General features: G+C 43.0%; 4 protein-coding genes and 1 non-coding gene across 5 annotated transcripts; 3 read left to right on the top strand and 2 right to left on the bottom strand.

The window, feature by feature from the left end:
- The first annotated feature begins 22,051 nt into the window (after positions 1–22,051).
- On the top strand, positions 22,052–47,005 carry SUPT16H (SPT16 homolog, facilitates chromatin remodeling subunit). The gene is made up of 26 exons (XM_066603925.1): positions 22,052–22,485; positions 24,237–24,329; positions 24,472–24,642; positions 26,891–27,046; positions 29,194–29,340; positions 29,432–29,583; positions 29,673–29,845; positions 31,257–31,347; positions 31,438–31,511; positions 31,588–31,700; positions 32,107–32,172; positions 32,290–32,388; positions 32,605–32,720; positions 33,614–33,767; positions 34,813–34,940; positions 35,020–35,155; positions 35,244–35,370; positions 37,168–37,286; positions 37,376–37,501; positions 41,526–41,638; positions 42,370–42,445; positions 43,315–43,484; positions 43,752–43,881; positions 44,268–44,397; positions 44,574–44,651; positions 45,797–47,005. Exons 1-26 carry the CDS (start codon positions 22,420–22,422, stop codon positions 45,898–45,900), a joined length of 3,108 nt encoding a protein of 1,035 aa, XP_066460022.1. The 5' UTR covers positions 22,052–22,419; the 3' UTR covers positions 45,901–47,005.
- Positions 24,047–24,152, top strand: LOC136630984 (small nucleolar RNA U6-53/MBII-28). Its single transcript, XR_010792986.1, has one exon. It is a non-coding gene; the product is annotated as a small nucleolar RNA U6-53/MBII-28 (small nucleolar RNA).
- A 5,339-nt stretch (positions 47,006–52,344) lies between the features above and the next one.
- On the bottom strand, positions 52,345–77,378 carry RPGRIP1 (RPGR interacting protein 1). Its single transcript, XM_066604983.1, has 24 exons — positions 77,297–77,378; positions 74,085–74,217; positions 73,601–73,896; positions 73,392–73,491; positions 73,050–73,184; positions 72,792–72,897; positions 69,924–69,947; positions 67,392–67,538; positions 66,907–66,980; positions 66,687–66,826; positions 64,887–65,050; positions 63,611–63,907; positions 62,883–63,000; positions 62,353–62,802; positions 61,763–61,902; positions 60,581–60,929; positions 60,328–60,464; positions 58,910–59,143; positions 56,461–56,590; positions 56,289–56,383; positions 55,849–56,041; positions 55,309–55,399; positions 53,567–53,697; positions 52,345–52,794 (listed from the first exon to the last, which is right to left on the bottom strand). The coding sequence occupies exons 1-24, from the start codon at positions 77,376–77,378 to the stop codon at positions 52,640–52,642; spliced, it is 3,921 nt and encodes a 1,306-aa protein (XP_066461080.1). The 3' UTR covers positions 52,345–52,639.
- Positions 77,379–79,405: 2,027 nt separating this feature from the next.
- On the top strand, positions 79,406–97,063 carry LOC136628889 (G-protein coupled receptor 4-like). The gene is made up of 3 exons (XM_066604981.1): positions 79,406–79,437; positions 93,999–94,071; positions 96,107–97,063. Exons 1-3 carry the CDS (start codon positions 79,406–79,408, stop codon positions 97,061–97,063), a joined length of 1,062 nt encoding a protein of 353 aa, XP_066461078.1.
- Positions 97,064–110,287: 13,224 nt separating this feature from the next.
- LOC136628888 (Fc receptor-like protein 5) lies at positions 110,288–135,998 on the bottom strand. The gene is made up of 11 exons (XM_066604980.1): positions 135,733–135,998; positions 133,327–133,608; positions 130,779–131,069; positions 130,214–130,480; positions 127,764–128,054; positions 126,563–126,667; positions 124,302–124,329; positions 122,597–122,644; positions 112,822–112,898; positions 112,097–112,137; positions 110,288–110,386 (listed from the first exon to the last, which is right to left on the bottom strand). The coding sequence occupies exons 2-11, from the start codon at positions 133,571–133,573 to the stop codon at positions 110,288–110,290; spliced, it is 1,494 nt and encodes a 497-aa protein (XP_066461077.1). The 5' UTR covers positions 133,574–133,608; positions 135,733–135,998.
- Between the last annotated feature and the right edge of the window lie 4,282 nt (positions 135,999–140,280).

Genomic DNA, 140,280 nt, shown 5'->3' with positions numbered 1-140,280 from the left:
TGGCTTCTGCAGCTTCTATATATTACAGTATACAGCAAGCTGCAGAATGCTGATCACTGGCAAATGAGTCGGTGACCTTGTGTAAAAGCTCAGTCCGCGGCCCTTTTCTCTCCTTTCCTGATTTGAACTTCTAAAGTGATTTATCTACAAATCAAAGAAACTTTTTGGGCATAAATTGGCTGAAGGCCCTTTCACACCCAACAAGATCGCTCAAAATTCGTTCAGACATTCAAACGTGAGCGATAATCGTTTCATGTAAACGCGGGCAGTCGTGCACTATTCGTTCACTTGTTGCTTATTGCTGTTTTTTAGCCGGCATAAGAATAGTCGGGCAGTTCAAAATTTGTTACCTTTGAATGGAAATTGTTCAGTCTTTTGAGCGACTTGATGATTTGAGCGGAGATGCTTTTGTTTGCCTTCATACATAATAAGTACATTGTTTACTCTGCCAGGAGGAGACAATGGAATCCTGTCTGCCAGATAATCCCTCGCATAAACACATGCCCAGCTGAGCAAACAACTAGTTCTACTTCTACTAAAGTTTGCTTTAGCTAATGATGGAAATAGAGATGATTTCAAGCCATTATCTGTACGTGTAAGTTTATGCAAAAAAGAACTTGTCAATTCGTTCAGTCGTTCGGCCATTTAAGCAATAATCGTTGCGTGTAAATGGGCCTTTAGCAGCTCATTCAGGAGAGCATTGGGGGCTGGAGACTGAGCTAAATGAATTTGCTAATCAGCATTCTACAGCTTACTGCATACTATGTTACATAAAAGCTCCCAAACTGCTATTTGTGTGTTAAAACCCCACTGCAAGAATGCTTTTCCACCAAAAAATGTACGCATTTAAGTAAAGGGGGAAAAAATTCCCTCAAAGGTGTGCATAGCCTTTAAAGTGACCCTCCATTCCAGAAACAAAGATGGCCACAGGAGCTTCTCTGACTACCTGATCCACACTGTGTGCTTTAGTATGCATCATTAGTTTAGGACACTACACCTGCTGTGATTGACAAGTGCTGCTCATGTGAGCAGCCTTGGCCAGTCACATCGGCATGTAATGTCTTAGACTACCGATTACATACTAATACACCGTGTGCATCAGGTAGTCAGAGAAGTGGTTCGGCCATCTTTGTTTCTGTGAGGGATGGGCTTAATAGGCAGAAAACCATGGCAGACTTTGGAAGCCATCAGTAGGTGTCAAGCTGCCGTGGGAACCCATTGTTACCATTTGCCCATTGTTAGGGGCAAATCGAATGCCAGCGGCATCTATGGTTGTAATCCGAATGGGGACTGTGAGTAATTTTCACTGGACTTGGGACAGCAGCCCAACATGGCACCATCTGATTTTTATCTATATATTTACAAAACTAAAGAAATGCTTTAGGTGGGTCCGGACATGGTGGATAATTTCCCATATGGATTTTGTTGCAGATTTTACTCTTTGGTATTGCAGAAATTGAAATCTGGCTGGGAAAATTCTGGGTTTCTGCAACCAAATAAGTGTGCCGCAGTAAACTCTGGTTCCCATGCAGAAATGTTATGGTACATTTAGATGTCGCCACTTCTGGACCCAGCCTATGGTGGTTTAGTGATGGTTAAAAGAATTAAAAATACATTTTGTAATGGCCATATAAGTAGGATGAAGCTTTTTACAAGCAGGGATTCCAATAAACTACTGCAATAAGTGTGCCAAGAGATAAGGCAAATACCGTATGTACTCGAGTATTAGCCGACTCGAGTATAAGCCGAGTCAATAAGTTTTACCACAAAAAACTGGTAAAACTTATTGACTTGAGTATAAGCCTAGCTATACTCGAGTATATACTGGGTAAAGAAAAACACAATACTCACCTCCCAGCCGGCGTCTGTGTCCCCGGTGGCACGGCAAGCTGCTTGAGAATTCTCCCCTCTGTCATCTCCCTGCTCGGCTTTGAATTCCCCTGCGGTCAGCGCTCTGTAAGTAAGCGCTGTGATTGGATCGCGTGCCAGCCAATCACAGCCAGTGCTTGATAAACTAATCACAGCCATTCAGTGATGTCATTCACTGAATGGCTGTAAATGATCAAGTGTCGGCTGTGATTGGCTGGCGCTCGATCCAGTCACATCACTCAGACGCCATCTGGGAGGTGAGTATTGTGGGGTTTTATTTGTTTTTTGGTTTTTTTACCTCACTCAAGTATAAGCCAGGGGGGGCTTTTTTAGCTTAAAAATGTGCTGAGAAACTCCGCTTATACTTGAGGAGTATATACGGTATATTGATAATTACATTTGCCATGTGTTGTGTAATTCCACAGAACTTGATTCATATTTACTTTCTGCCTGCATATGGCATACTCCTAGGTTATAGCATAGGGTATATCACTCAGGGTGAACCTACGCACACTTGTCATAAGATAGGGCGTGCACATAATGACTCCAGTAGCACACATCACAGGTTGTTTTTTTTTTGTAATCCACTTTTTGACTCCCTAAAGCAGTTGAGCCCCTTTTAGGATAAGACTGTAGACCTGACAGAAGTTGCATCGTGGCCCTTAGTGTTCAAGTGTACTTCTAGGTGGACCATATGACAAGTTTAATATGCAACATAAGAGCTTTCTAATGGATAGATCAAACTTTATTTTAATGTAGAAAAGGAGAAAGCCTGGTTTGTTCACTTTCTCCCAATCTGATCGTATTTCTAAAGTCATAATATATATCGTACTCTCTACTAGGTGATTGAAAAGCCTTCAAACATGAAAACGGAGGTAAGTTATTCCCTACTTACTTTTTTTTTGGGAAGGGGGGGGGGGTAACTTTTTTCAAAAGCCGCAGTCATTTTGCAGAAATTGTGATGGTGCCAGCAAATCTTTGCTATATTTTCACAAATTCGTTCATGTTGCATCTGCAAAAAAAACAACTCTTTTTTTTCATCAGTGTGCGGTTTTGTATGCCCATTGACAGAATTACAAGAGTCTGTCAGCATCCTCCCGACACAACTTCTGTTACCGCTGAGGTTTTGAAATCCAAGATGGCCAACAGGTACCACGAAAGTGCCTAAAAGTTCCCCCCACCCGTTCTAGCATTCTGCAAAGTTACTACTTATATCTTTGTTCAGAAGATCTTTTAGGTGGCCCTGACTTTTGAATCACTGTGTGTGTGTGTGTGTGTGTGTGTGTGTGTGTGTGTGTGTGTGTGTGTGTGTGTGTGTGTAGTAACTTTGCAGAACTCTAGAACGGGTGGGGGGAAACTTTTAGGCACTTTGGTGGTACCTGTTGGCCATCTTAGATGCAGATGCAGCCCAAGAAATTTCAATGGGAAGGGGATACATGATTTAAGGGTAGAATTTCATCACAAATTGAAAGATTTATATATAGGTATACTAGCTTACCCGTCGCGCGTTGCTGCGAAGACAGACAGACCTACATTCATTCGTTTTTATATATCTAGATAACAACCAATCACAGCGCAGCTTTCATGTTACCTCAGTGGTATAATATATAACAACCAATCACAGCACAGCTTTCATGTTACCTTAGCAGTATAAAATATAACAACCAATCACAGCGCAGCTTTCATGTTACCTCAGCAGTATAAAATATAACAACCAATCACAGCGCAGCTTTCATGTTACCTCAGCAGTAAGAGAAATAACAACCAATCACAGCGCAACTTTTATTCTGCCTCAGCAATATAAAAAATAGCAACCAATCACAGCGCAGCTTTAATGTTACCTCTGCGGTATTATATATAGCAAACAATCACAGCGCAGCTTTTATGTTACCTCAGTGGTATAATATATAACAACGAATCGCAGCACAGCTTTCATGCAACCTCAGTAGTATAAGAAGTAACCACCAATCACAGCACAGCTTTCATGTTACCTCAGCAGTATAAGAAATAGCAACCAATCACAGCACAGCTTTCATTTTACCTCAGCATTCTCAATATCCAGCAATTGTCTTGCAAACGTTCGGCGGATGCATCATTTTGTGGTTGAACACTCATCCCGTTGCTCGTAATGCCTTTTGCTTTCGTGCTTGAGATGGAAATCAAACGATCTTTGTCTGGGGGGCATAACTGTCGACGATGGTCGTACGCACGCCACCTATCGTAGGATAGTTGTACTATGCCAGTAACCTTCCCAGGAGTGTACTCAGCAACTTCCCAAAGTCTCATGACAATTGGATGACTGGTGTAGTAATGCATAAAGGACAGACAGACAGACATACATTCATTTATATATATCAGGAAGTGAGAGAATTAGATTCCGTACGTAAAATTTGGACGCTAATTCTTTGGCGCTTACAATTGAATAATCGAGTTGGGACCCATTACCTTTTCCTATTTATGACATAATCAATGCTCGTGCCAAATTTCATGTTTCTACAACATCGGGAAGTGAGAGAATTAGTGGCAATGATGGAAATCAAACGATCTACGTGGGGGGGTCGTAACTGTCGACGACGCTCGCACGTGCGCCATTTATCATAGCATAAATGTACTATGCCTATAATCTTCCCAGGAGTGTACTCAACAACTTCCCAAAGTTTCATGGCGATCGGATGAATGGTGTAGTAGCGCATAAAAGACAGACAGACCGACACGCACGCATACATTCAATTTTATATATATATATATATATATATATATATATATATATATATATATATATATATATAGGTGTGTGTGTGTGTGTGTATATATAATTATATAATTTATTTTATTTTTTTAAAGGCCAAAATAGCTCATTTTGCATATCTTGCTTCACAAAAAAAGGTATAGAAAGCAATCAAGAAGTCATATAAATCACTAAATGTTGCCATTAAAATGTATAACACATCCCACAAGTTTTCAATGAGGTGATTAAAAAAAACAAAAAAAAAATCTGATATCGCCATAATTGTACCAACCCGTAAAATTAATTTAACATTTATAGTGAATTGTAAATGCCGTAAAATAAATTTTTAAAAAATGCCATAACTGCAGTTTTTGTAATCTTGCCTCTAGTAACAAAAACGAAATAAAAAGTGATCAATAATGGAATCCATGAAGACTAGCGCTCATTCTGCAATAAACAAGCCCTCTTATAGAGCTCCTCCAGTGGAAATATAAAAACCTTATGGCTCTTGGAATGCAGCGACGCAAAAGCAAATATTTGTGTTTTTAGTGTACAAAAATAGCAAAAGAAGAAACTGTCTAAACTTGGTGTCGTCGTCATGGTGACACAGAATAACGTTATCACATTATTTATTCTGAATCTTGTAAAAAATGAAATTCAAAAAACAATGGTGGAATTTATTTTTTTTCGTCACTCACCCAAAAAAAACCAAAACATTGAAGAGATGAATTGCATTATCCTATGTACCCCAAAATGATGCTGTTATATATATATATATACAACTTGTCTCTCAAATACCGTGTTTCCCTGAAAATAAGACAGTGTCTTATATTAATTTTTGTTCAAAAAGGTTTAACTTTTTTACATGTATAGCTGCGTGTACACTATTTAAATTGACTTTTTTTAATTAACTGTTAGCAGAGCTTAATTTTGGAGTAGGGCTTATATTTCAAGCATCCTCAAAAAGCCTGAAAAATCATGCTATGTTATTTTCAGGGGATGTCTTATTTTCAGGGAAACAGGGTAGCAAGTCCTGATATGGCTGTGCCGATTAAAAAAAAATAAAAAAGTAATGGCTCTAGAAATACGAAGATGAAAAAAAACTGGAAAACTCTGTTTTAGCCCCCCTGTCCACGAACAAGGCAGAATATCGCTAGCAATATTCCGCCGCAGGGGAGCTGGGGGGAGCACTGACAGGTCTCCGAGGTGAGCCTATCTGATAGGCTTATCGCCGCATGCCGCGATTTAAATCCTGCGAGCGGAGAATCGCTATGACTCTCCACTCGTGGACACCGGCGCTGCGCTTTCCATCACGCTTTGCAGAGCGTGATCCACGGGCTATTTATCGATTTACCATGGACAGGCAGCCATAGGGGCCTAACATCAACTCCTTCAATAAATCTGGCTTACACCTCATTCATCTGTTTTCCTTCTAGTGCTAACAGAAGCTCAATATTGAATTATTTTTGCCCCTGTGTAATTTTAGGACATAGGGTTTAATTTGATTCACTAAAAACTCAAACTAATTAGTCTCCTGTGCCTAGACTTCCCATCTTGTGCTTCTTATAAAGTCCTGCTGTCAGGACTAAGGTAAAACAGATTAACATTCGGAATCAGTGTTTGCCTTGCATCCTAATCAGCAGCACAATATTTCAGATTTACCAAGAAGTCCCCTTATAGGGAGGGCTCTAACATGGCAGAACTCAGAACTGACAGAGAGCCGGCTCCTTTAAGGACCAGACATTTAACCTACCATGGTTGATAATTTATATAGTATGAGCTCCAGGCTCCATGACAAATCTGATCGGGATCAGACTTTGTTTAGGTCAAGAGGTAGACACTGGTCCAGTACAGTGGGTGCTAGCAAAATTAGGTTGGTCAGAATTGTGGAAAATAGAAGCCAGACTGAAAGCTGCTTTAATCCATCTACCCAGGTTAGAGAAGATGCTCTTAAAGGGGTTGTCCCGAGGCAGCAAGTGGGTCTATACACTTCTGCATGGCCATAATAATGCACTTTGTAATGTACATTGTGCATTAATTATGAGCCATACAGAAGTTATAAAAAGTTTTATACTTACCTGCTCCGTTGCTGGCGTCCTCGTCTCCATGGTGCCGACTAATTTTCGCCCTCCGATGGCCAAATTAGCCGCGCTTGCGCAGTCCGGGTCTTCTTCTTTTCTGAATGGGGCTCCGTGTAGCTCCGTGTAGCTCCGCCCCGTCACGTTCCGATTCCAGCCAATCAGGAGGCTGGAATCGGCAATGGACCGCACAGAAGCCCTGCGGTCCATGAAGACAGAGGATCCCGGCGGCCATCTTCAGCAGGTGAGTATGAAGACGCCGGACCGCCGGGATTCAGGTAAGCGCTGTGCGGGTGGTTTTTTTAACCCCTGCATTGGGGTTGTCTCGCACCGAACGGGGGGGGGGGGGGGGTTTAAAAAAAAAAAAAAAAACCGTTTCGGCGCGGGACAACCCCTTTAAGCCTTTGTTTCCCCAAGAAAAACAAAAATTCTCAACCTTCCTGATCTCTTTATTCAAACCTTAAAGGGGTTGTCCCGCGAAAGCAAGTGGGGTTAAACACTTCTGTATGGCCATATTAATGCACTTTGTAATATACATCGTGCATTAAATATTGGCCATACGGAAGTTATTTACTTACCTACAGGGGGTCCCCCCCCCTGTGCTGGCGTCCCCGTTTCCATGGAGCCGACCAAACTTCTCCTCTGGTCGCAGGAACAGTCGCGCTTGCGCACCGAAGATTCCTCTTCTGGATGGTCCGGGCTCACGAGCTGCGTCCTGGCTCCTCCCTCTTCTCCGCATCATCGCGTAGCTCCGCCCCTTCATGTGGTGCCGATCATCCAATGACGTCGCTGGAATCGGCAGTGGAGCGCAGACTGGAGAAGAACATCCACGGTGCACCATGGGAGAAGACCCGCGTTGCATCGTGGGAGAAGACCAGCGGCGCCATCTTGGAAAGAAGAATCTTCAAAGCTGCAGAACGGGGATCCAGGTAAGAGAATTTTTTTTTTTTTAAATAACAAATGGATGCGGTATTACTGTGTACTAAGTGGGGGTCTGTGCAAAAAAAAAAATTTTATGTTTCGGCGCGGGACAACCCCTTTAATGGATTTTGGGACAATGATACAAATTCAGGTAAGTGTGCATTGATATGGGCAAGAGCGAGTCACCTCACACACCACAGGGACACCCCCTCTGTGTGCTCTGCCATGTGGAGAAGACCGTACATCTGTATGTTCTAGTCTTGTGTGTAGAAAATTGCTCATGTAAATACACCCATTGCAAATAATGGGTTGCATTTTTGTGTGAGCTGTGTGCATCTTTCTTGTAACGCACAAAACGACACGATTTTCTCGCCTATTTAAATGCACCATCAGGAAGATTACATTCCGCATGAGACGAAGACTCACGGTAGTTCTCTGCTTTATGATTTACAAGAAAACCGCAACAGATATTCTTGAATGATTGGCTTTTTTTTTTTTTTTCCAAGCCCTCAGCGCGGTCACTCCCATTTAGCTCCTTCTAGCCTCCATAGGGGTCTGGTTTACATTGAAGCGCAGAGACATTGAAATCCATATTTCTTTCATAACGCCACGTGGGGGGGGGAACCCATAATGAAAATGTGATGGCAAAGTTTTCTCCCATGCTTTTACGTATGTTTTTGAGTGTGCTCTGGTATATACTTTCCCAGATATGCGGTTTTGGGTGTTCTGAGGGTCCCGCAAAGATGGGAGTCCCTGCATCTTATTTCGCAAAATATCCTTGTCAGCGGGCTGCGATGTACAGATCAGTCCTAATTTGCGGCTATATCCCCTTCTGTTCCTACATTAATTGTGGGTGATTTTAGTAATTGTCTGGATGCCTGTTTGGATAGTTTTAATAAAGGCCCTATGGTGGCTTCTCCTTTCCCATTTACTTTTGCACATTTATTAATGGAATTACGTTTGTGATCTGTGGAAGTTAAGAGATGCAGAAGCTTCGACAATACTCTTGTTATTCCAGTTCAGATAATACACTTTCTAGAATAGATCTCCCGATAAGGTCTCCTTCTATGCTTCCTCATGTTCATAGAGTGGAATATCTACCACAAACTGTGTCTAAACACTTTCTCCGCTCTATTTGTCGTTGATTCACTGGTTTACAAAATAAAACGTTTTCTTTCACAAGAACCAAATTAACTCAATCTAAGAGTATTTTTCATCCTGAGTTAAAATGTGGTTTCAGATTATTCCCATCAGGCAGGGTATTTTTGTGACACACTATATAAAAGTTTTATAGAATTAGTACTCTCCTAACACTAAATGATAAGTATGTACCTCATTTTGGCTTGCCTAAGAAGTTGTAAATTATTATTTTCGGCTATATTTTGCCTTCGGGATGCAATATAAGTGATCTTATTTGTGGTCCTATACAAATTTCTTCCTTCAGCTGTCTCATTTACACAAGAAGGAGAATTTAGTATATCCAAGTTGCAAACCCAGCGATAAAGCTATTACCTTCAACTCTCCACAGATATTCCAAGTATATTTTGTATACTGGATTTTCTCTACCAGTAGTTTTATATTTCCATATGTCTCTTTTATATCAGTTGCATGCACCACAAGAATTGATGGCGATTCATTGCCATTATGCAGAAGTACAGCCTTCAGACTAACGTTTGATGAGTCTATGAACAATTCCCACTCATCTGGCTAGTGTTGATGTCCAAGAGCCTCCATTACTGAATGAACATTATCACAAAAAAACCACACCATTCTCTTTAGAGAAGTAGTCCTCGAATTCACTTCGGCGACTACGATAAATACATATCCTTGTACCTTTGTGGAGTAGATTCCAATCTCTGAGCCTGGAACTTAAAAGTTCAGATTGTTGTTTAAACAAGTTTAAATCCCAAATAAGATCGTTAAGATCTTCTGGAGTTAAAAATTGAGGTTCTGATGAACAACTTGATTCCAATGTAGGATCGCTTCTCTTGTCTGTTTCTTCTTCAGTATGAGTTGGGTCTGAGTCGGAACTATCACTTAAGGTCATACAATCTGGACACTTTGGTGCAGGACACTCTTCACTATGTAATACAGGCCTCATTGCAGATGGCAAATAAGGATAGTTAAAGGGGTGGTCTCGCGAAACAAAGTGGGGTTATACACTTCCGTATGGCCATATTAATGCACTTTGTAATATACATCGTGCATTAAATATGAGCCATACAGAAGTTATTCCACTTACCTGCTCCGTTGCTAGCGTCCTCGTCTCCATGGTTCCGTCTAAATTCGCCGGCAGCTTGCTTTTTTAGACGCGCTTGCGCAGTCCGGTCTTCTCCATTCAGCACGAGCCGCTTCAGTGTGCTCCCCGCTACAGCTCTTCTGCGCATGCGCAGACGAGCTGTCACTGCTCGGGAGCGCGCTGGAGCGGCCATTCTGTACCTTCCTCTGTTAGAGGAAGGTGCAGAAACTGGAGCTGCCCAGCGGAGAAGCCCAGCCCAGCAGCCCCGAGAAGCGTCCCAGGTAAGTGATGGGTCGGGGGGGGCTGCCGCTGCGCCGGGGGAACTAGTGCTGGGCCGGGGGGGGGGGGGCTGTCGCTGCGCCGGGGGGGCTGCCGATGTGATGGGGGAACTAGCGCTAGGCCGGGGGGGCTGTGATGGGGGGGGGGGGGCTGCGCCGGTTACCTTCTGCCTGGCGGTGGGTGACTGGTCGGCGGCTGCGGGGCGTCCGGTCGGCGGCTGCTTGGCGTCCGGTCGGCGGCTGCTTGGCGTCCGGTCGGCGGCTGCTTGGCGTCCGGTTGCCATGGAGACACAGCTGGCAGCGTCTCGGGAGCGCGCACGTCGGGCTGCAGCGAGCGACGGGGAAAGAGCCGGCGGCCATCTTGGGGAAACTTTTATAAGTTGCTGAAACGCTGGAACGGTAAGTAGAAACCAGCTAGGAAAGTAATTTACAGGGGTAATTAGTAATGTATGTTTAATTAGGGGGACTGGGCAAAAAAAAAAAATCACTGCTTCCTCGAGACATCTCCTTTAATTGTATATTTTGTTTTCGAAGTGATTCCTTTAATGTTAATTAAACAAAAACAATCCGTTGAATGGTCCTTCTGTTCCCTCCAAATCATTGGAATTGCAAATGACCTATGGTGTGCACCATTTTACCATCCAGTGAGAAGCCTAACAGATGGTACACAGCATATATTTGGGGCCCATTGTTTATCAAAATCACCAACTTTACACAAAAAGTTCATACCACTTTTTTCCAAGCAGTGTGACATTTCACTTCTGAGACCTGAAGGTTAGTTCACCACACGTAGCAGAAATTGTCTGGATGATTAACATACTTTCTTGGCATATTGAAACTTTTCTAAAACTAATTAAAAAAATAAAATAAAGAACAATATACAGCACCAAACGCTATGCCTCAAAAGAAACAAATACTTCTGTTGACTGACTTACAACAAGTTCACTACTGACTGTCTGCCTAACATAGCAATCAGTGTCTAAATGTATTAAAACAGGTCTGTACAAGAATAAGCTTGCGTGGCAGAAGACATTTTGCTGAGTACACATTGTTTAAAACAGAAAATATAAAATTAATTCATCCCTTGACGTGCTTTAAAGAACACTAAAGTTTGAAAAAAATTGAAAAAATTAGAGACCGTAAAAAAAAAAACTGCCTGATGGAAAAATTCTGATGACATACTTGAATTCAGGACAAAAAACTGCACTAGAATCAGTATGCAGTTTTCTTGTGAAGCAAATTATGTTTGCCAGTGTTATGAATGGTGTGGGATTTGGTTTGGATAGATTTTGGAGGTTAAATCCCTTTTGGTTGAACCTGCTTGATGGTAATGCTAGAGCGAAAAAGGCTCTATTGGAATGATCTCAGAATAATATTGGCTCTTCCTCGGTGTCTCTAGTGTTTTATGTGATAAAGGCATTCATACGTGGTCATTATTTATAGATTAACCTGCAGAAGTCTTAGGGCTCATGTCCACGGGCAAAATATGATTTAGGATCCGCAGCGGATCTCCCGCGTGCGGATCCGCATCCCATAGGGATGCATTGACCACCCGCGGGTAGATAAATACCCGCGGATCGTCAATAAAAGGGATTTAAAAAAAAATGGAGCATGGAAAAATCCGGACCATGCTCCATTTTCGTGCGGGTCTCCCGCGGGGACGGCTCCCGCGGGCTTCTATTGAAGCCTATGGAAGCCGTCCGGATCCGCGGGAGACCTAAAATAGGAATTTAAAGTATTTACCATCCGGCGCGGGCGGGGAAGGTCAGCTGTTCCTCACGGCCGCATCTTCCTTGCTTCGGCTCGGCGGATGTGCCCGGCGCATGCGCGCGGCACGTCGGCGACGTGCCGGCGACGTGCCGCCGGCGTCAGGAATTCATCCGCCGGCCGAAAATGAAGATCCGGCCGTGAGGAACAGCTGATGTTCTCCGCCCGCGCCGGATGGTAAATACTTTTAAATTCTTATTTTCGGCGCTCATGTCCGCGGGGCAGGAGGGACCCGCTGCAGATTCTACATGTAGAATCTGCAGCGGATCTGATTTTCCCCGTGGACATGAGGCCTAAATCTCGGGGTGTCATTGGGGCCCTTCAGCGATGAGCCTTAGATGCAGAGCAAGTACACAATTATACTCCCATTGATCGGGGGGAAATTAATTGGAAAGCGGCAAAGTCTTAACTTGCAGATCATCTGAGAGGTGTTGCAAAAAATAAGCGTATTTTTGTGAAGAAGATGATGTTTAAGGCTGCATTCCCACGAACGTATATCGGTTCGGTTTTCACCCTGAGCCGATATACGTTGTCCTCATCTGCAGGGGGGGGGGGGGAGGATGGAAGAGCCCAGGAGCAGGAACTGAGCTCCCACCCCCTCTCTGCCTCCTCTCCGCCCCTCTGCACTATTTGCAATGGGAAGAGGTGGGGCGGGGCTAAGTTCCGAGAATTAGCCCTGCCCCGGCCCGCCTCTCCCCATTGCAAATAGTGCAGAGGGGCGGAGAAGAGGCAGAGAGGGGGTGGGAGCTCAGTTCCTGGCCCTGACTCTTCCATTCCCCCCCCCCCCCCCGCACACGAGGACAACGTATATCGGCTCAGCGTGAAAACCGAGCCGATATACATTCGTCTGAATGCAGCCTAAGGAAGGAGAAGCAGAGTTTGCTTTTGGCTTCCATAATTAAGGCACAGGAATCATCATCTTATATTGCAACATTGAGAAGGCCTGATAATTCTTTAGTTACAAAGGAGAATGAAATTTTCAAGACCGTTTTTTTTCCCTCTATTTTAAAAACCTAAAAGCTTTTAAGTTGAGTGTGGATTGTAAAGAGCTTTATGAATATTTTGGCTTGGGTACAATTGCCAACTTTGTCTGATTGGCGAGCGAAGTCAGAGGCTCCTTTTTGACACTGAATGAGTTAATGGCTGCAGTAGCAGCACTTCCTAATGAAAAGTCGCCTGGGTTGGACACTCGTGAGGATCAGTCTGGCTTCATGCCAAACAAATCAATTGCTATTAATTTAGGAATGTTACATCTGAATCTTTAGGCAGATCATCAAGTTTGTGGGAGTAGGACTGTTTTTTTTCTCGCTGCCCCAGCCGCCAAAGTCTTTGACAGTGTCTAGTGGAATCACTTGTGTTTAATGAATCATTGCATGAAGGTATACTTCCATGATCAATGAGGGATGCTATGATAGTTTTAATACCTAAATTGGGAAAGAATTTGTCTCTTCCTAACTCCTATTGTCGAATATCATTGTTGGCCACTGCTGTTAAAATCTTGGGGAAGGTACTTGCAAATAGATTACTTTTAGTAATGACTCATTTAATACATGAGGATCAGTCCAGCTTCATGCCAAGAAAATCATCTGCTATTAATTTATGGAGGTTATATCTGAATCTTTAGGCGGATTATCGAGTTTGTGGGAGCAGGGCTGTTTTTTCACTCTATACGGCCAAAGCCTTTGACAGTGTCGGGTGGAATTATTTGTGGGCTGTTTTTCAAAGGATGGTTTTCAATGAGAGATTTGTGGCATAGGTAACACTGCTCTAGTTAATGCCAGCGGCAAGAGTAAGGTAAGTGGTCGTATTGCTGAACAGATGGTTTAAAAGAGTGGAACAAAGCAAGGGTGTCCCCGCTTCTCTTTGCATTGGCAATCAAGTCACTGCCTGTTTTGATAAGGCAATTGCTCAACAGTTGCATTGCCGTATGGAGGGATTGAGGAACGTATGTCACTATATGCAGATGATGTTTTTATACAGGGGATGGGAGTAGATCCATGAGTCCTATTATGTCCATTTTTGATATATTTGGTAAAATTTGGGGTCTCACTATTAACTGGGGGAAATCTATAATTCTTCCTTTAGATCTCTGCAGGTGGACTATTCGTTGGAACATACACAATTACAAATAGCGAAGGAATTCAAATATTTGGGAATTGTGGTATCTTCTAAGCCTCAAGACCTATATTTCTGCCAATTTGCTTCCATTGATACGGACATTTGAGTATAAGGTCAAGGTCTGGAATCATCTCCCATTGTCGATAATTGGCCGGGGAAATTTTTTTAAAATGGTTTTGATGCCCCAACTCTTTTATATACTACAAAATTCTCCGGTTTGGATTCCATCACAATATTTTTTTTAAGAGTCCATACGATACTTAGGAGTTTATTATGGGATAAGAAATCTGCTAGAATTAGAATGGGGACCATGCAAAGGAATAAGCAGTCTGGAGGGTTGTCAACTCCAAATGCTTGGATATAGTTTCTGGTGTCTTAATTGCAGCCGTTGAAGGGGTTGGGAGAAAGAAATGGGGTGGGGTTGAATGGTAGATTGGTTTGTAAAATGACAGGTTGTAGCCCCTCTATAACAGGATGTGAGAGGGATGTAAGGAGGGAAAAAGGGACAACTATTACGTTAATAATTAAATTGTGAAAAGTCTGCTTAAAAACCTGTGAATGAAAAGTGAGCTATTTTTGTGCATTTTCACTGCACGATTAGCACTCATTTGTTTGTTTGAACGAATTTTGAGTGATCGTCCTGTGTAAATGCCCATAACTTGGTAGCAAAAAAATAGGATGTCACCATTTTATTCCCTGCTTTGGCTGCCATGATTAATTTTCGATGTTATTTTGAAGTGAAAAAGGTCTAGGAGAAGCAACAACTTACCCACAAAGAGGTAAGTCACACAAACTTACAACTGGACTTCAAAGTGCTGAAATGTGTAGGATGAAGTACACTGCAACTAGAAGCTCTACAGTGATGAATAATGATTTGACATCTGATTCAAATCCCAAGTATGAACTATAATGCATTTCTTTGGCGGCATACACATGACCATTACAGGGCATTGCTTCACTGAATCCTGTATAGTGAAGTGAACCACATTCATCCTGCCACATACTGGAATGTGGATTCGCTAAACTGTAATACATTTGGCACTGACTAGACTGGGGTGTGGAGTCTTAGGCCTCACTCAAGTGTACTGGAATACGCTGCGTAAAATACAGCGTATTGATCTACATCTTTAGTGGATATATGCATTTTTTGCATGCATATTGCTTGCACACGTTCTGCGTATTTTACGCATGCAAAAAAAAAAAACCTGCAAGGAGGCCAAAATCATGTCAGAAGTTGCCCAACCTACAGAAAACACCCTTCTTAGTAGTCACATGACTGCACAGGTGCTTTCTTATGTTTTGGCATGAGTTCTGAGGTAGCTGTGGTCTTTAGACAATGTCATCTTTTGAAGATGACGTGCTTTTGCCTTATCTGCTTTGTCACCTGTGGAGAGCCACGTGATGCTGGAGGAGGAGCCCAGAAGAAAAAAGTGGAGGTTTTGGGTTCATCCTTTAGTGTCCCAGCTTGCCTGTAAGGGCCAATTCGCTAGTCTTTACAGCAACTTCAGATAGAATCCGAAGAAGTTCTCTGCCTTCTGATGTTTGTCAGTGTAGTCAGTTGATATGCTGTTGGGTGTGGTACATCCCGGATTGAGCTACACCGCCATGAACATGTGACTGTGTATCTCTTCTGAAGGGCATCTGCTGGGCACCCTGAGGTAAGTACATGCTGGTTTTCATGCACATTTTTTCATGTAAACTGTAAAATGTAGAGTCCTATTTTCCTTGGCATGTGCTCCCTAGGTAGTGGTTTTCTTTTTTTTTTTTTTATTTACAGATTCTTTGCTGCCGGGATCTCATTTGCATCTTTCCATTTTCAGTTCCTGTTGGGCCACTCCACCATCTGTGGGATCATCATGAAAACCTGCAATGTGATTTGAGAGCAGCTAAAGCCATTAGAGATGCCTCCATCCTCTTCACAAGCCTGGATTGACATTGTAGGTTTGTGAAGAGCGCAGTATCTGGACTACATCAGAACCCTGGATGGCAAGTACATCCATGTGAAGAAGGCGCCGCTCTGAGAATCCCAATATTAGAATTATAAACATTTCTTGGTAGTTCTGTTGGCTCTCGCTGATAGCAACTATCGGTTTATAATTGTTGATATTGGATCCTACGGAAGCACTGCAGATGCTCCCGTTTTCAGGGCTTCCAGAAAGGGTCTGTGGCTTCTTTCCAGACAGAGCTGCAGATTCTTCCTGGTTCTTCAGCTCCACCAGCTCCGTTCGAATTTGTGGCTGATGAGGCCTTTGGCCTGACTACCCATGTTCCGCACCCTTTTGTGTGCAGAGGGTTGGACACAAGGTGGAGGGTTTTTAATTACTGTCTCATGTGGGTTTGGCATGTTGTCCAATGTGCCTTCCGGATTCTTATCAACAAGTGGTGAGTCTTTCTTGGCACTCTTCAGACAGAACCCGAGAATGTGTGCAGTAATTCAAGCCGCCAGGGTTCTGCACAATTTTTGCCAGGCCAACAATGCAGGCTGGAATGTGGTGGATTAAGCACTTGTAACAACCTCACAAGTTATTGCACTAGATTAGACCCCACGTGGTAGGCATGTATCATCTGAACAAGTCAGGGACATCTTCGTAGACTACTTTCTGTCCCCACAGAGATCAGCTCTCTAAACCGTGTCCATTTTTTTAAAATGGCTTTCCATTTTAGTTTTTTTTTTAGTTAGGGCCTCTTTTTTTTTTTTTTTTTTTTTTTTAAGGTAGGGACTATAAAATCAATGAGGACCCTTGATGCGGGTTGCAAGCTTACATATTTTTGCCAAAATCTTTTTTTTTTTCTCTCAAAAATCAAAATAGAAAGAAATGTAAAAAGTGTCTTTGGTTAATTAAGCGCTGCGGAATAAGTTGGCGCTATACAAATAAAGATTATTATTATTACACAATAGAATACTTTGGGCAAAATATAAACCATTTCTTCCATACACTTTTTTTTTTTAAAGAAAAATATCGTTTTAGAAAACAAGGTCTCTTTTTTTTTAATGTATTTTACAAATTATTGATGAAGTGATGAGTTTAAAATGAAGGTGGAATAACATACTCATAACCATCTTATCAACTCTCCACAGCAACACAAAAGCTGACGAGCTATAATGGACACCATGCACACTTGCATGTAGGTGACAAGTCTGAGGTCAGGTCACCACTGAGGCCAAATGGAGGCCCCAGTTGCATCAGCCAGGAAGGGTGTGAAATTTGCACGTGCTCTGTATGTTTGCGCAACGTACAGAACTTCTGTGATGTAGTAACCCATTTTTTTTAATGGCTAAATTTACATGAACATTTATATTATTGCAGCAATGCTATGAGCCGGAAAACTTTAGCTGGCTCCATTTTTGGATGATATTGGTAGCATTTTCTGAAACCAAAAAAAAACATGGAAGAGCAAGCTCTTTTGCAGCCCACAGGGTGGACAGCAGCCATCTGTGTGCTTGGGGTGGCAGAAACTTGCGAAGGGTCAGTGGCATCTTTATGGGGCTCTGATGCACATGTTGAGGCTGCTTCAGAAGAAGTGGCTTCCTCCTCTTTCACTGCTTCAACAGGCGGAAGGCTGCCGTTTGTACTAAAGGTTTAAAAAAAAAAAAAAGATTTTAGATACTATGCATTAAAATCGTACATGCATTTATTTTTGTGTTATGCTTGAAAGACAAAGGCATAAGAAAGTTAAGGCAAATTTGAAAGGTGGGTAAGTTACATGAGAATGGTAAAACCATAGCTGTGGTACCTCAATTTTCCAACAAAAAAGTGAGCGCCAAGTTGAAAATAATTTGAAATAAAAAAAGGATGCCTTATATTTTTCAATTTTTTGTTTAAACATAAATGACCAACATAAACTGTTAGTGCAAACCAATATTTTCTATACGATATGCTATTGGGGTCCAAATTCAATTTTAGAAGTAAGCTGAGCTCAGGAAACTAACATTAAAGCACACAGCATGGGTTGTAATCCAAAGTGATCTGTTTATTTAATGACGAGACACTTTTTAGAGGGTCACATGTTTAATTACAATAATTCAAATCTATGATAATTCATTTGTTACCATTGGTCAAATAACAAACAAAATATAAATATACAAGATAAAGAATTTAACATCTAAAATTAAAGGCAAAAAGCATGCAAGCGCAGAAAAGTCACACATGTTTAACTTCTCAGAATACAAAAGTACAATAATTAAAAACAATAAATTGTTTACATAGAATGTTTGGGAATTTATGTGAACAGCTAGGAACATGTCAGTTTGACCCGCCGGACAGTCTAAATGCCACAGTAACTATCTTCTGGAGCAAAAGCCTTAGTGATTCACTCAAGGCTTATTAAATAACCATTTAATATCCATAAATCCTGGAGAAAGAGGACAAATGAATACAGTGAAAAGAGACACAAACGATGATGGCTACTTGCTTACAAAATGGCTACCGAAAGGATAGAACACGGAGTCATTCATTTCACTAACAAAACTTACGGACACAGGTCGACAACTCTTCAGAGGAATAAAAGTTGCTTAAAGTACATGTACAGGGTTTCCCCCCCCCCCCCCCCTTTTTTAAGACTTTAGCAATGGTCTGATCAGTTTGGTGGCAGATGTGTGATTTAAGTCTTCCTTTAATTTTTTCAGCTGTGTATTTGTTCATAGTGACAAGTCACAAGTCTTCTCTTTTTGTTCCGGTGGCAACAAATTTCTTAAAGGCTAAGCAACATTTTCATAAGGTGTGGTGATGGACACAGAAAAGTATTGAGCAACAAATGACTGCAGAGGCTAAGATTACCATGTATTGTCCTTTTTTTTTTTTTAAAAAGGACCCAAAATATTGTCAGCTACGATCGACCTAATCGTATTATCCTGCCACAGCTGCGTTTCGTGCCATGTCACGTACTGTCCAACTGCAACTCAGATTCTTAGTGATTGGACTATAATAAGCAAGCATGTTGAACTCACAAGTCCTAGTTGAAGGGCTAGTTACATCATCGACAGTGGTAACAAAGTGACATCACTTTCAGATTAGTCAGTATCTGTCTGGCTATTGAAGGCCTCATTCAGACAGAAGTAGACGTAAGCCAAAACTAGGAGTGGGTACAAAATATAGAAGAGGTCTAAATCTTCCTATAATACTTTTTCTCTGTAAGTTCCACCCCTGGTTCTAACTTACAGTTAGGCCCTATTTAGATGACAGTATTTGTAAAAGGCGTGAAGCATTTCAAGTAGTGGCCATAGGCTCTTCCCATGTCTTAAGCCTTTGGGAGAGAAGGTACTTTTACATGGGCCGATAGTCACCTGAGCTCAAAAGAGTGATTGCAGGTGACCATCATCTTGTGTAAGCACGGGACCCAACAGAGTCTCTAACTTATTGAAGTCACTTGGTTTTAATCTTGCCTAAAAACCAAGCGACTGTTGACCCGTGTAAACAGGCAGTTGTTCATCTATGAATGGCTGCCTTGGTAGAAGTGACCTCCATTGCGCTTTATCTCCATTCACTGAACTTAAGTGCCGAATAGCCGTCCTGTTAAAAGTATCCTTATCAATGCCTCCCAACCATCCTGGATTCTGTGGGACAGTCCGGGATTTGGGATCCTGTCCCGAGTATCAGAAGGCATGCCCCTTTTCCTTCACCCAATGACAGATTATAATTCGGGGCGCTCGATCTAGGCCTGGGGGTTCAGGGGGGCCTATGGCTGTCCAAATGGCCTCAATAATAATGTGCTACTGCAATACGATTTAAAAACCGCTATACTCCCCTACATTGTTCCTCTTGCTGCCGGCCGCTGCAGTCCGTCACTCTGGTCCCCAGTGTGCTTCTGGGGAGACAGATCACATGACAAGCATGTTGTCATGTGATCACTACGGCCAGTCCCTGGGCTCAGCGTTAGTGGGCCCAGATCTATGTATCCCTAAGCATGCTAGAGACCAGCAGCGTGGACTGCAGAGGCCAGGAAGGGAGGAGCGATGGAGGGGAGGGGAGGAGGGCGGTTTTATATTTTCTCGGATCCAAAAGGGCATTTTCTTTATTTAAACAGGGCATGAGGTGTCATTATTATTAAAGGGGGGTATTTTTATTAAATGGGGCCAAGCAGGACATTGTTGCTAAATGGGACATAAGGGGATTATTACTAAATAGGGCCATGAGGGGACATTGTTATTAAATGGGGCATTGTTGCCAAGTGGGGCATTATTAATAAATGGGCCATGAGTGGACACTGTTATTAAACAGGCCATTGTTAATAAACAGAGCATAAGGGGCATTATTAATAAACGGGCCATTAGTGGACACTGTTATTAAACGGGCCATGAGTGGACACTGTTATTAAACGGGCCATTGTTAATAAACGGGCCATGAGTGGACACTGTTATTAAACGGGCCATTGTTAATAAACGGGCCATGAGTGGACACTGTTATTAAACGGGCCATTGTTAATAAACAGAGCATAAGGGGCATTATTAATAAACGGGCCATGAGTGGACACTGTTATTAAACGGGCCATTGTTAATAAACGAGCCATGAGTGGACACTGTTATTAAACGGGCCATTGTTAATAAACGGGCCATGAGTAGACACTGTTAATAAACGGGCCATTGTTAATAAACGGGCCATGAGTGGACACTGTTATTAAACGGGCCATTGTTAATAAACGGGCCATGAGTGGACACTGTTATTAAACGGACCATTGTTAATAAACAGAGCATAAGGGCCATTGTTAATAAACGGGCCATGAGGGGACACTGTTATTAAACGGACCATTGTTAATAAACAGAGCATAAGGGCCATTGTTAATAAACGGGCCATGAGGGGACACTGTTATTAAACGGGCCATTGTTAATAAACAGAGCATAAGGGGCATTATTAATAAACGGGCCATGAGTGGACACTGTTAATAAACGGGCCATTGTTAATAAACGGGCCATGAGTGGACACTGTTATTAAACGGGCCATTGTTAATAAACGGGCCATGAGTGGACACTGTTATTAAACGGGCCATTGTTAATAAACGGGCCATGAGGGGACACTGTTATTAAACGGACCATTGTTAATAAACAGAGCATAAGGGCCATTGTTAATAAACGGGCCATGAGGGGACACTGTTATTAAACGGGCCATTATTAATAAACGGGCCATGAGGGGACACTGTTATTAAACGGGCCATTGTTAATAAACGAGCCATGAGTGGACACTGTTAATAAACGGGCCATTGTTAATAAACGGGCCATGAGGGGACACTGTTATTAAATGGGGCTTTGTTACTACATGGAAAATGAGGGGACATTCTTATTAAATAGGGTATTATTACTAAATGGGGGCATGGTAACTAAATGGGGCCAAGTGGGAGATTATTACTAAATGAAAAATAGGTGCATTATTAATAAATAGGGCATAAGGGCATTATTATTAAACGGGCCATGAGGGACATTCTTATTCTTATTAAATGAGGCATTATTACTAAATAGGGCCATGAGGAGACATTGCTATTAAATAGGTGCATTGTTGCTTAATGGGGCCAAGTGGGGCATTATTACTAAACGGAAAATGAGGGCATTATTACTAAATAGGGCCATGAAGGGGACATGGTTACTATACGGGGCCAAGTGGGGCATTGTTACTAAATAGAAATAGAAGGGCATTATTAATAATCTGGCCACGAGGGGACGTTCTTATTACATGGGGCATTATTAATAAACAGCCATGCGATGATATTGTTATTAAATGGGGCATTCTTACTAATAATTATTAAACATGGACCATGAGACGCCGTAAACGGGCCTACTAGGGGCATTATTACACTACGGTGAGGGGTCCCTCTGAAGGGCACTATTATGGGATATATAGGACGTAGCCGGCCACAAACATTTGCAGCTAGTTGCTGGAGTGAAGACATCTGAAGCTGTTGCCTATAGCAACCAATCACACTCCAGCTCTCATCTCTCTGCGGCACACTAGTCGATGAGAGGAGTGCACTGATTGGCCGGCCAGGCGCCCGTTGCCCTGTGCAGTAGTATTCCTACACCTCCCCGGTCCACATGCCCCTCACAACACTACGGTAACGGAAGGCACGAGGCGGCGGCATGTGCGGCGAGGCATCTGCTGCCCCAGAATACAACGCGCCATGTAAACAGCCTCCACACAGATTGTCCTTCTGAGTCAATAGATGCACTGACTGTCCACATCCGGCGGCAGGGGGCGCTGCGCCGTCCTCTCCGCCTCTCTCGGTCCTTTCTCTCCGCCCCCGGTTCTCTCTGGCTGCTCGGGATTTCCCGCTCTACGTGCCATCGTTGTGCGCTTGGCGCCAGCAGCCCGTGCAGGCCTTCATCCAGGCCGCGGTGTTTCCCGGAATACTCCCCGACTGTCTGCTAGCGGAGCCGGCGAGTAGAGTAGGAAAACCACGCGGGAAGCCCGGCCTGCTCCGGGAGGGGAGCGCAGGATGGCGGTCACCCTGGATAAAGAGGCCTATTACCGGCGGATCAAGCGGCTGTACAGCAACTGGAAGGTGAGGACCGGCGGCTTCTCGGTAGAGGCGGACGTGTGCGGTGCCCCCGGTGACCGATCCCATCGCTGGCCGGTAACGTGTCCGGGTCACGTGCTCGCCCGCCAAATACTGGCCCCTGTGTGCAGTACCGGGAGGGGGTATATATATAATGTGTGTGTATATTATATGTGTGTTATATAATATGTATATTATCACACCATGCTGGGGCCTCATGTCTGTCTTGCCCACAAGGCTGACAATCTAGTGTACAGACATGGGCAGTGACCCCTCGGTGGGGTTGGTAAAGTTTTCTCACCACTTCATCTCTCCCGAGGGTCTGCGCACACGCGTGTAGTAATCCTGTTAACCCGTGTAACTGTGGGACGTGTGCTAATCCCGGCTGCTCAGGAGGGCGGCCGGTGGTAGGGTGGCACACTTGGCACGGTGCCCCCATATGGTAGCCATTCTGCAATCCGAATACATAACAATGAGCGCTGCAGTTTACGCAACAATCATTAGGGACTTTTAACTTTTTTTTTATATAAGCCCCTCCCCCCTCGCGGCGAACGGTGCGCCGCGGCTAAGCTGATGGAGCTTAAGGTCCAATGCGCACAGCTAGGTTGGACCCCGCAGCGGACTCGCACCCTGCGCCCGGCTGGTGACCACCCCCCTCACCTGTCAGGATTAGTCTTCGGTGTGCTGCGGATGTGCCGGCTGGCGCAGTGCAGGGAATGGCGCGGATCCGATGGGATTTGGAAATTAACGTTTCTGAATCGCCGCCGGTCGGCCGGCTTCCATTGAATGTAAGGTAAGCTGTCCGTGCGAGTCCCACCCGAAAAAAAAAAAAAAAGCATGCTGCGAATCTTCCTCCCCGAGCGGAAATCGCAAGTGATTTCCGCTCATGTGCGTGGAAGAATCATTTTATATTGCATGCTATGGACGGACATTGCTGCGGAACCCAGGTCAGACGCCCGCTGCGGGCATTCCGCTGGAGATCGGCCCGTGCGGACCCGGTCTAAGGCTGCGCTTACACGGCGATGTATGTATTACAGGATGCATGTGAAAAGAAACCAATATAGTAAATCGGTCCGTTTCCGTGGCGACTTCTCTCCCGCAGCAGCGCTGTAAGATGGGACAGGCTGCCATCTCTCTCATCTTGGGGGATTTGTTTCAGGAATTGTCTATTTTTTATGAGAAGGAGAAAAAATTCACGTGTGTAATGCGATTAAATTATTTTTTTTTTTTTTTGAAACGTGCTTTTTCTGTATGTGATGGAGGGGAGATACAACATTATAGCATGGCCATTGGGATGACTGGCTGTCCTGTGGTATAAGGGAGGCTGAAAATCCGCCACAACGGTCCGGCTCCATGCCATCCTGATACACCATATAAACAGGTTGTGGTACGACCTCTTACATTGTGCCCCGTTAGATGTCACCCAGCAGCCGGGTGATGTGTGGCGGGGCGCGTTGTATAGGGAGCGCTGTAGCTGCTACAATAGCCTGCGGATTCACAGATGGAGCTGAACCGCCCGCAGCCAGCGATCACCACCTATCACCCGTTTTCCGAGGAAGATTGGCATTGCCTGTGATGAATTGCCATGCTAATACCGACGCTGCCAGTAAGGAGCATGTGGTTTCTGTGCTGGCAGCGGCTGAGTGTAATGACTTCTTGACGCACTGAGGCTGCCATGACTTCCCATGTACTCCTACATCCCTGCCTCGATGTGGCCACATTAGACTCCGCAGTAACTGCTGCTTCTATTTCTTCAGAAAGGTGAAGATGACTTCTCCAACGTGGATGCCATCGTGGTGTCGGTGGGGGTGGACGAGGAGATTGTGTACGCCAAGTCTACCGCCCTGCAGGTGAGACGCTACCTGTGGTTCTTGGGGTGGGGTTTTTGCCCATAATTGACATTTTTGTGTGATTTGTACAATTGCGCAGCAGGATCTGTGTGATTTTTCTGTCACTGACCGGAATCGGATGGTTTCTTCTCTTTCTTCTTAGACCTGGCTTTTTGGCTACGAGTTAACAGACACAATAATGATTTTCTGCGAGGAGAAAATTCTCTTCATGGCCAGCAAGAAAAAAGTGGAGTTTCTTAAGCAGATCGCCAACACAAAAGGCAATGAGAATGCGAATGGCACCCCAGCAATCACGCTGCTGATCCGCGAGAAGGTACGGATTAACGTTCACACAGCAGTTAGGGGGGCATTAAGAAGAAGCCATTACATCACATCATCCCACTAAGCAGTAGTAACAGTTCTCTGGGGTTTTCTTGACTTGAGGCTACATTCGCATGGGCAAGCGCGACTTTGAGGCGAAAAACTCAGACCGATATCACGCTTGTCAAAGTGCGTCTTTCGTGCAAAAACGCCTTGCGTCACTCCTGCCAAATTGCAATCCTCCGGTGCTTGTTTTATGTGTGTCAGAGGATCTGCTAGTGTTGCCCATTGATTTCAATGGGAAGCATCACATCACACGGCCTGCGATGTGTTAGACTGTCATGTTGAACACAATGGGCGATGCCTTCCGAGGAGCACAAAAAAATAGACATGCAGCGATTTATTTATTTTTATCTTAAAGCCTCGCTCATGTGTTCAAAAGAATGGAGTTCACATACATGTGAGTTTTGTGCTCATGTGAATGTAGCCCGAGGGTAATATTGGGCCGTGAATCCCGCCCTCAGATCACCCTCGCCATCCGTGTGAAAGCCCCATAGATGTGGGGGGTTTACATTTGAAAATAGCCTCACATCCACATCAATGTAGGGAACCTCTGCCGTGGCTGTCACAGCCAGCAGAGGATTGCAGCGTTCTCCTATTGTTGTCAATGGGGCCACCAGCCCCACTGAGAACAATAACTCTGCTAGCTGCGGTCTCGCATCTAGGTAGAACATGGCATGCTTTTTCTCCTGCATAGCATCACATCATGGTGCTATGCAGATAAAAATCACCCATGTGTATGAACCCATTCAAAGGATTGGGGTTCGGATTTGTGCATCTTGCAACGTGCAAATCTTTTGTGATTTTCTCAGCCGTGTTGAAGCGGCCTCAGGATGTTTCCACATAGTGTTTTCTGGGGTGGTTTTTCAGACATTTACAAGTTTAAAGCTGGCCATACACTTGGGTAAGTCTCAAAATGGATGATTTTGGCCATTAGGGGCGACAATCAGCTGCAGAATGAATGTAAATGATCATATCCGATGGCATACTACTGTCTGCCAGAAATGGGATTAGCCAGGTTGGAAAATTTCATCAGTCTTTGGCCGAAATTGCAAGTGTATTGCGTGAGCAGTCAAAACCGGTCAATATTGCCACTTTGTGCGGACCATAGAATGGAGGAAAGAAAAGGAAGTCATGCTCGCCTCTTTAAGTATTTCCCTTCCACCGCTCCGAACCTTGAAGAGGTCAGTAGTGGTCATGTAGTGTTCATTGTACCCCGTTTCCCTGAAAATAAGACATACCCTGAAAATAAGACATGGCATGATTTTCTAGAATTTTTGAGGATGCAAAATGATTTTTCAGGCTTTTTGAGGATGCTTGAAATATAAGCCCTACTCCAAAATTAAGCCCTGCTAACAGTTTATTTAAATTGACTTTTTAAATTGTGTCCAGGCAGCTATACATGTAAAAAAGTTAAACCTTTTTGAACAAAAATTAATATAAGACACTGTCTTATTTTCGGGGAAACACGGTACATGTCACCACTGCCAGCTTCTTGTGGGCTCAAAGCAGTAGGGATCAGGACTGTACTGGATGACGGGGCGGGGGACACTTAAAAGAAGGGGGAGTATGACTTGTTGCTTTATTTTACACCATTCCATGCTTCTGAGCACCAGAATCTTTGCTGTAGCTGTGGGATCATTTCTAGTAACGATTCCACAGATTATTGCTTGCCTGCATTGTGGCCTATTTATATATTTAGTGTATGGCAGCTTTTAGGTTGGTCAAACAGCTACGTCATCATATACCCAAGTAGGCCGTGTGTGCTGAATGTTGTATTCCTGTTGTAGAGGATACTACCAACAAACATGGCCTGCACCAATAATCCCATAGAATCACATACTTACTTTAAAATGCCCACAACAACAACTTGACGATGCAAACAATATGTATAGCAACACTCCGGTTTGGGAACAAAATTGTGTGCTGGGACCACATGGGGTATAATACCTGCAGTTGTTCCTCTAATTAGCACTGGCCAATCAGAAAGCAGTGCACAGTGTTCATTAGGTAGTAAGAAAATTGCTGCAGTCATCTTGGGGCAACTGAACAGCGGGCCTGAAGCTGGTAGATCAGTGAAGAGCAACTGCAGGTAATGTGCCTCCCTCCTCTCCCTTGTCTTGAATCTGGGGGGTGGTGGTAACACTTGCATATAGTACATTAGTGCTCTACTTAACTGTTTGTTTTCCATTCCTGTACAGCAAAATGAGGGTAACAAGGCAAACTTTGAAAAGATGCTCGAAGCCATTCGAGGGAGCAAAAAGGGAAAGCGCATTGGTGTTTTTAGCAAGGACAAGTTCCCAGGGGATTTCATGAAAAGCTGGTATGACTGTCTGAATAAGGAAGGATTTGACAAGGTAAGAAATAGCTTTAGATTTCATTTCCCTTCATGCCCATTTGTGGTGTTTATTTTTGTGTAGATTGATTGATCTACTTGTTTTGCTTACCAAATGGTAAGGCCCTTTTACACGGGACGAATGTCGGGCGAACGATGCCGGACACTCGTCCCTGCACATACTGTGCTGCTGCACTGGAGCTAGTATCGCTGGCTCTCTGACAGAGTTTTCACTCCTCACGCTCCCCTGCCCCTCTCCATTCACTTAACATAGCGGCCGTTCAATCCTGAACGGCTGCTGTTTACACTGAACAATCATCATTCAGCTCATCGTCCATCATTTAGGCTGCATAAATGATGAAAGATGAGCGGAACGATGATTGTTCAGTACTGAACGGCCGCTGTGAATGGAGAGGGGCAGGGAAGAGCGAGGAGTGAAAACTCCAGCCGCCCCGCTGTGAGCCAACGATACTCGCAACAGCACGTGAGCAAGTACATGTGGGGACGAGTGCCGGGCATCTTTTGCCAGACATTTGTCCCATATAAATGGGTCTTTACGTAAACAATTTGTTTTGTTTGTAAAAATCACAATACATTTGCATTTTTAAACTAACTTTCTTGTTTAGGTTCCATTTTTTTATGCAGACATTTTTTTTTCTTTGCATGTTCAATTCCTGTAGTGAAGCCTATGGGGTTGTAATACACCTGTTTACACTTGTGTTTTAATTGGCCAAAGAGCCAAATCCATCCAGCTTTCTCAGATTAACTCTATATTATTTATTGCCAAATTATAAGAGTGGGTCTGCACATTGCGATTATAGGAGAAAAAGCTGAGCATGCTATAGTTGTATTAAAATAGGAAAAACCAAACCTTCTGCTCATGTGAAAGTAACCAACAACAAATGCGTCTAAAGGGCCCGTTACACGGTCCTATTACTGAGCACAAACGGCTGCCTGAAACTTTTGTTTGCCTGATTGGGCTGTGGAAGAGAACAATGGTACGATTATCGCTCACTATTCATTCACAGGTTTTTAATCTGACTTTACAGTCAGCTTAAGGCCTCTTTCAACTGGCCACATCGCGTCCGAAAAACCGCACGAATGAGAGAAAGCCGCAACTATCGTGTTTTCTTGCACAGTCACACATGGCCGGGTGCGGCGTATAGACGTCGCAGCCCGGAATTGCTTCAGGCGGCATTAAATGTCAGCACAGTTCAATGGAGCATACTGACATGGTTTAGCAGCCCTAGACGTTGGAAGCTCCCATAGGCTTCTATGGGAGCTGCTCGCTGATCACAGCCAAAAGATAGGGCAAGACCTATCTTTTTCAGCTGCATGTAAAATCGGCTGCCGAATTTGGATGTGCTATTTTTTTTCGGCTGGCCGATTTTGCACGGCTAAGCATTGCCCATCTGAATGGATGCATTGGGGTCAAATCCTTCAGATGGTCGGGATTTTTTGTCTAACGTTTTTACGTGGCTAAATTGCTGCATAAGAATGCTTGCGTGAATAAGGCCTAAAAACGATCGCTGGCTTGTCGTTCGGTCTAAACGATCCCTGCTTCATATAGAGGGTGAAGCCGTGTGCGATAAGCCCGCGAACCGGCGGTGAAGTCTCTCGGTGTAATTGCTCTGCTCAAGCGCTGATGACCTTAGCGGTGACGTCAGTGTCCTTGCAATCTATTACCTGACTGTCGGCTTTTGTAAAAGGGCCACAACTGATGAATGAGTCGGCTACGGCTGTCTCTCTTGTGCGACATAAATGACAAATGATCATATTAAAGATTTTGTCCTCGTACAGCAGATCTGCCCATGTGAACAGTATGAATGTAAGTCCTCAAATCGTGACCTGTTGGGATACTCAAAAACTGAATTTCCAAATTGGGAAACCCTGCCCCAGGGGCTTGTAGTGCCCAATGTTATCCAGAATCTTACTTTCCACATTGACTTCAGCATGATTGTAGGGCCAATCTACTGTAGATGTTGATGAAATCCTTGGCCTAACCAGCAGTGACGCTATATCCCTGATGTACCGCTCCCCACATAAAGGCTAATATATATATATAATATATATATATATGAATGAGCCCTTAAACATGAGCAAACCTAAAATTAAGACTTGAATATAGGACTCTTTCAGCGAGCACGTCTGTCTCTTATTTGTCTTTAGGCCGACATTAGCGCTGCTGTGGCTTACACCATTGCTGTAAAAGAAGATGGAGAACTAAACCTGATGAAAAAGGCCGCTACCATTACCACTGATGTCTTTAACAAGTTCTTTAAAGAGCGCGTCATGGAGATTGTAGATGCTGACGAGGTACTGTAATACCCCGCTTCCAAAGCAATTGCTAAGAATTTTCACGGCTGAAATGAGTGTAGAAAACATTTTTTCCGCTTTTTCCTTCTAGAAAGTACGGCACGGCAAGCTAGCGGAGTCTGTGGAAAAAGCTATAGAAGATAAAAAGTATCTGGGTGGGACGGACCCATCCACCATTGAAATGTGTTACCCTCCCATCATCCAGAGTGGAGGCAATTATAACCTAAAATTCAGCGTGGTCAGGTATGTCCTTACTGCAGCAATGTTAGTAAATGTTTGGGGGTCTTAGAAACTGAACGCAGAAAAACCTTTTTATTTCTGTTTTTGTTTAGTGACAAAAACCACATGCACTTTGGGGCAATCACATGTGCCATGGGCATCCGCTACAAATCTTACTGCTCCAATTTAGTGCGCACGCTCATGGTAGATCCAACGCAGGAAATGCAAGAAAACTACAACTTTTTGCTACAGATGCAGGAGGATTTATGCAAGGAGCTGAAGCATGGTATGTGCCGTAATACCTTTCAGAATCTGCGTACTGCATTGGTTACGACAAAACTGTTTCTTGAGACCCTTCTGTCTGGTCATACTGAGAGACGTTCATCTCCTATTTTATGCCAGTGCCCCCTCCTCACTGATTTGTGTAATAGGTATATTCTAGGGATGTGTTTTAATTGCATTTTAGTAATCACTAAGCCTTGCTTATTGGGGATATGATCCCTGAGAAGAACTTGGGATACTATTAATCTGGCACTGCCATGAGAGGATGCAGTGTCATGGTTGGAGGATGGATATTGTTACCACTTTCATTCCTGGTACAGCCCCCTCCTGTTCTGGTAGTAAAGGCCCATTTAAACGGGACGAATGTCTGGCAAACGATGCCCGACACTTGTCCCTTCATACACTCGCTCCTGTGCTGCTGCACAGGAGCTAGTATCGCTGGCTCACAACGGGGAGGCTGCAGATTTCTCTCCTTGTGCTCCCCCACTCCTCTCCATTCACTTAAAGGGGTTGTCTCGAGGCAACAGTGATTTTTTTTTTTTTGCCCAGTCCCCCTTCTTAAGCATACATTACTATGCACCAGCGTAAATGGCTTTTAAAGCAGGTTTCTACTCACAGTTCTTGTGTTTCATCAACTTATAAAATGTTTCCCAAAGATGGCCGCCGGTTCTTTTCGCAAGGATGCACTGCGGTTTTCTCCCATGGTGCACCGCGGGTCTTCTCCCATGGTGCACCATGGCCTCTGTGCGTTCCATTGCCGATTCCAGCCTCCTGATTGGCTGGGATCGGCACACGTGTCGGGGCGGAGCTACGCGATGACGCGTAGAAAGGGGCGGAGCCAGAACGCCGCTCATGCCCGGACGAACCAGGAGAAGAAGACCCTTCTGCGCAAGCGCGTCTAAAAAAGCAAGCAGACAGCGAAATTAGACGGAGCCATGGAGACGTGGACGCTAGCAACGGAGCAGGTAAGTGAATAACTTCTGTATGGCTCATATTTAATGCACGATGTATATTACAAAGTGCATTAATATGGCCATACAGAAGTGTATAACCCCACTTGCTTTCGCGAGACAACCCCTTTAACATAGCGGCTGTTCTGTAGTGAACGACTGCTATTTACACTTTTTGTTTGGAGGCATACATTGGGAATACCTTGACTTGTACCACCAACAGAAGACTGCAACGTATTTCATATGTAGTCTGGTGTATTCATTCAAAATTCGGGTATGCTTGAACTTTTCTATACAGTGTTAAAAAAAAAATAAAAAAAATTTCCGGAACAGGCAGATGCTAAGAGACACTATTTTGCCAGTATGATCTGGGAGCATTCCTGGCTCATAAACTGAACACATTTCAGAAGTGTAGTGTGAACAGAGCCTAAATGATTATATTCTATTCTTCTATGTTGATGCCAGGTGCAAAAATCTGTGAGATCTATCAGGCAATTATGGAGCAAGTGAAGAAGCAGAAGCCAGAGCTGATGAGCAAGATCACAAAGAACCTGGGGTTTGTGCAGGACTGATGTTGGCACATAATTCTGTCTTCCGTAGATAACCTGCTTCTTAATAACATTTTCTGTTTGTTTTGTCTCTACAGCTTTGCTATGGGCATAGAGTTCCGTGAAGGATCTCTTGTAATAAATAGCAAAAATCAATACAAACTCAAGAAAGGTAAGAACCCAGGAGAAGTGCTTTTTTGGGTTTTTTTTTTTTTTGCATTTTTCTGATAGTGGATTTTGTTTGTTAGGAATGGTGTTCAGTGTTCATTTGGGCCTGTCAGATCTCCCCAAGAAAGAGGGAAAGAAACCAGAAGAGAAGACCTATGCTTTGTTCGTTGGAGATACAGTGCTGGTTAATGAGGTAAACCTGCAAATGAGGGGGGCACCTTACAAAAAATGTTTGATACCCTTTTTTAATAAATTACATTCACATGTCAATTTTTCTAAACCTACTCTGGTTTGGAAAAATTGATGCCGTCTTGTGATTTAGACGTTTTAGTTGTGATTTTACAAAAATTTCGGCAAAAATGGAGACGGACCTAGAACGTGTGAATACACCTTTAGGCAGCTCTACCACTTCTCTGTCAAACCTGTTCATTTGGCTTTCTCTGCTCACACAAGGGGGATCGACAGCTTCCCTTAGATTGTTAGTGTTCTGCTCTTGACTTGTGTTAAATTAAAATAAACTGCATAGGAAAAATGACTCGTAGCTTCCAAAAGTCTAAAGCTTTAATGCTTTAATGTTTTTTCTTGTAAATTTTACTTAGGAAGGACCTGCAACTATTCTTACCAGTGTTAAGAAAAAGGTGAAAAATATTGGAATCTTCCTAAAGGTAAGCTTTATGAAAGTCAATTTTCTTGTGCAATGTGTGTCTAAAACGTAAGTTTTGACCTTTAAAAAAGCACTTACTAAACATATCTCCGTTATATCATTATAATTGTTTCACCAGAATGAAGATGAAGAGGAGGAGGAGGAAGAAAAGGATGAAGCTGAGGACCTCCTTGGCCGTGGATCTCGAGCTGCAGCACTGCTTACTGAAAGAACCAGAGTGTGTATTGTATTTTAACAAAACCTTAGCTAGTGAATGAGCTTTGCTTGATTCGATCGAGTTAGATTTTTTTCAGGTTTGCCTATGTTTTTGATTGTTGTGTTAGAGGGGTTCTCCCACCAATTTATCATCTATCCAGAAGTGATAAATGTCCTTTGTTCAACAACCCCCTTTAATTGTTGTTTTTGATGCCTTTACTGTTGATGTGTTCCATAGAATGAAATGACCGCAGAAGAAAAGCGCCGTACACATCAGAAAGAACTGGCAACACAACTGAATGACGAAGCACGAAGGAGGCTAACGGAGCAGAAGGGTGAACAACAGGCTCAGAAGTAAGTTTATGATCTTGAGGAAGATGGATGGTTCAGTGTAAGGGCAGATATACGCCTGTTTTTCTGCACGGGAAAGAAAAACGCACCTACCAAAGATAGAACATATGGGTGGCAATTGACGTGGTCATGCGGGTTTTTTCCACGCAGAAAAACACGTATGGCCCCCTGCACACGGGCGGAAATTCTGCGGAGGGATTTCCCACAGAATTTCCGCCCGTGGCTGCTGCCATAGGATTGCATTAGAAAACGCAATCGTAGGCAGACGGCCGCGATTTGTTCGTGTGAAATCACATGCGGAAAACAAATTGCGGCATGTTCTATTTCTGTGCGGGTCTCACAGAGGCCCCCACAGAAATGTCAGTGAAGAGCCGCATGCGCCGGCTGGGCGGTAGCCGGCACATTACAAAGCTTTGGAGACGTCGGGAGCGGGTGAGCCACAGGCCTCTGCAGGGGCACGGGTCTGCATCCGATCCGACCTGGCCATCTGCAGGCATGCATTTAGGGCTAGTCTGACTGAGCCCTAAATGCATGCCCTGACTGAACGACGGACGAGGATTTATTCGCTTCATGTTCAGTTTCTGCGTGTAGAAAACTGAAAGGGGAATCCGCCTGTGTAAAAAGGCAGTCGTTCACTTATGACCAATTGCCTGTTTACAATAGTTGGAGGCGGTCGGCCCAAAACGTTCCCTGGCCTGCTCGACCTCCGTTTACGAGCGATGCTTGTTCCTGTGTAAAACGATTATCGTTGGCACGACCTGTCGGGCATCTGCACCCCACAAATCGTCCCTTGTAAAAGGGCCCTTAACCAATATTACTGGTATCATTCACCTTAGTTACTGTTATATGATGACTTTATGCAGTTTCAGTCACTGATGGTGTATTTCTTCATTCAGGGCTCGGAAGTCTAATGTTTCATACAAAAACACATCTCAAATGCCAAAAGAATCCGAAATCCGAGAGATGAAGATTTATATAGACAAAAAGTATGAGACTGTGATCATGCCTGTGTTTGGAATTGCTACTCCCTTCCATATTGCCACCATCAAGGTAACTAAGCATCTGCTGTAGTGTGGAACATTCGAAAAACCTCCTTACCAAATGAGCAGCCTGTAGGCTTGCTGGTGCAGAGTGTGCCCTGAGGAGCATGAAAGCCCTTTGTTCCTCTGCAAATGTTTTATAACGAAGCTGGTCAGGAACCGGTGATAGCCTAGTTACAATTTATTGTAATGTTGATAATTGGATGTTGCCCCGTTTTTAAAAAGCAAATGATCTCTGTTAAGATTCAGAGACTTTCAGATACATGATGATAAGGTGTATTTAAAGCACATTTGTCAGCTCAATGTCCTGCATCTGGGCAGCGTATTACAGCTACAGGTCTGTAGACTCCTAGTAGCCAGATTGGTATTTGAATTAGGCCTCATGTCCACGGCATGCGCAAATTCTGCTTGGGGAATCCCGCACATAATCTGCTGGCAACCCTGCATACCTGTGTATGTCTTTCTTCTGTACTGAGGACGTGCTGGCCCGGCGAACATGCACAGTATAGATTTTATAAAAATAAATAAAAATCTAGTCTTCCTGTGGAATCCGCGGCCTGTCCGCAGTGTCAACTGTGGATGGGCTGTGGGTCGGACGGCTTCCATTGACTTCAATGGAAGCCATCCGTGCATGAACTGTAGTAAAATGGAGCATGCTGCAATTTTTCATCCGCAAACAGAAACTGCAATTAGTTTCCGCTCATGTGCGTGAAGAATTGTTTCTCCATAGCGTGCTATGGAGGGTTCATGTCGCAGAATCCGGAAACGAACGCCCGCTCCGGATTCCGCAGAGAAAATCTGCCCGTGGACATGAGGTCTTGGACAGCATCAGTGGACAGGTCTATTTTAACTAATGATTTCCATATATATGGAGGAATACAATTAGAATTGATAGACCGTAATACTTGCTCAATCTCTTGGGTACCAGGTATGAAAATGTGGATGTTGTAACCCTTTTTACCCACTTATGACATGTAGACAGGCGGTGATTACTTTTGAGCATTTAGCTTTTGTTCCCCCTCCTCCTTACATCTTTTGTGTTTCATTTTATACAGAATATTAGTATGTCAGTTGAAGGTGATTATACTTATCTCCGCATCAACTTCTACTGCCCTGGTAGTGCTCTGGGGCGAAATGAAGGCAACATTTTTCCCAATCCCGATGCCACGTTCGTTAAGGAAATGTAAGTAGTAATTGTGTGAACCTTTAGGTTTCTGCAGCACTTCTGTTTCTTGATTTCATCATAATTCTGCTTTATTCAGAACTTACCGCGCCTCCAATATGAAGACCCCTGGAGAGACTGCTGTGCCATCACTTAACTTGCAGAATGCTTTTCGAATTATCAAGGAAGTGCAGAAACGGTACAAGACACGGGAGGCAGAGGAGAAGGAGAAAGAGGTAGAAACAATAAGACTGAGTTGCATCTCCATCTCTGTCCTGGGTGCTCGGTGTCTATAAATATTGATGCATGAAACTTCTTTTGCAGGGCATTGTAAAGCAAGATTCCCTTGTCATTAATCTTAATCGTAGCAATCCAAAATTAAAAGACCTGTACATTAGGCCCAACATTGCACAGAAGCGAATGCAGGGCTCTCTTGAGGCCCATGTAAATGGTAAGTGTGAACGGTTAAAAGCAAAGCTTGTCTGTAGTGATCATTTCTAGAAAGCCCGTACAAGTCCGTCCGCTTTTTATTATTGACACAATATTCAACAAAGCGAAAAATTAAAGTTTGAGTTCAATGTAGTTTGAGCAGGTTACGCTGTTATGAGAACAGGTTTGAATGTCGGAACCTTTCATTTTGCAAGACACATGAGAAATGCCTCTCATAGGCTGCCTGCACACGAGCGTTCCGGATTCCACTAGCGGATTTTCACGCGCGTATGGTACCTAAAAGGGCTTGCGGATAGGTGCGGATGCGTGAAAAATCACGCGCGGATATACGCGGATGTGTTGCAGAAAAAAACGCGCAGAAAAATCCGGAAGACACCCTTATTGTAAACCCAACCCCTAGAGAACTGCCCATTCCCTGGAAAACAGCTTAAAAACCAACACCCAGACTCCGTTTTGTCCCTCTTGCTTGTGCGAGCACCGTTAAATTATTCTGGCAACATGCTTTCACCCGGTGAGCAGATGTCTTTGTGGGCATGGTTGATCCATGTAACTTTTTTCGGACGTACTATAAAAATACTATATAAGTGTGGTAACGTAGTAATCGTACTGACCCATAGAATAAAAATATCGGGTCGTTTTTGTTGCACTTTGCGCGCTGCAGAAACAGGACGCACCGAAAGATGGTGGAAAGTCTTTTTTTTTTCTCTCCGATTACAATTTTTAAAGGTTTTTCAGTAAATTATATGGTACAATAAATAGTGCCATTGCAAAATACAACTCGTCCCGCAAAAAAATAACAAGCCCTTATACAGCGACGTCGATGGATAAATAAAGGAACTACGATTTTTTTAGGGAGTAGGGGGAAAAAAAGGAAAAAAGAAAAAAAGCTCCGTCACTAAGGGGTTAAAAGTGGGGATGGAAAAAAGCACAATAAAAACAAAAGTAAAACTGCTTGGCCACTAAGGGGTTAAAATAAAAAAAAAAAGTACATTTGACGCAATAGCGAATAATACTCACGCAAGTTCTTCTGTTCTGCTTCTACTGCGTTCGTCCACGCATCCCCATAAACCTGCGCGGACAGTAGACGCCAGGATTGTTCCTTTCTGTTCTTGTCGAGGTATTCTGGGGAGTTACTGTCCCATAGGCTGGGGAAGTCCTGCATGATTGCCACAAGTTTCCCCATGTCGATCATTATGGCTTGTGGCAGGCTGGTGTCTGCTGGCTGCTCTCTGGTAGATGAGGGGACTGAAAGGACAGATCTGCAGTTGAAATGTGCCTGTGAAGCTCTGTGCTGTGTGTTGGGACGCCTCCTACCATGCCTACTTCCTGTAGTCATAGCAACCAGTGACTCCATCCGCAGCTGCACTGCGGATGTACTGCGTGAAAAAACGCACCTATTCACTTGTATTGGAGGCTTCACGCGCAGAATCCGACCCAAATTAGAACAGGTCGCAGATTTTTTCACGCGCGTGAAAAAACGCGATACACATCTGTCCGTCTGGGGACAACTGCGGATCCTCATAGGAGTATATTGGCTGCGGTCTGGGACGGATTATGTGCCTAAAATCACGCGCTTGAAATTCTGCTCGTGTGCAGGCACCTATACTGTGTGTTTTCAAGATCTTCCATCTACAACACACTGATCATTATATGCCTGTTGCCTTTGGTTGGCTTATTGAATTGGCAAGGGGCAATTTGGTTTACACAAACATTCATTGTGCGGTTTCAATTCTGTAGCACTGATCATGTGACATTTTGTAGGATGGCATTCAGACTTTTTATACTTTTCATCTCTTAGGTTTCCGTTTCACATCTGTAAGGGGAGATAAAGTGGATATTTTATATAATAACATTAAACATGCCATTTTCCAACCTTGCGATGGAGAGATGATCATTGTGCTTCATTTCCACCTCAAGGTAAAGACAGACTTTTGTAATAAATAAGGTTTATGGACCAGATATAGCAGACCACCTCTAAGTCTATCATGTATCATTCTGCTGCATAGAATGCCATAATGTTTGGAAAAAAGAGGCATACGGACGTCCAGTTCTATACAGAAGTTGGAGAGATCACCACAGATCTTGGGAAGCACCAGCACATGCATGACCGTGATGACCTATATGCAGAACAGGTAGGCAGATCAATTCAAATTCACATGCAGGCATATCCTTGGTTTGAATGTGTTTCTCTAAGAAGGAATGTGTAAATATCAAATGCTGTTAGGCCCTATGTCCACGGGTGGGGCGGATCGGAATCCGACTCTGCCCCCGGCCGAGGACACTGGTACTTGTCCGGGTCTTCTATTTCCTGGTCTGCGGAAGTGCTGGCCAGCGTGCTTGCGCCGCATAGGTTTTTGTAAACTTCTGCTTTCCTGCGGAAACCACGGCCCGTCTTCAATTGAATTGCGGATGGGCCGCGGATCGGATGGCTTCTATTGACGTCAATGGAAGCCGTCCGTGTGGGAACCGCACTGAAATGGAGTGATTTGTTTACCTGGCCAAAACGTCCGCAAATCAAATCTGCTTGCTTTATTTCATTTGCAGCTGCCCATATTTCCCTATGGGCGGCTTTTCTGCAGATCAAACCTGCCCATGAACATTAGGCCTAACATTTAGTCCAAAAAGAAGCTATTTTCTTACACATGGTTAACCTAGTTATTAGCAATGGTTGCTCTATATAGAATCTTGCCTTTTACCTGTAGCTAGCTTCCATCATTGCTTGGAGAAACAAAGATGGCTGAATTGCTTCTCTGAATATCTGATGCAGACTGTGAATAGTATGCATCAGTAGTCTGACACTACATGCTGATGTGACTAGCCAATTCTGCTCATTTGGTCATTCAAAGCAGCATGTAGTGTCCTAGACTAATGATGCATCCTCAGTGTGCATTAGGCAATCGAAGAAACTGGTGTGGTCATCTTTGTTTCTGGACCGGTCGCTTTAACTTAGGTTTGAACTTACATGGGTGCCACAAGTAGTTGACTAAGGCCTCTTTCAGGTGATCATATTCTTGTCAGTGTTTCGCTTCAGTATTTATAAGCCAAAGCAAGAAGTTTTTGATTTGCACCTCTTCCATATTTTGGACCCACTCCTGATTTTGGCATACAAATACTGATGCAAAATATTGACCAGAATGCTGCCATCTAAAAGACCTAAGGTTCAGAAAATGTGGACTGTCAGTGACATCTTGGACTTTAACCCTTTGCAATCCAATTTTGATTCAGGTTTACCTAGGGCAGTGATGGCGAACCTTTTGGAGTCCGAGTGCCCAAACTGCGACCTAAAACCCACATATTTATCGCAAAGTGCCAACATGTCAGGGGGCGGGGCTTATCACGACGTATGATTTTACCCCCGTCGTTCTAAAAAGGACAGGGCCGCTTCAAAATAGACAGCGTGCAGATTTTAACTGCTTTTTGGATGCGGAAATACTGCAGAATGTCCTCAACAGAAAATCCTGTTGCAAATTTTGCAGCATTTCCGCATCCAAAAAGCAGTCAAAATCTGCACGCTGTCTATTTTGAAGCGGCCTTGCCCATTTCCGCCAAATGTAAACATACACCAGCGGTAATAATGACCCCCATCACCGACCCCAGCGATAATAGTGACCCCCACCCCAGCGGCCCCCCAGCGCATAAAAGCGACCCCCCCCCCTTTTTGCCATATCTATAATAAAAAAATCTAAATCCTAAAAAATAAATACAGAGTTGGTATCGCCGCGTCCGTAAAAGTCTGATCCATCAAAGTAGCACATTATTTACCCCACATGGTGACCGTCATCCGAAAAAATTTAAAAAAAAGAACGCCAGAAATGCACTTTCAGTCACCCTGTCTCCCAGAAAAAAATGCAATAAAAAGCGATCAAAAAGTCGTATGTATTCCGAAATGATACTAAAATAAACTACTGGACATCTCGCAAGAAATGAGCCCTCGCACAACTACGTTGATAGAAAAATTAAAAAGTTATTGTGCGCAGATGATGGCGGCAGAAAATAATTTTACAAAATTAGATGTCTTTACAAAAAAATAAAAGTAGTACAGCAAAAAAAACTATACAAGTTTGGTATCATTGTAATCGTACTGACCAACTCGTCCCGCAAAAAACAAGCCCTCATACAGCAATGTCGATGGATAAATAAAGGAGTTATGATTTTTAAAAGGGAAAAGGAAAAAACGAAAATGGGGGAAAAAAACGAGTCCACGTCATTACAGGGTTAAACGTGAACTTTGAGCCACCTGCACATAGCCGGGTCAGATCCCGCAGCGGAATCAACCCTGAGCCTCGCCAGTGATCCCTGCGTACCTATCCGGGTTCTTCATAATCCGTATTGCGGCTCTACCAGCCAGCATGCATGCGCAGTACAGATTATGCCGCGCTGACGCAGGTCCTGCGGCCATTCTGTAATTATGACTGCGGAATGGCCGCAGGACAAGCTGCTTCCATTGACTTCAATGGAAGCCATCCGTGCGTAGCCCTCACAGAATTGCTGCATGCTGTGATTTCTCTTCCGCGAGCGGAAAATCGCAATCAATTTCTGCTCATGGAAGTGAAACCACGTATTTCCCCAGCATGCTATGGGGCGGTATTTGCTGTGGAGTTCGGAGGTGGACGCCCGCTGTGGACTCCACAATGCAAATCCACCTGTGTGCGTTCTGCCAAAGGCCCCCTGCACATGAGCGGAAATTCCTATGCAGACGGCCGCGGTTTGGCCGAGTGAAATATCGCGCAGCAAACAAATTGCGGCATGCTCTATTTCTGTGCAGGGCTCGCAGAAATGTCACTCACCCGCTGCCGGCTCCGGTCTGCCCAGCAAGCCAGCACATCAAACAGCCGGAGCTGCGGGGCGCGGGTGCGTACGCACTGGTCCCTGCAGGTGCTCGGGTCGGATCCCGCGGCGAGAATTCTCGCTGCCGGATCCGACCCGCCCGTCTGCAGGCGGCCAAAATACAACATGCTGCGATTTTCCATCCGCGAGCGAAAAGTCGCAATTGATTTTCGCTCGGCGACATGGAAAACTGATTTCCAACAGCATGTCTATGTGCAGTATTTGCATTGCGGAATCAGGAGGCGGACACCCGCTCCGGATTCCGCAATGCCAAAACGCCCGTGTTTATGTGTGTAGTGGTGAAGTGAAGTGTTTAGCAGTTATCTTTGCAGTAACTGCTGTTCGCTTCTTACTTTAACCCAGGCAGCAAGGATCTTCTTTTAAACCTCTTCTTTACTGCTGAAGCTCTGCTCTGCTTCTCTCACCACAGGCAGTCACTGAGCGAAGGCTGTTGTCGGCTCTGCATTGGAAATCCCCGCACTACTTCTGACATGGGAGGTAGAAAGCGCTCCCATTGGGCTGCTGTGCGGAGGGGCGGGGATATGAGGAGCAGACAACAGCCTGCGCGTGCCGGCATCTCCTTCACCTCCGCTGCCGTCTGGGCTTTATTTAAATCTCCCGCTATAGGAGTGACAGGGGAGTAAGGAAGCGCTCCCATTGGCCTGATGTGTGGAGGGGCGGGGGGGGGGGGTACGAGGAGCTGCTAGAAGACCGCGCGTGCCGGCAATCAAGTTCACTCTGCCGTCAGCGCTGCCCTGCCTTACTTTTGACAGGGCAGGAAGCTCTCTCTGCAGTGCCGACGGCCGGGTGATATCAGCGAACAGCACGCGTGCCGGCAGAAAGGGCTCCGCGTGCCCTCCCCGGCACGCGTGCCATAGGTTCGCCAACACTGACCTAGGGGATTTTCTCTTTCTGCCATTATACAATGGCGCCCCCTGCTGGCTAGAGCCAGTACTGCGGACATGTTGGAGAGGCCGCTGACAACAGAGCGGCCAGTAATATACAGTAAGAATCCCCTGCTGGACGTCTTCCGACATCGGAATCTGTACAGCCTTCAATCAGAATGTCTTTAAATGTCAGACAGTGGATTGAAAAGGGTTAACACTCTATTGTTGGCGCAATATCCTGAGGATAAAGGACCTCCTGTGGCCTGCAGAGAAGTGGTGCAATTTTATTCCTAACTAGTTATGTGGATTATATAAAAGACTTGTTAAGCGTTGATCATGTGCTATGACTGCACTGGGAACAATTGTGGAAAAATGCCAATGTTACGGATATTGTTAAATGTATCTTAAACAAAAATGTATTTTTTGTCTTGCTCAATAACAGCTGGAGAGAGAGATGAGGCACAAACTGAAAACTGCCTTCAAAAACTTTATTGAAAAGGTTGAATCATTAACAAAGGAGGATTTGGAGTTTGAGGTTCCTTTCAGAGACTTGGGGTAAAACACTATTATTCCCTTGCTCTTGCGTTGAGTGTAACTGCAGTTTGTAGATGTGAAAACATATTGGGCTTTTGTAACGAAGAGCATACTCCCAGTAATTAATGGGGCACCTACGCTTTTCAGATGGCCTTTTAGAATAAGCTGCCATGTGTCTGCAGGAGGAATAACCCCATTTCTGGCATTGATTTGTATTCATTTTTCACCACTTTTCCTCTTTGCAACACTGACCAATGACTAAGCTGGTCCAGTAGCTGTAAATCACTTAGTTAACTGCAGCAGCAACATCTGTGAGTCTCAATTTGTGTAGCAGCTTCCACCTCCACCGTCCATAGACTTCCTGTTATCCTTCTGAATGTCCGGTTACTAGAGATGGACTTTCCTTGACAATAGGCAGTGAACAGCAAACTAGAAATAAGCAAAACGCCTTAGTGGCCAGCACTTTAGAGTAATTTTGCAGCATAAAACGCCATTGAGGTTAAAAAAAAAAAAAAAAAGATTTTCCTCTTTTGCTAGTTATCACATTTGCTATCATTCACACTCAAGTCTTCTTTATATTCTTCCTTTATTTCAACTTCAAAATGGTAAAATATCTACACTGCTATATAATGGTTTGGCTCCTAATGGAGCCTGGCGTATCATTGCTTAGTATTTTTTTGTACTTAATTTGTTTTTGTCTATTTGAAAACCTTTAAAAAAAACAAACCATAAATTTCATGTCTATGTTCTAGGTTCAACGGAGCCCCATATAGAAGTACATGTCTCTTGCAACCAACGAGCAGTGCTCTGGTAAACACAACAGAATGGGTGAGCATTTATTTCCTTTTCACAAAGTGAAAGTTTTTTTTATGTTTATGGCAGTAAACATGGGTCTTTTCACGGAGCGATGATCACTCTAAAAAGCGATTGTTTGAGCGATAATTGTTGCGTCTAAACGTGCGGCCGTCGTGTACTTTTCGTGCACTGCTAGCTGCTAGCTGATTGTTAAATTCAAGCCAGCCTAAAAATCGTTGTGCGATCTTATTAGGAGTTCTCCACGGGTAGTGCTGATAGCATTGTTTCAGCTATTTAACCCGTTGGAGAACAAAAGGAGCTGAATGCAGATAAGATCCCTCCAGCTATTAACTGCATTCAGCTCAAGGCTTCATTTGCATGCTAATAAGCTATTAAGTAGCTACTTAATAGTTTATGCAAAACGATCGCTCAAAGCTGTTACTCAAACTGTCGTGTGAGGGATCATCGGCCCGTGTAAATGGGGCCTATCCTTAACCTTAGAATTCTGAAGCTTTATCTTTAACCCCTTAATGCTGCATGATGTACAGTTATGTAATGGAGGCTCCAGGTTTGTATGGAGGGGATCAGGAGCTAATCCCACTTCATACAATGTAGCTGGTCGCAGTCATTAACCCTTTAAATGCCACTGCCAATTCTGACAGCGGCATTTAAATATCCCAATCAGAGGTCCTGAACAGCCCCCTGCAATGAGATCCACATTATATAGTACCATTGAAAAATACAATTCGTTCTGCAAAAAAAACAAGCGCTCAGACAGCTACGTTGATGGATAAACAAGAGTTATGATTTTTTAAAAGTGGAGAAGAAAAACCAAAAATGGAGGCGGGAAAAAGGTCTGCATCCAAAACGCTTTAAATAATGTGTTTGTTTTAACCTTCCAGCCGCCGTTTGTTGTAACGTTGGATGAAGTCGAGCTTGTACACTTTGAGAGAGTCCAGTTTCACCTTAAGAACTTTGATATGGTCATAGTCTACAAGGACTACAACAAGAAAGTTACTATGATCAATGCCATCCCTGTGGCATCGCTAGATCCAATCAAAGAGTGGTTGAAGTGAGTCCTCTTGTTTTTGTAAAGTCTGACACCCATTTAAAACTAATGTGCAGGCCGATGTGAATCAAAATGTTATACATCTCCTTTGTAATTCCAAATTGTATTGGGGCTTAAAAAATAAGAGAAAAAAAAGGTGTGGGGTTTCTTCTTTTCTTTTTTTTCTATTTTCTTCTCTGTGCACTCAATTAATATAAACTGTTATGCTGACAGCTTGGCTACCAGTATGAGGTTCCATGCACTAATTCGGCCAATTATTTTCTTACGCAGCTCATGTGATATTAAATACACTGAGGGAGTTCAGTCACTGAATTGGACTAAAATTATGAAAACTATTGTGGATGACCCTGAAGGTTTCTTTGAACAGGGTGGCTGGTCTTTCCTTGAACCAGAAGGAGAGGTGAGAGCATAATGCAATTTAATTTGAAACCTACACACCTTAGGCTGCCCATGTGCTAGAGAATTTAGACGGACAGGCCAATTTTCTGCCAACTCTTATTGCCTTTTAGCAACTTAAACAAGTGCGACATATGGCGAATGACATTAATCTGTCATGCCAGATTTTTATTTTTTTAATAGAAAATCATTCATGATTAACAGATCTGTACCCTTTTAATAAAAGCCCAGAGCCGGTCAGAGATCCCTTGGAGATTTGTTGCTTTACTCGCTGTAATCCAGAATTGCAGATCATTAAGAAAATGGCCCTCTGAAATCACTAATGTGTCACCAGTTTTACCAAGGATTTTATTTTGTGGTTGGACAGTGTATTTTTTTCCCCCCTTTTAGGGCAGTGAAGCAGGAGCTGAAGGTTCAGAGTCAGAAGTAGAAGATGAGACCTTCAACCCCTCTGAGGAAGAATATGAGGATGAGGAAGAAGACAGCGATGAGGATTATTCTGATGAAACAGAAGAATCGGGTATATATTGGGAATGAAATGACTTTGAACCTGGTGGATTTTGTTGCGCTTTCATGTGAAGTCAAGTGACAAAGCTGTAAAGTAAAAGTTGTTGTAGAGAATAAACTTGGGGTCAGGGGAGTAGATGGTAAATGAATGAACTGTTGTGATTGATTAAAATTTATTTTGATTCACAGTTTACAGCGAAGACTCTCTTGGCAGCGATGAAGAGAGTGGTAAAGACTGGGATGAACTAGAAGAAGAAGCCAGAAAAGGTAAATGCATCACTAATATATAAACTATAGCCATCTATATTTATCTCAAATTAGGATCATGTATATTACAAAATAACAGCGGTCTGTTCTGAGCAAGGCTACTTGGGTTACCACTTAGGATGCAGTGTTAGCAATATCACATCCTTCCCTTCCGGGTTACTGCGTACTCTACTTGGGCAGTGGGCGCCTCTTGGGCAGTACGCAACAGATCTGCAAGTGTGTAAGGCCACTATGTTGGCTTCTCTAAATTCTTCTGGGTGCACAGTTTTGCATCCGCTGACTGCTCTCTGTCAGAGTTTTGCAGATGGCCGTAAACTGACCGCTTGTACTTGATCTACCCTTTCCCACTGCTGAGGGACGGTTCTGGAACGTACCATGGCCCTAAGCTATGTCTCCCAATTCAACAGACGAGAAAATAAAGATTTTGGTACCTACTGTAAAATTTTTCCTGTCTTGCTCATTGGGCAGCACAGCACTCACCCTAAGTGTTTAAACATTTTCCATGTTTACATCCTTGTTGTAGCAGTCTCCCTGGAGTTGCACATGGTTCTAAACTTGGTTAAAGCGAAAACCGTAAACAATGTAACAGTTTTTTAACTTGTTTCCATCCCACTTGCTGAACCTACTGCTTGCATACAAACTGGCTAGCTTGGTGCCTGCAGGAGGCGTATAACTGGTTGGGGGAGCTTACACTTTTTTTTTTTTTTTTTTTTGCTTAGTGTCCGCCTCCTCGTGGCTGTAGCTACACCCATGGTCGTAAGCTATCCACACCCCTACTTCCCCAATGATCGAGACGAGGGAGATTTTGTAATAAGTACACGATTCTCATTACAAGCACTTTATTAAGCTACTAATTGCATGATCTTTCCCTGTTAATCAGAGATCATACATAAACCTGTCTTTCTGACAGCATGTTAGTAAACATGACAAACATATAGTGAATCGTGACTGCTCTTCCTGCTAAGGCCCACACAGGTCTGCAAGCTTTTTGTGATTATCACAGTGCTAGATATTACAAGTTGGTAAGGTTTTACGGAAAGGCTGCAGCTCCGTGTACAAAGCTGGAAAAAAGTGATTGTGGTGTTAAATGTTTCACTAATGTAGCGTATGTTCATATTGATGCTTACTATATCTTGGTTGAACAGCTGACCGTGAAAGTCGTTACGAGGAAGAGGAGGAACAGACTAGCTCTAAGAAGAGGAAGGGTCATGGGCATGCACCCACCCCATCAAAGAAGAGGAGGAAGTAATACTAGGGCGAGCTCTCCCTTTTTCCCAACTCTCACTATTCCTTTGTTTTCACCCCCACCTTTACTTTTAAAATATCAATGTCCCATCTTTCTACTCATTCCTCATTATGTCTGTTCCCAGAATTTCTTACCTTTCCTTCACTTGTCCTATGAGTCTGAGGTGCGTCACCTGTGCTTTTTGCTGCTACAGACTGCTGGGATGCGATGTGATGGTTAAATGGACCAATATGGCATTATTTTATTATGTCCTCTTAACTGGACTGGTCACACAATTTAATCCATAGTGAATCTTCACCACCTACAAAAATACTCCTATTTTATTTTTTCCTCGAAAAGACATTCTCATTGTATCTATAAACCCTTCCATTATTTCATGGACTTGTGATGCTATGTGGCAGTTAAGTGGTTAAAGTGACACTGCCAGACTACAGATCTGGGTGGTTTGCCTGTATCCCTATGTGCACTTGACCAATCCCGTTGCCTCCTCTTCTAGCTTGCCGTTTTCCGATTTCTTGTGCTGCTCTCCTAGGAATTCTTGTAAAATGTTACTTTTTTTATTATTTACAATGATTTTTGTTAAGTGTCAGGAGTCGGCCATCATTCTCCTCGCTGCTCGTCTCTTCTGACTTCAGGCACCATAAAGGTGTGACAGTTTTGTTTTTTCTCTCTTGGATTTTCCTTTTCCATTGCCTATGTTTTTTTTTTCTTTAGCAGTGAGGTGTAAATGGTGTTTTTTCAGACCTTGGAGACGTGTAAACAAATAAAAGAAAAAAACTTTTTGTACCTTTTTCCCCGTTTGCTATTTTTTTGAGATTCTGTGGTAGGTTGAGAATTTTTACTGAACACTCGATTGCTGAGCAGCACTTGTAAATGACACCTTGATTGTTCAGTCCTGTTCTAAACAATGAAATAAGATTCCTCAGGGATACAATGCCACCTTTTGCGTGTGGTTTTGTGCATTCATTACTTAATATTTAGAGATGGTGAGTCTTGGCCAATGTCCCGAACCCTTTTCTCATTATTTACAGTACTCACGAAATGTCACCGGTAGGAGCTAGTAGAATAGTTTCAAAATAAAAATGTTAGAAAAAACAAAAGGATCAAACCGGCTTGTTGGTGGTTATTTATTTGTGATGGTGCCTCTGGATCACATTCTTTACAAGAGGGATTTTAAAATTGTTTTAGATCAGTCTAAGGCCCCCTGTCCACTGCCGCTGCAGGGGAACACTGACAGGTCTCTGCGATGAGCCTATCTGGATAGGCTCACTGCAGAAAATCGCAGCATGCCGCGATTTTAATCCCGCGAGTGGAGAATCGCTATGATTCTTCGCTCGTGGACGTCGGACTGCGCTTTCCATGGTTGGCCTATGAAAAGCGTTCACTGCGTTACCCATGGCCGGATTATCGCTACGGATAATGCAGTGACCTATCGCCTGTGGACAGGCAGCTTTAGAGTTTTTTTTAGTTATATGGCTTCTTTCCTCCCTTCCAAAAGTGACAACAGAATGTCAAGTATTACGTCTCCCTTTTTATAGTTATCACATTTTTCCGGATACCTTGAAGGTGAATAGTTATACAGTAAATTGTCGCCGCAGCTATTGTACGGCCTTGTGTGTCTCCATGGTGTCTAGTCTGGCTGCGCAATTGTATCATTCTTCTGCCCCCCTCTTCATGCTGACCTGCAGTAGCAGAGGCACCAAACTAAAACATGAATACATTTTATTGTAAAGCCTGTGTGAGCTAAGGAAAAGGCTGCGAAGATGTGGTCTCTACAGAACAAGAAGTATCCGTCCATTGTAAACCTGGAAAAGAAAAAAAAGTGGAAATGATCAGTAATTTTATTAGGCCTCTAATTGTCGGGCCTCATTACATAAATGGAGATTTCCTTGATGTCAAATGCACTGATTTCCTGCCTGTTTTATCTGTTTAAATGTCCCTTGCTTCTCTGTTTTATGTAATGAGGCCTGACGAAGGAGTCTGTCCAACTTTGTAACACACAGCCCTAATAAAACTAATGATCTTTACCACTCTTCAAGGACCGCAGCGCAGTCCATGGTAAGGCTCAGTGGTCAAAGTGAAAACTGCAAGATTTCAGGATTTTTTGTAAAATATTCTGTACATTGTGACATGAACAATTATTAAAATTTGATATTTTTTTCTAACGTATATTTAACCTATAAGTTCTAGCGGTTTACAAGATGCATAGTGATTTCCGGTTTAAACTGAAACCGCAAATGTGAACAGAGCTCTTCTAGCCAGTGTGAAAACTGGATTATTGAGGATTATTGTATTATTTTTGTTTCTGTTTTTTAAAGGATAGTCATAAAAAATGAAGAGCAATGCAATCCCTTTTTAAACCTTTATAATAACTACGCCGTATACTGTAATTTTCTGACAAAGCATAGCCTTCAATACTTTCTGTAATATGTTCTGACTTTAAATGCTTCCTGTACTAGACTATTAAGTGACAGTGCTTAGATTTTGTCCTATTAAAGCCCAGCTTCATAGCTTTCAAATTTTATTGATATATTGGGCGCAGCACTTATTTGAAGTCAGTTTTACTACTTGATTCTGGGAAGCAGATGTCATCAGGACAGAAGATCACAGACTGTTCCTGTTAACTCTCCTCCCTGTACAGCTTCTGCTGTTCTGGGGATGGGGGGCATTCAGTCATTTTTTCATGTTATCACCCCTCCTGTGAATTGGAGAGTACTGCTTTCGGTCACATTTAGGGGAAGGGTGTTTTTATATAAAATATATGTATAAAAGTGCGATGAGTAGTTGTTTACCTAATCACCCCTTGTACTCAATCGGGATGACTGTCCGCTCCATGATTAAGTATTTACTGGTATATGGATTATAGCGCACTTTAGTGCCTCTAGTTTTACCGCTAAAGATGCCCAGGACAGCGATAATAACAAGAGCATCCTCTGTTTAGAAGAAAGGTTTCATCACCAACACAGAAGTGGAGAAGGAAAGAAGAAAAACCACTGATGTAATGGCGCAACCTTTTTGGACAGACCTTGTAAGCTTGAGCTTTTGAGAGGAAATTTTATTTTCTTTAAATGGAAGCCAGCAACTAAACGCACGGCGTTCTGAAGCATGCACGCCTTTTCTTTGAACGCAAAACGTTTCGAGGCAAACATGCCTCTTCTCAGTCTTGCTGGAGACACACAGCCGGGAGTCTGGACGAGGATTTGGCTTGTGTGTGTATTTAAAGAAAATACAATTTCCTTTGTATTTACCCTCCTCTGGCTCAACATCAGGGGTGGAAATAGACTGAACTGGATGGACAGTTGTCTTTTTTTCAGTCCAACATACCGTTTATGTCACAAGCTCAAGGTTTTAGGCTTCTTTTCCCCCCCTTGCAAGTGCATACTTTGATGCTAAATTGAATGCACATGTTCAATACTGGGTGACGTTTTCACAATGTTTCAAATGTCTACTTTTGAATATCGATTATGGAGGTACAATCCGATCTTTTTTTTTTTTTTTTTAAATCTCTTTATAATCTGGCTTTGGGGGTTTGTTAAAATTAGTAAACGTTTTACTGCAGGGCCAATTTACATACCAGACACTGATCAAGAAGAAGATATGGGCTGAAAAAATCTAGCGTGTACTTATGAAGCAATGTCTTGTAATTATAACTTCAAACATTAGAATCCTACTCCAATATAGGGATGTGAGCAGTGCCTCAATGTGTAGTGTCTGCATGGAGAACAGAAATGTCAATGTACTACTCTAGGACTTGGGTGTTCCTTTTATCCTGGAGAAATCTCACCCTCTACTCCTTCTGACCTACATTACCAGCTGAACCAGTAGAAGTGAATTAGATTTCTTGAGCTTTTGGCAGAAGTGAAATATAAAAAGGTTTAATTAGCAGAATTCTGTATACCAGCAACATCAAACAATATTTTAATACTTTGTGAGCCCCATTTGGCTTTTAATAGCACTTTGAACCTGTCTAGTATTCCTCAAATGGATATAATGGCCACATCCTTTATTTTGGGATCGTGGAATCAGATTTTCAATAGCTTGTCAAATCGTTTCTTTGTTGGTTGCAGGCCCTTCTGCATTCATTTAGCATTTAAGGTTGCACAAAACGTTCTTTTATTGGGTTCAAGTTGGGCCAGTTGACTGGAAGCACCTGCATTCGTTAAACACATGGATCACACTTTTTGCCATGTGGCAAGGAACTTCATACTGCATAAACATCTAATTTCCTGCTGGAAACCACTCGCTGAGCTTCGTAAATTCAAATTTTAAAGAGGTCTTCTGGTTACAAACTGACAATTTAATATTCAGTGTACATCATCACAAGAAGTCATTGTGTAATAGGTTCTCTGTATATGGTCTAGCTACTTTCTATCTGTCATATGACCCTCCGCCTGAAAGATCTCCTCATTTTCTCTGACATCTTGTCATTTGCCTCCCCTGGCCATAGCCTCCCACATCCTGTGAGCAGTGCATGATGGGATGACTGGGGTGGAAGCACTGTGCTGTATTGCACATGTTCAGTTCAGAGTGCTATAAGCTCCTGTCTGCTTCAGCAGGATTTCTCAGGCTCTCTGAGAGGTTGGTGCTGGTAAGTTGTAGGACCTGCAAGCGGTGGGCGGAGCTACACAAGTGATGTTAATACCCTTCGGTTGTAGCCACTTTTAGTTTTTTCATCCCTGCCTTCCCACAGCCATGATATAATTCTTTATCCATCGCATTAATGAAGTAACCTCTGAATGTTACTATTCTATAGCCCTTGAATTCCAAGGCTTTGAGACCTTTGAAAGTCTTGAAAACATTTGTTTCATCAGTGTGGTGCAGGTGTTTGATGATTACTTGACATGGCCTCTTGGCTTAGGAGAGCCACAAGATGTGACCTTTGCAGGTCAAAGGCCTGGACCATCCTTGTTCTCCCTTTCTGCTTTACTGTGGTAAGATATGCCCGAGAATTCTAGAACTTCCACAACCTTTTCTCCTTCATTTCTTTCTATAACTGGAATTGTGAATATTCCATATAATTTTCCAGGGACTGTATCCTATGTTCTGAATTAGCTGTCCATTCCCCATAATGATTGACTTCGGTCTGGATAGATTTGAGGGTGCCAACTACGACAGCTGCATGTACCTCTTGTATGTTAACAGATACATGCATGGCCACCTCAATAACAAACCGTTTATAGTCAATATTGTAAATCGAAGGAACATCAGCCACCTCTGAATCTTCCATACAGTCCTATGGTAGATACAGAGCCTCTGCTATTGCGAATAGAAAGTTGCCTGCCAAGTTTTACCTCTCTTATATCCCCTTTGCTTTGGATTTGCCGATGCATCGAGGTTTCGCTCTTCAAGACTTAATGGTCCATGCATGACCACAGTGTCATCGCTGAAGAGTTGTGTCACTTATACAAAATGACCTAATGCCTTTAGAAAATGGAATCAGAGAGTCTACCATGCATGTAAGAAATGTAAAATGGGACGGGCCCTTTATGAATCGGTGCACATGTCACATGAATGGTTTCTCATACATGTTGAAACTAAATTGTCATTTGTTGACATATGTGTCAGAGGCTATGCATGTAGCTATGCCCTTGTCAAAACACCTGACGCACACTGGAAGCCCAATAACCATATTGTAAGTCAGTGTGGTCCGTCATATGATAGATCCATTGTTACATTGTAGAATCATAGAATGGTAGAGTTGGAAGGGTCCTCCAGGATCATCTGGTCCAACCCCTGCTCAATGCAGGATTCACTAAATCATCCCAGACAGATAGTTGTGGTATGTTAGTGTCGTGGTATAAATGAAAGTTGTAATACAAGTGTGAGAATAGCCATAGATGACATTCACATCTGCATCGGAGGCTCCTGTGCAGACCTGACACAAAATACTGGACAAAATAGCATAGCATGCTGCACTGGCTGGTCCAGAAAAATGTCAGACGCCAGACAGATGCCATTAGTCACTACAGTCTGAGGAACAATATCACAGAAAGGGCTCTTAAATACAGGAAAGCAAAAGAAACCACAAGCCATTTTTTAAAATTGCTTTTTCATTTAATACAGTTACAACATCCACATCACTCATGTGAACAGGTACGTTCTTACACTTAAAGGCGCTGTCTCCTGCTCATGACTCCAATTTGTTAACCATAGTATAAAGTGCCCTGGAAGACTCAGCATAGCCAATGTAACATTTGAATGGGTTTTATATAACACTACATTGTATATGTGTTAGCAGCGTACACTGATGATTTCATCAGATCAACTGGTTCTTTAGTTGGTGGACTTACAGAGACCAGTTGATTGCCACTGTGTGACCATCCCTTTAAGTGGTTGCACCATCTTGACCATTAGATTTTTCGCACATTTTTTCTACTTTCAATGAAGTACCTCTTATCTATGCAGTGATAACCACAGAGTATACTATACCATTAAACTTGGGCATCAACCACTGCAGTAGAGTTTACATTTTTTTGCTCAGAAAAGCTCAATATTGCATCACAGTATAGAATAATATAGGTTAGTGGATGATAACTGCTTGCTGGTGGTTGGAATTTGATATTGTGTGGTGTGTTCTATAAGGATTGCAAAAATGGTGTTTTCTGTTAAGTAGCCCTTATCCCACACCGCTGTGCTCTTCCAAGTCACTTTCAGTTTTCCAAAACCTTTTTTTCACCCATTGTCCTGTTCACAGAAGGTACTACGTGTCAGGAATCATCTAATGGATGGAAATCCCAATGCATTATGCTGTTAGCACTTGACTTGTGATTATAGAAGGTGATGATTGTCCTCTAGGCTTCATTCTTCTCTCCCTGTACATAGCCCGTGTTGCTTCTCTGGCTTCTATCACCACACGGAGGGCTCCAATTATTTGTCTTGGATCAGATGCATCCAAAACTGAAGAAAAATAGATGGACAAACAACCAAGATTTTTTTTTTTTGATCATTTTTCTTTAGAAAATTCAAATAGAGTTCTTATAACTTCAAATTTGAGTTGTCTTGGAGATATCTACCTCTAGCGCAATGCTCCCATGTATGCCACTGTATACGTCTCCCATAGGATCCCCATTGTGAAGAAATGTGTACCATGTGATATACCTTTTATACTATATACCTTTGCTTGGAATAGTGTAGTGTACTATCCTTTTCCATATAGTTAAAAAGTATGACAATATATACTTAGCTGATTTATAAAAAAAAAAATGCCCTCTTTCAGCAAAGGCTGGGTCTAACAAACCTACAGATATGCTCAGCATATGTGCCAGATATGCTGAACATAATACAATAATGGAATGTGAGCACACCCTAGGGCCTTAATATATTCATTTATAATTCTAATATATTCCTGAAGGAAGGGCAGTCAACAAGGCTTGAATGATATCAAGAACTCTGTATTGGCCCAATATATTTAATGTATCTTTATAGGGGCAAAGCTCCTTTATTTTGGCACAAAGTTCCAAATCTGCTGCTTCCTTTCACACAGTCTTAGTGGTAGATTATGAAATTCTGGCTACCTGCAACAGATAAAGGGGATGCTTACAGAACCCAATAATAAACTAATCATTGGTCAGCTTGCCATCTCCCACCAAGGAATGTCAACCAGAATGTTAATATATATGACTGTGTGAAGGCAAGCAGGTGCTGACAGAAGTGTTGGGTCATTACCCACCCTGTAGAGTTTGTTCTGTTGGGTCTACAGCTCTTCTCAAGAGGTTCGGCAAGTCTAGATAGGCAAATCCTAAATCCCGACACTCGTCATCCTCTTCATTCATTGGGTCGCTCACCACCGTGAACTTTAGCCTTTGTTATACCCATGATAGAAGAAATAAACATTTTAATTAAAAGAAGCTTTAATTATTCTAATGCTCAAGCACTAACTCCCTTGTGAAACCCCTTTTTACAATTGGGATTTGGTTGACATTTAGCCCATGCAACTATTCTTTATGCCATCATTCACCAATCATAATGACCAAAGTAGTTCCCTGTAGTGGCCAAAAATGTTCCATTTCGATAAAGTATTACACATTACAACCAAGAGTAAGCTAGTGATGCAGTTACATCTCAGGCAGATATGTAAATTATTAGCTATGGCATGATTAGATGAATGGTCTTGCGGCCTGAGGCCCTCTCATGGCGGCTTCCAAGAGACATTTTCCAGCAGGATAATGCTTGGCCGCACACAATAAGGGTGTCACAGGAATGCCTACACCACAATGCCACACTTGCATGGACTGCCCAGTCACTAGATTTATCGCTAATAGAACATGTTTGGGACCATCTGGGCCGCCAACTGCTTACGAGTTTGCACAATCTAGAGGCTCAGTTCCAGCAAATGTGGAGCGATATGCTGCAGGATACCAGACAGAATTTGTATGCCTCCATGCCCGCCCATAGCACATCTTGTATCCAAGCTAGAGGTGGTACAACAGGATTCTTGAGCCTTCATGCCCGTTCGTCTTGTGTCCAAGCTAGAGGTGGTACAAGAGGGTACTAGAGCCTCCATGCCTGCCCATATCACAACTTGTATCCTAGCTAGAGGCAGTACAACATGGTACTAGAGCCTCCTTGCCTGCCCGTAGCCCACATTAACGGTATCCAAGCTAGAGGCGGCCCATCAGGGTACTAAAGCCTACCTTCAAGAGTACCTCGTTAAATTATGCTTTTGCTTTGATATTGTAATCGCTTACTTATATCAATGTTACAATCATATAGAGAAAGTTTCATTAATAGGGGCTTAATTTTTATTTTATTTTTAACGATAAGTATATTTTGAAAGACAGTGTAGCTTATTATGTTATAATAGGGCAGTGCAGATTATTTATTTTGGAGGACACAATGTGGTTTATTTATTCTAGGGGACAGTATGGCTTATTAATTCTGATGCACAGTGCAGCTTGTTAAATAGCCAGTGGTCACAGTTTAGCTCAATAATTCAAGGGGCCAGTATGACTTATTACTCAGGGGGCACAGTGTGGCTTATTATTTGTTACGAAGCTGATTATGGTGCTGTATTTATGGTATGGCCTTGCTTCTGGCGCTGTATCTATGTTTTGTGCTTTAGTCTAGTGCTGTATTTGCTATGTGCTTGATTATGATTTTTACAGTGCTCTCATGTTCATAATACGCTGGCTGTGTTCTAACATGATCTAGAGCCCTTAGTAGCAGCTCCCCTCAAAGTCTCTCGAGCTGTGCTCCCTCAAAACCGTAATGTCCTTTTGCTAATTGTATGGGCAGACCTGACGGTAATCAATAGGGAGGGGGTAGGTTTTATTGTAGCACCCCTTGCTTTCTTCATGTTACTTCATAATTTCTACTTTTTAATTGATCTAAACACAATCCACACCTAAAACCATATAACTACCTACAATAAACACAACTCGGTGCAACACTGGCAAAAAGAAAACTGTGCACCTGACTCTGTCTCCTGTAGTGTCTGATCCCTCTAGCAGCATACAGAGAAACCGTCTACGATCTTCATGACTTTCACCATCAAGATGGATCACTGTGTAAAAAGAAAAGATTCAACCCCAAATGATAAAGGGGTTGACCAGTTGTAAACTATTCTTGACCTATTGTTAGCATAGGCCATCAATAGTAGATTGGTGGTCCCCTACCCGAGATCCCAGCAAATCAGCTGTTTGCTGAGCCAGTGCACTCATTATACTGAGCTGATTTCTGCAGGAAACAGACTGCTCCATTCTAACTGCAGTGGTCAGGCTTAGTATAACATGCCAAGTTCCCATTGAATTGAATGGCATGCAATACCAGGTCTGACCACTGCATTGAGAATGGAGCTGTTGACTTCCTGAAGAAATTGGCTCAGTGCATTGTTCATTAGCCGGGCAAACAGCTGCTGTACTATTGTTGGCCTATCCTTCAGATAGGCCATCAATAGTTAACTAGACAGCCTTTTTAAGGTTTTATATACTGTAGTCGTTATGCTATTCTAACCTTTGCTGAAATGGTAGAATATCTCTTCACCATGGATGGGCTTGCGAAGTGATAAAGGGGTCTCTGTTTCTTCAGGGGGAACACCAGGAAAATGAAATTCCACAAACACTCGCTCCACTGATTTATCAGACACCACATGAGAGCACGGGTCTAAAGCTAGAGAGGCTATCTCCACCCGAATCCTGGATGAAGGCTGGGCAGAAAGTACAGAGACATAACACACTATACAAGAGTTCTATATGTTTACAGACATTAACATTGGAGCTTTTTAATACTGAAATTGCAGAGTTATCATCCACATGCAGAAGATCTAGGAGCATCTGAGCTGCTAACAAGGGGGGAACTAGAATATATAGAGGCTCAAATTTGGTCTTCAGAACTGTTCAGCTGCAAAACATGCAAAAATAATACTAAAAGCAGGTATCTATTTATTCACTTACCAATTCATAGGGAAATAATGGTTGCGGTGCTATGACAATATCATCATCATCGCTATCTGTAATGTGCGACTCGCCAAGGTTATTTGATGTATCGTCTAGGAAAAGACAAGTCACATGTTAAACTTGACCAGCATATTAATAAGTATGGCTAATCAAGAAGCTGCCATGTTACCTTTTTCATTAGGTTGGACTTGTCTGACTGGTTTGAAAGAGCTGACGTATCTTGTTTCCTGATCTGATTGATCTATATCTTCACACACAAGACTCTCTTTATGTCGTGACGCCACTCCTGTAGAGATATCCTGCAAATGTGAAAGTGTCATTCTCAGCCTAAGGGCATATTCACACGAGCGTATATCGGCCGCGATTTCACAGCCGCCCGATATACGCTACCATCTAATGCATTGGATTCCAATGCATCAGATCACACAGGCATATTCCCACGCCGTAAAAGCGCCCAGCTGGGCGCTTTTACGCTGGGCAGGAAACTATCTCCTGGGCCGGACTACGGCTGCTGCCATAGACTCCTATGGGAGCCAATGACAACGACCGGAGAAGGCAGGTGGGAGAGAGTTTCGCAGCATGACTGCTAAACTCCCTCCCCCTTCTCTTCTTCTCTCCACCCCTTGCCACTGTTTGCAGACAAGGGGCGGAGAGAGGGCAGGAGCTTAGCTCCACCACATACCGCCTATTACCATTGCAAACAGCCGGAGGGGAGGAGAGGAAGTGAGCGAGCGAGCAAATAAATCTTGTTCATTGTGGAATGGAAAGTTTTGCAATTGTACAATATACTTTGAGCATCAATTATTTACGGTTTTCATGATCCCTGGTTGTAGTCATTGAATGTCAACCCTCATTACTTATTCTGAATATCTTCCCCGGCAGTGACGAGCACTCGGCTCCTTACAGGATCTACTGTTACAGAAATTTCTGCGACAGATCTGCTGCGTGTGAACAAATCCTAATAAGCCTTTAATTTTTACCAGGACAGATTTTCATAACCTGAAACTAAACAATGAACTTCCCATTCAGTGACTACCAAGCAGGGATCTTAAAGTGGTTGTACCAAAAATGTACTTTAATCGCCTATGAATAAGACAGGTGATTAAAGTCTGATGATGGGGGTCTCACTGCTGTAACTCCCACGATCTTAGGAAAGGGGGTCCCATGTCCCCCCTTCTCTTCACTGTCACCTGGATTTATAACCTGCAGTGACAAGGAGAATGAATGGAGTGGTGGTCACACATGCGCTGCTTTATACATTTTCAGAGGGACTGTTGGATATAGTCGAGTGCTTGTATTAGGCATTTTCCGTGAGCCCATTGAAATGAATGGAGCGTTGCTGTTCATTAGAGATGAGCGAGCGTACTCGGATAAGCACTACTCGCTCGAGTAATTTGCTTTATCCGAGTATCGCTGTGCTCGGGTCTGAAGATTCGGGTGCCGGCACGGAGCGGGGAGCTGCAGGGGAGAGCGGGGAGGAACGGAGGTAAGATCTTTCTCTCCCTCTCTCCCGCCCGCTCTCCCCTGCTCCCCGCTGCGACTCACCTGTCAGCCGCAGCGGCACCCGAATCTTCAGACCCGAGCACAGCGATACTCAGATAAAGCACATTACTCGAGCGAGTAGTGCTTTTCCGAGTACGCTCGCTCATCTTTACTGTTCATGCACAACCGCCACTCCATTCAATCTGATCTCACTGCAGATGAGAAGAGAGGGGGACACATGACCCTCATTCTGGGGTCTCAGTGGTGAGATCCTTACCGATCAGACTTTTATCAACCATCCTATGGATAGGTGATGAAAGTAATTTATCTTAATTTTGATGGGAAATTATAGTCAACCACTGATCTTGGAGCTGTTTATTATACCTGTTATGTTATCAGTTGTTACTAATTTTTTTAAAGGGTCACTCTTGCAATAACACATTTTTTCCATCCCTGCAGGGCTTACCTGATTGTCTGTCATACTCTACACATCTCTTACATAAATAACATTCACTTCCATGCAGTGCAGCATCCTTTATGATCCTTATCAGACAGCATCTTGATACCAAGTTTTCTCCCTGCTCACTTTCTCTATGCTCTGCTGGCATTCCCATGATGCATCAACAGAGCCTCACATGGCCAGCTAGAGTCAGTACCATCTCTGCCTGCTGGGAGGACACTGCCATTACCTTCTGTATTTTAAACTCATATTAATATACTACATACCATAATTATACAGTCAGGTGGCTGAGTTGTGATCTACTTCATTATAACTGTGTGACAGGAGCCTCTAATCATTAGTAGTAACTGTGATAAGAGTGTCTGTCCTGTATCCAGGAAGAGCCTGTGTGATAGAGTCCATATAATATCACCACACAGAAGTTATACTGACTGAAAAACTGACTTCTGGAGAGAACATAAAGCCAAGTAATTCTCAAATGGTGAGTGAGATAACTTTACCCATCTTCGGAGAAGGACTCCAGGAGGTTTCAGGTAGAAAGGAATAACCAATCAAAGTAATATTAACCATGTTATACATATACTGCGGGACGAGTTACATAATGAATGAAAAAACAATTTCACTGGAGTGCCGTTTAAATCATTCATTAATTTCAATTCAGCATTCAACCACCCACCTCCATGTTCATGTCCATCTCATCACTCTGGTGATCAGATGTTGAGGAGTCATCTCTCGTCCCTTTCTGCCTCAGCACTGGGTGGTCTGTGGTGTGGGGGTCTTTCCTTCCTCTTTTGTTAGCGCTTACATCTCTCTGCAGTTCCTCCTCAGCCTTCCGTGATTTGGATAGTCTGGATCTGTTCACATAAATCCTTGAAGCAGCCATAGATAAATCCTTCCTGGAAGATGGATGCTGGAACAATATTATACTTTTTAGTGCTTTTGTTTGTAATTGCGTGCATGTATATACTTTATAGCTTCATGGACAGATTACGATGAGAGTTTGATAGGTTTATTCCTACGTAAAAAGATTACCATATATACTCGAGTATAAGCCAAGTTTTTCAGCACATTTTATAATGCTAAAAAAGCCCCCCTCGGCTTATACTCGAGTAAGGTAAAAAAAAAAAATAAAAAAAAAAACCCCCCGCAATACTCACCTCCCAGCCGGCGTCTGTATCCCTGGTGCGATGGTCTCCCCAGCAGTGCAGCAAGCTGCTTGAGAATTCTCCCCGCAGTCATCTCCCTGCTCAGCTTTGAATTCCCCCGCCGCCAGCACTGTGTAGGTAAGCGCTGTGATTGGATCGAGCGCCAGGCAATCGCAGCCGGTGCTCGATCATCCACAGCCATTCAGTGGATGACATCACTGAATGGCTGTGATTGGTTTATCGAGCCGGCTGGGAGGTGAGTATTGCATTTTTTCTTTACCTAGTATATACTCGAGTATAGCTCGGCTTATACTCGAGTCAATAAGTTTTACCAGTTTTTTGTGGTAAAACTTATTGACTCGGCTTATACTCGGGTCGGCTAATACTCGAGTATATACGGTACTTATGTAATATAAAATAAAGAGTTTCTACGTCTTGAACAAGAAATCAAACTTCAGAATGAATAGCTATAGTGATACATTACAACATTATACTTTGCATACTATACACTAAGAAACTGACAGTAAAATCAGCTTACAAAACATGAACTTCCCCAATATAATCACAACTCTCACAATCTTTGATCTCCATATGAATTCTCTAAAGCGTTGTCCTCATCTACGTTGTGGCTTCCATTATAAATGGAGACCCCAATGCAGTGTTGGATGTATCATATAATCAATCAATGAATCATTGACAGATGGGAAGCTCCCACTTTTGCTTTAACAAGAGGTTTCGTAGCAGCTGAGGTGTTTAATACAAGACATAATATACTTCATAATATAAATTATTACTATTATTAGCATTGACTTGAGAGTCTCAAATGTGTTGCGTCTATATGGTCATGCAATGGTGACTGCTAACATTATTCTAATTCTCCTTAGGGGAACATTATCCAATATACTATGCAGATTTATGCTATTATTTGTGGTAATGCAGCTTCATGTACCTTCTCTGACGTTATATCACCACTGGTAGATAATTCCCAAAGGGTCTGACCAGGTTCATGGTAAGGATTTTTCCATTCCAAGCTCATTTGTACAGAGCCAACACACTTGCCATAAGAATTCATAAGCCCAAAATCCCCTTTAAGAGCCAGAAATGGAAATAAGAGATAAAGAAGACAGAAAGCAAATATTATTGGAATTATAATTGTTAATAAGCAATTGACTCTCGTAAATAGTATAAAGTTACTTTCTCACCTTGAATGCTGTTCCCCTGTGCCAGTCTCAGAAGGGGCACCTCAGCTTTTCCCAAGTAGACTCCTGGCTGAGTTTCTTCATCATCGAACACATAAATATAGAGGCGCTCCTTCTGGAGATAGCGCTCCAGGTCAATGGTCAACTGTAGGGGATAGATGGCTTCATACCCAAACTGAGGGTTGTTGCTACAAGGTATAATAGAGGTAGTATGGTCTGGGTAATGGTAAAAACGATAGGCAATGTATGGACTTGGTTGATGGCCCAAATGGCTTACTTTTAGACTTCTACAACCCCATATCTTGAGGATCAGTTCATTCTGTAGTCCACTACCTAATGGTGATTTCCAGAACTGAACAATAAGGAGTTAATAAATACAGTAATTAGATATTTACATTCTGTCAATGTACAGTTGATGAATATATTAATCAGGGCTTTTATTCATTGATGGATACATGGGTATTAATATTCTATTTTTTAAGGGCTCTTTCACATGGGCGACCACGATATGGCCGCTACGAAATCGCAGCTTTATCCCAGCGTTTTTGTAGCGACAGTGATGCATTTTTCTAAGGAAAGTCATGCAATGCTGCTGCCTATAATAAAATTGCGAGAAGGTTAAGCCCTACCCCGAAACTAAGTCCTAACTGCACTCCAAAAGAATAAGGAAATACTTACCTAGCAGGCTCGGTCCAGGTCCTCAATGAAGCGATGGGTTGGATTGGTTCATCCAGCACTGCAGTAATTGGCTAAGTAGCGCTGGGCGAACCAATCACAGCCAACTCTTTCTGGAGGTGGGATTTCTGAATCCATCAGCCAGGAAGTGAACGAGGACTGCAGGACATCTGGTGGCGCTCTGGAGAGCAGCAGAAGGACCCAGACCGAACCTGCTAGGTAAGTATTCCCTTTTTTTTGGAGTGCAGCTATGGCTTAGTTTTGGGCCTAAGTCACATCACATAAAAAATTTGACTTCGTGCATTGAGATGTGACAGAAATGAAGGCTCCATGGGCTACAAAAAATTGCAAATCTCGGCAATATAGAGCATGCCACGATTTTTTTTCCTCACAAGATAGTATCAGAGAAAACAGTGCTAATTTGAAGAAACCCATTGGAAAGTCCATGTGAAAGCGGCCTAACTCTTGCCAGGGTATAGATAACTTCTTTACTCCTCTGTATATTTTTACCTTTTCTGTATTTCCATGTCTGCGAGTGGATAAGTAGCCATGCGCTTTGTTTCTTTGCCTTTGAAGACACTGAACACGGGACAGGGCTCCATGCAGTCGCAGCCAGTAGCTCAGTTCCCCAATGGTCTCCCCAACTTCATCTAATGATAGCATAAAGATAATTTTAGCATTAATCTCTTAATCTGTTTGCAATTATCTCATATTTCAAGTTTCAACAATATATATATTAACTACACAAGGTTATTGAATGCTGCATGTAGGCACGCTGCCATATGGTGACCACACTGTATTACGATGGCCATCTCTCCATAATATGGCATCCTATGGAATACTGCATGCCTTTTTTTTCAATCAGACATGAATGGATTACATGTGGAGTATGGGTTTATTGTGTAGATTTATATGTATGCTATATTATGGATCTGTACAACATGAAACTGGCGTGCGCCTGTAATACTCAGTCAACATATCAAATCCACATTGTGAATGAAAAGACCCTTTGAAAAGTAAACTGTAATCCATAAAAATAAATTCATTATATAAATTGATCAGCAACATTTCTTATTTATTTTCCTGATTGGATTCCTTACCAGTTAGAATGAGAGAGTTGTATACTCTGTCTGTAGTCTGCAGTGCTGCATCCAGTTTCAGACGGCCTCTTGCCAGTTCACAGTGGTCAACCCCTTTAACTTGATAAAGCTCAACTGTTAGCATTCCAACTCTTAGATAGCGCAGAAACTCAGGATCTGGAGTTACGGCATAGTGAGAAGTGAAGTTGTACTGAGGTCTGATCCCAGTAACAACAGGGGTTGCATGGGTCTCAAAGTCATATAGGGAATAGATACAGAATGTGATTGGTTGAGGGTCTTCAATACGTCGTACGCCATAAGGGGTGAAGCAGATATCACTAATATGAACCTCAAACAGAGTTTCCCCACGATGCAGAGACGGAGGTGGGGAAGCATCAACCTCCGAAGAGGGAGAATCTTCAGTATTTAATCTGAATGGAAATGTTCCATATGCAATGTCTTTGAGTTGAGCTAAAAGAAACCAGAAAATAGAATATATTAATGATATACTCATCTGCATAATACAGTCCACTGTGAAGCAAACCAGTTACCTTCCAACATCTGGACTCTGGAGTTCCGCTGTTGAAGTCTGCCCTCGTAGTGATTTACCTTTTCTTCATTCTCCCGAAATTCACATTCTAGTCTAAGCTTTACAGTCTTCAGCTCCTCCTGACATTGAATATGAAGAAAGAAAATATATGTAGTAGACCAGATAGCTGATAAAAGATAACTGCACTTCCGTAAAACCTTTGACATGTCCCACCAACATCAGAAGTTTTGATCAGCGGGGGTTTGAGTGCCGAGGTCCGCACCAATCACTGAAATGAAGGGGCAGAAGTGGCTGTGCTCTTTCTGCTGTAATTTTCACTCTGTGCTCTTCTTGGCAAATGAAGATGGGCTTAAAGAAGTTTATTAACTTAAGCGAATGAAATGTGAATGTCCACTGTACTGGCTGGGAAGTAGAAAGACCATTTAAACTAATAAAGTTTATTTTAAAAGAAAGAACAAAGGCTTTAGGCGAAGGCTACATGGCATCTTTTGGCTGTCGCAGGGAGTGGCCAACAATCGCTGTGTGGCCTTGCAACCTCACATTGGCATTGAAGTCAATGGGGTTGCGGTGCGTGTTACAGGCTGTTGCAACCCTGACTGTGACCTGCAGGTCACGAAAAAAAACCACCAGTGAAGGACATAATGAAGTACACCAGCCAGAAATATCTAGTTCTCCATCAACAGATATTCTATGTTTTGTATGGCAATCCACCATTATTTAATATGTTACCTGGTAGTCAGTGTTGATTTTATGCTGTAAAGATAACATCTCACGGGCTTTCTCTAGCTCCAGAATAGTCTCAGCATGAGCTGCTTCCATTCCCCGCAGACTACTTTGTCTTTTCTCCTCCATGATCTTTCTTCTCTCTTCTTCCTCTCTTCGGAGATCTTCGCTTTCCATATTTGATACTAAATCGGGTTCTCTCTGATTACTTTTCCCTTCTTTCTTTTTTCGTTTTTCATCCCTCAGATCATTTTCTCCACCATTACTTTCTGTCACTCTTTGGAGGTCTTCAACTTTGGTTGACTATATCATGTGATAAAGCTATTATCAATCACTAGTAGTACAGTAGTAGTAACATAGTAGTAATAACATTATGTTAGATGGTAAGACCCTTGTATATATGGATGTTATCATGAAAAGCTCCAAAAAATATTTCAATTATTATTACATAACTGACAATATTATATTCTATTCACACGGGGCATTAAATGTGCATCAAAAAATAGCACTAATACCACACCACAACAAAACAGTACATAAATTACTGTATTTCTACTACCCCATTACCCCCATGTGAATATACTCATATGCAAATTATTGACAGCCATTAAAACAAGCCTCTGGTTTCTGGACAAAATTCTATCCCAGGACTGGAGGGGGAAGGGGAATATATTACCTGCAGTTGTTCTTCTCTGCCAGCCCTCCAATCCGCCAGTTCCAGGTTCCGTTTTCAGCTGTCCAAGATGGCCGACATAATCTTCATACAACCTAATCCTCATGTTCCATTGGTAGTGTTAGACTACGAATTCTAGTTGCCTGTTCTCTGATTGACCAGAGCTGCTCATGTGATCACCACTGGCCAATCAGAGAGCAGTGCACCGTGTGCTTTAGGTAGATAGAAAATTATAACACCATCTTGGATAGCTGAAAGCAGGGCTCAAAACTAAAGGATCGGAGGGGCAGTAGAGAAGAACAAATGCAGGTAATATACCTCCCTTCCTCCCCCTCCAGTTCCAGGGCAGAATTTTGTCCTGAAAATCGGATGGTTGCTTTAATTAGCTGCATAATGATATTATAGATGTCTTGCTTGAAATAATTGCTACGAGTATAATTACGGGATTCCTCTTACTATATTTGGAGTAAAGAAGGTTATTAATTCACCCCTTATATTAGGTAAGATTGGCAACTATTCATAGTCACAGTTTTGCTTTTGATTTCTGGAACAAAATAGTATAAAAATAATAGTTTTTTTCTGTGGAGCTCATGATTTTTTCATTTTCACCTCAGCTTTTTGTCCCGTCGTGTGCTCGTCCTTCGGAACATTCTTAGCAGTTGTTAGAAGAAAAAAATCTGATAGTTTGTCTTGGAGATAATGTATTTCCTGCATCTTCTCAAGGAGTTGAGACTGCAGCTGAGATATAACTTGTTTTAGATGATCGTTTTGCCCTAAGAACATTGGAGAACAAAGTTACTTGAGTAAATGTTCCAACAATTAGCATGTAGTAAAAACCCCTAGTTATAAGTATATTGGATGACCAGTGATGTGTGTTATTGATGCCATGTATTTCCCATATAATTCATTGGACCAGGACTTTGACTGACCTGTATCAAATCTTCACTGTCAGAAGATTTTTCTAATATCTAATCTGTGCTGGATTTCCACTGTTTACACATATACATAGTTGTTAACAGGAGCAAAAAAGAAAATTTTGAGTTTTCCCACTCACTACAATGCGGCTCCTTTATATTGGGCACTTGCTAATATATTTTAAATAGAGCATCGTACACATGCTGTAAGTTAAAGGGATCTGCTATTATAAAAGAGATTCATTTGCTCTATTAGTAAATTTTAAAGAAAATGTATGTGGCAATAGGGCATGCCATTGTCCTGTACATTTTTTGCTTCTGATCAGTTTATTACAGGCCACCCTAGGGAATTGGGATTTACAGGAACATGTCACAAGAATGCCTTGGGGCAAGGCTGTTCAACCTTTTGGTGTCTCTGGGCCACATTGAAAGAAGAAGAGTTGTCTTGGGCCGAACATTAAATATACAACTACTAACAAAACACGTTGGAATTCTGCACGCAGATTTTGCCCATTGACAGGGCTAAAATCGATTGCGAATCTAAAGCAAAAACTGTAGCAGAAGACCACAGATTTTGCCGCAGCTTCTAGAGACAAAATTTGAACATGGGAAAATTCTGCCATGTGAATATATCCTTAGAGTTCAAATTAGCAATTAAAACCCCCCTGAAAAATTGAGACAGGCAGCACTAAACTTCTAAATGAATGCAGCTGGGGTGGCTGACCTGGCTAGTGTACAAACTACTGTCTGCACTGAGCCACCCGCTCTTTAACCCTCACAGATTCACTGACAGTACTGGTGCTGGGCACTGGGCGATGGCCTAGCTGCAGCCCGAGAGAGAATTAGAGAGGGACAGGAAGAGGAGGAGCTAAGACAAGGTCGGGCTGCTCTCTGTTGCTCCACTGAGTACCCTCCCACGCCTCCAGATCAACACGACCTGGAGGCGGGACTAAGTGCTGGACCAATGAAGGGGCTCCCAACTGGCTCTCCTCTCCACTGTGACTCTCCTATAAATTGGAGCAGCAACAGCAGCGGCTGAACTGTAAGTGCCACCCCGGGCTCCTCGCCCTTGCAAGCCAGAATCTCCCTACTCTGTTTCTTTTGCAGTCACACGCCATAGCAATTGGGCAGGCAGGGCTCTGTGGTTGTCACTAACAGCAGCCAATGCTGTGTATAATGAGGCACAGCGGCTGGCCCACACTAGGAATTTTTCCAGTACAGTAAACGGCTAACCCGCCCCTGTGGACCGCATTCATAGCCATCCTTGGCCACATGCGGGTTGTGAGTTGGATACCCTTGCCTTAGAGGATAAAAATGTTCTCTTCTCGCCATTGCTGCACATTAATCAAGTCTTTGGACATTACGCTCACATTTTGTATTTGTCATATAAACTACTAAATTTGTCTTGTAGAATATCGTAGCATAAGATATAGCAAATAATTAGGTTTTATGTCTATCAGTTTTGCCATACAAGAAGTTGATGTCTAACAACCACCTTTCTCCAGCTGAAGAAGCTCCTTGCTTTGTGTGAGGTCAATTACATGACACTGAATTTGTCCCTCCAGTTTTGTGATCTGTGCCTTCAACTCAAACTCTGCCACTTTCCAGGAGTTCACGTGTTCCGTGTCCAGAGAGCTGACAAAGAAATGAAATATCTGTTCACATTCAGATGTATTTATGAACATCAGTCACTCAACTTTCCTTTCTTATTTCACCTCTGTAGAAGATTCTCATAGTTTTCTTTAAGAAGTTCCTTCTCCTTCTCAAGATCAGAGACTTGTTCCTGAAACTGAAATAACAGCACTGACACTTTGTAATATTTCAGGGACCAACAAAGTCATTAACGGCTACAATATAGAGGTTGCAAAGCGTGTAGTTGTACCTAGATGCCTTTAAAATGTAAGAGCTATTAGTGTTACAATCACACTAGATGGCGTTATCTGCATTACTAATATTAGATGACATTGTCAGGCTTCACATCTTATAGTCTTCACACAGTCACAACTCGGGAAACAATAACCATTTTACTGTGAACTTTAGACAAACAACTTACTTCCTATAAACAATAGTTACATTTTACATGTTGAGTCATCTGTGTTAATATTTTAACTCAGCCTCATATTAATCTACCATACAATAAACATGGGACAAAAGGGTTACGTATCTCCATACTTAGGGTCTGGTTATCTTCTAGATCTACCTCAAGCAGTGACTTCTGGAGGTTGGCCATGTTCTTCTGATCAATCTCCATTGCCAGCACCTTGCCTCTTTCTTCTTTCAGTTGTGAGCTGAGGTCCTCTAACTGGATCAACACCGCTTGGTGACTGAGTGTCAGCGACTTCTGCTTCTATGGGATGAAAGTGACAAAAGAAGTAGTTATTTAAGTGTGGCTCAAACTAAGACTTTGGTAAATAATTTGTAACTGGTCTTGGAGAACAATCATGAAACTCATATCTGCCGTAGCCTATTTGATGTTCAATATCATTATCAGACTTCATATACTGTAGTACAGCAGCTCTCAATGTATGCATTTTGAAACCATATATAAGCATATATAAGTAAGGGTGGTTTCACATCTGTGGCAGGGTTCGCGGTTTCCTGTTCCGCACGGGGAGCAGAAAAGCGGAATCTCCATGGCCAAATGGTTCCGTCTTTGGACGAAACCGAACAGCGCCCACCGGACCCTCTGTTAGATGTTCTTTTTCCCTATGACTTGAGGCTCTAAGTCTGTGTGGTGGCGGGCAGCTTCAGCACTTCTAAGTGTATAACCGGTTAAGATGGTGGGGTGCTTTGGACAGCCTCGCTCCCTGAGCGTCTGCCTAAACCATCCTTTATAATTTACCACTGACTCCTGGTATTAACTTCAGAAAAGTAACCAAAAACCTAAACATAATCTAGATGTGTGACAGCTCCCTTTTGTGTGATTGTTCCTAGCAAGAGAAACCAAGTAATCTTGTAGATTTAATACCTCTTAATAACTAAAAAAAATACATGTATCCTGTCTGCGGTCAGTAGATTTAAGCAGGTCTTGCAGCTCCTTACATTGCAGGGATAAGTTCCTTTTTGTGTGTAATGTAAGGAGCTGCAAGACCTGCTCACATGTACTGACTGCGGACAGGATGCAAATCCCCAACACACAGCAGGACTACAAGATCCCAGGGACACTCACATGTTCCACGTCCAATATTGTGTACCTGATCCTGTGCAGTAAATGTCCTGTTGGGGCCTTTATGTTGGGGAAACAGGACAAAAACTAAAAGCAAGAATGAGATCGCTTCGCCAGATAATTACACAGAGAAAGACAGAATTACCTGTGGCCAAGCATTTTTCTAGTCACAGACACAACATACAACATATGAAAGTTATTATACTTTAAAGCAATTTTAAGTCCCAATGTCACAGAAGAATTTGGGAACATAAGTTTATAACCACCTTTGATACTATCAGAAACTGTAAGAATCTCGGAGGGGAGGGGGGGTTACATCAGTGGAGATTATGAGATATGAGAAACCCAGAGCAGAGGTAACACTCTGGCCTGTTGACCCCCTAACATCAATTTAGAGACCATAAAACTTTCACATTCCTTGTTACTGGACTAATTATTTACTGTTATGCTCACAACATGTCTATGCCCTCTTATCCTGTCTCTGGTATTTATTTAAGTGAAAATTACGTACATCATGTCTGTGCCCTCCCATGTGATCATGTGTATATGTTTTTAAATAAATACGTCTTTAGATCTGTTCCATTATGCTTGAGGAAGAACCCTGCGTAGGTTTGAAAGCTTGCTATAACATAATGTATTTTTGTTAGCCATTAATTGGTTTCTCTCACTAAGAACAATCACACTTTCCTCTACTGGCTAACACAGTACTAAACTTTTTACGTAGCTCCCCTTTGAAATCTATAGAGCCTGGAAAATCTAAATTAATACAACAATGAAGAACATCTGAACAAAACTGTTTTAATCTGAGGGTGGGCCTGGATATCTTTCTTGAGCGATACAGTATTATATGTTGGAATAATCCCTGGATCAACAACCCTTTTGAAGTTATTAATAATTATGATTGCCAGATTGGCGTCAGAAAGGAATTTTTCCCTTTAAATGGGGAAAATTGTCTTCTACCTTAATCGTTTTTTTTGTCTTCATCCGGATCAACATTGGGGGGTAAAAGGCTGAACTGGATGGACATATGTTTTTTTGGGGGGCCTTACATGCTATGTTACTATGTTTGCAGCCCTGTGCTCCTCCATGGGAGTAAGATATGACTGTAAATTAAGACTATACAGAAGTTTATTTGCAGCCTGTAACTATAGACAGGGGATTTTCCCAGTTCTATAATTGTACTGAGGGCAGAGAATGGTTAAAAATAACAATCTAAGTTATAATCACCTCTCTATCCCCCTGCCGATCCTTACTGACAGTCTTTGTCTATGTAGCTGGGGGTGGGGGGGGGGGGGGTGGAGTATATGGCTCAAGATCGCTAAGCCCAGTGGTTGGTTGCAACAGTCACTTGTAAGTCGGAACGTCACCACTGCAGCCAAGGAAACACAGACTGGCGGTGAGGACTGCAGCGGCGGCCTGGACCAGCAAGGGATCAGAGCGGTGACATTGAATTTATTATATTGAACCATTAACTGCCCTTTAAGTCTATAAGCAGGAACATTCACACATGGAGATCCTCTTTACATTGACCTGTGTAAGTTGTAATTTCAAATGAATGTTACATACCTCGTGTAGTTCTGTCTCATAAGACTGAGAGTGATAAAAATAAAAATAATTAATATACACACTGAAATCCTGTAATAAAATAAGTATAGCAGTGACATTCTCTATCATTATACTGTCATTAATGGAATTATTTTCTGTAACAGAAGGTCTCGGGTTCTCCTGATCACTTGGTTGGTATATAGAATGTCTGCAGGGCTGCCTTTGGTTAGATGGATGTGCAAAAATTGTTTAAATGCCCCCCACCCCACCCCACCTCCTGCACAACTGTTATAGAAGGAAACAAATTAAGAAGCTAACGACAAAGTCACAAACAATGGGGAATATTTATGAAGTCTTGTAGCCACATATCTGGCCTATAAAAATTGCAAATGATGGTGCACACTTTACGCTGGTCTCTGTTACTTTTCTGAAAGTGGGCAAGGCTATCAAAAATGGGGCATGGCCTTCCAGACCCATCAGATTTATAATTTATGCCAGGGAAGCCTAAACTAGCTTTAGCTCGTCTAAGTGAATATGCCCCAAGGAGTTTTGTAATTGCTTCAATGAATTAAAAATGAAAACTAGCGATAAAAGAGCATTTTTTGGAATACTTGTGCAATTTTCTATATTTTTTTTGTCTATTTTACTCCTCTACATCTCACCACAGGTAAAATCATCCCCTAAAATCATCTCTCCTTTTCCACCAGTATCATCTGACTCCCCCAGTATTACTTCCACCCCAAGGTGTCTACCCACTCCAGTATCATCTGTACCCCCAAACATAATCTCTCCCCTCCCGCCAGTATCATCTCATTGCCCCTAGTGTAATTTCTCCCCCACAGTATCATCTATCTTGCACCTCTATTACTGTCTCCAGTATCATCTCATTGCCCCTAGTGTAATTTCTCCCCCACAGTATCATCTATCTTGCACCTCTATTACTATCTCCAGTATCATCTCACCCCCCCAGTACTATGTTCCCCCCCCTCAGCATTATCTCCGCCACAATATATGTCTCTTCAAGTATGAATCCCCTCCTCAGTATAAACTGTTCCCACAAGTATAATCTCTGCTCCCTAATATATCTCTCTCTCCCCTCTAGTATATATCAATGTTCACGCTGATCGCGGCTGTTGTGGGTGGGTGTCAGTTCTCAAAAACAGCCACCACCCGTCATTTGTGGAGCAGGATTGGCTCTCGTTCCATACAAACCTGGAACGCCCAGGATGTAAATGTAAAGGGAGTTACATAACTGCTGCCGCATGTTTTTGCATCTCCCCGGTATAGTCAATTCTCCCAATATAATCTCTCCCCTGAGCATAGCCCCCCTTTTCATGGTATTATGTCCCTACCTCCTGGAAGATAATTGTCTTATTCCCTGAATTGGAACCCGCCTTTTCTCTTGAGATGCAGCAGCAGATGTCACCAGCAGCTCTTCCTTCTCCATGGATCTTACAGCTCCTACATGACAAGGGAAGGAGCCCCTGAAGAGCTCTTGTGTGACAGGGGTGTATATAGAACTTATGAGACCCCACAGAAAAACTAATAATTGGCATCTCTCTGTGTCCCTGCCTGTTCCCTGTATTAAAAAAACAACAAACCTATACATAAGACCAATAAGATATAACGCAGTGGGCTTAGTTGCAGCAGCTCAGCTCTTTGCATTGTATGTAGTATACCTGTAAACAATGCAGTCATCAAATATTATCCATATACCAGTACTACATAAAGAGAAGTGATTCGAGTGATCACAAGTGTCAACTTCTCTGAGAAGCAAATAAAAAACATACGACTCAAAACAATTAGGGCCCATGCCACTACGAATACTTCTTTCAGCCAAAATACATCTCTGCACACATTTTCCATCCCCATCCTGCTGCTACTGCTTCCTCTTGGTACCTCTTTATTGTACTACTGCTACTTCTGGGGCCCCGTAAAGTAATAATGCACCTTCTGTGCCAGTAAATGTACCCCCTCTGGGGCATCATAAAATAGTAATAGTGCCCCCTCTGTGTCCCTCAAAGTAATAGCAATAGTGCCTACTTTGTGCTCAGCAAAGTGATCGTGGCCCTCAAAGTAATACTGCCCTCTCTGTGGTCCCTTATATTAATTGTGTCCTCTGTGGCCAAACAAAGTAATAATGCCCAGTCTGTGACTTCACAAAGGTCTACTGCCATCTCTGTGCCCCTCAAAGTTATATTGCTCCCCTGTGGCACCACAAAGGTCTAGTGCCCCCTGTGCCTCTCAAAATAATAGCAATAGTGCCCATTATGTGGCCAAAATGATAGTGGCCCTCAAAGTAATACTACCTCCTTTATGGTCCTTCATATTAATTCCTCATACAGCTTCTCTCCTATCTCCTCTCTAAACTCCAGCCAACAGCAAACTTTCTTCAGAACTCACACTTCTCCCTTATGCTGTGTGGCTCTGTACATAATCTGACTGCTCCCATCTCCTGTTCTCCACCCACACTGTACTTTTACAGCAGGAGATGGGGCAAAGAGGTGGGTTATACACAGAGCCAAGCAGCATGAGGAAGACACAAGAGTCATGAAGAAGGTTCTGCTGTTGTCATCCACACTTTCGGGTAAAGGGATGAGGAGAGGAGGCTGAACTGAGAGAAAACATCTATCTTTTACAATGGGGTGCACGATGATGGCAGACCCCAAACTCAGGAGGGGCATTGCACACTTTGTGGCTGCATACCCCTAAGGCTGGCCCTTGCTATAATTCTGCTGACAAAGTAATTGTGCCCCCCCTGTGCCCCTCAAAGTTATAATGCTCCTCTGTGGCATTATATGTTTGAGGGGCACAGAGGAGGCACTAGTAGTGATATGGCCATGAATATATGAATTATTACAAATTTAGGATAGAAAGTTCACACTTTACCTCTTTGAGCTGCTGGAATTGTTCTCTTAGAGCGCAGAGACTTGTGCTTTTTTCTCTGAGTTCCTTTTGCAAACGGATATTTGTCACATTTTCTTGGATAGTGGTCCTAGAAGAATAGATATATTTCTTCCATCACCACGCATAACGGTGGTTTTGAAACATAACAATGGTAAAGTAACATATCCTGTATCATTCATTCATATGTCATCATCATGTAATATAGTAGCATAAGTACATTGGAACTTTGGCCAAGCTCACCGTTGATCTTCCACTTGCTGAAGGGGAAGTATCATTTCTGTCCCCAATTCCTTGGGCTTACTAGTCCCCATGTTCTTTAATAAGGCTGTAGTCCGATCATCCGCACTATTGGTTTGTCTCCTAATGATCTGAAACCTGGAACCAGAAATTAAATTCAAAGACATAAATTAAAGGTTTTGCAATCTAGTCTTTCCAGATCTTCATTCTTAATAGTATTAATCCTACAAGAAGTTGGCATTTTCCTGACACTACTGTATGTCTCAGAAGAAGATGACAGCCTGGCGGGGAGCGGTGAAGGCAAGCATTGAATTTAAGGACATTGTGATAGTATACAGTACTTACAGTCGGTCAATCTCAGCTCTGGCTTCGTCACTAAGAGTCTCAACACAGTAATCACCAGTTCCGTGTGGGTGTCCAATATCTGGTCCTTGCACAACTAGACCTGGAATATGTACCATTAGATAACCAAGAGAATTTTGAGGACTTCCAAATGGTTATACATTTAATCATCTGTCATTTGGTTATCTTTTCCATTTGAGGTTAGTACTCACCTCTCTTATATTTATCTGGCAGTACTGCAGGTTTTCTAACCCCAGAATCTATCCGAGCGCTCACTGAGCTGTAGGGACAATGTCGGCAGCCACTTTGAAACTGCAGCCTTTGCTTGTAAGTAATTAGTCGGTGCCTTAGGGCTTCATTTCTACGTTCTAAGTCTCTTACACGATCTTGCAAGTCCTCAATCATTTCCTCGGCCCCTAAATCTCTACCATCTCTCGGGGCACCGGGCCCTTTCTTTTCTCCTTGCTTGCCAATCTCCGAAGTCAAACGAAGCAATTTAGTGGCCATTCTGTTAAGAAAAAACAGATTTGTATTATCTGTATTGGCCACTTATTTTCTTCACTGAACTGGAAATAGATGTTGTATATAAACGTCAAACTATATTGAATATGCTGATGTTTATAGGTAAACTAATAAATATATGCAAACACCATACTATGAAACACAAAGAACACTCGACTGCCTAGATTGGTGTACCTCTTAATTTTGTCTTCTTGCCTTCTGGCATAATCTTTGAGTAGTAGATTCTCCTCATGAAGACGCAGGAAATTGTCCTCTAGCTCTTCACGGGATATTAAAGAAACTCTCCGTCTAGCCTTCAGATCTTTCTCTACATGAGAGAGCATATATGGGTTAACTTGCATGGAAAAATACACAAAAGAGAATCAGGTGGGCAAACCTACCTGACCTACTGGTGGACCTCAAACGGGGCCAGATGGTTGGCCAGTTTCCCACCCTTTTATACTCAGATGCTCATCAGTAAATCATACATGGAACATACATGGAACTGTTATTAGGTTCAAGGGATTTACAAATTCCCTTACCACTAATATATACTCTAGTATAGAGCAATGCAGAGAAAGATGCATGGTCATATATGAAAATGGCATGGCAGAGGTGACAATACAACTTACTAGGCCTACTATCACTGTTATGGAGGCACTGAGCATCTTAATGTGGCGCATGCAAAACAAAATTGTCTTTAACTTGACACATGTGTAACTGTAAAGCGAAAGATCAACTCGTATCACTGCCAGTGTGCATATATATACTAATACAATGATAATAATAATAATAATCTTTATATAGCGCCAACATATTTGGCAATACTTTACAAATTAAGGAAAACATACAAAAGATAGGTCATAACATCCGGTAATAAACCAATGCACATCTTGAACAATAGGGGTTTGGGTCCTGCTTGCAAGAGCTTGCAGACTATAAGGAGGGACACACATAGGATACTGTATATATACATACATAATGCAGCTTCATCTAATGCAGTTTTAAGAGTTTTATTGTAACACTCAGCAGCTGGGTCGGGACAAGAGAACGAAGAGATGGCAGACAGTGAGGATTGTAAGGAGTCTGAAAAATGCTGGGTGTAAATTGACTGCAGATTTCTGTATAAGCAGTAGGTAGGAGAGTCCTTAGAGAGACGAGAATACTTGACAGTAAAGAAGAGGAAGTTGTGATCAGAGAGAGGAGTTTACAAAGTCAGAAACAGAAAGAAATATGGAGGAAAACCAAATAAAGCGTATTGCCATCTTTGTATGGGGAAGCTGTAACCTGTGAGAGGTCTAGTGATAGGAGGTGAGAGGAGATGGGAATATTGGGTTGTCAACAGGGATGTTAAAGTCACCCAGGATGAGAGTTGGAATTTCACAGGGTAAGGCCGCCTGCACACAGGGCGGGTTTGCGTTGCGGAATCCAGAGGGGACGTTCGCCTCCAGATTCCACAGCAAATGCCGCCCTGCTACAGTAAACTACGATTTCCTGCCCACGAGCTGAAATTGATTGTGATTTTCTGCTTGCAGGAGAGAAATCGCAGCATGCTGCGATTCTCTGTGGCTTCCGTGCAGATAGCTTCTATTGACTTTAATGGAAAACGCCCGCCCTGCGACTGTTCCGCAATCAGCGGAAGGGTCGCGGGATCGGCATCATCTGTACTGTGCATGTGCCAGCGGGTTCGGCCGGCACATCCACATTACAGATTGAAGACACTGCGGACAGGTACACAGGGTGTCTGCAGGGGTCACTGGCTGGGCACCGGGTCGGATTCCACTGTGGGATTCTGCATGCGAAATCTAACCTGGTCGTGTGCATTCGGTCTAAGGAGTGGAGGAGTCTGGGGGCAAAATGATCCAGAAACTGGTTGGAAGGGCCCAGAGGGTGTGAACTTCAAAAGAGCAGAAAGTGAGAGAGGGTACCCGGGGGAATGACCTGGAAGGTACATTGTGAAGAGAGAAGAATGCCTGCTCATCCACCACGACTATTCTTGGGTCTGGGGGCATGGGAGAAGTGTAGCCCACCATAAGATAGAACAGCCAGGGAAGCAGTGTCAGACTCTTGAATCCACATCTCTGCAAGAGACAGCAGGTTGAGAGATTTTGTAGCACAGCCATCATGGATGGTGGGGATTTTGTTACAAGCTGACTTACAGTTCCAGAGCGCACATTTAAAGGGGACAGGAGAAGGTGTACAGGGAATATTTACCAGATTGGGGAGTTTCTAAGTGGGGTAGATAAAAAGTTATAGGTAGGGGAAACAGAAGGAGGGCCGGGGTTAGGAGAGATGTCCCCGCAGCTAGTAGTAGGAGGATAGAGAGGGTGAGCAGATGGTTGAGGGATTGGCACTATGTTTAACAGTGGAGTCAGGCGGTTTGAGGTGATCTAGGAAAGCGAAGAGTGCCGTGAACTGTGAGGAGAGAGGGGCTGATGTGGATGGAAGGCACTGAAGGCGGACATACTGGAGCTATAGAAATAGTTAAGGTGTGGAAATGCAATTTAGTAAAGAAGAGTAAGTAGCATACCTGTCTCCTGCCCTGTCTAACTGCCATGGTATAACTGCCCAGACACTTTGTATTTGTATATAGGTATATGGCCGATATATGGATATTATTACAGCATATTAAATCCCGTGGGCATAACACACTATTACCATAGGCTCATGTGAGACAGCCCCTACTCAGAGCAGTAACATTTTGTTCTACTGGCTAACATGGTACCAAACCTCTCTCCTAGTAGCCTCACTAAAACCCTCTGAAAAATGAATGGAAGTTATTTATCATGTATGCGTACATATGAGATATTTCAACATGTAGTGACTGCTGAAGATATTAGTAAATATTGTGCAAAAACTAACCACTATATTTGTTAGTGTATCTACTACATACTTGTTATGCCATAAGCCTTAAATGTGACATGCCTGTTCTCCTGATGCGCCTGTTTTAATAAATACTTGTATTCCACATGAAATAACAATACTAAAGTATCTTTTCTAACAAAAGTGCAGTGCTCCTCTATTATGCCTCCTGGAAATATAAGAATATATTGAAAGTTGGTCGTTACCATTCCCTTTGTCAATAATGTTTCTCCCTGCACTCTCTGACTTTGCCAACTTAGTGTCAAACTGTTAGGGCACACACCATATTGACAAGGGGAATGGGGATGCCCAGCCGTCAATGTATTCATACATTTCCAGGAGGAAAGGAAGTGATAACAATGTTGGCATCTACAATAGATCATACCTTTCATTTTGGGAGGCTTCAAGTACCTCTGGAAGTGAGTTGCTTTTGCTACATCTGTAAAGTAAATACCATAATGTCATTGAAATCAAACTATTACCTAAATGTAGTAGGGGAATTTAGATTTTTTAGTATAAAAACTGACAGTTTTAGAACAGAGTACCTTGTATAGCTGCAATTACTGCTGGCCTGCAGTCGGTATCTTTCACAGGAAGGTCCGAAGAAGTTTCATCAAAAACTGACATCTTCAATCTATCATAACCATCCAAGTTACAGACCTATCACATACATAGCACTATGTCAGGGTCAGGGCTCAGTACAATATCATATCATTCACAGTCTATCTATCCACCTGACTTACTGCACTTCGTATAACTCACTGAGAAATGTCTCTTCTCCTCCTTGTGGTATCCTTTTCATCTGTGTCACTTCTTCCTCTGGATTAAAGTCCTGCTAATCTCAGCCCCATCTGTTCCTGGTGGGGGGTGTATTGGCCAATCCATGAACGGTGTAAATCCTAGTTAAACAAATCTTCACAAGGAATTGACAAAGCAAAATGTTTTAGGAAAAAAAGCTGAGAATTCTCTTACTTTTTCTTAGAGAACTATGCTTGAGACTGCGCAAAACTTATATCCTATTAGTACTATTACTTATAATGGCCCTGCTAGTAATGCCACGGCCTCTACTACTGATAATAGAATTACTAATGATGCCACTACGTCTACTACGGTAATAATACTGCTACTAGAACTAGAACAAGCTATTTAGTGTGCTGTGATAGGATTATAAAGCGCTGCGGAGTAAGTTGGCGCTATACAAACAAAGATTATTATTATAGTTTTAGAAAAGTTACAATTAATTTCATTTAATTAGGCCAAGTTCAGATCAGCTTTCTAAAATATTTTTATTACACAGATTTGGTAAACAGGTAAAGGAAATGATCCTTCAGCACATACTTCATCTCTGTGGGGTAAAACCGATGCCAATAACTGGGCAACAGTCTATCTCATATCTATCTATCTATCTATCTATCTATCTATCTATCTATCTATCTATCTATCTATCTATCTATCTATTGTACTTTGTGCTAATTAATAAATAATTTCTTAAAGGAGTTGTACCAACAAATCACTTATTTCCAGTATTCCCATTGAAATGAATGGAGTGGTAATGTTCATGCTTGACTGCGGTTCCATTCATTCAAGTACCTTTGGGCCCCCTGTTTTTTGGGACCCTTACCGATCATGTATTCAAAAGCACGGCTTAAAATCATGGTAAAAGTTTGCACTCCCTATATTATACATCAGAAATACATATACATATGGAAGTCACTATATTTTATATTGCAAATCATTCTCCTTTTCCTTCCAAATCAATTACAATGATAATAAATATTAGAGATGAGTGAGCACCCAAATGCTCGGGTCCTCGTTATTCGAGTCGAGCTTTTTGTAAAATTTGAGAGCTCTACTCTATTAACAAACCCCATTGACTACAATGGGAGACTTGAACATTTTTGTATGTGGGCCGCCGGGTCCCAAGCTATTTTTTCCTTTTTTTTGGGGGGGTGGGAAGGGGGCTTGCTTTCGTCTCTTCTCCCTGCCTGCCAATCTAAAATTGTCAATCCCTGCCAATCTAAAATGTATGAAGTGTGATCACAGGTATATCTCAGCTTCTTTTATCTGCTCATTCTATCAAAAGATCATCTTGTAGAGCCGAGCTTATAATGTCCTTATGTCATGCCATGTTTACAGTAGTTACAAAGTGGAGCATCACTTGTGTTTCTGGTGTTACACCTTTACATACAAAAGCCTCATGGACCCGTGTGTCCTCCATGGTTGTCAGCCTATGCGTTTTGGCCAAAATGCAGTACCAACACCCGCATTTCATTAGTATGCATTAGTATTTTTGTATGTAGTTTGCTAGTTGGTGGGGGAGCCCAAGATGTCAGCCAGTGTGGCCCACCTTGGAGATACAGGGCAACCCGCTGTCATATCAGCCAGGGTTGATATCCTGTATGGTGGGTCACCACCCATCTATGGCTGACATCTTTGGTATCGTTCACATGTGCAGGCTATTAGTATATGCAGTCACTCCTCCCCAATCTGGGCTGGGTTGAGTGGGTGACTGCATATTAGCCTGCCAGGAACAAGCTGCTCCTCCACACATTATTGTCTGGCTGACTACATATCTTCAGGGCTTAAGGCCATTGCGCCTGCCCTACGGCGATTGTGCCGGTGGCGATTGTGCCTGCCTTATGGCGATCGTGCCTATGGCGACCGTGTCTGCTTTGCAGACCTTCAGGTATTGTATTTTTGGCTTTTTCAGTGAATAATGTCCTCCATGGTTGCATTCTATTACATAGATTGTTCATAATCATCTGATATACTAAATATTACAGAATAAGAGAATGTGATCTGGACAACTAATAAAGAAGCACGGTCCAAAGGACTATAATATTAACATCATATTAGCATGCTGAGTTCTATGGAAGGTAAATGTAAATTAATGTAATCTAATCTGTAATGACAACAATTCCATTGTCAAGCAGAAAGGGAACAAAGAGAATAATATATGGAAGTTAATACAAAGATGACAATCTGCAAGATAATATTTCTGGCTCTCCGGAACAAGTGGATGAGCTGAAATAAAGACTGCTGGACACAATATTGTAGCAGCCGGGGTTCCAGTAATATTTTGTCTCTGATGACATTGCATAGATCATTTCATATTTTGTATTGAAGAACGTTGCTGTTAATTTTAGGACACTGTTTTCCAACTCCAGTCCTCACCTTCCACCCCCACCCAACGGGTCATGTTTTCAGGATTTCCTCAGTATTGCACAAGTGATGTAATTATTGTCGGTGCCTCAGACATTGCCGCAGGTGTTCTTGCTATAGGAGATCCTGAAAACATGACCTGTTGGGGGAACTTGAGGACTGGAGTCGAAAACCACTGTTTTAGAAGAAGCAGCATATGTAAGTGAACAGGACCCTGACTGCTCCTTAATTTTTCCACCCTTTGTAATTGTTTAAAGAGTACCTGCACGTTCAGAAACTTTTGATATGTCATAGAGACATGTCAAAACTATTGATCAGTGGAGGCCCTGCTGCTGTGCCCTCTCCGCTATGTTTGCTCATTTCGGCTGCTTCTGGCAGCTGGAGTCAGCCTCATAGAAGTGTATAGGAAGCTTCTAAAAACCTCTTCAGTTGCCAAAAACGAGTGAACATAACAGCCAGATCCTCACTGATCAATACTTTTAAATTGCCGCTATGACATGCCAAAAATTTTCTGAAAGTGCAGCTACTCTTTAAAGCAAACCTGTTACATTGAACATGCAGTCTGACCTGAGGGTGGAATGATGGGAAATTTCCAGCACTCAAGAACTGAGAACAAATATGACTAGTTAAGGGTATCGGAGGTTTTATATATCTATCTATATTTATTTATATTTAATCTCCAGGGAGAGCAGCATGTGGGGAGTGCCCTGGGAGTGGCAAATATGCATGAGATGTGTTATACAGAGGATATTGTCTGGGGACTGTTGACCTGGGACAAACCAACTTGGTCTTTCCCGACCATTAATGGTAAATTATGGCTGACAGTGCTCTATAGCCCCAGTTCATTTCCAGTCTTTGAGTTGGAATATTGGGGCAGAGTTCTTGAAATAGAGCGGTTACAGTTCACGGTAAGGGTACTGGTGCATTATGTCTCCACCAGAATAATGGGTTGAGACATGGTTTGGAAGACCTCAGTTAAAGGACACCCCTCCAGTGCATGATTGGCTGCCGCAGGCGTGCCCTTCTGAGCTGTACCTCCTGCCTCAACTGAAGCCGAGAAGCTATGGCCGCTACTGCTGCTGGTTGACCACTTGTGACAACGGGCAGGAGAGTGACAGTGGTCCCCCTCTGCAGCGGCCGCAGGGAGAACGTGGAGAGTGGCAGCGATGAGGAGGCAGCACAGCAGGGCCCTGAACACCACAGTTTGGAGACAGCTGAGCGGTGATGGCATGGGACCATGTGAGAAGAGGGGGGGGGGCGCCTTCAGCGGGGACAGAGGATGGCATGGCAGAGGGAAGATGGCATGGGAGCATGTGAGAGGAGGGGCGACTTCAGTGGGACGGAGGACGGCATAGGAGAGAGGCAGAAGGTGAGCAGAGATGGCACCCCGCCGGCAGGAGAGTAACAGGGTCGTCAGGAGTTGACATGGCATGCCGCAGCCGTCAGCTGTGAAACAGACGCTAGGATCGCAGATTGCAGTCTGGCGAAAAGCGTACATGCCAGAGGGGCATTACAGCTGTTAGCGTGGCCCTTCCCTACTACTGTACCCGCCCAACTCATATCTCCACTCCTACTTCCGGTGTAGACAAGTAACACCAGTACCCATGGTAAGTCCTTAATTAACTTTGTGGGCTGACATTCTCTGAGCCAACACGCAAACTTCCTTGGTGAGTTTGGCAGTTATATCAGCTGAAGTCTTAGAGAATCCTTTTTGTGCTATCATTAGTATTTGTGATAGGAGAGCATCTTGGTGAGGATTAACTGCAGTTTCTGATGGATCTTATTGGGGTTTAATTTAAGGTGGGTGCAGGGTCTTCCTAGATGAAAGGGTAGAGTCTGAATTGGCGTGGGTAATGCTTTTGATGTGTGTTTCGTTGAAGAATAGGAGCGCTGATTATGTTTTCCTGATATTTGTTGCAAGGGACTTATTGTTGGTGTATTTATGGCTGCCCGTCAAAAAGGTAGAGGAAGATAGAGTTAAATAATTGGTCACTTCTCATCAGTGTTCTCTACCAGGTGATTGTTATGGGGACAGCTACATTAGGATTACATAATCCTAAAAGGACCTTCAGGTTGTTTGTTTTAACCCTCCAAAGTAGAGAGTATTGGGTTAATTAGGCGTGGTTTGAGGGTAGTTCGTCAAAGAATAAGGAGTAACACTTTCTTTTAGGGGTCCTATTTATGAAATGAGCTGTTGTATCAAATTCAACCACTAGATGGTGGTAGAGTGTAGGAATTACTTAATGAGTATCTACATAGAAAATTTTCTCCCACAGCTATCCGTGTGAGCCGTCAGTAACCGTGTATGTACAGTGAGTGTAGTGCGCATGCCCACGTATCACACGTACATAGACAAACGCAGTGTGACTTTGTCTTTTTCTTAAATTTCCCACTCTGTTTCATAGCAGGGTTGCGTATGAATCGCTGCCTAAACACAATATTGCATATGTTGCCCATACAAAAGTACAGGGCTCATGCTGCGTGGTACGCAGAGAAAGAGAGCATGCTGCGCTCTATTTTACAAGTAGTGTCTACACACTTATGTATATGAATCATTGAAAGTACATTGACTTTCATTGACTCTATTCACTGCGTATCACGCGGCTGTGCATCTTACGTGTAATATGCGCTGAACAAACACATGAGGTTCAAAAGATTAGGGCAACAGAAAGAGCAGCAGAGATTCCAACTGGTTCATCCAATGAGAAGAGTGTGGCGACATGAAAATTGGCTTCTATATCATCAAGTTTTTTTTTCCTCCTTCCTCTGGATCAACATTGAGGGTAAATAGGCTGAACCCGATGGAGTATTTTTTTGGCCTTACATACTATGTTACTATGACAGCCCTGTCCTTACTTCTGCCTTCCAAGATTGCGGCCTCAGACAGAACTTCACAGCACTCAGCCCACAAACAGGGAGAATGCGTCTGCTCCAGCAGGTGGGAGCGCCAGGTACATGGCTGGATGATATGTCCCGATGAGCAGCGCTGTCAGGTGATACGCCCTCCGGTGTGGAGAATATGGAGGTTTACGCACGCCCGGGGGTTGCAGCTGTTGATAGGCCTCTCCAAACCGTTGTGGATCCCCAGTGAAAACAGCAGCTGCTGGGGCTTAATCTGCGGCAGATGGGTGATCCACATGATGCAGGTGATATATAGAGCAGGTGTGGATCTCATCAGAGGTCACTGATCTGCAGGTAAATGTGGTTTTAGGCAAATTCATTGGGGAGCTCAGTCGCCGCACGTTTGCTCCCGCTGCCTGTCTGCTAGCCATGCCCCTGCCCACTTTAGCCGTTATGCGTTTAAGCATGCTCTCCTAGACTTGCAGTGACAGAATTGGTTTCCTTGAACACTGCTTGACATGTGACGTTCCAACATGCTGAATTTCCACCTTGTACATGTTGGACCGTCTGTATGAACAACAGAAAGCGGAGAGTAATTTGGCCATGCAGCAGACAGGCAGCTTTTGGAGCCAGTGTAATTTACAGCTCAGCCATTGGAAGCTGATCAGTGACACGTGCGGCATACTGAGGCCTTATGAAGAGGTGACAAGATTTGTCAGCAGGGACAGCAGTAGAGTGATTGACATTATCCTGCTGATATCCATTCTGGAGCAAACACAGCAATGACTTAGCAAGGGACAGAGGGAGAATCACACTTGGCTCACAGCCCTATTGAGGAGGTGAAGGTGGATTTGGAGATGGAGTTATCACAGGGATGGATAGGGGATGAGGCAGACACTAGGGATGAGCGAGTATACTCGCTAAGGCACTACTCGCTCGAGTAATGTGCATTAGATGAGTATCTCCCTGCTCGTCCCTAAAGATTCGGGGGCCGCCGCAGCTGACAGGTGAGTTGCGGCTGGGAGCGGGGCAGAGCGGGCGGGAGAGAGGGAGAGAGAGATCTCCCCTCCGTTCCTCCCTGCTCTCCCCCGCCGCTCCCCGCCCCGCGGCGGCACCCGAATCTTCAGGGACGAGCGGGGAGATACTCGGCTAAGGCACATTATTCGAGCGAGTAGTGCCTTAGCGAGTATACTCGCTCATCCCTAGCAGACACCCAACATGATGACAGTGATGATGATGACCATGATGAAGATGAGGAACAACCATGGCAGTATGGGTTGGGGTTGGAAGCAACTAGGACCTTGGAAATACTGGCTAGGATGGTTTGTGCGCTTAACGGTATATTGTTAACATGCAGCAAAGAGATGACTACTGGATAGCCACACTTTTAGACCCTCTGTATAAAACCAAAATGCAGCAATTTTCTGCCCCTTGAGAGGGAGGCAAAACTGTCTTAGAGATGAGCGAGCATACTCGCTAAGGACAATTAGTCGAGTGAGTACCTGCCCGCTCGGAAGAAAAGATTCGGGTGCCGGCGCGGGTGAGTGATGAGTTGCGGGAGGGAGCAGGGGGGAGAGAGGGAGAGAGAGATCTCCCCTCCATTCCCCCCTGCTCTCCCCTACCGCTCCCCGCCCCCCTACCGGCACCCGAATCTTTTCTTCCGAGCGGGCAGGTACTCTCTAAGGACAATGCTCGCTCGAGTAATTGTCCATAGCGAGTATTCTCGCTCATCTCTACTGGCTTATTATGAAGAGAATCTATGCAGCCAGCTTGCCTTGGCTTTCAAACAGCAAACACCTGCAAGCATGTCTGACTGCTGCGCCACTTTTCGCTCTTCAGAGTCAATGCTCCACTGACTGCAAACACCAACAGGCAGCAGCAGCCTGATCAGTTTGGAGAACATCATGACAAACTTTTTACATTCAATATGCCGATCTGATACACATCATCATCATCATCACCAAAGGAATATTCTCCACCACCTGAACAACCAGGTTCTGACAGCTTGTAAAAAGCAATTGCTTTATCTTTATTTTCAAGGCACAAACCAGGTTTCAACTCCCAAAAAGGGACAATTTTTGGACTGCTTAGTAAAAGTCTTTGCTGGTTCTGTTCCCACTGTGCATGCATAAACACCAGCAGGCATCTGCCACCAAAAACAATTCATTTGTAGACTAATTTTTTTACGTTTAAAAAGCATACAAAAATTGTTAGTGTACTTTATTTTATAACTCGATACCATCCCTTTACCTATAGGCATACATGTTGCCGTAACTTTGACATTAACTTTGCCTCAAAAACAACTCAAAAGTACTTAGATTCACTCCTAGGTTATCTAAGAGTGTTATACAGGGCTTTCATGGCTCTTAGACACCTGTTTTAGGGGTATTGGTGAAGTTCACACCTAGGGCTCTTACCCACTTGCGTTTTTTTACCGTTGCAATATCGCTGCGTTTTTTTAACGCGATTGTCAATGGGACTTTCTAATGTTAAAAACGCATCGCACAAAAATTGCAAAGCACAAACTTGCGATGCGTTTTTAACATTAGAAAGTCCCATTGGCAATCACGTTGAAAAAAATGTAGCGATATCGTAGCATTAAAAAATGCAAGTCTGTGCGAGCCCTAATCTGGACCGAACTGCACTTTTTGCTGAAAATCATCAAACCAAACTTTTGAAACGTTTACTCATCTCTATCACCGACATCACCTAATGGAAACACAATGATGACATCACAGCAGGCTATCTGACTGAAACCTGCCAGGAAGACACTTGTGATGTCAAAGTTGCTTGCCAGACTAAATATACTTATCATATTGCACTCAGGGGTGGACATTATTGACAAAGGCCCCTGACCACAAACACTACAGGGACTTCTAGATTTCCAGTTGCTCATTTGAGAACAGTCGTGTGGGGGCCAAACACCATCTCCATCATGGCTCATGATAAAAAACCTCACTACTGAGCCAATTCACCTACAATGGTGAGACATGGATAGGGAGGGCATAGCTCCTTACATGTCTTCTAAGGAATCACTATCATTTTTAAGATAGCAGTGAAGCCTTTAGTTGCTGGGTCCCCCTAGTTTGCACATATGGCATGCATGCCACTGCCAAGTTGTACGCAAATCTGTAGACTCATACTTCACCTTTCTGTGCCTGAGGTTGTTTTTGCATATATTCATTTCATGCCACATTGCAGTGGTATTCTCCCCTATACAAATTAGTCACAGAGGCAGAATTGTCTAATACTCAATTAGAAAGCCCTTCACAGTTTAGACAAAATAAGAATAAAATCAATAAACTTTATTGAATATATTTAAAACCATAGAACACAAATAGGGCACTGCACAAAAAAACCCTAGATATATAGAGGTGTACGAGTCTCTGTTAGAAGAGACTACCACCACTTCTTATCAATACCAGATAGTCCCTAGTCTAGATGCGGGCACTGGTGAAGTGGTGGAAAAAGGAAGAAACGCAAGAACTGATATATGGATAGAAGTTTCTCTCTTAGTTAGCCTTCCCCATCCTTATATCTTTCTTCTGGACTTATTCGCGTGTTGTGAAAATTATTTCACTGGGATGGATTAAGTATCACCTTCAATGCCCCAGTGTCTATTCTATTTCATGTTCCAGAAAGATCTAGTTGGAGGGTAGGTTTATCATCCCTTTATTGTGGGATTATAGAAGTACATAAGAGGTATTCATTGATGCAGTATTAAAAGGACTACTTTTATGTGCTCTATTTCCTAATTTGTACTTTCTATTCCCTGTTGTAGCCAAGTATACTTCAGCCGAAGCTGATATGTTTAACAGAATAATCACTAGATTGTTCTCCATTAGCTTTCAGATAAAGTTTGTATTGTGAGAACATAGAGGTTAGCAATATTGAGACAACTGGATGTTGTCTAACATCAATAACACATACCAGTTGCCCATAATATGCTACCTCTTACGTGACCGCCGAGTTCCCTTTGTTACAGCAGAGCTGCATGGTCCTAGCAGACCCCGATCAGCTCTGTAGAGAACCTATAGATTTCTGTTGAGAAGTGCTGACCTATTTTATCCTTTTTTTCTCTGTTAGTGATTACTGTCACTTCGGGGGAATGTTTCCCACTGTAACTGTGGCTCCTATGTATTCCCCAGTTGCAGTAGAAAGGTGTGAAATAAAAAAAAAAAAGATAATGTGAATGACTCCCAAAGGTCTTATATGACGTTATGGGGGTCACAGATGTTAGAAAAAATAGTTACAAGCATAAGTTTAAAAAAATTACAGAATAAAATAAATATATAAAAAAGAAAATGGCGCACTACTGATGCCAACCAAAACCATCGCACTATGCACCCTCTAATCCTATACAAATTATATAACAAAATGAGGAACCTATTCCTGGACTTTATTTTTCAAATTAGTATATTTTCGCTAAAATAAAGAAACTATAAATGAAAAAACAAAATTTCACCCTTTTACCCCTACTAAAACACACAAAAAAATCAGTAAAAAGAGATTTTAAAAAATAGCCCTACGTGTCATGGAAAAAAAAACAGCAGAAATAATGTTGGTAGCTGAATAAAAGAAAATATGGCAGTAAAACCACCATAAGGTTTTGCGGTAAATTGCAATTTTGCATGATCGCGATTTTAACATTACAAGTCCCATAGACGCCTGCAAAAAAAAAAACAGCGAATTTCGCAGTGAAAAAAAATGTAGTGGGTACTCACCCCAAGGGTAAAAGGGTGCTCGTAGGCTGTAGCCATTGAGATACAAATATCTGCATAGGAGCTGTAGACATGAAATGGTATATTTATATCAGAAATATTTATAAAGCTGCTTCATTTTTTTATGTTGGAAGCACTAAGATAGTAAAATAACACCAGATGCAAAAATGCATGTTGGACGTAACATAGTAACATAGTATGCCGAATGTCCATCTAGTTCAGCCTGTTTCCACCTTCCACCCCTCCCTTATTGATTCAGAGGAAGGCAAAAAAAACCCCAAAACAATGAGACAGAAGCCAATCAGCCTATGTGGGTGAAAAAAATCCTTCCCAACTCCATAATGGCAGCCAGAATAATCCCTGGATCAACGTTAGAGTTCCTACCTGACTCCAAGACCTGGATCAACAACCCGCTGGTCACCTAATGTCTATATCCTATAATATCATAGCACTGTAAAAAGGCATCTAGCCCCCACTTAAACTCCTCTATTGATTTTTCCATCACCACGTCCTCAGGCAGAGAGTTCCACAGCCTCACTGCTCTTACAGCAAAGAACCACCTTCTGTGTTTGTGAATAATAATAATAATATTAATCTTTCTTTTTCATTCGTGAATACACTTGAGAAAAAACTATTTAATAGCTTTATCTTCTGTGGTTTCTCCTGCATTATTTGTTAAAGGGCCAGTGCTTTAACAAATAATGCAGATCCATATGACAATAAATAGATCTTAGCCCTATCTGTCCTCTTGCTTTTGGTTCATCTATTTGCTTTTTTTCAACATACAATGCTTTGGAAAATTGAAACATCTTTATGCAAAATTGACGAAGCTGTAAAAGTCGATGACTCAACACAACATGATGACCCTTGTAACTTTTATGACATTATCTGCGTCACATCTTTCCAAGTATTTCACTTCTCGATTTCATGTTTCAATCTATTTTTTCAATTTCCTCAACTAGCAGTGCGTCTTTAAAGCATTAGTTTATCTAGATGTCAAATGCATGAAGAAGGGGCACCCATGGCACATCAGTATATACTGGATACAGTTAACATATTTTAGGTGTATTTGAGCTTTTAATAGAGCATTAATACAGGGAAATCATGAACATGTTTAATTCTAAATTGTTAATATTGTTCTCATTACCAATGACAATGTCAAGGATAAACCTTTACAATTTTACATAGAAGATTGGGTTTCTCAGATTAAAGAAATTTGACAACCCATCTGCTCTATTAACTTTCTGACAGTGTTTTATAATTAGACTAGCTGATATACCCGGCTTCGCCCAAGTTATTTTGATACAGTTGTTTACTTGTTGTTTGGACTAAAAATGTTATGAAGTCATGGTAACTTCCGAGAAACTCGAGGAATAAAATATATATACACATAGAGGAGCGTTAGATTCTCCTCTGGCTGCATGTACCGATGTCCCTCTGCAGAATGTGCCACCCCTTCCACTCTCCTCACTTAGGACCTAAAGAATGTTCACCGCAAATTTCAAACTTGCACGACACCAGGTGCACTTACTTTTGCAATTAGCATTGAATAATTGAGTTGGGACCTCTTTACTTTTCCTATTTAGGACCGAAAGAATGCTCCTGCCAAATGTAATGCTTGCACGACACCAGGAATAGACTAGAATAGAATGAACAGATATCTATTAATCACTCATAGGACCACCCATTAGAATCCCTTTAAGCAATTAACCTCTTTCAAAACCTTCTAACTGCCCAGCACCCTGGGTACCATAGGTTTCATTCTCAGTTCTGAAGCAATCTCTAAAACTGGGCGGGTATCCCAAATGCATACATTTTTTGTCATTTTAACCAGTTTTAATAGTGTTCGTGTAATAGTAGCCTAAGTGCTCAGTCACACGGGTGTTTGTAACGGGCGTTTTTCCACACATCAAAAAATGTGCACTAGATAGAACCAATGCTTTTCAATATCAGCGGTCACAATTTTACATGCGGAAAAACACCAGCAGCAAAAACTATAGGTCACCAGTTTGCAGAATGCATTGAATTCATGAATGGGTGAGTGCTTCCTCTGATTGGCTGAGTGCAGGGACCAATCACAGGCAGCTCTCAGCTGTCATTCAATAGCTGAGAGCTGCCTCTGATTGATCAAAGTGCTCAGCCAATCAGAGGCAGCCCATTCAGCAGGCGGGGATTTTAAAACCCCACCTGCTGAAAAATCCTCAGAGCAGTGCAGGAGAAAAGACAGCTGGACGCGGCTGAGCATGAGAGTATACATTTTTTTTTACACATTTTTGGATTGATTTTCAGGGAAGGGCTGGCCGGCAGCCCATTGCTTTCAATAGAAGCGGCTGTATTGCCAGCTCTATTGAATTTAATAGGAGAACATCGCTCTTTTCTGCCACAGCTGTGACAGCCGTGGCTGTGGCAGAGGATTTCTTCATCTCAGCGTGGAGTCCCATTTTCACTAAATACTGTGACAATGCTCTTACAGTGTCGAATGACAATGGGACTATCCGCGGAGATGAAGAAATCCTCTGCCACAGCTGTCACAGCTGTAGCAGAGGATCGCAATGTTCTCTGTATGTCAATGGGGCTGCCGCAGCTGCCGCCGACCCTACTGACCACAGGTGAAACCCCTGGATGTGACAGCATCCTGGGGTTTCACATCCAAGGAATTCCCTGTGACAGCCGCAGCAGGGGATAGCGGGCAGCTGTCTTTTTGAGCGGATAAACTCTGCTAGCAGCGTTTTTTCCGCTGTCACGCGAATTTTTGAACACATAACTGTTACGTTCAAAAATTGGAGCCTTAAAACACCCGTGTGACTGAGGCTTAAGGGGGAAATTTAGCAAATTATTGGTGCGCGTCATGTGGAAAAGTCAGAAATTTTAGTGCATGCCATTTTGTGCTTATTCATACTTTTCTTTTCAAAAGCAGCAGGACAAATGGGCAGGGATTTGTGGGACAAATTTATTACAATTTACACTAGAAAATGGTGTAAATTGTAGCCCAAATCTATGTCTCCTCACATCAGGTATATGTTTCAATTTCTGGTGCAATGACAGCTAAAAATGCACCATATTTATTAAGAGGTAGACATTTGGTGCATTTTACTCCAACAGGCAGCTACACATTCTGCACACACTGAGATGTTCTTCAACATTCCCCCTTCAGGACGTGGTAAGGTCGTCTTGTTTCAGTTCTACCTTCCTTGAAGTTGAGTTGAGCTATGTTCTCAATGAGATACATGAAGTTTTGAATAAGAGGGAGGTGTGTATTATATGAGCAGAGCTGCAGAGGAAACCACACACAGCAGATCTCTACAAACGCAGGTACCTTGGATATTATATTAGTTAATACGTTTATGAAATTAATGTAGAAACTGTAGAATTATTTTCTATGTTGCCTTAATAAAGTATCACAATATTGGTTATAAAAGTTATTATTGCTCTGCTTAGGAAAGCACTGTTTCTAAGGATTTGCTCACATTTTCAATAATCCCCTATCTGTTCCATTAGCAGGTATCATCCTATAGAATAACTAGTTTGTTGGTTCAGCTTTCATATACAGTGGAGGAATACTGAACTTTCCTAGTGCTTTTTAGGCTGGCTTCACATGAGTGAATTACATCCACATTTCTGTGTCTTTGCCCAACTATGGGGGTCCGGACCCGAACTCAGAGTATGGTACAAATCTACGATACTCTATGTTCGGGTCAGACCAGGAGTTATGGACTTGTAAATGTGGCTGGAGTACGATCATGTCAAATTAGTTGCAGTTATTTGTTTAGCAAATGGATTGTGCTGGGACATCTGATTACAACAATAGCAGAATAAATGTAAGGGCTCCTGCACACTTGTGTTTTTCTTGCGCGTTTTTTTCCACACGATATCGCTGCGTTTTTTTCACACGATTGTCAGTGGGACTTTCTAATGTTAAAAACGCATCGCACAAAAATTACAAATCACAAACTTGCGATGCCTTTTTTAACATTAGAAAGTCCCGTTGACAACCGCGTAAAAAAAACCGCAGCGATATCACGTGAAAAACACACACAGGAAAAACGCAAGTGTGCAGGAGCCCTATAAGGGTGACTACCCACTACTGTTTTTTTTCACTGCGAAATTCGCAGCGTTTTTTTTCTGCAGGGGTCTATGGGACTTGTAATGTTAAAATCGTGATCGTGCAAAATCACAGTTTACTGCGAAATCGCGACTTTAACATTACAAGTCCCATAGACCCCTGCAAAAAAAAATTTCACCGTGAAAAAAAAACTGTAGTGGGTAGTCACCCTAAAGTATAACAAAAAATGTTAAAAAACTTTCCACCTATTGTTATATTCGTTTCTTCCCTTGCTGTTATCCTGAGTTGGGAAGAAGTAACAGCTGTCATTAACATTCCCAGATTTCTGAAAGCCAAATCAGAAAGTATTGGGGGTACTATACATAATGGACAGAGCGGGGGGGGTTCTTAACCCAGGATCCATAGACCTCCAAGAGGACTGTGAATTGACTCCATTAGGTCTAATAACAAGGAGGATAGAAAAATGACATTTTTATTTTTATTAATACGTAACTTATTTAGTATCTCTTTATTGTTGATAAATACTCTTGTATAAAACAGAGACAGGTATTAGAAAGGTGATATCTTATTGGCTAACCAGAAAAGTTATATCTGCAGGCTTTTGGAGCACAGAGACTCCTTCATTATGCCCCCCTATCCACGGCAGTAATTTCTATTGCTATGGAAAGTGCCAGCACCTGTCCATGAGTGGAGAATCATAGCGATTCTCCACTCGCGGTGGGCAATTTGCAGCATGCTGTGAATTGCCCCGATTCTCCGTGGCCAGCCTATCTATTAGATAGGGCTGACCGGCAGAGATTCATCAGCGGCTTCTGCTCCCAGGCGGCAGCTCCCGCAGCGGAGATCTGCCGAGGGATTTCGCAATGCCCGTGAACAGCCGGCATTAGGCAGGTTAATAAATAATGGACAGAAGGAAGAAAGCACAATGTTTAAAGATACTACCGCAAGACATTGTAGACAGAGTGAAACATTATTAATGACGTACTTATCACTACACTCTTGGGTAACTCACAGAATTAGGGCTCCTTCACACTGGCGACCGTGATATTGCCGTGAGAAAATCGCAATTTTGTTCATGAGATGTTTGAGTGTCAGCGATGCTTTTTCTTGAAAAACATTGCTGTGAATTGTGATTTTGTTGCGCGTTTTTTTCCACGATTTTTTAAACGCGAAAGTCAGTAGGTCTTTCTAATGTTAAAAAGGCATTACACAAAAAATGCAAGTTTGTGCTTTGCGATGCGATAAAAAGGAGGCTCCATAGGGAAACATGGGAGATAAAAAGACGCAAAGCACAGAAAGAAGGGACATGCTGCGATTGTTTTATTTCTAGCAACATCGCATGAGTGAAAACATCGCAAATGTGAAGGAAACCATTGAAAATCACTGATTTCATAATTCTGCGTTTTCACTTGCATCACACGAAATTTACGCAATTCTATCGCCAATGTGAAGGCGCTCTTAACCGTAATATAAGCAAGTTAATTATAGCCTACTGCAGTGCAGAGCACTCATGCTACATGAGATGCAATGATGAACGCATCGGGCATGAACCAACTACATCGCACACATCACTGAGGTCGTTACTTCTACATGGATCTCAATCATCAGGCAAAGAGATGGCATTTATAATAATTAAAAACGAATTATTAACTTAACTGGTACATCTCTGCAGTCTCTGGATCCCTTTCAGTGCTGTTCAGTTTTACACTAGGCATCACCATATATCTGATGAATGCTCCAAGCATGCGTTCCAAAGATGCTCCAGACAATGATGAACAGGCAGACCATATTTTCCGCACTCCAAGCATGCTTGGAGTGCAATGATGAATTCCCTTTGAAATAAACCAGAGTTTGTGTATGGATGAAAGGGTAAAAGGTGATGACTTGGGTTCCTTTTAAATGCCCGACAGGTCGTCTCAGTGATAATCGTTCCTCTGCTTTTGCACAGAAAGGAGCATTGCTAATAAATGTAGGCGGTGCGGCCAGGGATTGTTCTGGCCCGCCTCCATTCACAATAAACAGGTAGCCGCTCATAAGTGAATGACTGCCTGTTTACACGGGTCAATCCGTCCAGTTTCCTGCATGCAGAAACTGAATGACAAATGAGGAATGAATGAATTCTCGTTCGTCGTTCAATCAGGACCTTCACACTGAATGATCATTCAGATTCCCCCTGGATGCAGGAATCTGAATGACTTATCGGCCCGTGAAGGAAGGCCCTTAGGAGGACACAGATCTGGAGTCACTGATGGTGGCGTGAACAGTTCATATAATAATGGGTTGTGGATCCAGGTGTTGGATCGAGTCCTTGTAGCAATGACTGCAAAGATCTTATCAGTTTGAATTCCCATATTTTTCTCACTCTGTTGCTTTTAAAACAAGCTCTACATCTACATGCAATAAATCTGTATCTGTGCAGACAGTGGATAACAGAAGATAACATCTGTTATCCCAACACAGGTACCATCCACTGCTTATAGATGATCAGAGCCGCAAGAACTCCAAGGAGCAGCTTCTTGGAATACAAACTGAAGTAAGAGAACAGCAGGGCACCCCTAGTGGTCACAAACAACCTGAAGTTGGACATCTTGAGGAAATTTCACTACTGATTTCTAACCCATACTCCACAAAGCCTATATACTGCGAGAAATATTCCCAAAGTTACCCCTCCTATCATACAAATAGCTACCAAACCTACGGAATCTCCTCCCCAGAAGTATCCACTCCTCACCCTCAGAGACTGGCGCTATTCCTTCTTACAGGAAAAAATGTAAGCCCACATCATACTAAAGGGCACCGTCCACATACCCAACATACAGCAGGACTATAGAAGCACTGATGCTTCCTCATGTACATCTTCTAATGTGGTGTATGTGATACGGTGTACAAAGTGCCCTGATGGAACTTAGGTGAATGCACACGGCCGGGTCAGATTCCGACTGCAAGATCTCGCAGTGGAATCAGACCCTGTGCCCCAGCCGTGACACGCGTACCTGTCGGTTGTCTTCTTCTGTGCTGGCTGGCACGCCGCCGCGCATGCGCAGTGCAGAGAATGATGCGCCGGCGATGATGCAGATCAGCTGCGGCTTGCCGCAGGACGGATAGCTTACATTGACTGCAATGTACATACGAGGCTCGCACTAGAATAAGACATGCTGCGATTTTACCCCTGAGAGCGGGAAATTGCACTTGATTTTGTGGGCATGAAAAAGCGTTTTCCATAGCATGTCTATAGGCAGAATTTGCTGTGGGATCCAAAGGTGAACGCTCGCTCCAGATCCCGCAGTGCAAATATGCCTGTGTGCATTGGGCCTTAGTTAGAGAAACTAAGCAAAGAACTGCAGTTCAGGATGAATTTGCACAGACATACAATAAAGAGAAAAAGAGTAAGCTTGATACTCCAGTGAGAAAATATTTCTCTGGGTTGGACCATTGAGAGACAGATTTCAAGGTCTCAATAATGCAAGGTTATTCTAAGAATGACAGAGAGAGAACAATTTGGAAATTCAAACTGTGTAAATCAGTGCTGGAGTAACTTCCTCCACGGCACCACCTATCGGAAGGTAGTTACCCTATGAGTCCATATCCGACCTGGCAACAGCCCTTGCAACATGACTAGGGATTTGGGCCCAATGTCCACGGGCTGATCTGATTTGTGGAATCTGCGCGGGTCACCCTCGCGGAAGATCTGCAGATCAAGCTGCCCATAGGGAAGCATGGGCATCCGCACATGAATTAAAGCATGTGGATTTGACTTGCGGACCTTTGGTTGCAAAAATAAAATCACAGCATGCTCCATTTCACTGCGGTTCCCGCATGGACGGCTCCCATTGAAGTCAATGGAAGCCTTACAATATGTGGCCTGTTCACAATTGACTTGTGGATGGGCCGCGGATTCCGTGTGAAAGCAGGAGTTTAAAAAAAGCAAAAAAAACTCCACTACGCATGTGTGGCTGGTGGTTCCACACACATCTGCAGTGAAAAAAATAGAAGACCCGGACGGGTAAGCTGGGCTCCCGCATGCTAAATCCGATCCGCCCGTGGACATGAGGCCTTAAGGCAAAGCAGAATCTTATCTGAATGATATATCATACCATGTACAATGACTTGTAACATCTCTTACATGTTGCGTATTCTTCTATCAGGCTTCACTTGCTGGGATCCTGATGAAGGGGCTTCTGGGCTCTAGAAGCTTGTGTATATAATTTTTCTGGTTTGCTAATCAAGGTATGACGTCTAAAATAAATTTTTATTTTTTTATGAAAGAGTATTTAACACCATATACTGTAGATTTTTCTGGCTAACAAGGTACCTGCTATTTTTGCTGTACATAGAATTTATTTAAACAATGTTTTCATATCACATTTCACAACTTTAAAAATGTCCGAATAATTTTCTGAGACGGCGTGCATAAGCTTCACCAGATCCCCAAATTGCCTTCAAGATATCACTTTAAGGGCTCCAACCCACTTACGTTTTTTTTTCACGCGTTATAGCTTGCTTTTTTTCATGCCATATGGGCTGATATCTAATGTTATTAACTAAAATGTATTATTTTCCTCTTCCAGGTACTTCCCGAAAAGATGTCTATGAATATCACCTACCCTCCTTTCTTTATCACACAGGACTTCATTGAACCGGAAAATACATTTCCATGGAACGATACCTCTGAAGAGTATACAATTGGCCTTTGCTGTGTTTACATTGGGAACACTTTGTTGGGGCTGACAGCCAACATTTTGGTTATGTGGGCAATCTGGCCAGAAGTCAGAAGTTCACCAGGTCTACCCATTTATGTCATCAATCTCCTCTGTGCTGCACTCTTGGAATGTTTCATTCTACCATTTGGAGTGGCCTACCTTCTACACACCTTGGCAGTCGGCCCCGTTGGCTGCCTTATTCTTGGTCTAATTCCCAGAGTGGCTCAAAAGACTTCAACAATGTTCGTTATGTGGATATTTGTCGTGCGATATGTCGCAGTATCTCACCCACTTCATTACAAGAAATTTTGTAAAAGTTGGGTGCTTGGGTTAGTCAGTACTACTTTGTGGCTGATGGCAGTTACCATTTCCATAGCGGAGCAAGTACTTCCCAGAGACAATGCAACTTTTTGTTTCCCTGATTACAAAATCACACCAGAATGGGCGCTGCTGCACCTGATCATATCATTTCTTTTTAGTCATCTAGCCCTCATTCATCTTTGTATACTTGCCTACTTAATCTCCCGATCTGTGAAGAATTCGGACTCGGTACCTGTTGAGCAATATAAAAGGATCAGTAGGTTACTTGTCTTCGTCGTCACTACTTTTGGCATATTTTTTTGTCCAATGCATATTGTCCAGGAATACCAGAATATTATTATGTTACTCGGTAAAGCAAGTTTTCAGACACAACAGAAACTCCATTTGCTTTATCAGATGATGTTTGCTTTGAACAGCATTTCCGTGGTCATCGCTCCCTTTTTCTATATAATTAGCTCCAGTAGAGTGAAAGCAAGACTTAAGGGACTGATCAAGGGCAGATAAAAGCCATGTTCACATGCAGAAGTCTGCAGTAAAATATCATTACTCATGCACAGGAGTGAAATCTGCCCCAAAAATGGGCAACAAGTATATTCTATGTCAACATAGCCAAATTACAGTCAACCCGAAGCTCTAATTCATATACATTGGTTGCCTAAATTTTTACAAATGTCTCATTATCTACGAACAGGGGGAGCTTTATTGAGTTCCGATACCCGTAAGGTTAATTTCCATATTGGGGTCCAAGAATATTTCTTGGAGGTTTGTGGTTATTAATAAACCATGTAAGTATGGTTGGTATGTAAGGCCAAAAAAAGACGTATGCCCATCCAGTTCAGCCTATTACCCCCCATGTTGGCTTGTTGATGTCCTGTGGAATCCTAGTTCCTGATCCAAGAAAGCAAATGGAATCACGAGACTCCAAGGATATTCTGAAACATATTTATAGCATAATCCCATGTTATACCCACAAACTGCATCCATGGGGTAAATTACGCTTTTCCAAACCTTCATGAAAAAAAGTAAGAGTGGAACCCAATTATGGTGCGGAAATTGGAACTTTACACGATGGACAAAGAGATCTATAGACTTATGACATAAAGACTCCAGCTAGCTGCAAGAAGATACAAACAAGACAATCTATCAGGCTTGAAAGGCTTTGTGCAAGACATGAAGCAAATAACATTTCCTCCAGCTCTCCGCTGGATGCGTCATTGTGGTGTGTGAACAGCTGAATAATCTGCTAATGGCCACAGTGTGTATTCTTTGGTTTTGTTTCCCATATGCAGTAGCTTTCACATCTGCATACAATACTTCCTTAGTGGTCATGTAGAGAGCAAAATGACTAGTATGCTATGGAAATTTCTGTATAATCATGTCATTGGTACTTTCTGTTTTGCGCCAATCTCCATACACACTGTAGGCATGTAGTACGCGCCAAGATAGTGCATGCTGCTATTTATTTTGTGCGATTATTTCGCGGGTCGTGTAAGCGGCTCAATGAAAGTCCACGGGAGATTGCTACTGCGTATTATACATGCAAAAACTGTGCAGGTAATACGCAATGTGCATACGGTCATGTGAGCCCGGTCTTACACTGTCATTTTTGTAAGGGTCCAAAATGTGTGTGAACAAAGCCTAGACCAAAGCATGTGGAATCCCTACTACTCCGTACTGTGCCACTGTGTGGCTTCTCCAAAGTGCACCATGTTAGTGCAGCTTAACACGAGCATATGCTCAAAAATGCTCACCTACCAATGAGGTAGATACACGCTGGGCTAAGTATGATTTTCCCTGGCACACAATGCTTAATACATGAAGAGGCAAAGGTATAATTTATACCAGTTTCTGGCAAAAATTCTGCATAAATTTGTCGCTCCAGGACAGCCATGCTGCTTCCCACTAAGCCCCGCCTACTTTTCAGAAAAGTGGCGAGTCTGGGGCAAAATGTGAAAAAGTTACAAATTGTGCACAAAGAGGTTTTTCGGGCAAACATTTGCAACTTTTTAAGACAAAACTGGGGTAAACCATTTTATAAATGTGCCCCAATGCTTCTAGAGGATAGAATAGCTCCTTCCCTACAGCACCCAGCAGAGCCTGTACAGTAGCACACAGGCAGACATCCATACTAGGCCATATGGGGGTCCTAAAAAACCTTCTCTACATATTAGGGCTATTGAACTTTGGCCCTAATATGGTTGCCTAAGCTGGAATGGATCTTAACATTTCCAGTATTGAGGATGTTTCCTTATCCTTTATTCTATGATCTGTTCCCACTTTTAATTAAAGCGATAAATATATAACAAAAGTGTTATATATGTGTTTAACTCAAAAGATCTACGTAGGAAATGAAAATGCTTCATGTGGAAGGACATATCAGGATTTATTTTCTCTAACATTCAGTTATAGATAGGGATTAGACATCTTAGGGCTTCTTCACACGAACATATATCAGCTGTGTTTTACCAGCCGGCCGATATATGTGACCCTCTAATTCCAATGTCTCATTTCAGATTTTCCGGTGCGTAAAAACGTCTGACTGGAAAAGATAGCATACACGATGCACATTCCGATCGGCTGTTTCTACGTCAGCTGGAAAAGATAGTTCTGGAACTATCTTTTGGCCAGAATACAGCAGCCAGTTCTATAGACTCATATGGCAGCCTATGGGAGCTGCCGAAAAAGGGAGGAGGGAAGGAGTTTAGCAGAGGCTATGCTAAACTCTCACCCCTTCCCTCCCCCTTTCCGTCCCTTGCCGGCTGCCAGCAAGAGGAGTAGGAGGGATGGGGTGGAAAATTAGCACACTAGCTTCTGCCCCGCCCCCTTCCCTTGCCAACAGCCAGCGAGGGGCGGAGAGGAGGCGGGAATTTAATATACTATGTCCCACCCCATCCCATAGCTTCCCCTTGCTGACAGCCGGAGAGCTAAAGAGAAATGTAATGTGCATGGACCACAATGATGTGTATTATATGTAGGTTTGTAATTACTTGTTGTAATTATTACATTTTACTAAATAAAAAAGCACCAACACATTTCCTTTCAGGAATCCTTTATTGGTATTAGGGTGTAAAACTAACAACATATACAATAACCTGAATATATTATGAGCAGAACTGGAAAATAAAGCATATATGAGCAAGGCTGCAGTGACAAACCGAAAAAGTTGGCAAAAGCGACCAAGTAAAACTGTGTAGAAGAAAGCGCGAACAACTCTCTCTTGCCTACAAAAATGCTTTGGAATATGGGTATATAAGAGCGTGTACTGCATTTGCAACTTCTTGATCTTCGTTGCTTCATTGACCTGAATTTATAACCATAAACACAAAAATAACCATAATATTCTATAGGGAGCTCACTTCAGTGAAACCCACAGTACGAAGGCTGCTGTAGCAGAAATGTGGCTGTATTAGGCCTCAGTCAGACGGGCGTTTTTATATGCGCATGTTACTTGCGTTTGCGATCCGCATCTATTAAGAGCCAATGCTTTTCAATTGCAGCGGTCAAATGCCCGATATTTACCTGCGCACAAAAATGCGCAGCGGTAAATATAGGGCAGCGGATTTAAAAACACAAGTAACTGCAGCATCCGTCTTTTTTGGATGTGAAACCCCTGGATGCTGTCACATCCAGGGGTTTCACCTTGTGCTCAATGGGGCCTGTGCCAGCAGGGCCAACCCCATTGAGAGCATACAGTGAAGATTACGATCCTCTGGCAAAGCTGTGGCACAGGAGCACGATGTTCTCCCATTGAATGACAGCTGAGAGCTGCCTCTGATTGGTCACAGTGCTCAGCCAATCAGAGGCAGCCCTTTCAGCAGGCGGGGATTTTAAATCTCTGCCTGCTGATAGCACTTCAGAGCAGTGCAGAGAGAAGACCCAGCTTGACATGGCTGAGCCCCGACAGCTGCAGAGAGGTGAGTGCATATATATTTTTATTTTTTACACATTTTAGGGATGATTTTCAGGGAAGGGCTTATATTTAAAGCTCTTCCCCAAAAAATCACTGCAATACTTACTGGAAGCCCATTGCTTTCAATGGAGCCGGCTGTAGCGTCGGCTTCATTGAATTCAATGGGAAAACATCGCACTTCTCTGCTACAGCTGTGACAGTTGTGGCAGAGGATTTCTCCGTAGGGAGTCCCATTGTCACTGGACACTGTGACAATGCTGTCACAGTGTTCAGTGACAAGGGTACTCCTTGCAGAGATAAAGAAATTCCCTGCCACAGTTGCGGCAGAGGATCGTGATCTTCTCTGTATGTTAATGGGGCTGCCACAGCTGCCACCAGCCCCATTGACCAAAGGTGAAACCCCTGGATGTGACAGCATCCAGGGGTTTCATATCCAAGGAATCCCCTGCTGTAGCTGTCACAGCCACAGCAGGGGATAGTGGACAGCGCATCTTATGTGCGCATAAACGCTGCCAGGTGCTTTTTTTTTAGCGTGACACCCTCTTCGGTCATGCAAATTTCTTTACACATGCGTTTTTGCACACATAAATTCGCACATAAAAATGCCCATCTCACTGAGCCCTTACAGTTGTCTGATATGGGCCAGAATGTAAGAGTAAGGATTTTATATAGTGGGATAGCAATGCGGGTCGGTAGAAAGTGGCAATGTACTGTTTACTGACATCTAGGCAGGTATCAGTATAAACATTTCCTACATCAAAACGGGGTCATTTACTGTAACACATTCTAACAAGTAGAATGTGTTCAAAGTAATCACTTAATTTAGGTGATACTCAAAGTGTGTGGCGCAGAGTGTTAAGACAGCAGAAATGCAGCCCTAAGCTCTTGCTCACAACCTTAAGTTTGCAAGTTCAATTACCACATGGTTCAGGTAGCCGGCTTAAAAGGTTGACTCAGCCTTCCATCCTTCAGAGGTCGGGAAAATGAGTACCCAGCTTGGTGGGGGGTAATAAATAAATTACATTAAAAGTGCTGTGGAATTAATTGGCGCTATACAAATGACAATATTTATTTTATTTCTTTTTATCAATCAGGTATGCCTAATTATTTATCGATGCATCAGAGAAGAGAACAATGAGAAATTCAAGTGATGTTTCGAAGCTCTTCTGTCTTATTGATGCAATGCAAGAGGTTTTATACTGTGGCATCCCCCACACTCAACAATTCAAAGTTCACAGCATGTGTGATACTTCTATCTTAATACAACATTACAAAGGTTGACTTCTATCTTAGTAAAACATTAAAGTTATGACAAAGCTATATGTTCAGTGTCTGGGTCACTGTTAGTAAAATTTAACTACAAGGAACTTACTGAGAAAGAAAGAAGCCGGCAGTGCACGCACACTTCATGATGGCACTAAGGGCAGACATCTGCAAGCACTATTGCAAATACTTTGTACCGTGAGGCTGCCCATGCAACATTGGAGATAATATCGAATATTGAGCAGGGTGAATGTTCAGAATGCATGGAATGCTTTGTTTCTTCTGTTCACTTTGGTAGTGATACGGCAAACAGGTTGGAGGAATTTGCTCGTTCAGCTCTTCCTGCAACCGCGGTAAGAAATGCTCATGAAACATCTACAGCTGTATTTGCTTATTCTGATAGGACTTTTAATACGTTATCTCACACTGTAATTCAGAAGGGTAAGCATGGCCCTATTTTATATACTTCATTTTCTTCATCTGGCTCTTCAAATACTATTATGTAGGCTATTTCAGCACAAGCTAGGGGTACGAATATGCAGCATGATACATGAAATGAACCTATTCTATGTGATGTTGTTCTAGCTGTAACTGAAAGCGATACTGCTTTGGCTTCCTTCTCTGCTCAGGTTGGTGGCCTGAAAGAGGATGTTGGATTTCTAAGAGACGATTTGCAAAAAGTTACTGAGAGATTGTCTAAAGCAGATACATGTACTACCGAAATGGAGAGGAAACTTGTACCTACGCGGGATATGATTAGTAATTGTGAGTTGTTTATTCATACTTTGTAATATAAAGCAGATGATCTGGAAAACAGATTTAGGAGAAATAAATTGGGACTGGTGGGGGCTGCACAAAAAGTGGAAGGATTGTATCCAAGAGATGGCTGAAATCAGTTATTGGGGGGACATAGTTTGTCATATTTCTTTGCTGTGGAAGGGGCTTATAGTGTTCCTGTTAAACTACTTCCACCTGGTGCCACACCGGGAACGTTCTCGATAAACCTCCTGCATAATAAAAATTGCAACATTATCTTTAATATGTCTTTCCAGATTATTCAGAGTATATGCAATAAAACCAAAACGGATGTTAATGGGGTTAACAGATGCCTTATGCTATTTTGTATTTGCAGGACTGAGAGTGATTCCAGGGGAGGCTTTTTTTTTCTTTGACAATTCTGGGGATGCTGCCTCCTGTTGGTTAACAGGAACAATACTTATATAACAGTAATAGTAAGTCTTTTTTATTAGTGGATTATCGGTAGAGTATTTGACCGCTTGAATTGAGATTATTTGTTAGATAGGTGGGAGGTTCACTAGACACACAAATCTCACACAAAAATACAACCCATTATTTGTAATGGGTGCATTTACATCAGCGATTTTTCCCTTGTAGTGATGCTGGGAGATGTAAAAATTGCAACATGTTCTATTTTCATGCGAGTGTTGCATAAGAATAGAATGTGCAGATGTGCGGTCTCCTGCATATCGCACAGCGACTGGCATCTTAAATTATATGTGTAAAACATAAATAATAAATATCATTTACCATGGTCCAAGAGGTTAATATAATTTTGTGGAATGTGTATGATTTGGGGGATAAAGATACGCTGTTTTTTCATCTGTTCTATGATGTTCCCCATAGTTATTTTTTCCAGTTCCTTCAGTTACAACACACATTTGCTGCTCAGGCTCGGTCAGTATCTGTGCTTACGGTTCAACACCCTTTAGTGATTTTCTTGGGTGTTCTGGCGCTATGAAGGGTGTAATATCTTATTTATATAGACAGATGCTTTCTTACAATTTACACCAATTCCCAAAAAAGGTAAAAGAAAAATGATGATGATGATGATTATTCGTTCAGTCGCATCCGACCTCCGGTCACTCTATGGATAAATGTACTCCACGCATTCCTGTCTTTCACCACGTCTTTTAGTTCGGCGATTGACATGTTCGTGGTGGCCTTGATGGTATCTAGCCATCTTGTTCTTTGTTGTCCCAATCTTCTCTTTTCTGACTTAAAAATTTAGGTAATATTAGTGAAGATGAATAGGCCGCAGTGTTGCGTATGATTCCAATGAGATATCTATCATAGAATCATGGAATGGTAGAGTTGGAAGGGACCTCCAGGGTCATCGGGTCCAACCCCCTGCTCAGTGCAGGATCACTAAATCATCCCACACAGATATTTCTCCAGCCTTTGTTTGAAGACTTCCATTGAAGGAGAACTCACCACCTCCCATGGTAACCTGTTCCCCTCACTGTCAGAAAGTTTTTTTTATCTGTGTCTCCTCCCTTTCAGTTTCATCCCATTGCTTCTAGTCTTTCCTTGTGCAAATAAAAATAGGGCTGATCCCGCTGCACTGTGACAACCCTTCAGATATTTGTAGACAGCTATTAACCCCTTAGTGACCAAGCCTGTTTGCGCCTTAATGACCAGGCCAAATTTTGCAAATCTGACATGTGTCACTTTAACATGGAAAAACACCAGAAAGGTTTTTCATATCCAAGCGATTCTGACATTGTTTTTTTGCCACATGTTGTACTTCATTTAGGTGGAAAAAATAGACCGATAGAATTTGTGTTTATTTATTAAAAGTGCCAAAATTGGGAAAATTTTGAAAAAAATCGTCATTTTTTTCACATTTCCAACTGCAATATCTTAAATATGTGCAAACATAATATAGAAATTTTTGCTAAGATATACATTTCCACCCGTTTGCTTTATTTGGGCGCACATTGGAAAAACGTTCGTTTTTTTTTAACCATTTAGGAGACGTGCAAATTTAACATTACTTTTTAGCATTTTGAGGAACACTTTGTTTTCCTACACCAAGCCAAGATGGGAAAGGCTCATGAGTGTCAGAATAATAGATACCCCCACAAATGACCCCATTTTAAAAACTATACCCCTTAGTGTATTCACTGAGGGGTGTCATGAGTATTTTAACCCCACAGTTTTTTTTCAGGAATTAATTCAATTTAGAGGAGAAAAAGTAACATTTCATATTTTTGCAAATCTATCATTTTAAAGACATATTTTTTTCCTATAGTTTACATGAAAATGAGGATTTACACCCAAAAATGGATACCCCTGTTTCTCCCGTGTTCAGAAATATACCTATTGTGGCCCTCATATTATATCTGAGTCCACAATGGGGCCCAAAATAAAAGGAGTTGTCAGTGTCTTTCAAAACAGAAATTTAGCTTGAAGTCCTTTTTGGCCCCATAGTTCACATGTAGAGTTCTTGAACGCCCAAAACCATAGAAAACCCCCACAAATGACCCCATTTTGAAAACTAGACCCCTTAAGGAATTTATCTAGGGGTGTACGGCATATTTTGACCCCGCAGTTTTTAAATGAATTCAAGCCAAGCAAAAGGAAAACATTGAGATTTTCGTTTTTTTGGCAATTCTGTCATTTTAAAAACAGCTTTTTTTTGTACAGCACACATATGAATGAAGACTTGCACCCAAAAATGGATACCCCTGTTTGTCCCGTGTTCAGAGACATACACATTGTGGCCCTAATCTTATGTCTGGATGCACAACAGGGCCCAAAATGAAAGGAGTAGTCAGTGGCTTTCAGAACATAGATTTTGCTTGAAGTCCTTCTTGGCCCCATTGCCCACTTGTAGAGTTCTTGAGCGCTCAAAACCATAGAGAACCCACACAAATGACCCCATTTTGAAAACTACACCCCTTAAGGAATTTATCTAGGGATGTACTGCATATTTTGACCCCACAGTTTTTGAATAAATTCAAGCAAAGCAAAAGGAAAAAATTAGGATTTTTGTTTTTTTTGGCAATTCTGTCATTTTGAAAACAGCTTTTTTTGTACAGCACACATATGAAGGAAGACTTGCACTCCAAAATGGATACCCCTGTTTCTGCTGTTTTCAGAAATATACCCATTGTGGCCCTAATCTTATGTCCGCATGCACAACGGGGCCCAAAAAGAAAGGAGTAATTGGTGGCTTTCAGAGCATAGCTTTTGCTTGAAGTCCTTTTAGGCCCCATTGCCTACTTGTAGAGTTCTTGAGCGCCCAAAACCATAGAGAACCCCCACAAATGACCCCATTTTGAAAACTAGACCCCTTAACAAATTTATCTAGGGGTATAGTGTGTATTTTAACCCTCCAATTTTTGAATAGATCTAAGCCAAACATTAAGAAAAAATTACGATTTTCATTTTTTGGGCTATTGCGTCAACTTAAAAACAGGTTTTTTTGTACAGCACATGTATAAATGAAGACTTTCACCACAAAATGAATATCCCTGTTTGTCCCGTGTTCAGAAACATACCCATTGTGGCCCTAATAGACTTACAGGACACATGGCTAGGGCTACAATGAAAGGAACACCTGTTGGATTTCAGGGTACAACTGAATAAATTCCAGGCCCCATTGCCGACTTATAGAGCCATTGAGCGGCCAAAACTATAAAGAACCCCCTCAAATGAACCCATTTTGAAAACTAGAACCCTTAACGAATTCATCTAGGGGTGTACTGCGTATTTTGACTCCACAGTATTTGAATGAATCTAAGGAAAGCAGAAGGAAAAAGTAATGATTTTCAATTTTTTTGGCAATTTTTAAAAATTTAAAAACAGTTTTTTTGTACAGGGTAGATAGGAATGAAGACCTTGACCCCCAAATGGATACCCCCGTTTGTTCCGTGTTCAGAAACATACCCATTGTGGCCCTAATTTACTTACAGGACCCATGGCAAGGCCTATAAAAGAGGGAACACCCGTTGGATTTCAGGGCACAACTGAATAAATTCCAGGCCCCCATTGCTTATTTGTACGGAATAAAAATTGATTCCCTAAAAATCCCCCCCCCCAACACACTCCGCGCCCTTTTCGGCGTTCGCAAATCTTAGATAAAAGTTATAATGTGAACTGTGTGGTATTACCGAAGACAGGGGTAATTAAGGAGGCTGGTTGGAATGGGGCAATAAAACCGTGTATCCCCCCTCCTCTCATGCTTTTTGGGGGTCATTTCTTGACCTCAGTGGTGGGTATGGGGTGTAAAAAGTGGCACTGAGTGAGTCTCCGTAAGCTTGCTGAAGTGCGGCGGTCTCACACAGAAGACGCTCAACAAGCTGCTCCTGGAACTGCAGGAAGGCGAACGTTCCCGGGGCTTCTTGTAAAATACGTATTACTGGTAGCGGTCTGAATAACGCCAGGCTCACGCAGCCGTAGGCGGAATCTGCTGCGGAGGCTCGCAGCGGATCCCATCTGTGAGCCCGGCTGTGACCCTGCGTACGGCCGCGTAATGTACTGCGCATAACTGCCTACTCACACAGGCGGTCATGCGCAGTACATTTTTTTTTGTTTGTATTTCCCGCACCGTCGCTTAGCGATGACGTGGGTACCCGCAGCCCGTATACAACGTAGTTGCGTATGGGCTGCGGGTATATCTGCGACCATGGAGCACAATAGGCTCTATGCTGTGGATAGCCGCGGTAAAATAGAACCTGCTGCGTTCTCTTTTCTGCAAGTGGATTACGCAGTTCCGACCCCACTAATGTGAGCGGAATTGTGTAATCCAATGCGATTGATCTGCGTATTACCGCGGATCAGACGCATGCGGAATCCGTAATTCCTATCCGGTCATGTGAGACCCACCTAAGGTAGATCGCTACTTTTTTATTATGTGACCGGGGACCACTCAACGAGGCCACCCGTCACTGCTCCGGGCTCCGACGAACGGTCGCCGAGAGCAAGGAGATTTTAAATTTCCTGGGCTCCCTGACTCCTGCGCATGTGCCCGGTATTTTGTCGGCGGTCGCATGTGCAGAATCCGGGTAAGTTCACGGATGATGATCGCGTCGGGGTGCAAATACGGAGGCCTCCGGTAAAAAGTTTCATCTCCTCTCACCGATCGCATCAGTGAGGGGAGATGAAACTAACTTTTTCTAAAAACTTTTACGTGATCTCCATTATCCATTGGATAACGGCGAAGACGTGATCAGGAACCGCTCACCGCGGCCCCCCATGAAATTTCCAGGTTCTTGGCTAAGTTTTGTAGCCAAGAGCAGGGAGATTTTAAGTTATTCTGGCAATCCACGGCTTTTGCGCATGCGTCTGCCGCTTTGGCGACGGCCGCGTGTGCAGAAGCTGTGGTAAGGTCCACGGATAAATCCGGGGGCCTTAGGTGCGTAATTTCATCCTCCCTCACGGATATGATCCATGAGGGGAGATGAAATGTAAGCGCTTTAAACTTTTTTTTTTTACTTTTTAAACTTTTTTTTAAAAACTTTTTTACATTTTTTTTAAATTACTTTTTGACACTTTTTTTTACTTTAAATGATCACTGCTATCCATTGGATAACAGTGATCATCTCTGCAGGGACATCCCTCTGCTCCTGGCTACACATGGCAGCCAGGAGCAGAGGGATTTTAAATTTCCGGGGTCCTGAGCCCCTTTGTGCACGCGTCCGATGTCATGCGCAGAAGGGGACTCTGGTTCCGGAAGACCGGGACACCGCTGAGGACCGGGGGTGAGTATTTTCACCTCCCCTCATGGATCCGATCCATGAGGGGAGGTGAAACTAACTTTATTTTCACTTTTCTAAATTTTTTTATCTAGTGGATAGCGGCGATCGCTGGTCTGGGACCGCTCGCCGCGGTCCCCGGGGACATCTCCTGGTTCCCGGCTACCTTCAGGAGCCGGGAACCAGGAGATTTTAAACTCCCCGGGGTTCCCATTTTTCTGCGCATGCGCGTGACGTGATTTGTCTGGCGCTCATGCGCAGAAGAGCCGCGCCGGGTCCCGGAGGACCCATGCTCCGCGGCAGACATCAGGGAAGCCGGGTGAGTATTTTCAGCTGCCCTGATGGATCCGATCCATCAGGGCAGCTGAATCTTTAACTTTTTAAACTTTTTTTTTCACTTTATTGCGATCGGTGCTATCCATTGGATAGCGCCGATCGCAAAGCTGGGGGGGACTGCCCGCAGCCCAAGGGGCTTTATTCTCTGCAGGACGCATGTTTTTACGTCCTCAGAGAATAAAGCCCACTTGGGCAGGACGTAAAAAGACTATGGGCTAGTCGTTAAGGGGTTAAATCTCCTCTCAGCCTTTTTTTTTTTGCAAGCTAAACAGTCCCAGATCCTTTAACTGTTCCTCATAGGACATGATTTGCAGACCGCTCACCATCTTGGTGACTCTTCTCTGAACTTGCTCCAGTTTGTCTGTCTTTTTTAAAGTGGGGTACCCAGAGCTAGACACAGTATTCCAGATGAGGTCTGACCAATGAAGAGTAGAGAGGGGTAATTACCTCACGTGATCTAGACTCTATGCTTCTCTTAATACATTCCAGAATTGTGTTTGCCTTTTTGGCTGCTGCATCACATTGTTGACTCATATTCAGTCTATGATCTTTTAGTATACCCAAGTCTTTTTCATATGTGAAAGTCAAGGAGTATCGTAATTGTATTTAGTGCATAGAATTTATCGTATTCCATTAAAGTTGCTTAATATAGGTATTAGATTAAACTCGGACTGTCCGAAATATTACATGGATGGTGCAGATTTTGTGCATGTTGTCTGGGATTGGGTAAAACTGCGTGCATTTTGGAATGGGGTACTAAAGATAATTAAAAATAAATATTTTGCTGATATTGGTCTTAATCCCAGAATTTGTATACTGGGTATTGTTGATGTGCATACTCTTTTGGAAACTCAGAGAGCTTTGTATCAGATGCTGAAGCTGATTACTGCTTGTTGGAAGCAGCCTACCCTCTGACAGTAGGAGATTTTGTGGCAAAGATAAGAGCGACCATTTCTTTGAAAAGGGGAATATATAATAAAAAGAGTCTTTTTGAAGAAATTTGAGCAAGGTAACTGATATATATCATTGGATACTTCACATTGAGTGCTGGTTGTATTGATGTATTGTAGAAAATGTGAGGGAGAGAGGTGAGAGTGTAGAGAAGAGTTAGGTTTTTCTTTTTTTTTGTGTCTAAATATTTTTTGGGTTGGGGATGGTGAGATTATGATTTGCTTAAATATAGTTATGGGTGGAGTAGTAATAGGTTTGGGTGGACTAATAATATGTTTTATGTATATTACGCTTATCCAAGTGTAATGTGTAGAAGGGGTATTGTATGTAAAAATATAACTTCAATAAAAATGATATGATTTACAAAAGAAATATTAAAATCATTGAATGAATGGAATTTTCTTTAGCTTTTACACTGTAGCCTCTTATTCTTAACAATTAGGAAGCAACGAATGCCCCTGCACCAGACCCCAGAGGGTACCCATCAAAGGTTCACTTTATTCTATATAACACAGTTATGTATGCAGCGAAGGTGATGTATCAGCCATAGTATGGGTTTTCTCAAGCATGGTGCGGTGGCATTCATTGCTTCTTCAAACGTTTTCTTGGTGGTGGTGGAACCTGGAGCCATTGATGCACATAGAAAAATTTCCCAGATGGTGCTGAAGGATTCTTCTCTGGTTTTGTAAAATATAGGAAACTTAAGGATAAACTAGAAGATGTCAAATTGTCATCATATACACAGATAAAGCATATTAATTTCCTTCTTTAAAAGGTTGTGTACTTCGAAGTAGAGTGTTCTTCAGATTGATTTTCATAGTGAAATGTGGAGAAGTTCATAGGTTTCTCTATTGCATCATCAGTGTCCTGTCACAAAAAAGAAGTAAAATACTTATGGTGCTTGTATATAGTGCTAGATAATATGAGCTGTCAACACATTTACAAATGGTAGAGTGATGAATTAATCATACATAACATCCTTCTCAAATTATTTGATTAAAATATAGTTAATGTGGCACTATTGGCTAGAGGAAGATATCATTTAAAGCTATGCCCACTTCTGCAATATTTTTTTTTCTATTGAACAGTGTATCTAAAACAAAAATGAGCAACTTAGCAAATAGTTTTAATTGAAAATCTCCTACCAGTTTGTCTTCAGCTTCTCTTCAGACCTATGCATCTCCATGGTAACAGACAACAAATAAACTCAGTGTAGTCTGATCCTGCAGCCATGTTTCCTTCTGTTCCCTATTTCTTCTTAAAAGAGGCGATGCACCAAGAGAAGTTACCCCCCTATCTACAGAACAGGGGATAACTAGGTGAGCGTTTGGGGTTCGACTGCTGGGACCCCTGCTGATTATGAAAACAGGGGTACTAAAGGTCCCTGAATGATTGAAGCAATGGTCAAGCTTGTGCCCCACCATTCCATTCATTTGAATGGGACTGCCAGAGATTGTTGAGTTCAAGTTCCTGGCTATTTTTTGTAGTCTCATTGAAAGTAATCGAGCAGCAGTGTACATATTTGACTGCGTCTCCATATATTACGATGTGTTTGATATCCCCATTCTCATGAGCGGTGGGGGTCGCAGTGGTCAGACCCCACTGATGACTTATCCCCTGTAAGTTCTTTTGAGGAATAACCTCCTAACATCTATTTGCTACAGTAGCAAGAAATAGGGGGTATACTGTTGGAAATGGTTTGATTTTGGATGTGTAGGTGAATATATACCTTTTGATGGCTCATTCATATCCGCAGCAGAGGTTCCATTAGGATTCTGTCTAAAGTACCAGAAAAAAAATTGCACAGCGTGTAGTGTGTGTTTCTGGTAATATTCCAGGCACCATAATGAAAAATTGATAGAACTCATTACGGCCAATGGGGTCCATCAGGCACTGTTAGTATCCAGCCTATTTATAACAGCGCAATACAATTGAAAGTTGTAACGGCGTGCAATGCTGAGGTGAACCCTCAATTAATTGCCAATTCTGCCCTGAGTTAAGTACTGGATGAATGTGTCTTTTTTCGGCCTAACATATTGTGTCAATAAGTAGCATGTTGTCCATATTAGCAGCACTACTCTGTGGTAAGAATTATTTTTACCGTGTGTTAAGCATTAACACCAACCCTAACCCCTATTGGTGGTGTGCATATACAGGGTAACTTTCATTCATCAAAACTGCTTGACTGGAAAATTGATCTTATTGCCCACAGCAAGCAATCAGAACTCAGCTTTTATTCCTTCGAGGGGTTGTCCAGGGTTAGAAAAACATGGCTGCTTTCTTCCAAACCAGCACCACTCTTGTCAATAGGTTTGCATGTGGTATTGCAACACAGCTCTATTGAAGTGAATGAGAGCTTAGTTGCAATACCAAACACAACCCATGGACAAGGGTGGTGCTGTGTTTGGAAGAAAACAACCTTGTATTTCTAACCCTAGGCAACCGCAGATTTAAACTGCACTGGAAAAGAAAAACTGCACTGTGATTGGGTTCTAGAGGCAGCAAGGCTAGTTTTTCTGGTGGAAAATTTTAATAAATGAGCCCCCGACGTTGAAAGCAGAGCAAGATTCTCATTACCTTTTGAGTGAAAATTGATAGACTCGAAGGGCTTCTTGAAACTGCACAAAAAATACATGAAATCAATATTTGTTATTTCAAGGGAATACATTTCATTAACATATTGAATTTTTCCAGAATGGCAGATGAATGTATTCTTTTAATTGCCTCTTAGACCCTCCGCCTAATGTGTCCAGTGCCGTTGATTATACTGAATCATTAGCACAGTCCACCTGCCCCATCCTCTTGTAAGCGAACAGTGGAGTAATTCTTGTATTGTGCAGATGAACCAATAAGAATCAGGTCATTGGACACATTCGGAAGACGTTCTAGAGAGGAACTCAGGAGAACAGCTGAGGGTGCCATAACAGGTATGTAGCCGCGATATTCAGACAAAGGAAAATTTAAAAAAACAACAAAAAAAAACAGACAATGATTCCAATGGAAAATCACAATCATACAATAAAGGAGTAAAGCAATACTTAATCATGAGACACAGCATTTCATAGGAAATAAACACAGCCACAAATGCCTGTTTAAGAGCATGGATCATCATTTAAAAAATTGTAACTAAATCTAGAAAAAGACGAGTTTCCATAATAAGAATAAAAGTAACATTGTAGCTGCAAAGTTTATATAAGTTCTAAAAATGTACAATAAATAAATTATATGTTTTGTACAGACACCACTACATCTCATTGCAGTTAGTGGTGCATAGAAGAATCTTCATAAAGATATGGACACACCTGTTTCCTTGTTACCTTCTCCGTGCGGCTCCACAACTTGGTTTGTTCCCTCAGTTTTTTTTACTGGACATAAAGGGCTAAAATATAAAATAGATAAATGAAGTGTTAAGCTTGGTAACTACAGTGTATCCTATAGCCTTCTGATCAGAGACAGATATGGAGGATGTAAAAGCAGTAGTCAGACCCAGCGCCTGGCGCCTCATGGGGCCCAAAGATCTTTTTGTCACATTAGATTTCAATATTATAAATGCTACATGGTAGGTGGGCGGCCACTTACAGATTGTACATTAGGGCTCAGTTCAGCTTAAAGGCCCATTTAGATGGAGACGAATGTTGGACAAACGATGCCGACACTCATCCCCGCAAGTGCCCACTCACAGGAGCCGGTATCATTACTTCACAGCGCGGCGGCTGCAGGAGATTTCTCTCCTCGCTCTCACCCATCCCTCTCCATTCACATGACACAGCGGCCGTTCAGTACTGAATGGCTGCTATTTCCACTCATCGCTCAGGATCATCGCTCATCGTTTAAGCTGCATAAAATCCTGAAGATGATCGTTCAGGGTAAACAGCAGCCGTTCAGTACTGAACGGCCGCTGTGTTAAGTGAATGGAGAGGGGCAGGGTAGCGTGAGGAGAGTAATCTCCTGCAGCTGCCCCACTGCGAGCCAACGATACTAGCTCCTGTGCAGGTGCACAAGAGTGAGTATGTGCGGGGACGAGTGTCAGGCATCGTTTGCCCAACATTCGTCCCGTCTAAATGGGCCCTAAGTTTCTGCTTCAGATCTTACAGATAATAGCACTAGTATACATATAGGGGTGCAGAGGGTGCGGTTACACCAGGCCCAGGAGCCCTAGGGGGCCCATAAAGTCTCTCTTCCTCAAATTGCAAACCAATACTATCAATGAAGCTTTATAGTTGGGGGCCCATTTCCAGATTTTGAAGTGGGGCCCAGCAGCTTAAAGTTACGCATCTGTTTAAAAGTGAACCAATTTGTGATGTAAGTAGCATTTCTGTACATGTGCTTTCAAAAACAGAAAAGATGCAAATGAAGAATCAATTGGAATTATGCCTAACATTGTACATTGATAGAATATTGCTCTCATTGTCAGCTTTAGGGCTTTTACCCACTAGCGTTGTATTTTCGCTGTGTTTTTTTTCTTCAAATATCAATGGGACTTTCTAATGTTAAAATCACAGCAACACAAACTTGCGATTTTTGTGTGATTTTAACATTGGAAAGACCCATTAACATTTGGAAAAAAAAGCTGTGAAATCGCAGCAAAAAAACCCCGCTAGTGGGTAAAAGCCCTTAGGTTAAATTCACATGCGCTAGTGCGATATCGCGCTTGCCAACGTGTGTTTTTCATGCTAATGTAAAGTGTTTTTCACTCAAAAACATATCCAAGCCTTGTTGCTAAAACTCCGGCGAGTGGTAGGGGTTATATTCAGTAATATTCAGTAACACACACTCACAGGCCAGCTGCTGTCTACTCTGAGACTTTGATGTTCTGATTCTCTGTGGAATCTTGCATAGCAGAGCTTCTTCACTCCTTCCCCTGCCCAGCTTCAGTATTCGGAGTACAGTGAATGTCTCACAACTGAGACCCCACCAATTTCGAGAATGGGTGTCTCTTGTCCCCCATTGTCACTCAAATATCATTGAAATGGATCAGAGTGACATCATGTTGAATAGAGCTGTAGCCATGCATGCGCTCCTCTGCTCTATTCTTTTCAGTAGGTTGATGACATCACTTTTGATCACTGAAGGAAATTGTACTGTAATCCTTATCACTGGTTAGATCCAGTATTTTAGTACATTATATGGAAACTATTATGTAGGGATGTACTAAAGCTGGGTCACTGTATCTAAGGCCACCGCATTATAAAGGTTGTCTTATAGAAATATATATATTTATTAGAGATGAGCGAGCACACTCATCCAGGCTTGATGCTCGTTCGAGTATTACGGTACTCGAGATGCTCGTTGCTCGAAATGAACACCACACGGTACTCGAGTCAATTGCATTTCCTTCCCCGCATGTTTAGCACCATTTTCTAGCCAATAAACATGCGGAGAAGGCATTACCACTTCCTGCTGTGATGTGCCAGCCCTCTGCCAGCCAACAGCAGTGAGTTGCTAGGCTGATCAGGTGACCGCCGAGTATTTAAACTGGTCCCGCTCACGGCTCGCCTCAGGCGCATGCTAGCAGAGGTTAGGGAAACTGCTGCTTATACAGGGATAGTGTTAGCGTAGGATCCTGTCTTCAAGAACCCCAACGGTCCTTCTTAGGGCTACTCTTCATAGTGTGCATTACTGTTGTGGCTGGCTGGGAGCAGTAGTGCACCAATTTTTTTTAAGCATCTGTGCAGGCTATTTCAGCTATAATGTTCTCAGTCTGCAGTGTATTATGCAGAGTTTAGGCACAGAGCTGCCTATATAGGGAAAGTTTTACAGTCCTGATCCTCCATACAAGAACCCCAACGCTCCTTCTTAGGACTACATCTCACCGTGTGCTTTACAGTTGTGGCTGGCTGGGAGCAGTCATGCACCAACTTTTGTATTACGCATCTAGGCCTGTTCCCACCCTTTCAGTAATAGTGTTCTCAGCCTGCAGTGCCTTACAACAATCTCTCACGGTGAAACTGCACTCTAAAATTTCCTAGACTACTGCAAAGTATTTCAGTTATACTGTTCTGTATGTGCAGTGCATAATGCAGAGTGTAGGGACAAAGCGACTTATATAGGGAAAGTTTTACAGTCCTCCTGATCCTCTGTGTAAGAACCCAAATGGTCCTTCTTAGGGCTACATCTCACCGTGTGCATTATAGTTATGGCTGGCTGGGAGCAGTAGTGCACCAACTTTTGTATTACGCATCTAGGCCTGTTCCCAGTCTTTCACTTATAGCGTTCTCAGCCTGCAGTGCATAACGCCGAGGTCTCACTGTGAAACAGTACTCTAATATTTTCTAGGCCACTGCAAAGTATTTCAACCACTGTGCAGAGCGTCTCACAATACCCTTTCCTTGAGGGGGTTGAGATAGCCGCAGTTACCAGCACTATCCACTGGCTTTAGAGTCTTCTCCCACTCCATACAGCCTATCTTATCTAGAAGTCTCTGTGAGCGGTAAATTACCCCTAGGTATCAGCGCAAGATAGCGGGTAAATTTTTTCAAGTCACAGCATAGAGCCTCAGCTATCTACAAGCCTCTGTGTGCGAAGAATTAGCTGCAGTTGTCAGCGCTGTACAGTGGGGTAATTTATTTGGGCTCTGCTCTATTCTTAATCCACCATGATGAGGAGTAGGGGTAAGGGTCGAGGACGTGGAGGCGGACGCCGGCGTCCAAGTGAGTGTGTGGGCACAGGCTGAGTTCCTGGGCGTGGTGAATCACAGCTGGATGCTGAGGGATTAGGAGAGAGGCAAGTTTCTGGGCTCCCCAGCTTCATATCACAATTTGCAGATCCGTGTGGTAGACCTTTATTACAAACAGAGCAGTGCGAGCAGGTCCTGTCGTGGATGGCAGAAAACGCATCCAGCAATGTATCGACCAGCCAGTCTTCTACGCAGTCCACTACTCCCGGCTTAGGGACTGCAACTCTGAATCCTCTGGCTGCTCCTCCTTCCTCCCAACCTCCTCACTTCATGAAAAAGACATTCTGAGCAGGCAGACTCCCAGGAACTGTTCTTGGGTCCCTGCCATGAGTGGGAAAAAATGGTTCCTCTCTCACCTGAGGTGTTTGTCATGACCGATGCCCAACCTTTAGAAAGTTCCAGGTGATGAGGCTGTCTCAAGAGCTTTTTATGGATGAGAATGATGAGACACAGTTGTCTGTCAGTGAGGTAGTAGTAAGGGCAGTAAGTCCAAGGGAGGAGCGCACAGAGGATTCAGAGGAAGAGCTGCTGGACGATGAGGTGACTGACCCCACCTGGCTTGCTAAGCCTACTGAGCACAGGGCTTCAGAGGGGGAGGCAAGTGCAGCAGCAGGACAGGTTGGAAGAGGCAGTGGAGTGGCTAGGGGTCAAGGCAGGGCCAGAGCGAAGAATCCCCCAACGGTTTCCCAAAGCACCCCCACGCGGCAAGCCTCCGTGCAGAGGGCTAGTTGTTCAAAGGTGTGGATGTTTTTTTAGTGAGAGGGTGGACGACCGACGAACAGTGGTGTGCAACCTGTGTCGCAAAAACATCAGCCAGGGAGCCACCACTACCAGCCTGACCACCACCAGCATGCGCAGGCATATGATGGCCAAGCACCCCACAAGGTGGGATGAAGGACATTCACCACCTCCGGGTCACACCACTGCCTCTTCCTCTGTGCCACAACCTGCCACACAGATCCAATCCCCCTCCCAGGACGCAGGCACGAGCGCCTCCCAGCCTGCACTTACACCCTCACCTCCACTGTCCTCCACTCCATCCAGCAATGTCTCTCAGCGCAGCATTCAGCTGTCACTAACACAAGCATTGGAGCGAAAGCGGAAATACGCCACCACCCACCCGCATGCACAAGCTTTAAATGTGCACATTGCCAAATTAATCAGCCTGGAGATGCTGCCGTACAAGCTTGTGGAAACGGAGGCTTTCAAAAACATGATGGCAGCGGGGGTCCCGCGCTACTTGGTCCCCTGTCGCCACTATTTTTCCCAGTGTGCTGTCCCTGCCCTACACCAGCACATCTCCCGCAACATAAATCGTGCCCTCACCAACACGGTTACTGGGAAGGTCCACTTAACTATGGACAAGCTGGACAAGTACTGGCGAGCAGGGCCACTATATTTCCCTGATGGCACATTGGGTGAACTTGGTGGAGGCTGGGACCGAGACAGAGCCTGGGACCGCTCACGTCCTACCCACACCCAGAATACCGAGTCCTATCTCAATGCTGGTATCTGCGGTGTTTCATGCCACCTCCTCCAAACCCTCACCCTCCTCCGCCACATCTACCTCTCAATTAAGAAGCGTGAGCATGTCGCCAGCAGTCGGTAGCGCGCGGCGGCACAGCGGTGGGCAAGCGTCAGCAAACTGTGCTGAAACTAATCAGCTTAGATGACAACAGGCACAGGGCCCCCAAGCTGTTGCAGGGTCCGACAGAGCAGACCGACCTCTGGCTTTCACCGCTGAGCCTCTAACCAGGCATGGTCGTGTGTGACAATGGCCATAACCTGGTGGCGGCTCTGCAGCTTGGCAGCCTCACACACGTGCCATGCCTGGCCCACATCTTCAATCTGGTGGCTCAGTGGTTTCTGAAAAACTACCCTCACTTGTCTGATCTGCTCGGCAAGGTGCACCGCGTCTGCACACATTTCCGCAAGTCCACCACGGACACTGCCACCCTGAGGACCCTGCAACGTCGGTTTCAGCTGCCAGATCACCGACTGCTGTGCGAAATGCCCACACGCTGGATTTCTATGCTGCACATGTTGGCCACACTGTACGAGCAGCGTAGAGCAATAGTGGAATACCAGCTGCAACATGGGCGGCGGAGTGGTAGTCAGCCTCCGCAATTCTTTACTAAAGAGTGGGCATGGATGGCAGATATCTGCTTGGTCCTTGGAAATTTTGAGGAGTCTACCCAGATGGTGAGCGGCGATGCGGCCATCATTAGTGTTACCATCCCACTGCTTTGCCTGCTGAGAAGTTCACTGCTAAGCATAAAGGTCGACGCCTTGCAGTTGAAACAGGAGACGGGTATGACAGTATGTTGCTTAATAGCCAGACCACCCTCATGTCTATATCTCAGCGCGTTTTGGAGGGGTAGGAAAAGGTGAAGGGGGAAGAGACAGCTGGCCACACTGCAGAGGATACCCATGCTGCTTGCCTCTCATCTATTCAGTGTGTATGGGCTGAAGAGGAGGAGGATCCTGAAAGTCATCCCCCTAGTAAGGACAGCGATGTGTTGTGTACTGGGACCCTGGCACACATAGCTGACTTCATGTTAGGTTGCCCTTCCCATGACCCTCACGTTAGACGCATTCTGGCTAACACAGATTACTGGGTGTACAGCCTTCTAGACCCATGATATAAGGAGAACCTTTCCACTCATTCCTGAAGAGGAAAGGGGTGCAAGAGTGATGCAATACCACAGGGCCCTGGAGGAAAAAGTGATGCTAAAGTTCCCATCTGACAGCGCTAGTGGCAGAAGACGCAGTTCCAAAGGGCCAACTAGCAGGGGAGGCACAGGGATCAGACAGCATGTCCAGCGCAGGCAGGGGAACACTCTTCAAGGTCTTTGCCAGCTTTATGGCTCCCCAGCAAGACTGTGTCACCACTCCCCAGTCAAGGCTAAGTTGGAGGGAGCACTGTAAAAAGATGGTGAGGGAGTACGTAGCCAATCGTACCACTGTCCTCCATGATGTCTCTGCTCCATACAACTATTGGGTGCCAAAGCTGGACACGTAGCATGAACTTGCGCTGTACACCCTGGAGGTGCTGGCCTGCCCTGCCGCTAGTGTCTTGTCAGAGAGGGTGTTTAGTGCAGCTGGGGGAATTATCACGGATAAGTATACCCGCCTGTCAACTGCCAGTGCCGACATGCTTACACTCATAAAGATGAACAAAGCCTGGATTTCCCCAGACTTCTCTTCTCCACTGGCGGTAAGCAGCGGAACCTAATGATTCTTTTCGCTGCAACAGGAGAAAAATGCATCCTCTATCACCACAAAAAAGGGGGAATTAGCTTCGTCAATCACTCTCAGATATTACTCCTCCTCCTCATACTCCTCCTCCTAAAACAGAATGTCATCACGCTGAACCGCCAATTTTTTTGTGGCCCAAAAGGCTCTGTTTAAAAGTTTTTTACAATTTTTCAAAGTTTCAAAAATATTTATACTTTAACAGAAACCAATTATTTTCACAGGGCTGCCTCCAGGCTCTGTTACAAATTAAGTAACAACGAGCTGTATCTTTAAAAAAATGTTTAGCGGTTTCACCTGCCCTCATGGTTGAGCAATTTTTCAAGGGTACACTTGTACTCTTGGTACATCAATTTTTCAGGCCCTTGCCTATACATTTGCTACAGAAACGGTACAGGGGTCCGCCTATACTCTTGCTACAGAAACGGTACAGGGGTCCGCCTATACTCTTGCTACTGAAAGGTTTGAGGGGTTCACCTATTCTCTTGCAACAGAAACGTTTTGGGGGTCCGCCTATACTGTGGGTGCATAAAGGTTTCCCATTGCGGTGTTCAGCTGCCTGACACATACACCGAATGAAGTGTGGGGGGGACACATGGATTTCCCATAGCTATTTAACTCACGGCACCTTTGGTCATACAAGATGGAGGCTGGGACCAAGCCTGACCCAGGGCCCGCTCACGTACTTCCCACACAGAGTATTGCGGGTCCTACCTCGGTCTTATTATGCCACCTCCTCCTCCTGCTTGGGGTCTGGGGATCAGCGCTGGGCAACATGTACTTTCTCTCGTGTTACCACAGTTATCTGAGACAGTGGTTTGGGCCAAACAAAAGGAGCGTTACTGCATTAATGAGATGTTCACAGCTGCACTAGCATCTGAGTCCACTTGAGATCCACGATTACTGAGGGTGTGGGCAGAGGCTAAGGTCCTTGGCGGGGTGAAACTGCCTTGTTTGGGCGCTCTGATTTCTTTATGCATAATACCATCTTTGAGTTTCATGGGCTGCCTATGCTGTGGGTGCACAAAGACTTCCCATTGCGTTGTTTTACCTGTCTGGCAGAAATACACTGACTGACTTGGCTAGGGTGCAGACGGCTTTCCCATTGCAGTGTTTTACCTATCTGGCACAAATACATTGAATGACTAGGGCAGAAGTGTGGGCCGAGGTCCTGGGCAGGGTGAAACTCTGCCATGTTTGGGCACTCTTTTCTTCATGTTTAATACTGTCTTTGAGTTTCATGGGCTCGCCTATGCTGTGGGTGCACAAAGGCTTTCCCATTGCATTGTTTAGCTATCTGACATATACAAAGAATGAATTGGGCAGAAATGTGGCCGAGGCCAAGGTCCTGGGTGGGGTGAAACTTTCTCATGTTTGGGCACTCTGCTTTCTTCCTGTGTAATACCATCTTTGTGCACCGACAGCATAGGCGAGCACAAGGAACTAAAAGACTTCCCATTGCGGTGTTGAGCTATCTGACACCTACACAGAATGAATTGTGTGGGGACACATGGATTTCCCATTGCTATGTAACTTGCAGCACCTTGGGTTACACAAGGTGGAGGCTGGGACTGAGCCTGACCCTGCGCCCGCTCACGTGCTTCCCACACAGAGTATTGCTGCATTGTGGAGATGTGTAGAAATCCTGGCACCTGAGTCCCCTTTATGCCCATGTTTGCGGCTCCTGACAATTTTGTGACGGAGGTGACACGGGACTGGAATGATAATCGCACGTCAATTTATCATCAATTCTCAACAGCATTGTGGGCTATCGCCCATACTTTTAAAGAGGGCTGCTGCCTAGCCCTGCCAACCCTCTGCAGTGTGTGCCTCCGATTCCTCCTCATCCAGTATGCACTTATTAATAGACATGAGGATGGTGTGGCTATCAAGCAAGTGTGTGGCATGAATCCAGCTGAATGCTGCGCAGGGAATGTTTTGTGTGCGCTGTGGACGCAGGGTCGTGCGGAGGGTTGGACAGCAATGCCAGCATGTAACCCAGGAAAAGAGGCAGCGGTGTCACCCGCAGGCAGTGATTGTCCTTGGTTGCAGGTAGTGTGGTGCTTAGCTAAGATGTGCCAGCACGTGTGCCTTGCTAATGAGGGTTTGTGCCAAGTAAATTATTAGGCGAGTGACCGCCAGGCTCTTTCCCCCATTTTGGCTTAAAAGTGCGACCTGGGAGCCTCAGATGCAGCCATGCATGCTGCCACTGCCGTTCCCTATATGTTTCTGTGGTGTTTTCATGACTTTCTGATGTTTTCTGGTGTTTCACAAGTCATCACCTATGTGGAGCATCGGTCCCATACAAAAATGCTTGAGTCCCCCATTGACTCCAATGGAGTTCGTTACTCGAAATGAGCATTGCAAAAAGTTTGACTTGAGCAAAGAGCACCCGAGCATTTTGGTGCTCGCTCATCTCTAATATTTATTTTTTAAGGGAGTGTGTTCTAATGCTGTATTCAGAGATCGGTTCTGGGGTGCTGTATTTCTGTACTCAGCTTGAGTCCGGTATTGTATCTGTGTACTGAGATTGGTTCAGGTCTGTATTTACTGTATGTTATAAGCTTACTTTTGGTAATGCAAGTATGGACTTACATGGTGCAGAACTTGGTGTGTATTTGCTGTGAATTTTTTTTGAATGCAGCAAATCCACAGCAAATACATCACATGTGAACATACCCCAAGAGTGGGCCACTAGTCATATGCTCCCCCATTCTAAAATTTGCCAGTTAGCCCTGTGCCCCAACTCGCCTCTCTTGCCTGTGTTGACATGCCAACACTGTTTTACCTAGTTTTTCTTACTATGACTGAGGAAGGGGGTGTCAAAACAAAATATGGACAGGGCACCATCTAACCTAAGGTCGGCTCTATGTGAGAGGAAACTGGAGTACCTAAGGGAACCTCATGCAAATCTTTATACAGATCTTGTCCATAGTAGGATTTGAACTCATGACCCCAGCATAGCAAGGCAGCAATGCTAACCAATGTGCTGCCTCTCATTCCCTCAAACCTGTGAGTAACATCTTTTGAGTTTTGTGAATTTAGGATATTTTCCATTACAAAACTTTTTAACCATTTCTTAATCGTTCAGTACTTTTACAGTATATGAGATGAAATATGAATATACTGTGTAATGCAGGACTTACTGTAGCGGATGAGAAATTTTTGGAGATTGATTTTCTTTCCAGTACCAACTGCAGAGAAAGGAGAATTTGCTTAGATTGCGAATATATAAGGTAACATGTCTGCAATGACCAACATTAAAGGGGTTTTTCTCATGACTTAAAAATTGCTCCACAACCACTTTGTACTTCCTGGTTGCTGCTGACCAGGACATGTGACTGCTGCAGCCAATCACTGGTCACCGCTGTGACCTTCTATAGCCAGTGATTGGCTGCAGCAGTCACATGTCCTGGTCAGCAGCAAGCAAGAAGCACAGAGTGGCTGTGAAGCACTTTGAGGCCTTAGTCACACGGGCGTTTTTTCCCGCGATTTGCGGATCGCATGACGGATGCGCATCCGCAAATCGCATGACCGGGGCCGAAAAAAATCGCCCGAAAATACTGCTCCTAGCCGCGTTTCAATAGAAACGGGCCGGAGCTGTCCAGCGCATTGAATTCAATGGAGCCGGCAATACAGCCGGCTCCATTGAAATCAATGCGCTGTGGGCGATCGCGGGATGAATTGTCAGGAAGGGCTTAAATATATAAGCCCTTCCCTGCAATTTATCCAGAAATGTGTAAAAATAAAAAAAATATATACTCACCTTGTCCTGGCAGACGGAGTTCAGCCACGGCCGGTGGCAGTTCTCCTGAACTGCTCTCTCTAGTATTCAGCAGCCGGGGATTTAAAATCCCCGCCTGCTGAATGAGCTGCCTCTGATTGGTCCCTGCGCTGAGCCAATCAGAGGCAGCTCATTCAGCAGGCGGGGATTTTAAATCCCCGGCTGCTGAATACTAGAGAGAGCAGTTCAGGAGAACTGCCGCCGTCCGCGGCTGAACTCCGTCTGCCGGGACAAGGTGAGTATATATATATTTTTTTATTTTTACACATTTCTGGATGAATTGCAGGGAAGGGCTTATATATTTAAGCCCTTCCCGACAATTCATCCCGCGATCGCCGGCAGCCCATTGCTTTCAATGGTGCCGGCTGTATTGCCGGCTCCATTGAATTCAATAAGCAAACATCGTTCTTCTCTGCCACGACTGTTACAGCTGTGGCAGAGAAGAATGATTTGTCTACTATATGTTCTCAATGGGGTCGGCGCTGCTGCCGCCGGCCCCATTGAGCGCATATAGAGAAGAGAACAGGAATCGCAGATCGGTGCGATCTGCGATTTCTGTTCTATAATTTATCGGACGAGCGCATAAAAAGCGCTCATGTGTCCAATACCATTGCAAAGCAATGGTTTTATAAAATCGCCGGACGCATGCGCATGCGCAGATCGCGCGAAAATACGCCCGTCTGACTAAGCCCTTAAGGTGTGAAAAGACCCCCTTTAAGTAGTAGCAAGGTTCTCTAAAAGCAGCTTAGGCAATCCTATGGGGGTTTCCAAGTAACTCAAGGTTTCCGTCAAAGAACCAGCCTGAAGACAATTTTATTACAATGGAGATCCCCTCAAAAATTAACATTGGGGAATGCCAAATTCTATTCTTATCTCACTGCTGCTATATTCTGAGGTACCCCTAACAGAGAATACCAGGGTTCTGGGGTACATTGGTTGGAGAATACTGGTTTAAGGCAAGGGAAAAAAATAGCACCTCCTGCGTCCTCTATCTGTTTCACTCTGTCAGTTCACAACTACAGAGATCTCTTAGCTGAAGCTTACTTATTAATGCCATTCTTACATACCTGAAACGAAAACGATTCTGTCTGTTATCTATAAGGAAAAATACACATTGTATCATCAAAGAAATGATTTGCTCTAGTGTGATAAAGAGAACGAGGAAGCAGATAAGTATGAAAGTCACATACCCGGACTCAAGGGCCTCTGTCTTATGAGCCTATCCTAGGAACTGACAGATTCCCTTTAATGCAACTTTTTATGGTTATATTCACCCTTTGCAGACTTATTGCAGAAATTTCTTGACTGTCACATGCATCTGAATATGGATTGTAGAATCTTGGCACAATTCAGAAATAACCCCATTCACACTGTGGGAAGACCGCTCGGTAGAGTGCGGGTTTGCGGCAGTCAGAGATGGAGACAAGTATATAAAGTCCAAGTACAGGCGTTACCTGCGTTTATTTCAGTCCAGAAAATCAAAACAGATCCAGCCTTAGCTTCAGGCAAGAAAACAATAGTCCAGCATTAGGATAATAGGCAGTCCCTGCCTGTACGGGTCACGTTCAGCTGGTGCACCACACAGCAGGGCTTTTACCTCCAGCAACCATCCAGTCTCTGCTGTGTCAGTGCACGCTGCTATTTATATGCAACACTTCCTGGCCCACCCTCAGCACCTGTGCTGATTAACCTTGCACTCACCCCGGAGTGGAGGAAGTGGAATGGATGGCCCCACTACCAACCTGTCATCCATTCCAAAAATCCATTCCCAAAGACTTTTAAAGAAAAGATCTCCAGCAACTACTTGCTGGAGATTACATTGTACTTCTGGATTTTCATGTCTCAAACAGCGGGACATGAACTTCCTCCAGCCCCACTAGGCATAATAACGGAACCTAGGGGCGACGTAGCGACCATCCACTATCACGCCCCTCAATACTTCACAACACGTATCAAATTAATTTTCAGTGATAGCGGATAGGAATTTCTGCCACACATCTGCTGTGTGAACCTTCCCTCCCAATTCACAAAAACCTTCAGTGTCTACTTGTGCAAACTTGGAAGGGACATATCTATATGGAACCAATCTGTCATGATGACATTGTTTTTATTGTTACGATCACATATATGCCCAATTAACATTGTTTTGGCTAAGAGTTTGTGTCGTGTCCTTTTTCTACAACTCTTCACGACAGCCGTAAAGATTGTTAAGAGGTTCTATAACGGAGTAGGCATCAGAGCTCATATATTAATTTGACAAATTAATGCCCTCCATATACATTTTCTGCATAATTACATGAGTTCGGCCATTTTCACACGGCCAAGAAAATCACGCAAGATTTGTCCCATGCTAGATGCACAAATGTTGACCAAACATGAACCCTATTCTTTTGAATGTGGTTATACACGTGAGCAACTTTTTTCCCGCATTACAGTTCGTGAAAAAGATTGCAGCATGTCCTTTGTATCAGCGTGCCCTCGCATTGTTTTCAATGGGGCCGTCACAGCGTCGCACAGCATGTGAGGTGCACGCGGGTGCGATGCGAGGTTTACCTATTGAAAACAATGGGAAACACTCTGTGATCCCCCACTGCGGCTTTTAGATTGCTACTTCCCTGAAGTGATGTGAGGCGGTTTCAACACAAAAACACCTCACATCTGCGGGGACATTACACGTTGGAGAGCACGATATAGGGCCGAGTTTCACAATCTGATATCGCACTTGCCCATGTGAAATTAGCCTTAAAGGGGTGTTCCAGGAGACTGATGATCTATCCTCAGAATAGGTCATCATAGTTGATTGGAAGTGGGGTCTGCTGCCGATCAGCTGATAAAGAGACAGTGTTGGCGGTTGAATGCTGTTGTCACTTTAGTCTAGCTTGAAAAATAGGCTTCATAGCTCAGAGCTTAGACCACTTGTCTTATAAATCAGGGAAATATAAATTTGTTAGTTAAGGGTATTGTGAACATCGAACCTTCTGAAACTATTTTTTCTTCAGAGGCTGTACAGACATCTGTCTGGGAGGATTTAGTGACTCCTGCATTGAGTAGAGGGTTGGACCCAATGACCCTGGAGGTCCCTTCCAACTCTACCATTCTATGATCCTACGAATGACTCAACCTCTACAATCAGCTGATTGGCATGGGTTTGGTGTGGCAGACCCTGTTGATCAACTATTGATGGCTTACCCTGAGGATGGGTTTTCAATAGGTTAGGCCTGGAAACCTCTTTTAATAAATGGCTGTACAACATACAATTGTTATGTAGAAGGAATAAAGAGAATTTTATTATTGCAAATATTATTATAAATATTATTAACATGCTTACATTTTTTACTCTTCATATAGAACCAAAGTGCCAAAGTGAAACATAGAAGTAGAGATACTGCTCCAATAATACCAGCTATCTCTGGAGGGGACAACAGGGAGCCATCTAAAATACACGATAAAGCAAACATCATTTTAAAACTTAAACGTTCGGACAGATAACAAGTATTGCACTAGTTTTTGGCATGACACTGTAAAAAAAAATAAACGCAAACAACAATGGCAGAATTGAGGTGTTTTTTCTCCCTCCCCTCCGACATAAATGTAATAACAGTTAAACAATACAAGACATGCACCCCAAAAATCTACCCTGAAAGCTTGACACACAAAAAAACAAGCCCTCGTATGGCCATGTCGATAGAGGAATAAAATTTTATGGCTTCTGAAAAGTGGAGATGAAAATCCCCCGAAAATATTCACGTCCTTAAGCCCACTATAGGCCATGTCCTTAAGGGGTAATTACCTCTTAGGGGAAATACTTTCTTTAGTAGTAGTTGCCGACTGGCCCTTGCCTCAGACTGGCTGGCTGCCTAGCTTTGTCTTGGACTAGAGGCCTTCTGAGCCCTTTGAACATGTACTCAGGCAATGCCAGGACACAGACAGTAGCAAGAAGCTACACGGAGTTTGGTGATGGGGCCTCCTGCAGCAAAGTCAAGAAGACGGGTCCCAGAAGGGAGGATACTGGCTGCTCTGTCAGTACACATACATATCATCTCAACCAACCAATGCATCTATATACAATACATAGATCAACTGCCAGTTTCTGATATGGAAATATAGACTGGCTCAGATGCTGTATGCTGTCTATTTCTTAGTAGTGCAGGTGGGTGAGAGGCCCACTCCTGTACAGGGTCCACCAGGGAATTTACTTGTTCCCCTGTGGTCCAGTCTGAGCTTGCTACATGTCAACTCAATAAATCTGGTAAAATGCAACTTTTATTGTCATTATACAAAAATGCATGTTTGGCTACAAACGTAATGAAAATGCTCTAATACACCCTAGTGCTAACCTGCCTAATTGGAGTGACTGCCCTGAAAAGGGTGACCCTGACCACTGGCCTGCTTCTGGATGCTCCTGTTGCCACGCTATGTTATAGCTCAAATATTATGGGTACACACTGTATGCCATTGAAGGGGAGTTATATCCATAAAAAGATGAATAAACCAGTTTCACATATTTACATGGCAAGTGAGAAACATACCTGACAGCTGTATGTAAAGTGTTTGACTCCTTCTAGATCTAATCTTTCTACCTCTCAGCTCCTGTTCGTATTCACAGATATAGGAAATATGGCTGATAGGTTCCAGTTCCAACTCAAAAGAAGCTGAAAAAGCTGTCAAGTTGGTCACATCGTTCTCTTCTGTTGTGCTGAAATAGTAAAATGTTCTGAGCAATTCATCATCCGGTGCCGAGCAGTTTAATATTACTTTGATTCCATCTTCTACTTTTACAATGGGCCCTCCCAAAGTAAGTGTTGGAGCAGGCAGTGGATCTAAGTGGAGAAAACATGACAGTTAGCTTTTAAATGTGTTTTCCAGGATTAAACCATTAATAACCTATTCTCAGGATAGGTCATCAATAATTGATCAGAGGGGGTCTGCCGCTTGGAATCCTGCTGATCAGGTGATTGAAGATGCCTGTGATGTAACATTAATCAGTAACATGGCCACAGAGCAGCTCAGTTGCATTTAAGTGAATGGAGTTGGGCTGCTATACCAGTCACAGTCACTATACAATGTACAATGCTGTGCCTGCTATGGACTGAAATGGCTGTGGCACTCATCTAACCTCCACTGTCCCTTCAATCAACTGATTGGTGGGAGTAACACATGGCAGACCCCCATCACCCAACAATTCATATATTGATGAGCTGTCCTGAGGACAGGTCATCAATAGTTTAATCCCCCAAAAAACTTTTATTAAATGTTCTTATTGGGAGAACCATACAGTAAGTGCTCATTTTCACCATTTTACATGAGACAGTCAACAGTAGGGATGAGCGAGTATACTCGCTAAAGCACTACTCGCTCGAGTAATGTGCCTTAGCCGAGTATCTCCCTGCTCGTCCCTGAAGATTCGGGGACCGGCGCGGGGCGGGGAGCTGCGGGGGAGAGCGGGGAGGAACGGAGGGGAGATCTCTCTCTCCCTCTCTCCCGCCCGCTCTGCCCTGCTCCCCGCCGCAACTCACCTGTCAGCTTCGGCGGCTCCCGAATCTTCAGGGACGAGCAGGGAGATACTCGTCTAAAGCACATTACTCGAGCGAGTAGTGCCTTAGCGAGAATACTCGCTCATCCCTAGTCAACAGCAATGATATTACTAACAGATTGAGGGTTACAACCCACTAGCGTTTTTTTTCTCCTGCGATTTCGCTGCGTTTTTTTTCCAAATGTCAATGGGACTTTCTAATGTTAAAAACACAACGCACCAAAAAAGCAAGTTTTACATTAGAAAGTCCCATTGACAATTGGAAATAAAAAATGCAGCGAAATCGCAGCGGAAAAAAAACAACGCTAGAGGGTAGTCACCCTGATGCTGTTTTCTTAAAAATGTATTCCTATCTTATACATTTTTGGCATATCCAGAGGATATGTCATAAAGGTCTGATAGATGTGGGTCCTATTTATGGGACATACATCTATTACCAGAACAGGGGTTCCCTGATACTGTCCCGCTGATCTCCTATTACCACTTATTACTGGTGACCGTGGTTATGGCAATAGCCAAACTTCCTGTTTTGCGCTGTTTCTGTAACTCCATAGACATTCTTCTGTTTTCATAAACATGGGCATCAGTGGCTATGACCTTTGTGATGATATTCTCATCTCAACTAGATGGAAATACTACTTTAAGTACTGAGTCACAGGTCCGGCGATCCGCGCGAAAAAAGCCCACACTGCGTGCCGACCGAGAGCCACTTGAACATCTCCATTGCCAACCATATGTTCTTTCTCTGGCAGGTGTGGATTTTCGTCCGCACCTGCTGTGCGGGCATTTTTCCATGCGAAAATATGCGCGAACCTCCGCCTGTGTGACTGACTCCTAAGAGAGACCACTCCAGCACTGGTCTGACTGTACCCCACCTCATGATCCAATCATGCCCATTCAAAGGAAACACACATATTTTTGGTCCTTTTATGTGCAATCTTAGGCTTCATTCACACAAGCATGAAAATCATGCCGGAGTTACAACGCAAAAAAATTACAGCTAACTGCGCAAAAAATAGCGTGACTGGATGATTTTCCGCAATCAAGGTCCGAGCTTAATTAGCGGTGAAATTGCCCATTCACACGATCGGGAGCTGCGTGTTGCAGGAAAAATGCGCTGCTGTTCACAATTCCCTCTGTTGGTAGAAATCCTCCTAATGACTTCTAATGTGTAAACTACAGACTTTTGTCTTCTTTTCTGAGCGTTGGATGCCACTAAACTCCCTCCCCCCTCCCTTTGTTCCAGCTCCCATAAGAGTGCAGGATTTCAGTTATGCATGTTCTATTATTTTAGGTGGGATTTTTTTTTTTTGCGCGCCTAAAATTCTTTCATCAGAACGTTTCCATAGGAATCCATTGGTTCTAATAGTCACAATTGTTTTGCGCCTGTAAGTTAGCTGCGCTAGCACACTCATGTGAATGTAAAACGGATATTGGAAAACTCACCAATTACATATATATTAACAGTCTCACTTCTGGATGACTCCACCTGACGTCCCTTGTTATCAAGAATGTATGCACAGGTATAGTTGCCATTGTGGGATAGCCGTAAATTTGGGATTAGATGAGTGAAATCATTCAGCAGCAGCAGGCCATCTTTATATATGTTATGTCTTGCATTAACAAAGCCATGGCAGGTTAAAACAACGCTCTCTCCTACTACGAAAATTTCCAGGTTTGGAGCCAGATTGAGAACAGGAGTGGAAGGTGGATCTGAAATAATTATATAATAGATGAAAATGTTATTTATAGACAGAGTCCTTATACATAGACTTCGAGAGTCCTCTACTGTTCCTCCTTATTCAGAAATCACAGAACTGACTAGGCAGCCTTCAGAAAGCCCGTACATACATCTTGGAAGCCCCAATCATCAAATAAGTCACAGAAATGACTGTTATTATAAGTTAATCTTTTAATAGTTAAACTAGAACATCGACTTCTGTACCCCCTTATTATTACGCAAACCTACAACACAAAGAATCACTTTCAAACCCTTTCAAGAAATTCATACCTTCAACGGTGATGGAAATAGGTAGACTTCTGGAAACAATATTTCTTCCAGAATAACTAAGACAGTACTGACATGTGTAGCTTCCTGTATTCTTCACAGATACATTAGATACATCGTATGTGAACTTTGTCTTGGGTGTCTTTGATTTGAGGATTTCTTGGTTGTTTTTGAAGTACTGGATGATGGCAGCTGTGGACTCCTCAGGAAGTGAACATTTAAAGCTGATAGTTTCCCCTGCTATATAAAAAGGCAGCTTAGGTGTCAAAATAATGGATGGAGCCCGGGGAATATCTGGAAATCAGAAATATTACATTAAATAAGTACATTTTTCTTTATTATTAGAGAGTTCAGTAGCTGATGGGATTTGTAAATGAAAGATACTGACCAGTGTTCAGTGATTATCGAAATATTTTGGTCGGCAGTACCCAAATGAATTTTTGAAAAAACAGCTGTGAATTAGAACAATGTGATTCAGACTCCATCCAGATGTTGCCCTTGGACAGATTTGAACCTAGAACTCTAGAACTACAAGGCCGCAGTGCTAACAACTGAGCCACCACACTTTTTCATTCTGCTCCAGAGGAGGAGAATGGGAAGAATAAACAGAAAATAAAAACACCACCTTCATGTTGTCCTTTAGATTTGAACTTAAAAGTCCAGTACTGAAGGCAGCAGTGCTAACAACTGAGCCACCACACTTCTGCTTCTGTCTTCCTTCTGCAGATGAGTAACACAAAGAGAATGTACAAACTCCATGCAGATATTCTCCATAGTCAGCTTTGAACCTAGACCCCAGCACTTCAGGGTAGCAGTTCTACCCATTGAGCCACCAAGCTTTCTCCTTCTTCCTTTTTCCTTCTTCCTCCTCCTGCTTTTCTCTTCTCTTCTTATTCTCCTTCATCTCCTTTTTCTCTTTCTCCTTCCCGTTCCACTACTTTTTCTCCTCCTTCCCTTTTTTCTTCTTCTCCTTCTCTTCTAAAGGAGGAAGAAGAAGAAAAAAGAGGACATAGGAAAAGCAGGAAGAACAAGCATGGTGGATCAGTCATTTAGCCCTCTGAAGAGCTGTAGTTCTTGGTTCTAGGTTCAAATCTGACTAAGGAAAACATCTGGAGGGGGGTTCTATGTTCTCCTTGTGCTTGACTTCAATGGAGGCTGTACATGTGGAATCTGTGGCAAAATAGAGCATGCTGCGATTTTTCCTCTGCTCACGGAATACACAATTCGTATCTGCAAGTGTGAGCAAAATAACAATTTTACATGTTTTTCAATGCCCACATTGTGCGGATACTCTATGCAAACGCCAATCGCGGATTCTGCAATTTGAATCCACCCGTGTGAGCCCAGCCCAACAGTTGGCTTAGCTTACACCAAAAATGGCACCAAAAATGTGGTGTGATTTTGGCCACTCCCCTTTTTCAGGTAAGTCAGAAAACCTGTCCGAAAGGGTCTAAGAACACAGCAAATGTGGTGCCAGTTTTCTGGCATAATTTGCTCCAAAAAACTCACATTTTGAATAGTCTATAAGCCCCTCTGTGTTCAGTTGTGGTCAATAATATTGGCAACCTTGATTGCTTCGTATATATCTTCAGAAATAAGTGAATATATACTAACTTTGTACAAAATTCAGCAAAACGTTTGCCCACTAATATACATGCAGTAATTTCTAAAATGAAATACGAATAAACACAATGAATGGATAGGTGCTAAATGTCTGATCAGTGGAGGTCTCAATGTTAAGACCCCCACCGCTCCCAAGAACAGGAGTCCAGTGTGTCCCACACGTTCTCATTGCCGGCTTGTAGTACCACCTGCAGTGAGAAGGAGATTGAATGGAGTGGCGTTGGTGTCATTTCAATCAACTTCAATGGGGCTAACGGAGATAGCTCAGCGCTATTTGCTCTACATGTGTAGAGTAACTGACATATAAAAGAGATTAGATGATCAAATGCTCATCTTTTCATTCTTTTTCTGGGAAAAAAAGGACATTGAGCAAAAATGCTATAAAATTCCACGTTATCCCTCCTCGGGACTGGAGGACAGACAGGAGAATCATAGATTGTTTTCTGCTTCCCACCCACTGCATCTCCTTTGGTCTGCACACAGACTGGACATGATGGCTGAAAATTCATAAAATTCTGGAATTCAGTAAGCACCTTTCTTAGCTTTAGATTGACATCTAAAGCATGTCGGTAGCATTGGTAGAACCAAAGCTCCAACCATTTGAAGTAAAATGAGATTGGTTTGTCCAAAACTATAATGTATTTTTGCAGCAGGATGAACAGAGCTCAGGGTAATCTGCGTGCGCAAGTGTGGGGACGGTTACCAGCAACTTTCCTAATATTGGGTTGCACAACCTTTGGCAGCAATGACAGCCTCAGAATATTTTAGTAGCCATCTATGAACTGATTGCACCTCGCTGCTGATAGTTTCTTCCACAGCAATTCTCTCGGGCTCTTGAATATTTAAAGTCTGTAACGTGTCGTCATGTAATGATGCCTACCCATTCCACAAGTAAAAATCATGTTCAATGTTGTGGACAAATACCTACCGACTACAGTGATGGAAACCGACTGACTTGTTTTCGAAAGTATTTGTCTTCCATACCGGTTACACATGTAGCCACAGGAATAGTTTCCTTTCTTTCCCGTGGATAAACTAGATATCACATATAATTTCTCCAATGATATTTCAAATTTCTTGCCATCTTTGAAATATTGAATATGAACCACCTCAGAAGGATTAGGCGGTAAACATCTGATACTGATAGACTCCCCACTTGTATACACAGGCAACATGGGGTCCAAGTCAATGGATGGTGGCTGGGGGATTTCTGTAAAAAAAAAAATATCCAAAACTTAAAGGGGTTAGTAATCCACCCTCAGCATTGGTCAGCAACATCAGATCTATGGGGGTTCAACACCTGACGCCTCAACAATCAACTGTTTTGAATGAGCCACAGCGTGACAGAAAAAGCACCGATGGCTCTTATAGCAGTGAGAAAGATGAATACATCCGGAAAGATAGAGTAATATCACTGGGCTCAGATTGAATAGACATATATTAAAGCATAAGCTATATTAAAAAAAAAGCTATATAAGTAATACTAAAAGGGAACCAGATGTGGGAGTAGGGAAACTGTGGGCTGACCCTGTCCAGTCCTCTTCTAGATAGCCCTAATATACGGAGTCATCACACCGAAAAGGGCAGCCCTGCTCTTCAACCACCTGATGGGCCCTAATTCATCCTAAAACAGGGTCAATAGGATATTCCAAATTACATATAATAGGTATCAATACTACGACAATAGTTCCAAAATACATATAATAAGTATCAATATTATAATAGCAAAGACCACCAAATGAATGGGAAATAAGTGCTATATGTTCAAAACACAGCCAAAATAAAGTGCTAAATGTTCACATATGCAAAAAGTACTAAGTGCTTCAGATATAGTCATCAAATAATAAAGAACAACCCTATTCCAACGCGTCTCGTTTGAACAACCGACTCATCAGGGGACACTGAATAAATAAACTCTCAGCAATTAATGTAATTATAAATGACAGCAAACAGTTCATCCAGAAAAGGGAATTCATCAAGTAATTAATACCAGATAAAAAATAGCAGCAGTGCATAATGACCTCAATAGCAGCACATATATAATCATAAAAGTGCACAATGGCATAAATAACAACATACGTTATGGCTTAATTCATAACAGCAAGAAAGCTAAGAAATGTTTAGTACCGTGTTAGCCAGTAGAGGAAAATGTGATTGCTTTTAGTAAGAGAAACCAAGTAATCTTGTAGATATGATACCTTTTAATGGCTAACAAAAATACATGATGTTATAGCGAGCTTTTGAATCTACGCAGGGCTCTTCCTCGGGTATAATGGAACAGATCTAAAGATGTATTTATATAAATACAAATACATATGATTACATGGAAAGCTGCAATGCATAATTGCCACTAATTTCCTGGATGTCCTGCACAGCAGCACTACATACATAACAGGATGAAGCATGATCTCTTAAGGCCTCATGTCCACTGGGAAATTCAGGCCCGCTTGGATTCCCCGTGCAGAATCCCACAGCGGGTCCCTTCTGCCCTGCAGGCATGAGGCCAAGAAATAAGATTATACGTACCTGTCCAGGCGCTGCGGGTTTTCCCTCTGTCTTGGCTGGATTTTCTTTCTTTGGTCCGGCGCATGTGCCATGCACATTTTCCTGCTTTCCCGCTGTCCCGCGGCACAGCTGCGTGGGTGCCACGAGACCGGACGGCTTCCATAGGCTTCAATAAAGGAAGCAGCGGGAGCTATCCGTGCAGGAAAACCACACGAAATGGAGCATGCTGCAGGGGCTTTCCCTGGTGTGATCGGCGCGTGAGGGAAAAATGACATCCGCAGGTATGTAATTACCTGTGGGTGTCCAATGATTCCCTATGGGCGCGGATCACCCTCACATTTTTACTAATTGTATTTTGCCCATGGACATTGGGCCTAAGAGTGGGAAATTACCAAAAATCCAAAGAGAGCATCCAAAAGGAATCTTCTCTTGCTGAGAACTCTAGCCTGTAATTGTGTATGGAGTAATTAGGTATTCTCCATGATGCTATTTGGCAGATGCTCTCGGCTAGAACCTGAGCATGATCTCTCCATGATGTCGCTGTAGCTTTGGTTGAGTAACATGGGCGACTTCTGGAGGAGACCCTTCTTTGTTCTTATAATAAGACCTATTAGCCTCTCTCAGCCATCTCGGTATGGTGGGTTTAGAGCCTCTCTCCCTCTTTTTCTGCTTGTACATGATATTAACTGTTGCAATAAGAAAAACACCTAAGGGGAGTGGAGCACAGGCCCTTTTTATGCTATGAAAAGTCTTAGTATTTAACGTGCTGATATGAAATCCTACAAACATACAATAAAATCACTTTCAAAATCTATACACAAATTCTTACCTTCAACGGTGAGGGAAGCAGGTAGACTTCTGTTGGAAGAAATGTGTCTTCCAGAATAATTAATCCAGTACTGACATGTGTAGCTTCCTGTATCTTCCACAGATAAATTAGATATTACATATGTGGATATTCTCTTGGGTGTCTTTGGTTTGTGGATTTCTTGGTTATCTCTGAAGTACTGGATACTGAAGGCTGCAGACTTCTCAGGAAGGGAGCAAGAGATACTGACAGCCTCCCCCGTTATATAAACCGGTAAGTTAGGTGTCAGACTCAGAGATGGTATCTGGGGAATATCTGTAAATTAGATACATGACATTTTTGTTTCAATGCATTGAACATATTAATTCGTCTTTGAGGAGTGGATATTTGAAGTGAATGCTCCTAAACAGGGAAGCCTTCTGGATTTTTACAACTGACTCTAGAACACCAAGTCGGGTTTACCCCATGAAATGTTCATTATGTAATGTGTAGGACTATTGGATGTTTATTAGTACTAGGTTTACTCACCAAATTGCAATGTGCAACACATGTACTCTATGGAATGTTTGATACAGTAGGGTCCCAAAATTTGGTAAACCACATGTGATGACCAATGGCGATAGATTTTACAGGTAAAAGGGCAGTATTTCTGTCGAAAATCTTCCATCCATTGGCCACGTTGGGTCGGTGGTGTTTCAGCTGCATGCGATTTACTGCAATTTGGCACCCACTCTTATGCAAGTTTGCCATGGAAGAGTAGCCTGGCACTGAAATCTTATGAAAGTTGTCTGAAAGAAAATATGTCTCTGTTGCTCATAGCAACCAATCACAATATAGCTTTAATTTCTTATACCGCTGATGTAAAATGAAAGCTGCGCTGTGATTGGGCAACAAAGGCAGATTCTCTTTTAGACAGCTTTTGGCCTGCTGCAAACGGGAGGATTTGCATTGTGGAGTTCGAGGTCAGCGTCCGCCTCCGGACTCTGCAGCAAATACCGCCCCATAGCAAGCTATGGCAAATTGTGATTTCATCTCTACGAGCGGAAATCAAATGCGATTTTCCACTCGCAAAGAAGAAATTGCAGCATGCTGCGATTCTGTGTGGGCTACCGTCACGTGTCATCACCTAGTGCTGGCAGCTACTGCGCATGCGCGACGGAGCGATGGTCGGCACATCCGCAGTGCTGACAGAAGACAATGGACAGGTATGCAGGGGTCTCTGGCTTGGCACCAGGTCGAACTCCGCTGCGGGAATCCCGCATACGGGGTCCAACCTGCCCGTGTGCAGGAGGCCTTTATAAGAGTGCGGTGCCGCGCTACTTTTCCATGGCTACTCTGTATTTATTGTTTTCACATGTTTATTCGTTAGTTTTTAATACTTATATGGAGTCTTCATCTACAAGTAAAGGTTACAGTAATCCATAACATGTAAGCAAATGTAATTGTATCATAAAGATATTATCTGCTTTTTGTGCTATGGAATAAAATAATTGAGATTTTATGACAAAACCTACATTCATATAGGACCATAAAAACAAATAACATTCAAATCACTTCATTAAGAGGTATTCTGGGACTGTTTCTGTTGATGACACTCCATGCTGCCCTGACTGGCCAGTGCTGGTTGCATGGACAGTACTGGACAATCAGAGTAGCATTTAGTGTCTAAGGGTTTCAACAGACGAACGTATGCGCAAATACGCTTGCCGCAACAAGAGTCCCGATAGTGAAAACGAAACCATTGAAATCCATGGTTTTGTTTTGACCCATTATGTTGCCGTGATTTTTACTGCCACATAACGGGACAAAAACACGCCCATCTGTTTAAGCCCTGATTGCGTTTTCGCTGCGTTGCGATTTTAACATTAGAAAGTCCCATTGACATGTGGAAAAAAAAAAAAAACTGTGAAAAACGCTAGTGGGTATTCACCCTAACTGAGAACAATTGAACGATCGGTATTTAAACAGAACAATTAGTGAACGAGCCAACGATGATTTTTATGTTGCATGAAATGAATGATGAACGGAAAGGAAATTATGTATCATTCGCTCGTTGGCTGCGTTTCCACTGAATGATTATTGTTGATTTTCACTCGTTTGAACACCTTTTTAAACGATAATCATTCTGTGTAAAAGGACCTCTAGTGATCAGTGAGATTGCTTAGATGCACGCTGGATAGTTAAATTGTATCCACATTCTGAGGCAGGGGTGTAGATAAAGGCTCAGGGGCCCAGGTGCAAAAGTTTATCTTGGGGCCCATCAACTTCTCTTAACCCCTTAACACAGAGGCGTAACTTGACGCTCCTGGGCACTAGTGCAAAACCTGTAACGGGGCCCCCAACTATAATGCTTTATGCATAGTACTGGGCGCTCTATATGGGGAAGAGAGGCCTTATGGGCCCCCCAAGGTTCCTGGGCCCGGGTGCAATTACATGCCCTGCATCCTCTGTAATTACACCAGTGTTCAGAGAATGAAGATACAATTAAATATTGCAATTGCTGGGGCAGAGAGGCCCAGAGTGTGTTCCCGTTGCCACACGGTAGGAACATCACCGTGCATTACATTGCATTGTCTACTCATTTTCTTTTGCCTTAAAAAGATTATAATAATCGATAAGGCATAATTTGCTGCATGCCGTCAATGAGAGACATGCGTGCAGGACGCAGCAAGTATGCGATGACATTGCGTATTTGCTGCGTGCCACAAATTGCCATGCACTATCTTGGCATGTTTGCGCGCATAATAAGCGCAAAGATTGAACATGTTGCAGTATTTTGTTGCGTGTGTATTTCACACAATATTTGTGAGCCTATGGCAGATTGGTAGAGCATACAAACCCGCACACATAATACTCTGCCACCACACGCCCATGTGAAGGATCCCTAAGGATGAGTTTTATTAAGGCATTAAGTTTCACATTTGCGCTGGAACCTCTGGCCAGAGGTTCCGTTGCAGATCCGGCATGCAGCGCTTTGTCTTCCATCCCAAAACTGGGCAGCTGGGCAGAAAGCAGGTGGACCTCATTGTAGTTAATTGGGTTTGTCCAATGCTGTTCGGTTTCGCCCAGAGACAGAAATGTTCAGCCTCCGGGATTCCCCTTTCCTGCTCCCGGAACGGAACAAGAAAACGGAATCCCCAGTGCAAGTGTGAAAACACCCTTACTTATCCAAAACTTACCTATAAAAGTTACTTGAACACTCTGTGAATGAGTTGTTAGCTCCCTCCCAAGTTTCAACATCAAGTATCCACAAGAGTAATCTCCATTAAGCTCTTTACCAGGATTCGATAATATATATCTACATTTTCTGTCGCATGCTTCTTGTGTATGAATATTTTTTCCTGATCTGTAAAACTTGATGGATTTCAAATTGCCTTCAAGGTTATGAGGTACAGAACATGCAATGGAGACGGTCTCCCCTGTGATATACACGGGCTTTAAGGGCTCTAACGCGATCAATGGAACTGGAGGCGGTTCTGTTGAATAGATACATGATTTAAATGAACATATGATGGTCACAGTATACGGCAAATAATAGTGTCATTGGGGTGATAGAACAAGTACAGGTGATAATGTTGTGATAGTTGATTTGAATATGAAAGAGTTAATGCAAGTAACTGTAGGGTTAAAGAGTTAGGGCTCAGTCACACGGGCGCATCGTCACCCGTACACAGGCGCCGATGCGCCCGTGTGACTGAGCCCTTCCTGAAGGAAGAAGACGGCCGTACTTCAAGACGGACGTCTCTCAACAGCGCTGAAGAAAGAACACATGACCGGCAATGAAGCCGGTCACATGTTCTTTCCTCTGGTGCTGCAGAGAGACGTCCGTCATAAGGTACGGCCGTCTTCCTCCTGCTGTAACACGGGCGCCGATGCGCCCGTGTGACTGAGCCCTCACTGCGCCAATACTGTGGTGGAATGTAACCAATTAGTTTGTATTTAGATAACGAAGGAATGTCTTTTGTGGATAGTATAAGAGAGTATATTGCCTTTGGTCCACAGTTTAGTTCTTAAGAAATGATTCTACTGAACTCAATATATATCGATATATATACCGTGTTTCCCCCGAAAAGAACACTCTGCCCTATATTAATTTTTGCCCCAAAAGAGGCACAGGGTCTTATTAGTACTTAACGATGTTATGGTCAGGACTCGTGTGTGAAATTAACACATTGATTCCAATGTGTTTATTCCCATGAGTGATGTTTCACTCAAAGCAATACTGCGAGATAGATAAATCGTTGCATGTGCTATCTTATAAAAACTATGTTTAACTAATTTTTCCTTTTTTTAGTCCTCATAGAGGACTTGTACTTGCAATTTTATGATCGCTTGTACGATATACTGCAATACGTTTGTACTGCAGTATATTGTACTTTTGCCAGCAGCCTATTAAGCAGGAATGCATGGCAAGCATTGAAGCCTTTAAAAAGCCTCAGGCTGCTATTGCAACCCAAGTGCTCTGTAGATGGACCTCATTGTGGCTGGTTGCTTACAAACAGTTCACACTTACACTGTACCTGCTTTATATGCGCTCTGGCTGCCACACCGAACCCAACTTCTATAGGG

Source organism: Eleutherodactylus coqui, chromosome 5, assembly GCF_035609145.1.
Source record: "Eleutherodactylus coqui strain aEleCoq1 chromosome 5, aEleCoq1.hap1, whole genome shotgun sequence".
Lineage (NCBI taxonomy): Eukaryota > Metazoa > Chordata > Amphibia > Anura > Eleutherodactylidae > Eleutherodactylus > Eleutherodactylus coqui.
Note: the sequence above shows the minus strand (reverse complement) of the source record. Positions and strands in the feature narration are given on the sequence as shown.

What these genes read in the sequence shown, in the direction of transcription:
- SUPT16H (XM_066603925.1), top strand. Translation starts at nt 22,420, where the DNA reads ATGGCGGTCACCCTGGATAAAGAGGCCTATTACCGGCGGATCAAGCGG. An exon ending in CGCTGCTGATCCGCGAGAAG is followed by an intron (nt 24,643 to 26,890) that starts GTACGGATTAAC and finishes ATTCCTGTACAG; the next exon opens with CAAAATGAGGGTAACAAGGC. An exon ending in AGATTGTAGATGCTGACGAG is followed by an intron (nt 29,341 to 29,431) that starts GTACTGTAATAC and finishes TTTTCCTTCTAG; the next exon opens with AAAGTACGGCACGGCAAGCT.
- RPGRIP1 (XM_066604983.1), bottom strand. Translation starts at nt 77,378, where the DNA reads ATGTCAGTTTTTGATGAAACTTCTTCGGACCTTCCTGTGAAAGATACC. An exon ending in GCTTCTTCAGCTGGAGAAAG is followed by an intron (nt 65,051 to 66,686) that starts GTGGTTGTTAGA and finishes CAATGTTCTTAG; the next exon opens with GGCAAAACGATCATCTAAAA. An exon ending in GACATGGAAATACAGAAAAG is followed by an intron (nt 60,930 to 61,762) that starts GTAAAAATATAC and finishes CTTATTGTTCAG; the next exon opens with TTCTGGAAATCACCATTAGG.
- LOC136628889 (XM_066604981.1), top strand. Translation starts at nt 79,406, where the DNA reads ATGGCGACCGTGTCTGCTTTGCAGACCTTCAG. An exon ending in TCTGCTTTGCAGACCTTCAG is followed by an intron (nt 79,438 to 93,998) that starts GTATTGTATTTT and finishes ATCCCAACACAG; the next exon opens with GTACCATCCACTGCTTATAG. An exon ending in TTCTTGGAATACAAACTGAA is followed by an intron (nt 94,072 to 96,106) that starts GTAAGAGAACAG and finishes TTCCTCTTCCAG; the next exon opens with GTACTTCCCGAAAAGATGTC.
- LOC136628888 (XM_066604980.1), bottom strand. Translation starts at nt 133,573, where the DNA reads ATGTTGCCTGTGTATACAAGTGGGGAGTCTATCAGTATCAGATGTTTA. An exon ending in TATTTCCATCACCGTTGAAG is followed by an intron (nt 130,481 to 130,778) that starts GTATGAATTTCT and finishes TAATTATTTCAG; the next exon opens with ATCCACCTTCCACTCCTGTT. An exon ending in ACTTTACATACAGCTGTCAG is followed by an intron (nt 126,668 to 127,763) that starts GTATGTTTCTCA and finishes CGTGTATTTTAG; the next exon opens with ATGGCTCCCTGTTGTCCCCT.